General features: G+C 45.0%; 5 protein-coding genes, 2 long non-coding RNA genes and 1 pseudogene across 20 annotated transcripts in view; 5 read left to right on the plus strand and 3 right to left on the minus strand.

Annotated features, from left to right (window-relative positions):
• The window catches only part of DYNLRB1 (dynein light chain roadblock-type 1), a 19,401-nt gene extending 13,213 nt beyond the window's left edge, over positions 1-6,188 (plus strand). For both annotated transcript variants that reach the window (XM_008698179.2, XM_008698178.2), the window contains exons 3-4: positions 1,272-1,439; positions 5,830-6,188. In XM_008698179.2, coding sequence (XP_008696401.1) covers positions 1,272-1,439; positions 5,830-5,873 — 212 coding nt within the window. In that variant the 3' untranslated portion in view covers positions 5,874-6,188. The remainder of the gene's footprint in view (positions 1-1,271; positions 1,440-5,829) is intronic.
• Positions 6,189-24,780: 18,592 nt separating this feature from the next.
• On the plus strand, positions 24,781-26,308 carry MAP1LC3A (microtubule associated protein 1 light chain 3 alpha). The gene is made up of 5 exons (XM_040638197.1): positions 24,781-24,986; positions 25,270-25,325; positions 25,402-25,508; positions 25,786-25,954; positions 26,248-26,308. The coding sequence occupies exons 1-4, from the start codon at positions 24,947-24,949 to the stop codon at positions 25,946-25,948; spliced, it is 366 nt and encodes a 121-aa protein (XP_040494131.1). The 5' UTR covers positions 24,781-24,946; the 3' UTR covers positions 25,949-25,954; positions 26,248-26,308.
• Positions 26,309-26,603: 295 nt separating this feature from the next.
• Positions 26,604-106,394, minus strand: PIGU (phosphatidylinositol glycan anchor biosynthesis class U). Of its 8 annotated transcripts, XM_008698173.2 has the most exons (12): positions 106,221-106,390; positions 95,668-95,732; positions 84,576-84,635; positions 83,462-83,524; positions 78,347-78,456; positions 76,069-76,169; positions 61,573-61,670; positions 50,458-50,612; positions 48,498-48,641; positions 45,587-45,711; positions 38,754-38,896; positions 26,775-27,034 (listed from the first exon to the last, which is right to left on the minus strand). In XM_008698173.2, exons 1-12 carry the CDS (start codon positions 106,348-106,350, stop codon positions 26,921-26,923), a joined length of 1,308 nt encoding a protein of 435 aa, XP_008696395.1. In that variant the 5' UTR covers positions 106,351-106,390; the 3' UTR covers positions 26,775-26,920. The 8 variants fall into 8 exon arrangements, with proteins under 8 accessions (XP_040494136.1, XP_040494133.1, XP_040494138.1 ...); XM_040638202.1 differs by lacking the exon at positions 38,754-38,896 and having other exon boundaries at positions 26,604-27,034; positions 48,498-48,541; positions 50,458-50,493; positions 106,221-106,393; XM_040638199.1 differs by lacking the exon at positions 38,754-38,896 and having other exon boundaries at positions 26,604-27,034; positions 106,221-106,392.
• LOC121104600 lies at positions 38,903-45,084 on the plus strand. The gene is made up of 3 exons (XR_005836930.1): positions 38,903-40,053; positions 43,249-44,076; positions 44,867-45,084. It is a non-coding gene; the product is annotated as an uncharacterized LOC121104600 (long non-coding RNA).
• A 2,138-nt stretch (positions 106,395-108,532) lies between the features above and the next one.
• On the plus strand, positions 108,533-108,717 carry LOC121104684 (annotated as a pseudogene).
• A 15,994-nt stretch (positions 108,718-124,711) lies between these two features.
• Positions 124,712-133,928, minus strand: LOC121104601. Its single transcript, XR_005836931.1, has 4 exons — positions 133,725-133,928; positions 133,162-133,190; positions 130,502-130,531; positions 124,712-124,943 (listed from the first exon to the last, which is right to left on the minus strand). It is a non-coding gene; the product is annotated as an uncharacterized LOC121104601 (long non-coding RNA).
• On the plus strand, positions 129,687-138,584 carry TP53INP2 (tumor protein p53 inducible nuclear protein 2). Its single transcript, XM_040638206.1, has 4 exons — positions 129,687-129,858; positions 133,888-134,061; positions 134,466-134,754; positions 135,259-138,584. The coding sequence occupies exons 2-4, from the start codon at positions 133,938-133,940 to the stop codon at positions 135,509-135,511; spliced, it is 666 nt and encodes a 221-aa protein (XP_040494140.1). The 5' UTR covers positions 129,687-129,858; positions 133,888-133,937; the 3' UTR covers positions 135,512-138,584.
• A 1,096-nt stretch (positions 138,585-139,680) lies between these two features.
• NCOA6 (nuclear receptor coactivator 6) overlaps positions 139,681-143,060 on the minus strand; it is a 97,523-nt gene continuing 94,143 nt past the window's right edge. For all 6 annotated transcript variants that reach the window (XM_040638209.1, XM_040638211.1, XM_040638210.1 and 3 more), the window contains one exon: positions 139,681-140,241. In XM_040638209.1, coding sequence (XP_040494143.1) covers positions 140,198-140,241 — 44 coding nt within the window. In that variant the 3' untranslated portion in view covers positions 139,681-140,197. The remainder of the gene's footprint in view (positions 140,242-143,060) is intronic.

The raw sequence follows: 143,060 nt of genomic DNA on the forward strand, positions 1-143,060 counted from the left end.
GCACATTATCCCTATCCAGAACCCAGTAGCAGCCCTAGTGACCTAGTCCTCTTGTCCCTTAAAGGCAAGTGATCACTACAGTCTGTCCTCATGACTTCATTTGGCTCAAAACAGCCTCTCTGACTTAGCTGCTTCTCTTGCCGTTATGTCCCCTTCTGCTCACTCTCCTGTTCCTGTGCCCTAGGAAGACAAGATTGGGCCAGTTTCTTGCCACCTGTGAGTAGGCCTGAGGGTAATTGCCTTTGGCCAGTCCTTAAGCTGGTCACTTATGGGCCAGACCAGCAGGGTCATGGGCCCCCAAATCTAGCTACTTACGTGTGAGGAGCCATTTGTGCCACATTCATCACAAATGCCTGTCAGCTATGGGCACTTAAGCCTTCCTCAATGGAACCTTCTGCTGATATGTCATGGTGATTCATAGGCACCTGATGATTCAGTTGTGTCCTGAGGTGGCTCAATCTGAGCCCCATTTTTCACCTCCATGATGATAGGCACTGACCAATAAGGGAGGTCCATGTAATAATTCATTTCGAGGAAACAATCTTCCAAACAGAAAAGGCTTTGATACACAGTGGTGTTCACTGCACAGTAATTAAGTAAAAAAATGCAGCCTGTGTACCAACAATAGAGGAATGGTTAATTCTGTGGAATGGCCATTTGTGGGCTCTTTGAAAGCAGTAGCAATGCTGTTTATAAGTGTATATGCAGACAGAAAAACACGCTTTAATTTAATCATGTGTATAGACATGTGTTTACAGTTGGGCCCTAAGCGTGCCTCAGTGGGAACTGGAGCAAAGCGCTAGTGATGATAATGTCTTGGCATAGGCTGACCTTTTTTTCTTCTTCCTACTTTTCTGTATTTACAAATTCACAAGAGCTGTCCTTTTTGTTCAGGTTCTAAGTATTTTGAATGATAGTCTCTCCTTTTATTGCTGGAAGCCAGTTGAGATAGTGTGGCCCTGTGGAAGGAGCCCAGCAGTGGAGCCAACAGGCCTGCATTTGAATCCTAGTCCTACTGCTTCTGTGCTGTGTGAAGGCTCAAAGCTTCTGTTGCCTCGTTGGCGAGTGAAGATGGTGATTCCACCCCCAAAGTAATTCCCGGGACTGGTGCTGCCATGCTTGAAGTGCTCAGCACTGTGCCTGTCAAGCCCTCAGTAAATCGTGGCATTGATTGTTAACTGCTAGTCCAGTACTCTTGAATTAAAGGTGTGGGGTTGGGAGCTGGGCAGAAAGGGGCTCCAACTTCCACTCAGTCTCTGCTCTCCCCTCAGGCATTCCCATCAAGAGCACCATGGACACTCCCACCACCACACAGTATGCCAACCTTATGCACAACTTCATCTTGAAGGCCCGGAGCACCGTGCGTGAAATCGACCCCCAGAATGACCTCACTTTCCTTCGAATTCGCTCCAAGAAAAATGAAATTATGGTTGCACCAGGTAAGAGGTCTTCCACATTCCCACTTGGGAGCAGACTGTCCCAGCATATTCTGGGTAGCTTATCAGGAAGGCTTGGCACATTGATGTCCCCATAGGTGCCACTGCAAGGCCTGAAGAATTGAAGGTACAGAGTTGATTGCCTCACTGCCTAGCCAGTCTCTGACTGGCATCCCCAACAAATACTTATTAGCTGTGATTCTAGGCCAGACCCTGTACTAGAGTGTAGGCCACAGAGGGGAATCGTGGTCTCACAGAACATAAAGGAAGGTGTGATTAGGTCTCCCCAGAAGAGGGGACATTTGAGCTGAAAGAGTGTAAGCAAGTTGGAGGGATGGGAAAGCTATGTTTGAAGGAAAAAGAACTCAGTGATTTGAAACCACAGCACAAGACAAAAATATCGTATGGTCATTTTATCCTTGAAAAAAATGTTAAATTGCCCACTTCTAAAGTACAGTCCTGTCTCTCTGGACCGTGTATGGCCAGCTTTTCCTCCAGTGTTGGAACAGATCGCTGCTTTTGTTTCTCGTGCAGTGCTTGGCCTGCGTTTAAGAGCTGTGTAGTACAAACTATGCCTGTCTTTAGGTCTTAGGATCATTCACAGGATGATGAAATTCACCTCCTGGGAGGAGCCCACAAGGACTGGGACCACTGGAGGGAACAACAGGGCCACCTGTCCTGGCCTGCATCACCTCACTCACATTTACAGACTGGAGTGGTGGACAGATTAATTGTCCAGGACTATTTTTGTGTTATTACTTCTGTTCTTCCCTCTCTCTTTTTGGCTGTGCCACATAGTTAAGTGTGCATGTGATGATGCAGGTGGGCTGCAGTGCAGCTCGTCTAGTTCATCAGAATATGTGTAGGAAGGAATGAGAGGTGAGATGTTTGGTCCATTTTCGAAGAGGCATCAGACACCAAACTAAGCTCTGTGGACTTGACCCTGTGACGGTTTTTAAAAAGCAGGGGGTGATATGATTGTGATTAGGGCCTGGATGAAGGAGGGTAGTATGGAGGCTGTGGATGCTGAATGTCCTTGGGCTTGGCAACACAGATGATGAGGAAGGTGGCTGCAGAATTCTGAGATAATTTGGTGGGTCACCCACCCCAATAGCAGGGCAGTGTTGGTTTTCAGGCCTGTTGTGGCCCAGTCTGGCTGCTTAGAAGGATATAAAGGGGAGAACCATTGACCCAGTCACAGGGGCTCACAGTCTCCTTTGGACACTCCCTAGAGGGGTAGGGACAGAGCAGGTTGGTCGCAGAGAAGAACATAGGATAATTCAGAGGCATTTATTCCAAAAACATGCTGTATGATGTTTATCAGTTTAATCACTATTTGATACATCACCTACTAACCCATTATGATGCCTCAGGTTCTCTGAGGAAAACCAGATTGCAGCAGACAAAACATGTTTTCCCAGCTTTATCTCTTTTGAGTGTGACCTTAAGTCATGGAATATCTCTGAACTACTATTTCCATGTCTATAAAGTGTCTAGTAAGGTACTATCCTGCTCTGGTCTCCTGAGACACCCCTATCTGATTGAGTGGGTTGGCTTTGGGGGGTGGGGGTAGAAAGAATATTTTCAGTATTATTTGAGCTCAAATCCCTCAAGATTCGACTTCATGTTGTGTAGCTACACAAACTTCTACTTCCCTAAAAGTTAGGCTGGGAATGGTCCCTCTGTTGACCCTGCATGTCAGAGCAGACTTTGTGCCCACAGGAAGGCACACATTGTGAGGCAAGGACAAATGATGTGGTTCCCAAATTAGATTCTCCATGGACAGTTTCTCTTAACTTAAAGCTTCCAAGAACGTCTCCTCTGGAATGGTAGAGTCATCTGGAAGTTCTTGACCATCCATTCTCAGCTCAACAGCAAAGGCATCTCCAGCTTGCCCTTGAGGACCCACAGGCATTCACAGTTCATGGGTGTGGTTGGTGCTTGAGTCCAGGGTTGGCAACTCCCAAGTTAGAAGTTCTCCTTGGAGTTTGTGGGCCCAGAAGCCCCTTAGCTTTGTCAGTGGCGGTGAAGATGGAATGGCTGGGCTCTTCCTGAGCGACACACAGAGGCCTGCAGGGAGGGCCTTCACGCCCTGTCATTCTTGCTCACTCACTCTGTCTCACACTCACATTCTCACAGTGCCACATGCACACATTCTCTTACACTGGGGAGCCGTGTGACTTTTTGAGGTTGCCTTCAACACAGTGAGTGTTCTTTCTGAACACCCTCACCACTTCTCCAGTCACCCTGCTGCCTTTCAGAGCTTCAAGAGACTTCAGCTTCTCTCCCTGGGCCCTCACACATGCCATCCTGCTGCTGGCAACACTCCATCTTGCCTTTTTCATTTAGCCAACAAGCCTGCTTATCTGCATTTTTAAGTCTGTCTCCCCGCCTAGACCGTTCCAAGACGACAGAGATCTGTAAGCACATAGTAAGCATTTAACAGATAGTTGATGAGTAAGTATATAAATGATTCCCTAAATCTCCCTCCATTGCTGACACTGCACTGTGGAAGTAAGAGGTAGGGTGAGCAGTGGGGATGGGGTCAGGATTGTCTGTGGGACATGGTATTTAAGATGAAAACCAATAATTTGACACCTTGACTCACCCACTTTGATATGGCAAAACTATATATGTATATTGGATTTTGGTGCCAGAATTCTTGTGGGCAGGAGCCACTGACCAGAGCCTCTGAAGCATTAGGACTAGATTGCCTTAGAATTTCCGCAGAGCACAAGCCCCACGGGGATGACCCCCAGCATAGAACAGGCCTAGCTGCTGCATGTTGAGGTGAGTCCTTCTGGGACTATAATTAGCACCCCACACCGTGGGAACAATGTGGAAGAGCCCTGCCCAGGAAGGAAGTCCACTGACCCTTTCTTCCTACCTAATCTTTCTGGTTGATCAAACTGAGAAGCTGTTTCCCAGACCACAACTAGCAACAGGTAGTTTCAGACAGTTTGGTCCTTCGTACGTGGGCCAAATTTCACCCCATCCTGGCGCAGAATAGCCTGTGGGAAAAGACGTTTTAAGACAGACTTTTGGTTTTCATTTATTAACCTCACTAATATTAAGGCCAAGTTAATGCAGCATAATCAAACTTTAACACTCTGCTTCCCACAAAGTACTTGGAGTGATATTATTGAATTTAGAGCTTGATGTTTGGAAGAAGAGACACTAATATTGCTAATTGTGTCCGTTTCTGTTGGTGGCTTGTTAATTATTTCTGTTTTTATTTGTAAGTGATGTTAACTTCTACAGATTGCTTAGCCATGAAACTCTTAGTCTTATAAAATCTGTTTCTTATTATCTGCAACAGCCTGTTGTCATGGGAAGAAGCAAACTTTAGGTTTGAATCAGCACACAAAGCTGGCAAGGCCAAGGTCCTGCCATTTTTCCCCTCTTCAGCAGAGGGCAGACCAGAAGCGTGCAAACCCAGCTAGCTACCCCACCGGGCGTTTTTGCCTTGGCTTGGGCAAGTCATTTAACCCTCTGAGCCTCCGTGAAGTGGAAAACACTAGTGTCTGTCTCATAGAGTATTTATTGAGGTACCATATGAGAAGCATTTGGCCCAGGACTGGGCACATGGAAGCCTTGATAAATGTTTGTGGTTTAAGTGGACAAAGTTGAAATGCCCTGCTTCGCCAATTTCTTATAAAATAAAATGAAGAGCAACCTTAACCTAGTGGTTGTCCCAGAACCTGCAGCATCAGAATTACCTGGAAACTTGTTAAGAATGCAAATTCTTTTAACTATACTGGAATTAAAATTAAAAACTTCATTAGAGGTGCCTGGTTGGCTCAGTAAGAGGAGCATGTGACTCTTGATCTCGGGGCTATGAGTTTGAGCCCCAAGTGGGGTGTAGTGAGAGGTAAGTAAGTAAATAAATAAACTTTAAAGAAATAAATACAAATTTAAAAATAAAAACTTAATTTAAAAAATGCAAATTCTTGGGCTCCACTCCAGACCTGAATCCAGAGGGCTAGGGGTGGGGCCCAGTAGTGTTTGCTTTGAGCCCAGCCCTCTAGGTAATTCAGGTGCACTCTAGTTTGAGAACCACTGCGGGAGGCAATTCATTTAAATTCTCTGAACCCGAGTTTTCCTACCCAGAAAACGGGAATGATAGTCTTACCTCCCTGTTGGTACCCTGTGTTACCATGAGGATGAGAAAGGAGGATGTGCTGCAGGCTATAGCTGCCGGGTGGGAGGGGCTCCACTTTCCCAGCAGCCACACTGTAGAAGCCCCTTTGGGAAACTTGCAAGTTCATCTTCTGTTTTCCCAACAGTTGGAGGTAGCCTGAGCATTGATGCTTTTTATTGTTCCCCTCCCCTTTTATATAATGTAATGATTTAATGATTTAGTGATTTATTTTTTCATTTTTCTCTTTTGCAGATAAAGACTATTTCCTGATTGTGATTCAGAATCCAACTGAATAAGCCACTCTCTTGGCTCCCTGCCTCATTCCTTAATTTAATAGCCCCCAAGAATAATAATGTTAATCATGTCAACCAACTGGCAGGTGGAAATCACCTTAGAGCCTACTTAGACCAGCCCAGTGACCAAAGTCATCAAAGTCATCCCTCTGCCGGCCAGTCACCCTTGAATTCTTGGGAGGGCCTTTTTTCCTTGCCTCCAGATTTTGGAGCAAGTGCTTTGAGCAGCCCACACCTTGCTTCCTTCTGACCTGCAGTTCACTTTGTCACCCTTGGAAAAGGCTGTTTTTCTTTAACTAAAAATAACTGAAATGCTTACCCTGCTGTGTGTCTTTAAACACTAGGTTGAAGAGGCCTCTCTGCCTCCCTCTCTTCCTATGTAATCACGTGGTCTGAAGGCTGAGCCCCAATGCTGCCTCCAGCCCCCACGGCAGATTGGATTTGTGGTTCAGAGAGGCCTGCTTTCCACTGCACCTGTGGCCACACTTGCTGAGTGGATTTCGGTTTATAATTGGTACCCTGGTTTGTCCTTTTGTCCCTAGCCTTTTGTCCCTAGCCACCCCTCTTATCATTTCCCGCTCCCACCAATGTTTTAAAAGATTTTTTTTTCTCTACACTGCACTGGGGATAGGAAAGGAGTGATATTTTTTGAGTACCCAGAATACACCAGGTGTGTTATATACCTTGACTCATATCATCCTCACAGTACCCTGAAGACAGTGTTAAAGCCATATTCAAGATGAGGAAACTGAGGTCTAGAGCATGACTTGCCTGAGGTTTCACAACTATGGCACAGTCTCTGACTCCAAAAGCTCTGTTTTTTCTGCACCTTCTTCCCAGAATTCCCCAATGGTCCCCTTTACCTGAATGATCTCATAAACAGGTAAATATGTGCCTTCCTTCCCTTAGACTCGGGGCTGGGGGGGCGGGGAGGGCATGGGTACAGGGAGGAGGTCCCAGAACGTGCCTGCTACTCTGTGAGGCTGTAGGCCACCCATCATTCAGTAGCACTCTGGGATTTCCCCCCCCCCCCAGAAACCACATGTATTTATTTTTTGTATTAGGTTTTTCTTTTTATCTTGTTTCTTGTTACAGAGGGAAAGGATTCAAAACTGTGTAGTATAAACCTTGAAATTCCCCTCCATTGTCCTTCATTCGCCAAAAGTAACCTTTGTCTACAAGTGAGTTCTTCCAACTAGCAAAAATACTTTTCTAAATTTTCCAGGGAATTTTCCTTAATGGTATCAGGGGAGTAAAAGATGTACCCTTGGGAGGCTGAGGGTGTAGATTATAAGGGCTCAGCAAAGTTTTTTCAAAATCTCCCTTTTTAGTGAAAGACATGTTTGTCTTAATATAGCAGTAATACTTTCAAATAATTTTCCCCAAATCTCCAAGGAAAACTGATTCTCTGGGAAAACACTGTAGGTTTGCCCTGTCCCAGTGGGCTTAGGAAGCACACCTGAGGAGAGGGTGATTGTAGGACCAGAGCAAAATGACGCTGGATCAGTAATGATCTCAGAGATTCAGTTTTAAAAGAAAGCGAGGTATGGCCACTGGAATCCTTTTTGTTCTCAGAGGCTTCTGGAAGCTGTGATCTAAGTTTGAGGTTCCTGTGTCCTTCTGGCTTGAGTTTCTGCAAGAAGGATAATGGGGGAAGAAGGTCTGGTCAACATAAGTTACCTGGTGGCAAAGTCAGGTTTCTAAAGGAGGAGAGGGACTCTGTCCCTGGGGAAGGAGGTGGTCTGGCTCCAGAGCAGGAGCTTGGAGACCTCACCCTCCTTTCTTGCTTTCGTCCTTCTCCCTTCTCTTGTTTGCCTTAAAATTCCTAAAACTGCCCTTCAAGGTCCTAAGGAAGGTTTAGGCTCAGTCTGGCTTTGGGGGAAACTAGATGACTCCTGAATGTATATTCTGCCTCCGAGTGCCCTGGTTAATGGGATTTCTTCACACATGGGAAGCCCACTTTGGATGCATTCCAGTTTGTGCTACAATGTATAAAACTCGTTGGACTCAAGATGTAAAAACTCAGGTTTTTAAAAGTTTAAATCATGGTAGAACACATGCAAATACCCTAGGGTCTCTGTACTTAAAGTAGCAAGTATATGGGAATATAATACCTACTAAGGTTAGAAGCTGACACCTGTCCTGGGCATGGAGGGAAGGGCATGGCTTCTGGGTTTCAGAAGTACATTTGCCAATATAAGACTGCCAGCATTGTGAAAATTTACAGAGAAGTTGAAATAATTATATATTCTGCATTTAATTCTACAGTTAACATTCTGCTACATTTCTTTATCATGTAACTAATCATTCCTTCATCCATCCTATTTTTTGATATATTTCAAAGGACAGTTGCAAACAGTACACACTCCTAAACACTTCAACATGCATGTTATTAACTAGTTTACCTTTTTTGGAGGGTGGATGAAATTTATGTACAGTGAAATGCAGAAATCTTAAGTGTGCCACTTATGTGACAAGTGCTTACACCAGCCAACTGAGTGCCCTTTCAAGATCACAGGACCCCAGAAAACTCTCCTGCTGCTTCCTAGCCAGTCTCCACCCCTACTCAACAGAGGCAGCCCCTGTTTAGATTCCCTCCAAGGTGCAGCTCCATCCATCATTCAAGCATCCACCTCAGTACTTGGCCTCTGTGTCTGAGAATTCTCATGTTCCTCTGTGAGCTGGTATTGCCTTTCTCCAAAAACGTGTTTTTAAAACACTGCAGGAATTACAGGGGCACCCGGGTGACTCAGTTAAGCGTCCAACTCTTGATTTCAACTCAGGTCACAATCGTCAGGGTCCTGGGATTGAGCCCTGGTCAGGTTCTGCGCTCAGGAGGGAGTCTGCCTAAGATTCTCTCTGCCCCTCCCCTGCTCTTGCTCATGTACATGCACCTTCTCTCGCTCTCCAAAAAAAAAAATCTTTAAAACACTGCAGGGGAGGGCCTAGGTGGCTTAATTGGTTAAGCATCTGCCTTCAGCTCAGGTCATGTCCCAGGGTCCTGGGTTTGACCCCAGCATTGGACTCCCTGCTCATGGGGGAATCTGCTTCTCCCTCTCCCTCTGCCCATCCTTCCCCTCCTGTGCGCTGTCTCTCTCACTCCTCTCTCTCAAATGAATAAAGAAAATCTTAAAAAAAAAAAAAAAACTGCAGGAATTATAGGCTTTCTCCTCTTAGTATATTTGGCTCAAACCAACTGTAATTCTGTACATTTTTTCATTGAGAATCCCAAACCATCTTTCCACACCACATTCAGGTTCTGGTGAATTACCAGGGGGAAAAAAAGAGAAATGTAGATCTTGTAGATTTATTGCAGCAGGTAGAAATCATGAATTTGCCAGACATCAAATCAGTAGAGCCACAATCCAATGTCCGTGAACTTAAGCTGATCAATAGTATTCGGTTGTAAAGGAAAACACAGACTACAAAGTTCAACTGTTGTGTTAAACGAGCTCAATTGCATCAAAAGTCAACTTTATTATGGTCTCCTACTGTCTTTAAATTATTCTCCAAGGCTTGTTCTTCCCCTGCCCCTGGATGGAATGTGTGGCAAGTCCTGAGGCTTGTCTCATCACTTTCGGGTACTGAAGGCCCTCCCATTGGCAGATGATGTGTCCGGTCCAGTGTAACAACAAAACCTTTTAACTGAATTTGGAGATGGCGACTGCCCCTTATTCACCTTCAGCCCACTGCCAGCCTTGCCCTCTGTGGTGGGGGACGCAGGGTAGGCAGCAAGAGCTTGGCCCTGTTCCCTGACTGTGCTGTCACCTTTTGCCCCATGTTGCTAAGACAGGTGTGAGATGGAGAGGCAGGTGCATATTTGATTGATACTGTTGTGAACTTGGTTCTGGCTCTCTACACCTGACATGTTTAAAACCGAAACTTGTCCTTCTGGTCCGTCTTTCATGAATGTTCTCAAGACCTGTCTGCTGTCCTATCTGCCATGCCCTTACTTTGGATGCTGCAGCCTCCCTGCTGGCCCCTTACAACTTTCCTTTTGGCCTCTGGTTCTCAGGGTCCCCCTCTACACACTCTGCCTCTATCAAATTGAGGTGAAGCAGAATCATCCACCACTTCCCTCCAGGGGTGGAGACTCAAAGCTTATCAACAGCTTCTAATGATCGTCCTCTAGCTTCCACCTCTTTTACAGGCGAGCGATCAAGCAGAAGTCTGGACTCACTTTGGGCCACCTGGTGTTGAAGTCCTGCATTGGTCCCACTCCTCTCTTAGCATGCAGCCCCTGTTGCCTTGAAGCTTCAGCAGAAACTGAGATGAAAATTATTAGACTTTAACTTCTAGTTCACAAGAAATATATTATTAAAAACTTGCCTTAAAGGCAAAGTGAAATAGGAATTTCACGATTTTTTTAAAATTCTGGGTTTTAAATACTTTTTTGACATACAAGCCTTGTTTGACTTTCAGGTAATCTTAAGTTTTCAAATATATTTAGAGAAAACATTAAGGATAAAAGAGGCATATTGAACTTGTTCTTATTTTACAATCTTCACAAAGCAGTGCTTTGTTCATTGATTCATTCAGCAGTTATTTAATGCATGCCTACTGTGCACCAGTCTCCATGTCTAGACATAAAGGAATGGAAACGAGCTTATTTCTAGTGGAGATGAGACAACAGTTAAGAAAAACAAAACTATGCTTGGGACCCATCTTGGACCAATTAGATCATAATCCCTGAGCATCATTAGTTTGTAAAAGCTTCCCAGGTTTTTGTGACATGCACCTGGAGTTGAGAACCATGGACATCAATCAAGCCTTATACATGTGCCATGGTGGTGAGTAGAAGAGGCTAAACAATATTCAGAGATAAGGAAGAAAGCTTGAAAGATTATAAAGGGAATAATTTCAACAGAAGAATTGCAAGATAAAGTTGAGAGAATCTCCCCAAAAGTGGAAAAAGGGAAGAGAAAATGGAAAAGTTAAGAAAACTGAGGGATCAGTCTGGGATATTCAACATCTGATTAGCAGAAATTCCAGAAAGAAAAAACAGGGTAGAAAATTATCAAGAGACTATGAGAAAAATTTCCAGAACTAAGGCCCTAAGTTTACAGGTCAAAAGATCTGAGTGACCAGAACAATTAATTTTAAAAAGACCCATGCCACCCCAATGTTTATGGAGCAATGTCCACAATAGCCAAGATATGGAAAGAGTGCCAATGTCCATCAACAGATGAATGGATAAAGTTGATGTGTCTGTGTGTGTATGCGTGTGTGTGTGTGTGTATACATATATATATGAAACAATGTTACTCAGCCATCAAAAAGAATGAAATCTTGCCATTTGCAAGGACGTGGTTGGAACTAGAGGGTATTCTAAGTGAAATAAGAGAAAGACGAGTACCGTATGATTGTACTCGTGGAATTTAAGAAACAAGACAGATGAACATAGGGGAAGGGAAGGAAAAATAAAATAAGATGAAAATAGGGAGACAAACCATAAGAGACACTGAACTCTAGGAAACAAACTGAGGGTTGCTGGAGGGGAGGTGGGTGGGTGGATGGGGTAACTAACTGGGCGATGGGCATTGAGGGCATTTGATGTAATGAGCACTGGGTTAACACCCAACTGCAACTGATGAATCACTGAATTCTACCCCAGTAAGTAATAATACAGCATATGTTAACTAAATTGAATTTAAAGATTTTTTAAAAAATAAAAAGACCCATGCCAGGCCCCATCATCATGACCTTTCAGAACACTGGACAGACACAATCCAGAGAGAAGAAAAACAGGTGCCAAGGATTAGAAATTAAAACAGCATTGGAACAACAGCATCACTAGAAACAGTGGAGCAATGCCCTAAAAATTGTGATTAAAAAATTATTTACAACCCAGAGTTCTATTCCCAGCCAAACTATTAGTTAAGTGTGAGAGTAAGGGAAATATTTTCAGACATACAAGATCACATGTATTTATCTGCCATGAACCCTTTCTCAGGAAGCAGCCAAAGAATGTACATCAAAATAAGGGCATGAAGCAAAGAAAATAAGACCTAGGATTCAGGCAATTTGAGGCTCCAACACAAGAGAGACAGAAGGGATACGTCAGGATGATGGTGAAGGGCCCAGGGCAGTAAACCTAGAGAGAAGTCCTAAACCGGAGAAAGATGTTTCCAAGAAGAAAAAACTGATAGATTAGTTCTGCAACAAATTTAGGGATAATTTAATATTGGGGCATGGAAAAAAAGAAAAAGTAAACCCAAATTCCAGGAAATACAAAATTGTACAATAAAAAGCAAATCTAGGACATACCACGTGGCTCAGCTGTGCATAGTTATGTAGGCAAAATACTATAAACCCTGAATGGTGCTACAGCTGCTGGGGGATGGGAAGGGTGATGAGGGGCAAGAGTCAAGTCCCCTTCCAGCATAAGCACTAAAGAAATAAGAGGAAAACTACAGTGCTTAGAAACATGAAGTTAAGGGGCGCCCGGGTGGCTCAGCCAGGTAAGCATCCGACTCTTAATTTCAGCTCAGGCCATGATCTCAGGGTTGTGACCTCAAACTGAGCTTGGGGCTCCGTGCTAGGTGTGGAGCCTGCTTAAGATTCTCTCTTTCAAGAAAAAAGAAACATGAAGGTAAATATCAGAAGAAACAGCAATAAGCAGTTAAACTGTTATTTGACTTTTGTATGTTACCAGTATTTGGGGTAAAGTTAAATTTTGAGAGTTTGTAATAACCTAAAGCTATGCTTATAATACGATGTTAGTGCTTCTAGCCCTTTTCCAGTGAAATAACTGAAGAATGAGGAGAGTTTTCTAGAACTCCAGGGGGAATCTGGAGGGGTAGATCAAAGAGAATCTGTTGCAAGCATAAATTATCTTTGCAGTCTCCTACTATCTTTAAAAGTGTACACATATTTTGCATTCTGGTGGCTCTGTGGAGAATGCGGGACCTGAGTGCAATCAGGAGCCCAGTCAGCCAGGTGAGCGCTGATGGTGGCCTGGGTGAGAGGTTTAACTTGGGGTCCTGGCTGGGGGTGGGTGTAGGAGGGGGATTTCCAAGGAGAGCATCAGAACTTGCTGAACTGGTGGGAGGGAAGGAATGAGACCTCAAGGGGACTCCTCGGCACTTGCTTGAGCAGTCAGGTGCTGCCACCCATTGAGATGGGGAGCAGTTTTGAAGTGCATGAGACCACCAATTTTGAAATGGCCTGCTTCATCTGGGCCTATTAGACATCAATGTGTCTGATATGTTGAACACACTGTTGAATATACAATTCTGTACTGGACATACAGACTTGAGACCATAAGCCTGTAATTAAAGCCAAGGGCTTTACATGAATTCGCTAGAGTGAAAGAGGGAACAAAAGGAGAGAGGAAGGGTCTGAAGGCATCACCAGGGATACTTCACCTCTGGAGGTCTGCTCCAGGAGCAGGTGCCAGCAGAGAATGAGAAGGAGGGAGGCTAGGAGAGTCAATTGAGATAAAAGCTGTTTCAATTAGGATTTAGTTCAGCTGCAGAAAACTCAAAATAACTGTGGCTTAAACAAGATAAAAGTTTACCTAGTCAGCAGTCTAAGGTTGGAATGGTGACTCCACAGAGTTATCAGGGACCCAGGCTCTTTTCAGCCTTCAACTCCACTATCCCTGGGGTATAGCCCTTGTCCTTATGATCCTAGATAGCTGCTAGAGCCCCAGCCATCACACTCAAGTTTCAGGCAGCTGACGGAGGACCTTTCCCTTTAAGGAGATTTCCCAGAAGCCCCACATAACACTTTCCACTTTCCCTCCTCCCCCCAAGAGCACTCTGTGCCCTTATAACAAGCAGGCTACTTGAGGGGTTTGAAGCAGGAGGAGGGGATGGTGCCAATGCCAGGCCCTCGTGCTTCACAGGCTGTAGGTGGTGAACTCTCCCGGACGGTGGCTGATCGTCTCGGGCCTGAGATGGTCGAAGGACTTGCTGTTCTAGGCGCCCACCGTATCCGGTAGGATGATCTTGTCCCGCAACACTTATGTTTTATGGACAACAGTTTTGTCATCTTGTCGCTCTTAACTGCAGTGGAAGCTGGGAAATCAAGCTGGGTGTGCAACGGCCCTAAGAGACATCAGGGTCCTGTTCCAAGGGGGAGCAGCACAATAGTTGTGGAGGGGTGACTGTCCGCAGTCTCCACCACAGGAGCCAAGAAAGAACTTAAAGGAGAAAGTGGTCCTAGCAGTGGGTTAGGAAGGGAGCAGAAGAGGGGTGTGTGAGTTCCCAGAACAAGTCTGTTTGCTGGTGGGAGACGCGGAGGGGCCTCCAGGGGAAGGATGGCCCCGGGGTGGGGGTGGGGTGGGGGCTGGCTTCGGCAAGCACGGGGCAGCTGGTCCACTGCACCGGAGGGGAGGCAGGGCGAGGGCACTGAGGGCCGCGAGCTGTCTGCCGGGGGGTGGGGGGCAGGAGCTGCCGGGAGGCGGACTCGAACTCCCGGGGAAACGGTGGGGTTGGGGATGGTTGGGCAGGGCCCAGCTGGGCGGTGTTGCAGTCAACAGTTTTGCCGCCAGGGGCGCAGCTGTGCGAGAAGCTCTCGGCGGGCTTTCGGCAGGAGGGGTGTTGCCGGCGTAATTCCGAGTGCGGGAGTTCCGCGCTTTGGGCAGTGATGACTGGGATGGGCTGTGGATTGTGCGCTCGGCAAGAGAAAGTGGAGACAGGCAGGGGAGTGACTGGTAGACGGTGGAGTAGAAGTCTTGTCTGTTCGAAGGCTGGTAGTGAAGTGTGGTCTAGGCTGAGACCCAGGAAGTGGGGGGCCAAGCTGACCTGGCGGAGTGACAGGGGGAGGGTTGGGAGGGGACAGCTGGGTCTGAGAGGATTCCGAGAGTGACTGGATTGGTGGCTGAAGGGGAGAACCCGTGGGACCCGGGTCAGGCCGGGGTGATGGGATGTGAGGGCGGCGGACTAAGCAGGAGGTGCAGATATTGGGGAAGATGGTGGCTTCGCTTGGATGTGTTGAACTTGAGAAGCTAAATATTCTGAGGCTTTGCTCAGGAGGCAGGACCCAGACCTTGAGGCTCTAAGGGAAAGTCAGGGCTGGATGTAGGGATCTGGGAGTCCCTGTCATGTTGACGGCACTGATGGGGTCAACAGGAACGTGACCCAGGATGACTTGAACGGGCTGAGGAGAGATGAGGGCCACAGCAGGATGAGATCTCTTAGGTCCAGCGAGATCCTGAAAGGCCAAGGTGAGGCAGCCTCACCAGGGGACTGGCCAGCTCTAAAGGCCAGTGTGTGGGGAGGGCAGGGACTGTGAGGACATAGAAGGGGAGGGTAAGAGGAGCAACCCTGGCCCTGTCGTTCAGGGAGGGAAGGTGAGAGCTGAGCATGCCCCTGGTTAGAGGGAAAGGAGGCAACAGAGGCAGTGAGGCCCCATATGGGCAGTGGGACTGGCGGTAATGGCCAGGGACACTTTGAGGAGTGAGGATAGGGCAGTCTCAGCCAGAGGCCTGGGGACCCCTGGGCGGGTTTCATTCCCTCCAATCTTTGGAAAATTCCACTTCGAGTCTGTAAACAGGAACAACCAATCCTCACTCAGAGATAATGAGCCTGACTCAGACCTCAGTCCTCCTGGGTCCTCCCAAAGTGAGGCCCATTTTATAAGTGAGTTCATTGCCTTAAATAAGATACCACCTCACTGGGCGCTAAAGTTGGTCCATCTGATTCCTGACCCTGTTTCCCAGAGCTCCACACCCTCCTGGTCACTCACTGGTACTGATCCTTGACCTCAGAGGTAGGTTCTGTTAGCGTCTCCAGGTGAAGACATTGAGGCTCCAGGGGGAAAGAATGTGCTCAACGTGGGACCCACGTCTCTCTGCCACTGTGTGAAGGAGCAGACAGAGGCTCCGAGAAGGAACCTGCCGTGGTCACACAGTAATTGGGGACCACCCAGGCCGTGTTGCTCCACTCTCGTGTGATGGGCCAGCCAAGGCCAGCTCTCTGCTTTTTCAGGCCCGTGAGTCCTAATCGGAAGCAGGGGCAGTGGGGAAAGTGAGCTTGACTATGGTGAGACACTAGCCCTAAGCTGACAGTTACCCCAACCACCCCAGACAGTCCTTTCGGATCTCCTTAGCAGCCGGCAGCAGAGCTTGGCCCAGACTCCGTCCCTGCACATGGTCTAGAGGGAAGACAGACCTTCAGATGGGTAGCAACCTAGAGAAATGGCACTGTGAAGGCCCAGAGGAGAGCTCCTCATCCAGTGAATATTTACCGAGCACCTGCCATGTGCTACCTACCCTCTGTCTAGGGGCTGGGATAGAGCAGGAACCAAACATACAGAAAATGCTGCCCTTAAGGGGCTTGAATGTTAGTGGGAGGGAGAAATAAAATGATTTTTGTAATAATTATACACCATATTAAATGTAAACCCACAACGAGAAACCACTGCACACCCACCAGAGTGGCTAAAATTGAAACAACTGGCAACACCAAATGTTGACAAGGATACAGAGCTGCTAGAACTCCCATATAATGTTGATAGGAATTTAAAATGGAACTACTCCTTTAGAAAAAGATCTGGTAACTTCTTATAAAACCAAACACACGTACACCCCATAAGCCAGCAATTCTACTCCTAGATATTTGTCCAAGTGAAATAAAATGAGTATGACAACACAAAGACTGTTACAGGAATGTGCATAACATCTTTATTACAATCACCGAAAGCTGGACTGTCCAGGTGTCCACCGGTAGGAGGATGGCTAACCGAGCTGAGGCGCATCCACACAGTGGAAACCACTCAGCGACAGAAAGAAATGGTCTACTGGTATCTGCAACAGCATGAACCTCAGAATGTTTATATCGAGGTAAAGAAGCCAGATACAAAAGTGTGTACTGCACGGTTCTGTTTATATGAAGTTCTAGACCAGCTCAGACTAATCTGTGGTGAAAAACTCAAAATGGTGGTTTCATCTGGAGGTGAGGGTGGAAGTGGACTGAGACGGGGCAAGAGGGAACTTTCTTTTTTTAAATTTTTTTTTTTAAGATTTTATTTATTTATTCGACAGAGACAGAGACAGCCAGCGAGAGAGGGAACACAAGCAGGGGGAGTGGGAGAGGAAGAAGCAGGCTCATAGCGGAGGAGCCTGATGTGGGGCTCGATCCCATCACGCCAGGATCACACCCTGAGCCGAAGGCAGACGCTTAACCGCTGTGCCACCCAGGCGCCCCAAGAAGGAACTTTCTAAAGGTGATTGTAGTGTTCTGTATCTTTGTAGGAGTTTGGGTTGCACAGGTGCCAAAACTCCTCAAACACACACTTAAAATCTTGTATGTAAGTTTTATCCCTGTAATGGAGAAAAAAAAAACCCACACTGATATGGATGTGAAGGGTTTACGGATAAAGTGAACTGATGTCTGCAACTTACTGGGTTTTTTCCTTTTTTCTATTGAGACATAATTGACATATAACATTTACATTAGTTCTCGGTGTACAACATAATGATTCAATATTTGTATATATTGTGAGATGATCACAGTAAGTTTGGTTAACAACCATTAGCAAACATAGTTACAAAAATTTTTTTCTTGTGATGGGAACTTTTAAGATGTATTCTTTAGCAACTTTCAAATATACTTTACTGATCATAGTCACCATGCAGTATATTACATCCCCTTGACTTGATGTGGGGCTCGATCTCATGGCCCTGAGATCATGACCTGAGCTGAATCAGGAATCAGACACCCAACCAACCGAACCACCCAGGTGGCCCCCCTTGACTTATTTAGAACGGAAAGTGTATGCCTCTTGACCCCTTTCACTCATTTTGCCCCACCCCACTCCCCAGCCCATGGCAACTGTCACTCTGTTCTATCTATGAGCTCGTTTGTTTTTTTAGATTCCACATATCAGTGAGATCATGGCCCATCAATGTGGTCACAAATGGCAAGATTTCATTCTTTTTTATGGATTAATAATACTCCTGTGTGTGTGCCACATTTTCTTTATCCATTCATCTATCAATGGACACTTAGGTTGTTTCCATATCTTGGCTACTGTATATGATGCTGCAGTAAACATAGGGATGTGTATATCTTTTCTAGAGATTTCTGTTTCCTTCAGATAAACACTCAGAGGTGGAACTGCTAGATTCCTATTTTTAATTTTTTGAGGAAACTTCATACTGTTTGCCACAGTGGCTGCACGAATTTACCTTCCCGCCAACAGTGCACAGGGTTCCCTTTTTTCCAGATTCTTGCCAACACTTGTTTCTTGTCATGTTGATGATAGGAGCCAGGTGTGAGGTGATATCTCATTGTGGTTTTGATTTGCGTTTCCCTGCTGATTAGTGATGTTGAGCATCTTTTCATGGGTCTATCAGCCTTCTGTATATCTTCTTCGGAAAAGTGTCTATTCGGGTCCTCTAATGAGTTTTTTTTTTTAAAGATTTTATTTATTTATTCAACAGAGAGAGAGACAGCCAGCGAGAGAGGGAACACAAGCAGGGGGAGTGGGAGAGGAAGAAGCAGGCTCCCAGCAGAGCAGGGAGCCCGATGCGGGGCTCGATCCCAGGACCCCGGAATCATGCCCTGAGCCGAAGGCAGATGCTTAACCGCTGTGCCACCCAGGCGCCCCCTCCAATGAGTTTTTAATCATATTGGGGGTTTTATTTTTTTGCTATTGAGTTGTTTGAGTTCTTTATATACTTTGGATATTAGCCCCTTATCAAATATGACTTGCAAATATTTTTTAAAAAGATTTTATGTATTTGTCAGAGCGAGAGAGAGCAAGTGTGCGCGCACGCACAAGCAGGGGGAGCTGCAGGCAGAGGGAGAAGCAGGCTCCCCGCTGAGCAAGGAGTCCGATGTACCCCAAGGTCCTGGGATCATGACCTGAGCCGAAGGCAAACGCTTAGCTTAACGGACTGAGCCGCCCAGGTGTCCCTTTGATGCAAATTTAAATGGGATTGTTTTCTTAATTTCTCTGACAGTTCATTATTAGCATATAGAAACACAACAGATTTTTATATATTGATTTTGTATCTTGCAATTTTACTGAATTTATAAGTTCTAACAGTTTTTTGGTAGAGCTTTTAGGGCTTTCTTTCTATATATAATATCCTGTCATCTGCAAATAGTGGCAGTTTTACTTCTTCCTTTCTGATTTAGATATCTTTTATTTCTTGCCTAATTGCTCTGGCTAGAACTTCCAAGATGGTGTTGAATAAAAGTGTAAGAGTGGGCATCTTGGTCTTGTTCCTGATCTTAAAGGAAAAGCTTTCAACTTTTTACTGTTGAGTACGTTAGCCTTTATTATGTTGAGGTATGTTTCCTCTATAACCAATTTGTTGAGCGTTTTTCTCGTAAATGGAAGTTGGATCACAACCTATTCTGAAATGGACAGATGGACGCACAGATGACAAAACAAGCAGCACTAGCAGTAAGTGCAGAACATAACTGCTGGGTATACTGGTGACCACTGGACGATGACTTCAAGTGTTCCGTGTACCTGAAAACTTTCAGAATGCTTAGAAAAATTCCATAGCATATTAGAAGGTGATAACTGTTCTGGCAAAAAATAAAGCATGGCATTGGGAGGGAGGATAGAGAGTGGGGTGGGGGCTGCAACATTAAATCATTCAGGAAAGCCTCCCCGAGGAGACCTGGAAAATGAGAGTGTGAGCCACACAGAGATCTTGGGGAAGACTGTTCCAGGCAAAAGGAACAGCAAGTACAGAAAAGCCCTGGGGCACAAGTATGTCTGGGGTTCCCGGAATAGGGAGGAGGCCAGTGTAGCTGAAGCCAAGGGGGTGAGGGTGAGGGTAGATGAGGCCCCAGGAGTAGCAGGAAGGGAGATCCCACAGGTCTCATGGGCCACTGTTTAGCTTTGACCTTTGCTCTGAATGAGTGGGGGACACAAACAGCTGACCCAACTCCTGTGTGCACAGAAAAGCTGCTGTCAGTGTAGTGAGACCAAATGAGGGCTCGCAAAACCAAAGCCAGGAGACCAGAGGGGAGCTGCTGGCAGTAGTCAAGCAAGAGATGATGGTGGCTCTGGCCTGAGGGTTGTGGTGGAAATGGTCAGATTCTGCAGCTATTTGGAAATGCGGGCCAGCAGGGTTTGGGCATGGATTGGATGTGTGGGTGGTGAAAGAAAGGGGTCAAAGATGACAGCTGGAGACAGGGGAGATTACAACGGGAGCACATTTTAGAGGAAGAGCACAGGTTCATGTGGGGGACGTTAAATTTGAGATGTCTGCTAGGCTTTCAAGTAGAGACATGGAGTAGACCAGACCTTTGGATTCTAGGGAGATGGGGGAGAGGAGGAAGCAGTGGGGAGAGAAACCAGAGGACTGGAGGAGGGAGGTTAGTCTTGCTGACAGGTCAGGTAAGAGGAAGAGTGAGCACAGACCTCGGGATTTGGGGGATGGGCCCCTCCCCCACTGTAGCCTCAATTCAGGGCTTAGTCAGACAAAAGAGAGGTGTAACCATTTCCCCAAGGCCATGGCCGACCTAGTTCTTTCAGCTGCACCTAGTAGCTCTGACCACATGGTCCTGTAACTTTGTGAGATTTGTCCATTTTAATGCAGCTTTAGATCAAGAGTCAGTGAACTATGAGATACCACCTTACGCCAGTTAGAATGGCAAAAATAGACAAGGCAAGAAACAACAATTGTTGGAGAGGATGTGGAGAAAGGGGATCCCTCCTACATTGTTGGTGGGAATGCAAGTTGGTACAGCCACTCTGGAAAACAGTGTGGAGGTCTCTTAAAAAGTTAAAAATTGAGCTACCCTATGATCCAGCCATTGCACTACTGGCTGTTTACCCCAAAGATACAGACGTAGTGAAGAGAAGGGCCATATGCACCCCAATGTTCATAGCAGCAATGTCCACAATAGCTAAATTGTGGAAGGAGCCGAGATGCCCTTCAACAGATGACTGGATTAAGAAGTTGTGGTCCATATATACAATGGAATATTACTCAGCTATCAGAAAGAACGAGTTCTCAACATTTGCTACAACATGGACGGCACTGGAGGAGATAATGCTAAGTGAAATAAGTCAAGCAGAGAAAGACAACTATCATATGATTTCTCTCATCTATGGAACATAAGAACTAGGATGATCAGTAGGGGAAGAAAGGGATAAAGAAAGGGGGGGTAATCAGAAGGGGGAATGAAACATGAGAGACTATGGACTCTGAGAAACAAACTGAGGACTTCAGAGGGGAGGGGGGTGGGGGAATGGGATAGGCCGGTGATGGGTAGTAAGGAGGGCACGTATTGCATGGTGCACTGGGTGTTATACGCAACTAATGAATCATCGAGCCTTACATCGGAAACCGGGGATGTACTGTATGGTGACTAACATAATATAATAAAAAATCATTAAAAAAAAAAAAAGAGTCAGTGAACTAAGGCCTCAGGCCAGATCCGTCTATTTTAGCAAATAAAGTTTTACTGGGATAACACCATGCCCATTCGGGCCCCAAGGCTGCTTCCACACTCCAACAGAATTGAGTAGTTGCTGGGGATCAAATGGCCTGCAAAGCCAAACATTTATCGTCTGGCCTTTTCGAGGGAAATTTTGCTGACCCCTTCTTTCTCACGGTGTGTTGCTCTGTTAAAGGAATACCCAAGATATTCAGTAGGACATCTGGGTGATCCCAATTTTTTTGCTATTATGGAAATGCTCCAATAAACATACTTAACTGTGTTCCCTTGAGCTTGTAAGGTACACAGCAAGTGGCATTCCTGGTCTGTAGGGTATCGGCATCTTCAGTTTCCCTAGATGGTAGCAGATTGTAGAGTGGCTGAAAAGATTTACACTCGCATCAGCAGTATGGAGAGTTCCTGTTTCCCCATCTTTCTATAAAACGTGGTATGGTATTAGTTCATATTAGTTAGTAGTCCTCTATTGGTCGTGGATTCCTCTGCCTCTTCCGGCTGATAGTTATGCTTCTCCTTTCTTTTTCTTGGCCTGGTGCTCTGGCTGGGACCTTGATACAATGTCGCATTGTGTTCAATGACAAAATTCAAAATTTTGTTCCTGGCTTTAAAGGGAATAATGCTTAACTTTTTACCATCTAGTATGGTGTTTTACCATTAACTATGATGTCTGCTGCAGGGTTTTTTGTTGAGGGGGAGAACTCACCTAGAAAACCATCTGGATTAGTTTTTTTGAGGTATATGGCTACTCATTTTGCATATTTCTTTTTAAATTAGTATTGGCAAATTATCCTTTTCTAGAAAATTGTCCATTTCATCTAAGTTTTAAATTGACTGGCATAAAGTTTATAACATTCTTATTTTTATCATTTCTGCTAGAAACGATAGTTATGTCCCTTTTGCACATTAATGTTCATTTTATTGGTCTCTTCAAAGACCCCCCCACTTTGTTTTGTGGTCCATCCTGGTGTTTTCGTTCTCTATTTCATCAATTTCTAGTCTTCATTATTATCTTCTTTCCACTTTGGGTTGACACTGTTACTCCTTTTTAAAATTCTTTAGGGGCACCTGGGTGGCTCAGTCAGTTAAGCATCCGATCGTGATCTCAGGGTCATGAGATCAGCCCGCATCAGGCTCTGTGCTCAGCGGGGAGTCTGCTGGAGATTCTCTCTCTCCCTCTGCCCCTACACCCCACACTCTCTCAAATAAATCTTTTTTGGTTTATTTATTTATTTGAGAGAGTGTATACACACAAGCAGGGGAAGGGGCAGAGGAAGGGAGAGAGAAGGTGGGGGGGGGCAGGGGGAGAACCCCCAACATGGGGCTCAGTCCCTGGACCCTGAGATCATGACCTGAGCCGAAAACCGTGAGTCAGCTGCTCAACCAAATGAGCCACCCAGGTGCCCCTCTAATAAATATATATAATTTTTTTTAGATTTTATGTATTTGAGAGAGATTGTGTGAACAGGGGGAGGGGCAGAGGGAGGTGTGGAGCTCGACATGGGGCTTGATCCCATGACCCCGAAATCAAGAGTTGGACGTTTAACTGACTGAGCCACCCAGCTGTCCCTAATAAATAAACCTTTAAAAAAATCCTTTAACACGCTGCTTGTAAATTTTCTGTATTTCTTACCTACTATAATGCTATAAATCTTCTAAATGCTGCTTTAGTTGCCTTCCCCCTCCCATGAGTTTTTATATATGTTCTCATTTTTTTATCTAGTTTTCATTTCTATAGAATTTCATCTTTGACTCAAAAGCTTTTTAGAGGTTTAAAGGTCCAAACATTTGGAGTTTACTTGGCTCCGGTCTGTGGTCACAGAAATATGTTCTGTATGAAATGGACAAACTATTTGATACCTTTGAGATTCATCTTGGAGCCATTTTTTAGATCATGTTTTTGTAAATGTTTCTTGTGTATTTGAAAGTAACAATATTGGGTTCAGGGTTGTATCAGGGTTCATTTATTAATATCTTCTATATCCTTTTTTTGGCTGTTGGGTCTATCAGTTACTGAAAGAGGTCTCAAATCTCTCACTGTGATGGAACATCTGGTAATTTCTCCTTGTATTTATCACTTTTGTTTTATACATTTTGAGCCTTTTAAACCTCTAACTTGTATGTTTTACAAGAACTGTTATGTCTCCTAAAAGTTGTACTTTTCATCATTTCGTGGTCACCTCTTTATCTCTAATAATGTCTTCTGTCTTAAAGCCTATTTTTTCTGATTTTGCTCTCGATGCACCTTCTGGTTAGCTTTTCTCGAGTATACCTTTTCCCATCATTTTACTGTAGGTGCACTTACATTTTAAGTGTCCTCTTGTAAACATCATGTAGGGCTGCATTTTATTTTTCTTGGCCAGTCTGATCATTTGTTTTAATAGGTGAGTGTAAAACCTTTTTTTACCTCTGGTTTTGTATCCTATACCATTCTTTTTACTACCTTTTTCTCCTTTTCTGCTTTGGCAGTTACACTTTCCATTCTTTTAGTGATGAAATACACACTTGGATTTACAAAGCTGGACAATTATCAGTATCTTTATCCTGCTCCCCTTAGATCAGTCAGGTGTCTTAGAGCACTTGAACCGATTGCCCTCGTCAGTCTCACATGCTGCTGCGTCCTCTGCCCATTTTGTGCCCCACAAATTGATCCTCACTGGTCATGTTCCACTGTTCCAGATCTACTTACATGTTTACCAGTTGCACACTATTTTCCTATCTTCCCTTTAGAGTTCTGCAAATTCAGTACAAAGTGCCAAGATGCTACTTTTATTTATCCTGCTCTGGATTTTATGTGAGGATCCTGGTCTTGATCAAGTTTGGAAGCTCTTCTTCAGGAACTGCCTCTCCCACTTTTTTTCTCTCCTGGAATTCTGACTGGACCTGTAACTTGTCTCACTTCACCAGCCCTGTCCCTTCCCCTTTTCCATTGTTCATCACCTTGTTTCTCTAGTGAGTTGCTTCTGATCTCTCCTCCAGGTCAGTGACTTACCTTCTGCTGTGTCTAATCTACTTTCTTGTCTCATCCTTTGAGACCTGAATTTTAATGGTTTTTCTAATTCTAGAAATAAATTTTAAAACCTGTGTTCCTTTTTAGCGTCTTGCTCTTTCATGTTTTAATCCCCCCCCCCTCCCCCGCCGCCCCGCTCTAACCATGAGCTCCACGAAGGTGAGGAGGTCTTAGGTTGTTCACTGTTGTCATTCCCAGTGCCTCGGACCATCGCAGGAACCGAAGACTCCGCGTGCTGTGGGATGACTTAGCACCAGTGGGAACAGAAAGATGCTGAGCTCCCGCTGCGGGAGCCGCGAGTCAGCCGGCCCAACTGCCCGCAGGCCTAGCCGTCTCTCAGTCCCGGCCTCGGGGAGAGGGGACGGCAGCCCATGACGTCACAGGACTGTGACGCGCCCCGGGAGCCCCGCCCCTTCGCGGCGCTGGCCCGGGGTCCAGCTCTCTGCGCCGTGACGTCACGGGTCCGGGCGGGCGGGTTTTGCGTCGGCCCAATGGGAGCAGCGCGCCGGCCTCCCCTTTAAGGAATGTTGTGACCTGACGTCACCCGGGTGAGTTACCTCCCCGAGCCACCGCCGCCAGGCTCAGCTCGAGCCCCGGAGCCCTTGAGCGCGAGGCGCGGAGCCCCCGAACCTCAGACAGAGCCCCCAGCCGCGCGCCCCGGAGCCCCGGCCTGCGCGCCCCGCCGGGCCCGCGCGATGCCCTCGGACCGGCCTTTCAAGCAGCGGCGGACCTTCGGTGAGGCCCGGCGGGCGGTCAGCGGGCGCTGAGTGGGGGTGCCGCGACTGACCCTGACTGCCGCAGGCGACGTCAGCCCCGTGACGTCAGACTCGGGCTGGACCCCCGGGCGGGGAGGCAGGTTCAGGCCTGGGCCGGGGCTTCGCCTCCGAGCCCGGCGGGTGCCAGGCCCTGGGGCCTGACGGCCCTGGGGGCGGGGGCTCGGGGGGGCGGGGCCGGGGACAGGCGGGGCGAACGGCAAGCGGGACCTTTCTCGGCCTCACTGCCCGCCCGCTGTCCGCAGCCGACCGCTGTAAGGAGGTGCAACAGATCCGCGACCAGCACCCCAGCAAGATCCCGGTGAGTCCCGCCGCCCCCTCCCATCCCTACGGCTCCAGGCCCCGCCCGGCTCACGCATCCCCCGCCCCACCCCTAGGTGATCATCGAGCGCTACAAGGGTGAGAAGCAGCTGCCGGTCCTGGACAAGACCAAGTTCCTGGTCCCAGACCATGTCAACATGAGCGAGTTGGTCAAGATCATCCGGTGTGTGGGCAGCAGCAGAGGGGGCTTGGGTCCTTTTGGGGAGGGCGGGGCCCTTGCCAGCTGAGCCTTGAATCCCTGTTCTGGGGGAGGTTGGGAAAGGTCAAGGTCAGGACTGGGGTCAGTGTCAGGTCAGAGGTGAGGGCTTCTAGAAGGGTCTGGGATGGGTGTGAAGCCCCCCCCAGAATCCTTTTGGGGAGAGGTGTGGTGGGGGGTCAGGGCTCCACCCACCCAGCAGCCAGGCCCCCTCACAGTTGGCTTGCTCTTCTGCCCACCCCAGGCGCCGCCTGCAGCTGAACCCCACGCAGGCCTTCTTCCTGCTGGTGAACCAGCACAGCATGGTGAGCGTGTCCACACCCATTGCGGACATCTATGAGCAGGAGAAGGACGATGATGGCTTCCTCTACATGGTCTACGCCTCCCAGGAAACCTTCGGCTTCTGAACCCCAGTAGGGGGGTTGGCCTGGGAGTGCGGGGGGGCATGGGGGGATACCCTGTGAGGCTCTGCCCAGGGAGCTCCTGGCTCCTGAACTGAACTGCCTCTGCCCAGGATGGGCCAGGCAGGGATGCTGCCCCCCCCCCAGCAGGGGGCACCAACCACGCCTACTTTGCCCCTGGGTGGATCCTGGGCCAGTTATTGTTTGTTAGGGTTGCCCCCCTGGGTGCTGGCTGGGATGGGGGAGGGGGGAGGGGAGGGAACAGCCCCCAGCACCCCTGCTCGTGTGATTTGTCTTTTTTTTAGGCCCCTGCCCATCTGCCCCTCCCTCACCTGAGACGCTGCCCCCCTGCCTGGACCTGCCCCCAGGATTTATTTCATGCCTGGTCTTGACATGGTGTATGGATCTGTGGTCATTGTCCCTCTGCAGAATAAAGATTGCTCAGGCCTGCCTGGCCCTTTGCCTCCAGCTGCTTGGGGCGTGGGGCGGGCTGCCGGTGGGGCTGTCTCATGCCAGTCTGTCTCAGCTCGCCAGGGAACAGACTTGTGTGCTGTGGACTTGGGGCTCATTCTGGAAACCCACACCAGTGTGTAGTATACCGGGGTGGTGGTAGAGGCCAAGCCCACCCTTTCCAGTTCAGTGTGGGCCCAGGATAGATTTCCTCATAACAAAAAACATTTATTAAGTAGCCACAACCTAACAAATCCTGCTCCCCTGCTTCTTCCCCTATCCAGCATCACGGGGAGCACCCTGGTATGCAGAGCCAAAAAGGGGGGGGCGTCCAAGGCGAGGTGCTCCTGGCTACTCCCCACAGGCCTTGCTGCCAGCCATGGTTCCTCTCTGGTGCCAGAGGTTCATAACCCTGGACTCGAACCTCATTTGCCTGAGGACTCTGCTGGCAACTCTGGCTAGAGGGCTGGGCCCAGCTTCCGGCCCTTCCACCCCCTGAAGTCCATGCAGCCCTGTGTCCAGCCAGGCCTACTTGAGCACGAGCATGGCCTCTGTGCCGTCCTTGGCCGTCAAGTAGAGACCGTGTGTGAGGTAGTACTCCCGCCGCAGGAAGGCATAGAAGTAATCCGAGATAAGCAGGATCTGTGGGGAGAGAGAAGGTGTGAGCAGCGCTGAGGGGCTAGGCAGGTGTTGGGGAGACCCTGCAAGGTCTTGCCCTTTGGAAGTTGCCTGTACTGCCCCATCCCACCCCTGTGGGTTTATGCCCCCCTCCCAGCTCTGGTCTCTGAACACCAGAATGGTACCTGTGCAACCAGAGGCCCCTCCACCTCACCCCTTCAGTGCCCACGGGCTCCTCCACGGTACAGCTGAGCCCCTGTCAAAGCTGCTTCTCCCACTGGGAGCCCATACCCCCCATCTTCCTTCCAGGTGCTGAGGCCACAGAATCACCTGATACTTCCCCTGCCGGACACAAGGCTGCTAAGTCCTGGTGGTTCGATCTCCCAGACTCACTCAGATCCACCCATTTCTACTCGTCCTTACAGCTACCACCCTGGACAAAGCCACTGTCCTCTAAACAACAGCAGTCTCCTCCTTGGGCTCCCTGGTCCCAAGCCTCCCGCCCCCTACAACCTTCCTCCCTTTCCCAGTCCATTCTCCCTAGCAGCCAGAGCTTGCTTTTCAGGACAGATCTGGTCCCGTTACTTCCCCGCTGGAAGGTCCTCTAGGGCTCCTAGAGTGAAGATCAAACTCCTTTGGGGCCCGAGGCTTTGCGCCTGGTCCCTGCCCGTGTGCACGCCTCACCCTCTCTCCCGCTCCAGCCACACTGGCCTCTTTCCTCCTGCTGCAGGATCTCTGCTGTTCCCTCTGCCTGGAATGTTCTCTTCCCTTTCATCCAGTCAACATCTTACCCTCAGGTCTCAGGAAGGATCACTTCCTTACAGAAGCCCTCCCACACCCCCCCGATTGGGCCGTGACCCCCATTAACCTCTATTTCATAACACAAATTCATCCAAATTAGTTTTTCTTTCATCTGTGTGACTGCCTGATGACTGTGGCTCCTTCCCTGGACTGGAAAGGGTCCCCAGGGGTTCTGACACCCTGGTATCCATGCCCAGCTCAGTCTGCTTTCCCTGTATGGGCCACAGAATCAAAACGGCCCCAGAAGCTCAGGCTACCATCCCCCTCACAGAGGCCCAGAGAGGAAGAAGCACTGTCTTACAATCCCGTTACATGCCAAGACCCCCAGGGCCTGGGGCAGGAGGAGGGCAGAGGGGCTCACAACCCCAGGTCTCAGCCACGTAGAGGCCTCTTAGTCAATCAGCCCCAACCAGCTGTTGGCACAGATGAGAAGATGGAAGCCCAGAGCAGGGGAGCACCTGGCAAGGGTCTACAGAGCAGGTCAGAGGTTGAGCTGAGTCTGGGATCTTGGCCTCTGCCTCCCCCGCTCCCCCGAGACCCCTGTCCTGGGCAGCCTCTTACTCTGGCCAGAAAGAACATGGATGGGCCTGAAGGGAGAGCTGAGGACCAACACCAGGGCTGCCTTAGGACAAGGTCTTGCCACTTCATCAGAGGAGCCCATCTGGAAGGCTGATGGTCTCCATCTTACAGATGAGAAAACTGAGGCACAAAGGGTTCAATAGTTGGCCTAAGGCTACACCAGGAGAGCTGACCTAGTGGCCATGACCCCGCAAGGCGACGCACCTGGGGCCCAGTCTCACAGGACAGAGAACTTGCAGCTGAGGATATGAGTGGAGCAGACAGCCCCAGAGGCCTTGCCCCACAGCCACCTGTGGGGGGCAGTTACCGCAGCAAAGGCTGACCTCACATCCTGCAGCCCCTTTCTCACCCAGGCCCACGGTGCCCGGTCTGGGGATGGAGAGCCTGGAGCTGTGGCTGAGCAGGTGGGGGCTGACTCTCAAAACCAGGTCTGATGAGGGTCAAATACAAAATCACAATTGACAATGAAACAAACCAACGCCAGTGACACACACCATCAGCTACACAAGGATTAGAAAGTCAAAATACTAGGTATCAGGTTGAACCATATGAAATGGCCATTTTTGCAGATCAAAAATGGTTGAATACTGGAAATTTCATACAGTTCAATCTAATATAAAACAGAAAAAAAAATCAAGAAATACAAATAGTAGAGTACGCATGGTATTTAGAGGAACCAGAACAAATAACTCTAAGGCCTTAGGGAGCTATTCTTTTTCCTTACAATCCTTAACAATGTAAATTATGTATATGTATTACATTGATTAAAATAGCAATTATAAAAACAGCCAATAAATGACTGAATAAATAAATGAGGGAGAATTCCTTTTGGAATCCTTACAGAATAATTCCAAATAATATATGTGGACATTCCCTCTTCCAGGAGGTGGGGCTTAATTCTTGCCTGTGCTCCCCACCCCCTGCCTGAGGGTGGGCCGGATGCAAGTAACTCGCTTCCAAAGAACAGTGCAGGGAAAGGGAAAATAGTAATTCTACACTGGAGAAACCCTGCAAACACTTTCTTGAACAAATGATGAAGGGTAACATGGGTGCGGGATCAGGGGGCTAGCATGAACCACCTGAGCATTCCAAAAATCCAAACCCCAGTCTTACGAGAAAAGCATCAGACAAACTCAAAGTGGGGACACTCTACAAGATACCTGGCAGTGCTCCTCAAGACTGTCCAGGCCATCAGACCTAGGACAGAGTGAGAAAGTGGACAGAGGACATGGGAGAGACGGGACACTTTAATGTGGTCCCCTGGCTTGGATCCTGGTGTGGGGCATATGGAAACTTCCTGTAACTGAAGTTATTCTGTAATTTAAAAGTTTATTTAAGGGGCACCTGGGTAGCTCAGTCAGTTAAGCATCTGCCTTCAGCCCAAGTCATGATCCCAGGGTTGTGGGATCGAGCCCTGTGTCAGGCTTCCTGCTCAGCAGGGCGTCTGCTTCTCCCTCTCCCTCTGCCCCCCTACCTCGCCAGCTTGTGCTCTCTCAAATAAAATCTTTTAAAAAAAAGTTTGTTTAAAAAAAGCAGTGTACCGGGATGCCTGGGTGGCTCAGTCGGTTAAACATCTAACTCTGATACCAGCTCAGGTCTTGATATCAGGGTTGTGAGTTCAAGCCCTGCACTGGGCTCCACACTGGGTGTGGACTTAAAAAAAAAGAAAATTAAGCAACGTACTACTGTTATTTGCAACAATATAAATGAACCTCACAAAATATGTTGCTGAAAGGCAGCTTTGGAAAATGTACATGTTAAGAGTTGTGTTTTTCATTGTATGTAAATTTCACATAAGAAAAATGTAAGTAAGTACTGAACTCGGTTAATGATATATATGCTGAGATATTTAGTAGGAAATGTAGTGATGTCTGTACTTCACTTTGAAATATATTTTAAAAATAAGATGGATTGAGGAATGGATAATTTGTGATCACAAAAGTATATAAAATGTTAATGGTAGAGTCTAGGTGGCAGGTATGTGGGTGTTCAATGTTCAGTCTTTCAAGTTTGCTGTGTCTGAAAATTTTCATGATGAAGTGTCAGGGGAGGGTGGCATGGAGAAAGAGCCCCATGTGCTGGCTTGGTCTGTCTGGAACCAAAGTCACTAGTCCTGACTGGGTGCCCTGCCCCCACAGAGAAGGCATCTTGTGGAAACCAGGCTGGCCGAGACCACCTCTTCTGACCTTGAGGCTTTCCATTTGGGCTAAGGAGAAGGGATTTCCCAGAGGCCCTGGGGTTCAGGCAACACAGCAGCTAGAGACCCAGAGCCCCTCTGCCCACTCTGGGCAGTGGGAGTTGGGCGAGGGGCAGTAGAAATAGCACGGGCGAATTAATGGCTGTGTGACCCTATGTAAGTCAATTTCCCTACCCTAAGCTGCATTTTCCACATCTGTAAAGTGAGTGATAAACTAGTTTACCCACAATAGTGGCTCCTAGTTCTTGCTCTGTTCCTCTTTGTTTTCAGAGACCTGAAGAGCAGCTCATTCTTTTTTTTTTTTTTTTTTTAACACGTTCCACCACAGGCTGGGAAAACGGAGAGAAAGGGAAACCAACAAGTTCTGGGTGCTGCCCCGGGCCAGGCCCTTTAACAAGAAAGCATCAGGAGGGGGATAAGGGGCAGGCAGAATGGATGAAGGGGAGTGGGGGTACAGGCTTCCCATTATGAACAGGTCACGGGGATGAAGGGTACAGCACAGGGGGCACAGTCGGTGCGACTGTCGCAGCACTGCGTGGGGACAGATGGCAGCTACCCTGGTGGTCAGCACAGCACAACAGAGCTGTCGAATCACTAAGTTGTACACCCCAAACCAATGAAACATTGTGTGTCAACTACACCTCAGTTTAAAAAAGAAAAAAAGCATATCACTGACTCTTCACAACATTCTGGGCTAGGGTTTATAAACCCCGCTTACAGATGAGCAAACTCCAAGGTCAAGGGTCTTGCCCAGGGTCACATGCGGGTAAGGCAAGCTTTAGGCTGCAATGCTAGTCCTGCCTGAGGCCCGAACCTTAGTCCTTCTCCGTCGCCCCCATTGCCTCTCTCAGTGAAGGATTCTGGGAGGGGTGAAAGGACTGCACCCACACATATGGGTCCTGTTATGGTCCCATGCTAACCCATGGTCTACACTGACACCCCTGTTGAGGCTGCACTACCAGGTCCCAGCCCTGTCACTTAGCCTAGAAGACTGAGGGTTTTTTGGAAAAAGGCAAAAAAAGTATCCGAGACCTTGGAGCCAGCGAAGGCTGTTAATTCAGTGTGCCCAGAAGCTGGGGGGCTCAGAACAGCAACCTCAGCCGACACTGGCCCCTGGGCTGCAGCAGCTTCCCAGAGAGGCAGGTGCTGTCACCACAGGCATGGCTTAGGCTGGAGATGCTGACCCCTCACGGCCAACCTACCCTTGGGGGAGCTCACGAGGTCGTCACCACAGGCAATCGAAGCATGGCACCTCTGCCCGCACTGCCTCACACCTCGGAATATGGGAGCAGAAGGGGCTGATGGTCCACTTGTGGGGCTTGACGGGCTTTGGTGTGACCCAGCTCAGGCCTGAATGGACACGTGTGGGAGGTGATGGTGGAGAAACAGAGCTCCACCCTCTAGCTCTAAAGACGCAAAACAATGGGAAAATCACTGGACCCCCGTCTCAGGGTCTGGAAGGTCACAACATAAGATGAAAATCGGGATGATGGTAATTGTCATCTAGGTGGCACTTTTCAATTCACAAAAGCTTTCCCCACCCAACTCCTTACGGAGTCCTCACAGCCATCCTTCTAGGCAGAGGAAACAGAAGCTGCTATCACCTCTCGCCAGGTTTCAACAGCTCCAGATTCCGGCTCACACCCTTCACCTCTTCCCCTCCCGGTGCGATGAGGTTTTCCAAGCAGCAATGGGCTCATGGTCATCCTTAGCCAAAACCCATGGGCTCAGCCCGGTCCTCAGCATGACAGGGCTCACGCTGTCCAGCGATGTACGCCAGGCCCGCAAGACGGCCTTCCGCACCCGCTCGCTCCCATTCTCCTCCCCACAGGTCTCACCACAGAGAGCCCAGTTAGCTCCTACCCGCCCTCAGGCACCCCATGTACAGGCTGCCTCCCTACAGAAGCTTCCTTACCCACTGTGACTCTGAGCTCCCCAGCTTTTTAACCCCATTCACAGCACCACCGGGCCGCCCTGGCCCTGCCTGGGTCCTTTTCTTTCTCTCCCTCAGACCACGGGCTCCTACGAAGCAGGGCTGGATCTCACTCACTGCTAGCAGAGTGCTTGGCACATAGCAAGTGCCCAATATATGCAAATAAATTAATTAGGCCCAAGGAGTTATGAGACTTGCCTGGGCCAGCGAGCCAGGACAGATGGGGCTGGGAGTCACTGCAGAGGCCGGGCCTCCAAAGCCCAGGCTTTCTGCTGGCCTTGCCTCCCTATATTTAGCTCAGGCTTTTCCTGTCACTCTGGTTGTAGGCGGGGAAGGGCCTCTGAGAACCACACTTGGGATGCTGAGCGCCGAGCTAGAAGTTGGAGGATAGGAGGGACAAAGGAATGAACGAAGACCTGGCAAAAGGCCACCAGTGCAAAAGGCAAAAAGCAGGCAGCTGGACGAGGACAAGGGCTACAGCCTGAGCCACAGGCACCTCCTGCCAGAAGGAACACCTCTTCCCACATGCAGACTCAGGATCTTGCAGCCAGGACTACACAGACCCACGGAATGAAATCTGAAATGGGCCCTGGCTGTCCACAAATGGGGGCTACACACCACCCCACCACTGATGATCTGCCCCAAATGTCCCCAAATATTCACCTCCTCACTGGCCCATTCCCCGGAACAACACACCAGACCCACCAGAAGGTAATCCCAGGAGACAGGACCGTGCTTTCACGTGGGAGTAAATAAGCAAGTTCTGAGCAGGACCCAACGAGAGGCTGGCGCCCAGACCCCAGGGCTCCAGGCCTCCCTGGAGACTGAGAGCAGAATGGCCAAAGCAAGGCCAGCCTTGGGTCTACAGGGTCTGCACTATGAAGAGAAGGGATCAGAGCTGGCATCTCAACGGTGGGGAGGCAGCAGCTCATGGAATGTTCCAGACATAGCTGGGACACTGTTTTGGACAGTGGGGAATCTATTTTCGACACGGACATAGAATAGGAGTGGGGCTCCCAAGGACAGCCACAGGGGAAGACAGGAAAGGGGCTCTGGCTCCGACCCCCTAGGAACCCAAGGGCTTGCCACAGGCCCAGCTCTGTCCTAAACAGATGCTAGGACTGGGCGGTTAGGGTACACAGGATTATATGAGATCACTGGTCATAAAAATGTGGTTTTAGATCCCAGCTCATTCCACTTACTCATCAATGAACAGTCACTGAATGTTCTTGGTGCTGGGGATACGGTCGTGAGCAAGATAGACCAGGGCTGCCCTCAGGGAGCCCCCAGTCTAGCAAGGGGGCGTGAGAAAGAAGAGCATGAGTAAACACCCCCCTCAGAGCCTGGGGACTTCCAAGCCTCCGCTTCCTCACTGGTACCAGGCAAGGAGAGTACTAGTGCCTCCTTCAAAGGGCTGTCACAAGGACTAAGTGAATTCCTTATGATGGAAACAAAGGAAAACAGCTTACGGGGCCCCCAGGAGGGGAGCAGCTGCGTCAACTGTGGTGAGGGGCTTCCTTCCTATACAAACAGGGAAAGATCGCCAAGATGTTTTATTAAAAGGAAAAAAGTTGTATTTTCATCATGTTGCCAATAATAATCAAACACACACACAAATACAACCCTTCTCCAGGAGCACACAAGGATGCGTGAACACCAAGGAAGGGTTCAGAAGGCCACACAAGCACGTGATCCAGAAGATTAAAGGCATCATATGGGCCCAGCCCCTAGTAGGCACTCTGTAAACATGAGCCACTATTCATTATAATTTTAGGAAGAGATTTCTCATGTTCCCTGTTTTTAAGATGAATGGGGGTGAGTGGGATGTTTTATCTTACTCTTTAAAAAAAGCTAAATTTAGATACATGACTTTTTTGTTTAAGTAGGCTCCACACCCAGCATGAAGCCCCACACAGGGCTTGAACTCACCACCCTGAGATCAAGACCTGAGCTGACACCAAGAGTCGGATGCTTAACCAACTGAGCCACCCAGGTGCCCCTCAACATATTACTTTTGGTTTATATGTAATCCTTGATGACTGTTTTTCATTCCGCAGGAGAAAAGAGTTTAAAAAAAAAAAAAGGAAGAAGTTTGTTCACCTTCCTTCTGTTCGTCGGTCTGAATGTTCCCTGGGGGTTTGCTCTGGATCTCCGAAGAGCAAGTCACCAGTGCTACTTCTCATATCAACATACGAATAATGGCAACAGGACCCACACATGCCCAATCCTCTCAACACCCACTGAGGCTGGGTTATCAAGCCTGGTTTTAAGAAAACTGCAACCCAGAGAAGTCACTTGGGGAAGGTCACACAGTGAGGAAGTAAAAAAGGACCTCAATCAACCAATCTATCTCAATCCCTCCTTCTCCCCAGCCTTTCTTGTGAGCACACGCACACGCTCGCACACACACACCCCTCCATGGATGTTTTACTGTTGTCATTTCCTGGTTACTGACTCGGAGGCACAATTATAATTAACAAATGATCCACGCCACAAGCTGCCAACAACTTAATGGCCCCAGGGGAAAGGATGGAGCCTAAGTCACTGGTTTACCTGCCAGTAGAACTAAGAATTTATCAACAGTTTGTTGTATAACAGAGTGTGGCACTGACCGACTCAAACAGAGCAGGACTTAAAATCTGTGGGTCAAGATGTTCTCCACATTCAGTTCCGCACCGACCAGTGACAGACCGGGCTCTGGATGCCAGCTGCAAATCCATGCTCATCTGGTTCCCAGGACAGCTCTGGTCGGTCTTGCCCAGGGAGGGGAGACGGAGGACCAGGGGAATTTAAGGTATAGTCCCAGCTAGAAGAGCTGAGAAAAGCCATCCATGGGACTGAAGACATGTCCCCAAATGCCATGCATCTCAACGGAAGCACTGAGTGTAGGTCAGATGGAAGCAGGGGCTGGCTTGATCAGTGGAGGACATGTGGGGGCTTCCCCAGCTACAGAGATCAGGTTCTGGCAGAAGCTGGAGAGGAGTTAGGGACAGAGCTGCTACCCACTAACCTCGGCCGGTGGGGGCCACGTGGCCCCCCACCTGCCCACCTCCCAGACCTCTTATTCTCCATGTCTGGAAGGCCCAGCTGCTACTCCTTGCTCCCCAGGGCTCTCCCGGACCACTCACAATAGGAAAGGTGACTCTGTTCCCACTAGTTAGATTCCTCCAGTGGTTACTCTGCACACTGGGCCCCTAACCACGCCATGCTCTCCCTGGCCATCTCCCTGGCCGTTCCTTCATTCGGCAACCGTCTGCTGAACAACTGCTGCATGCCAAGCACAAAGCCGGTAGCTGGGGTCCTGCAGTGGGAAGGACAGACCGAGCTCTGCTCACACGAAGCACACAGGCGAGTGGGGGAGGCAGAGAGAGAAACAATAATATAAACTTACAAACCGGGCGAGCGTTAGGAAGGAAACAGACGGGCTAAGATGGAGGCAGTGGAGCAGGGGAACCTCACGGAAGGCCTTTTTAAGGAGGGGACACTTAATAGTTACTAAAATTCTAACTGTCTCATATTTGTGCTCTGTGGCTCCCAACCCCGAGGCAGGTGTGTCTAACCCTCCCAGGGGCGCTCTTCTGCCTCAGTCAATGCTCTGGGACAGTGACAGGACTTGAGTGACTGCCTTGATGAGTAAGTGCCCCCATGTGACATGTCCCTTTAGTGATCTGGCAGCAGCCACCACAGCGCCCAAACACAGCCAGCAGTCCCAGAAAACATCTGACCTGACAAAGTTGTCTGACTCAAGAGTCCAGACCCGAGGTGGCCGAGGACACAGGTGTGTGATGTCTGCACAAACTGCCAGCTGATGGGCACTTGGGCCAGACCTGGGAGGCCTGGAGGTTGGTATGACCTGTCTGAAGGGCAACGTGGCAGTATCTGCCAAAATGCACAAGGCACATGTCCTCTGACCCAGTAAATCTCACCACCTGGAGTCCGTCCTGAGAAAACCCTGGCATGTGTGTACGAGCTTATGCGGAGGGATGCCCAGGGCTCTTCCATTTATAGCAGAACAACCAGAAACAGCCTCGATGTCCATCAGCAGAGGCCTACCTAGTCAAATCAATCAAGGCCCTCCTGCCCACGGCCTCTTGCAACCAGTATCAAGAGGAGGTCATCAGGTGAAACACTGCAAGTCCGAGAGCAGTGGCCAGAGTAGGAGGACATATCTTCGTACACACGGACAAGCTCGGCACGCGTGCACGCGTACTAACAGCGGTCGTAAACGCACAGACAACATCTGCAAAGGCACCCCACACCGATCCCAATCATGACATCTGCCCTGGGGTGGGAAGAGACAGGGACCCTGGTGGCCCTATCTCATTCCATATGCTTCTATTTTGTTTCTTTTCCCAGCAATAATGAATGCATGTATTACTCATCTGATTAAAAGTAAATTTTAAAAAGAGATTAAAACTTAAAGGTAAAAAGACAACGCCAAGGGCTCAGCCTGGTTTTTCCCCCACAGCTCAGCCACTAACTAGCACGCTCCATCTAGCTGGCGTTTCGTTCCCACCCCCAGCCCCGTTCTCCAACAGTCCAGTCTCTCCTGCCTTCGACAGCCCCTGAGCACTTGCGAGCATCTCCCCTACCACTGATGGAGACCCTTCCCTCACAAAGCCACAGGGGAAAAAGCTGTTATCTGCCAAGTTCCATGAAGACCTCGTGATCACTGCCACTGTATTCCTGACCCACCCCTGACACTCATGACCGGACAAGCTGAGGCCTAGTTCAGTGGAGCGTTTGCCAAACTCCGCAGAGGCCCAGGGCGGCCCGATGCCCTCACATGCCAGCCATCACTTTCAAAGGATAATTAAAGGGATTACAGCAAGACAGAAGGGCCGGAACAACCTTCTGGATTTCCTCGAGTATTAGGCTGAATCCTGCACATTCCTGTTGACGTCGGACACGGGCGGAGCTGAGCATCCAGCATGAATAAACTTGTGTGTGACAGAACGGACCCCCCAGCACGGTCCTCCCCAGGCTACAGAGCCCTCTGTCTCTCTTCCTGCTGTTCGCAAACCAGGATAAATAGCTGGGCTGGACATTAATTGTCCAGAAAGGTCCGTGCAGGAAATACCAGACCCATCACTCATTGCGAAAGCCCAAACTCCTGCCCTCTTCCTTCCCAGCAGCTAACCTTGGAGGCAAGGCTCTCCCGGGGGACCATTCACTGGCATCATTAGTCTCTCCAGTTCGCCTGGCTTCCCATCCAGTCCATCAAGCACAGGAAAGGCTTGGCTGTGCCAACAGCAATTGAAATGGTAAATGGTAAAACTGATTCTCATCAGACCCAAGGAAGATGGAGCTGACCTAAGGGAACTTCAGAGAAGTCTGCTGGACCACCTGCAGCAGAATCTCCGGGAAAACGTATTAAAAACACAAATTCCTGACCCTGTTTTCCATATCTATTGGCTCAACATTCTTAGGGGTGGGATCAGGGAATCTGGTTTTGTTTGTTTTTTTGGACAAAGCCGTGTAATTGTGACAGTCACAACTTAACTACAGGATTTAAAACATTAACAGGGCATCTACATTCTTAACAACATCCCCTTCGCCCCGATTCTGAGAACCACTGCTCTATGGCACCCAGGGAGGGGCTTTCCCTGGGTCAGGGGGAAATCGGAGCTCCTAGCTGGTACCTCTCATTCTCTGACCCCTACAGCCTCCTCACCCGCTACTCCCAGCCCCATGATTTGTGTTCCGACTTACCCAACAGGTAGACCGAACTAGTTCTCATCTCCCTGCCTTTGCTCCTGCTGTCCCAGTGTGGAAAGTCTCTCCTCCCCCTACCCCTGCTCCCCAAGCAGCCCCCGCCCCACCACTGCACCCACTACAGTGCCACGCAGACCAGAGCTGTTACAGAAAGAGGGCAGCCTCAGAAATGGAGCCTTCCCTGAATTTCGTTCTTGGCTCCTCCAACGACCTTGGGCAAGAGACAACCTGTGTGAGGGAGCCTTGATTGCTCTTTGTAAAGTAGTGATAACACTATCTCACAGGCTTGCTAGGAGAATTCACTGGGGCGATGGCTCAGCATGGTGCCCAATAAATGCCCGAGGAATTCAGCTTTTCTACTCTCTCTTCTTTAATCTCTACTGGACCAGGGGCTACTTCAGGGGAAGAACGGTCCACTCACTCATGTCCGAATGCCTAGTTTGCAGGACCCATGGCCTTTGTTGAATGTCTGAAGCTACAAAATGAATTCCTGTCCCCGTGCAGCCCTTGACTCTTACCTGCCCAACGTTGAAGGTCAGCGTGATGGCATAAAAGAAATTAGAGTTGGCACTTCCTGCATAAATCCAGAGGTGCCACAGGACAGGGAAGAGCAGGGAGCAGACGATAATGATGCAGGTGAGGACAAAGATGTTTCTCAGGACTGCAAAGACAGATGGTCACGGTTAGCCAAATGCTGATTCTTCCTGGCACCCTTTCTTGTGGGGATGGCCCCACGGGATGGAGAGGCCAGGAAGAGCCTGGGTAGCTCAGAAGCAGAAATCCTCCCCCTCCAGATTCAGAGGCTCCGGGGTGCCAAGAGGCAAGCCTCAGACTCTTGAGTCAATGGCTTCCCATGCCCAAAGCTGATGGGAAGTTCTAGGTTTGGTCTCTGCACCTCCCACTGTGGGCCTGGATGGCTACAGTCGGCAACACTGTGAAGGCCTCTGGGCACCGCAGTGGAAGCATTTCAGCACGACAATGCCCTCTATCCCCCACTCTGGGAGTGTCCAAGGGTAATCCCTTCCCTCTCCACAAGCACGGTGCTGTCTGTTCACCTGGGATCACAGGTGGGAATGGCAGCATGAACCCATGGCGATTAGAACCCCCCTGCCCCCCATAGAGTCTCTATGGTGCCACAGCCCTGGGTCTTAGGAACACGTTTTCCATTTTCTTTAATTCATGTCTTAGATTCCCTGCCTTTCTCTTCAAATGTCCTTCACTTTTCCTTAGATGATTTGAACATCTCTGACACCCTATCTCACACCATCCCCCCACACTCCCGGAGGGATTACGGGATCCCACCAGGGAGGAAGCTCTCCCAGAAACCCCAGGGAGGACCCCGACACTCAGGCGGGTACTGGCAGGCAGGAGGGGTACAGCTGGAGGGGAAGGAGCAGGACAGGGTGCCCAAACCTGGCCTTAGAAAGACAAACACCTTGGTTAAAATCCCTGCTCCACCGGCAAGTTTCCCTGAGTCCCACCTTCCCCGCCTCTAGAGTACGGCTAAAATGCCTACTCGCAGGAGGCTCGCGCGGAGTAAACGAGTGAGAAACCGGCACAGGTGTTTCCTGAGCATTTCCTCTGGCTGCTGTCAGCAAATCACCACAAACGTTGTGGCTTGAACAGTACACAGTTTATCTTACAGTTCTAGAGCTCCGAAGTCCAAGATGGGTCTCACAAGCTAAAATCAAGGTACCCTCAGGGCCTCGTGCCCTCTGGAGGCTCTAGGGAAGAAGCCATCTGCTGGCCTTCACAGCAAGAAGGGGCTGCTGTGTTCTTGCCTCACGACCCCCTTCCCGCTTCACCCAGCAACGCCAGGTAAGTCCTTGCTACACTGCAGCACGCGGACCTCCTCTTTTGCTTCCCTCTTCCACCTTTTTTTAGAAAATAGACTTTAGGGGCGCCTGGGTGGCACAGCGGTTAAGCGTCTGCCTTCGGCTCAGGGCGTGATCCTGGCGTTATGGGATCGAGCCCCACATCGGGGTCCTCCGCTAGGAGCCTGCTTCTTCCTCTCCCACTCCCCCTGCTTGTGTTCCCTCTCTCGCTGGCTGTCTCTATCTCTGTCGAATAAATAAATAAAATCTTTAAAAAAAAAAAAAAAAAAAAGAAATAGACTTTAGTTTTTAGAGCAGTTTTAGGTTTACAGCAAAACTATGGAAGAGATCCCCCACGTGCCCCCTGCCTCCAAGCCCTTCTACTATTTAAGGGCCCTTGTGGATTACACTCTCCCCTCCCCCACAGATAAACCTCCAAGCTAATCTCCCCATCTGAACATCCTTAACTTTAAATGCTTTTGCCACGTGAAGTAAGACATTCACAGGTTCTGGGGACGATGTGGATATCTTTGTGGGGAGGGGAGCATTAATCTGCCTATCACACTGTGCTTCCCCCCCTTTGAATTCAATAAGGAGTATCTGACAGTACCATTATATGCTATTTTTATCTCTTTCTTTACACTCGATTGTTTTTTAAAGAAACTATTAAGTATTATTTAAAATAAACTAATGAAAAGAATGCCTTTAAAAAAAATTTACCAATAGATCTGGGTCCCAGATGGCACTTAATGAACAGAGAAGTTCCCTTCCCCTCTCTGATCCTGACCTTCAGGAAATCCCTTCTTCCAAATCAGAGTTTGGGGAGATTTCAGAGATGGGGAACCTCCTGAACATTGAGGCTGTTTGTCTTGGTTGTAAAGAAACTTGGTAGAACTGCTATACCAGGGGTTCATGCATCGGAAAGGGGACAGGATTACGTGATTCTCAATTTGGCTGCAAAATAAAATCACGGGGGAGCTCCACCTGATCTGAGTAAATCAGACTCTCTAGGGGTGGGGCCTAGGCATCCATAATAGTTTGTAACAGCTTCCCTGGCGATTCTAATATGCAGCCAAGGCTTCAAGCCACGGGATTACAGCTGCAGACCCTTGGCAAATAAGAGGCCCAGACCAGTCTGTAACGGAGATTTCACTGGTCTGTGTCATGGTGATGATAACCAGAACATGGTAGTTCAGAGTTCTTGTTAAAGGTAAATGTCTTGAACTTAAGATTCATGAGAAATGACAGGTGTCTCTTTGTTGCTGGTTGTTGTTGTTAAAAAGTCCTTTCTTTTATGAAATGGGGATGAATGGCTGGCAGTTGACTATTTTAATGTCTTCAGCAAAACAAGAAGTTGACAACTCTGTCACCAGAGTTTTTAAAAAAGTGTCAGTGGTCTGTGAGCTCCCACAATTTGGAAACAACAGCCTGGAGGGCTTGCAGGGTCCTCTTCTCTGACCTGAAATTTCCATGGTTCTGGATTTTCAAAGCTGAGAGGATAAAGCCTTGACTCAAGTCTTCCTGAGACTTCCTTGCTCCCAGAACAAGAAGTCTGGAAAAAGGGATACGTGCATTGAGAATTACTATTAGTAAACAATGTTACAACCTCCAGAAAGGAGAACAAATCTATTTGCCACTCCTCCACTCCCACATCACTATTTACATTTCTCAGTGGTTCTTTTTTTTTTAAGATTTATTTATTTGTTTTAGGGTTGGGGGTGGAGGGGCAGAGAGAGTCTTAAGCAGACTCCAAGGTGAGTGTGGAGCCCAACGCAGGGCTCGATTCCACAACCCTGAGATCACAACCTGAGCCGAAATTAAGAGTCAGACGCCCCTCTCAGTGGTTCTTCCTGATCTCCTGGAAATTATTTTGCTGAAAAAGATACACACTATTCCTAAAACAAAACTCCTGTGGCCTGACAGCCCAGGTAGGGCATTGTCCCTTGCCTCTAGCCACTCTGGATTTCAGACAGGGTGACAAGAAGGTGACAAAGTGCACAGGCTCCCATGCAGCTCCTGGCTGCAATTACAGACAGCTGCAAAGATACACTCCCATGTCCCTGGAGGAACTGTCACCCGCATCCAGTTGGCTTCTGGCCTGCAGTGACCTTTGCAGGAACAGGGAGCTGTACTCACTCTTGCTGGCTGGCAGGCCAGGATTAAAGCTATACGCCAGAGCACCTGATGCTGGGACCTGGGGCACAGGACAGCTTGTCCCAGGCACCAGGTGTCAGAGATGTCAGCGATGACCAGGGCTGAATAAGACGAAAGGCTCACCCTTCATCAGACTTACTTGGGTCAGATGGAACCCGATTCCCCATCACACCCACAGGGTGGCTTATCCAGTCCCTGCCTCTGTTACTGAAAAACTGAAACTTCAGGCAAGTCCCCTGCCTTCTCTGAGCCTCAGGCATTCAGAAATAAAATTCTCTGGGCACCTGGGTGGTGCAGTTGGTAAAGCAGCTGCCTTCAGCTCAGGCTCAGGTCATGATCTCAGGGTCCTGGGATCGAGTCCCATGTCAGACTCAGCAGGGAGTCCACTTCTCCCTTTCCCTCTGCCCGCCCCCTCACCCCTGGCTAGTGCTCACTCTCTCTCTCTCTCTCAAATAAATAAATAAACAAAATCTTAAAAAATAAAATAAAATAAAATTCCACTTGAAAAATCCAGTCCCACTGGGAGGAGCACAGAGGGGAACTGGGAGCTTCAAAGGTGCTTATTGTATTACTATTCTCTATAATTTGTATTTTTTTAATCTATATTCTTTTATCACCTCTGGTAACTGGCTCTTTCAGCTAGACCACTGCAGGCTAGCACGGACTCTGCCAGCAGGCTGTTCCCTAACACTGCAATTGTGTGTCTGCATGACTCATCCTGGCCCCAAGCACCACAGAGTTCCGGTCTGGGGCCTGCATTCGGGGCAGGGCCCACATACCTCTTCTCCTCCCCACTGGCCAGGATAGGAAAACAAAAAGGTGAGTGAGTATGTGAGCAGGCATGTTGGCACTGGCAACTAATGTTTAAACTGAATTCTTAACCACATTACAAGTCTGAATATATCCAACCTAGACTTAGAGACTTGTCCGAGTCTCCGCCCGCAGGTCCAAAGGACGAGCCTGGAGATGCTCCGGGCTAAACGCCATGACGCACAGCTGTCATGCCCCACACAGATACCCTGAGCATGAGTATTCTCTGCCACAGGAGCTGCCCATCGAGGGGGGAAGCCAGCGCTCCGTGCAGGATCGTTGATCAAGCTGAACTGTAAACTGCTTGCCCAGCCAGCCAGCTGCAGCATCTATTAGATCATGTAGGTTTCTAGAAACCCCATCCTTATTTTCTCTGCCTCAACCCTGGAGGGCATAAAATAACTTATTTCAAGTTTGAAAAATATGTTTATTCCAATGACTCTGAATGACTGACTACTTAGCCTGGAACTTTGATCATGGAACTAAGCCAGAGGTCCCCTGCATGGTTATTACTAGTGATAACCACAGTGCTCTTGACATATGTTCTTTCTCAAACTTAGAACACCCATGGAAGATATTCTCCGCATCCGACAGATTAAAAACCGAGAGACTCAGACAGGTTAGATGATTTTCCTAAAAACAGATAACTAGTAATGGGAAAGCTAGGATCCAGATTCAAGTCTTCCTGGCTCCAGACAGTGTTCAGGAACACGGGATGAAGGATTAATCACAGGCAAGAGGTGCCCCGTGTGGGACAGACAGCTAAAAAAACAATGACTCTACTTTTGGGGAAAGAGAATCAACATACCCAAGACCCACCCTGTCACAATCTGGGGCATGCTGACATGTTTGGTGGCCTCATGACTTGTCACTGGCCATTCTGCTCTGCTGGACTGGGTGATTCTTATCTGAGCAATGAGGATGTCACAGGTAGAAGACGCCACTTCCTTCACCCAGTCAGGCCGGACTGGTCACCGCCCCACAGGTCACCACCTGCAAGGGCAGCCCAGGCTTGGTCCGCCCACTCTGCTGTTTACCTTCACTGAGAAGCCCCGACTTACAGGTAGGTTTCTTTCTAGCAGCCGGTCGGTTTCACTTCCTGGTTGACACCCAGACAGCCCCAAATAATAACAAAGATTTACTTCCTCTGAAGCCTCCCCTCCCCAAGTTCATTCTTGACATCTTGCTGTGCACCCCTGTAGGCAAGGAAAATTCCACAGCTCCCTTCCCATTTTAGTTTTGAGAATCAAGTGGTGTTGGGCCACTGACACTGCCTCTTTATTAGGGAGGCTTAAAAACCCACCCCAAAACAGCTGCTGAGTTGTGGGTCAGGTCTGATCCTGGGTTCTGGGGACACAGAGGTGAGTGAATGCTAAGCCTACCCTCAGGAAGCCCATTACACTGAAAAGAACCCTCACAGAGGGCTCGGAGTCCAACTGAGGAAAATACTGGGGGCCCAGGAAGCAGAAGCAGCTCACTCCGCCAGCTTCGGAGGAGACGGTTAGAACTGCAGGGCCTTCAGAGCAGGCAGACTACGTATAGTGCTGCCATCTGGCTTCTGTGGCTGTTCAGGTGCGGTGCTGGGAAATGGCCCAAAGCCCAAGGTCTAGTGTTCCACTGTCCAATACAGTAGCTACCAGCCACGTGTGACTTCTTAAATTCAAATAAATTCCAACTAAAACTCGAGCTTCTGAGTCACACCCGTGGCTATTCTATTGGACTGTGCAGCTATAGGACACTTCCATCATCACAGAAAGTCCTACCGGACAGCACTAGCTAGAGGCTCATGGCCAGCCCTTCCACTTACCTATCACGTAAGCTTGAACAAATGGCTCCACCTTTCTATACTTCAGTATTCTCATCTGCAAAATGGCGCTATTTTCCCACCAAGTCTGGAGTGAAGATGAGCTGACCTGATGCACCTAACACTCCTAGAACCACAGTGACCAGGTGGGTACTGCGTAAGTGCTCAAAAAATGGTGGTTATTTTGGGCCTCCTGGCTGGCTCAGCCAGTTAAACATTGGACTCTTGGTTTCAGCTCTTCAGCTGAGGTCGTGATCTTATGGGTCGTGGGATGGAGCCCCACATTGTCGGCAGGCTCTGTACTCAGCAGGGAGTCTGCTTAAGAGTCTCGCCCTCTGCCCCTCCCCCCACTCTCTCACTCTCTCTCTTAAATAAATAAAATCTTTTAAAAAATAAAATAAACAACATTTCAAAAAAATATTTATTTATTTGAGAGAGAGCAAGTGAGCACGAGCAGGAAGTTGGGGGGCAGAGAGAGAGGGAAAAGCAGCTGACCAGGCTGATCTCAGGACCTGGAGATCATGACCCGAGCTAAAGGCAGCCGTCCACTGACTGAGCCACCCAGGCGCCCCAAAGTGCTTATTGTTATTATCATCACTAGTCTGTAATACCCAGCAGGCAGACACTCAGGTCACTGTGTCTTTCCCGGTGCTGCTAGCACAGCAGACACCAAGCAAACACCTATTGATTTCTTTTGCCCTGGCTGCTTCCTCCAGGGACCAGGCTGACATAAATCTGCCGCGAGAGGTTCAGAGGCGGGAGTACTCACATCTGTAGAGATGGTTCCATACAGGGAAGAAGGCCATGTAGAGGGCCACGTCCCCCACCGTTGGGTAGGACTTGAAGATGGAGATGATAGCCATCTGGATGAACATGAAGAAGATAGGGTGCTCCCTGGGGCGGGGCAGGACAGGCAGACACAGAGGGAGAGATCAGTCAGGGACCAGGTCCACCCCAGAGACTCCTAACCCCATGCCCTGAACCCAAAAATATTCTCTAGGGGACTTCAGGAAGGGGCTGGCTCTGCTGCCCACAAGACCTGGGGGCCAGACCGAGTAGCAAAGCAGAAAACTGCAGGGACCCAGAGAAGTCCAGAGGTGGTGGGAGGAGGGCCCAGCAAACACTAGAGAAACAGCCCATCCCCCTTCAACCCCCAGCCCAGCTCTGGGCCTTCCCCCAGGAGCCACTGAGGAAGAAAACAAATGAAGTCAGCTTCATTACTGGGCTCTAATGGCTGCTAGTCAGAGTCATCAGGCGGCCTCCCTTGCCAGAGGCTCCTCTGACAACCGGACCCAGGGCAGGATGTGCCTGCTTGCTGACACTCTTCTTCTCTGCCAGGATGGTCAGTGGAGTCTACGGGCCCTTAGCTATGATGAGCTCCTTTCCGGAAAGAAAACTGATTGCTGCAGGCAGCTTTTCAGCTCTTGTGCGCTGGAACTGGGGTTCTTGTTACCTTAAACTAACAATAACGGCTACCATTTCCTAAAGCTTCACTCTGCCAAGTTCTGTCCCAGACCCTTTCCTTGTGCCATCACGTGTGATCCCTACGACATGTCAGCTACTCCTCGAAGTAGGCAGTACCGTCACCCACACTTTGCAGACAAGGAAACGGAAGTTCAGAGAAGGTAGGTGAGCTGGTAAGCAGTGGGGCTGTTTATCTCCAGAGCTCTTAAGCATCACCAGGACTGTTCTGAGTGCCTAGCATGATCGCAGCTCTCGTCAGGAAGGGTGGGGAGAGAACTCCATCTCCAATGTTCCTCCGAGAGCTGACCAGGTGCTAAGAGGAAGCCAGCAGGAAGAGGCCGGCTCTACACCCTCCTCAGCTGTACCTAAACAACGCGCATGCGGCCTACTTCTGTGCAGCACCTGGATGCCCAGCTCACTGAGGTTTTCTTCAGAGACTAATGGTATTCTTGTCTTGCAGGTCAAAGGTCAGGGTGACTCAGTGGGTGTAAATCTGAGATGTGGAGACAAACATGTACACACCCCAAACACTTGAGCGGTTTTACACAGCAAATGCTTCAGACTCAGCTTGGCAAAGTCTCACAGTCCTGTAGGCTCTAGAAGGGTCCAGCTAGCTCAGTGAGCATCTTCCTAAAGATAATCCAAATCACTGGCTGTGGGCTTTTTAGGTAGCTGGTAAGAACCACAACATTTCTATGAAAAGGCCAGTGAAAATACAGTGACAAAAAATATGGAGACCTGACCCTCCTGCAATGCTGTCTGGAGAGAGGCGGCCTGAAGGGCCCTGCTCCCACCAAGCTGGCGCTGGAAGCAAATACTGCAGGGGCTGGAGAGCTAGTGGAGCCTCAGATCCAGGCACAGGAGGGCCGCAGCAGAGGGGGGGTCACTTCATATCCTCTGTCCCTACAACCCTGGAGCCCTGGCCTGGGGCGGGTGGTGCTGTTGCCTACCCAGGAGCCACCTGTGGCCTTTCACGTGCAGACAAAGAAAGGGGCTGCACAGAGTGAGGAAAGGCGTTCCAGGCTCCCAGCTTCTCGCAGCTGAGTGGCTAGGCCTGACCAGGGCAAAGGCAGGGACTGGACTGGGGACAACAGACAGCTGGAGAGCTTGGCTGGGCAAGGCTGCCAGAGTTCCGGAGACTGCCAGGCCAAGGAAGGTTTTCTGTCAGATGCCAGGCCAAGGCTATGTTAATGGGAAGGAGGCATGAGCTCTGAGCTTTTACAGAATGGGAACCATGTGCATTGGTACACTGGCCATGAAGACTGGCAGGAAGGTTAGAACAGAGAACTCAGGCTCTTGAAATCTAAACCAAATTCCCCTCCAGGTTCCCTGGACCAGCAGCCAAGGATGACTGTCCCCACTGAGATCAGGATGTGAGGGGCTCTTCAGGCACCCAGGACCATCACCTGGACATGTGTCAGCGCCTGTTTCCCCTTCTCTGAAGCCAGGATAATAGGCCAATTTCCAGATGCTACTACAAGTGACCTCTCTCAGGAGTCTGGCATGGTACAGGGGGTGAGTATAGATTCTGGAGACAAACAAACGTAGGTCTGAATCCTAGCTCCACTACTTACTAGCTGCGTGACTCTGGGAAACTTGTTCCACTTCTCTGAATGTCTATTCCTCAACTATAAAATGGAAGTGATGATAATAAAATTATGCCTACTTCCAAGAAATGCTGGAAGGGTTAAGTATGGACCCTTTTCAGAAAGCCTAAAAAGGGCTGGGTGGAGCCAGGCTCACTACGTGTTTGCTTTCTTACACTACAGAAGAGAGCGCCACAGACAAGCCTTTTGAAGGAAATTGATCAGAAGATTAAATGGAGCTGCAGGCAGCCAAACGCGCAACTAATACATCCTGAGTGCCCCCTGTCACTGGGATACTGATGGAGGGCACCCAACAAGATCCACTTTTTCCAAAGACACCTTCCAACTCTGAACCCCTCCTCTTACCCAAAATAGTGAGTGGGCTCAGTAGCACTGTAGGCTCAGAGTGATGCCAGGGGAAATATCAGGGTGCTCCAAAGCACCCTCTCAGCAGCCTGTACTCATGTGGGACTGACTCTACAGCTGGCTACGGCTATTGGAACCGGAGGCCATTAAGGGCAGGTCCCCGGGGCAAAGATGGCATAAACAGCGGACACTCCCAGTTTGAAAGGCACCTGCAAGACTACAAATGGCCCTGTGGACAAAGCAGCAGCAGGTCCAACCACTTACTTTAGCTTTATGGCTAAGGGGATGGTGTAGAAGAAGACGTTGATCTGAAACACACATACAAAGAAGAGGCTGAAGTGCTCAAACATCTCCGCAAAGAAGTACCAAAAAAGACCAATGTTTGGAGTGAGATCTGGAACAGAAAGTCTGGAATGAAGAAAACAAAGGGGGGGGGGAAGCCAAATTTTAAATGGTCTGCTGTGACCCGGTTTTCTCCTAAAGATTTTGGTCACTACTGGACAGCCAAGGATGACTGTCCCCACGGAGATCGGGATGTGAGGGGCTCTTCAGGCACCCAGGATATAGGTAATTAATAAAAACAAGAGGCAGAGAAACAGAAAATGATAACCCTTAACAAATACCAGCTGAACCAAACTCTGGCGTGCATCAAAGATCTGAAATGAGGCAGCATTCAGGCTAGAAATCAAAAGACCAGCCCCTCTTTTACTGCCTAAAATACATATGTTTAAATTTAGGAGATATCCAGGACTGTAACAAAAGAGGAATGGGTTTTAAACAAACAATATCTACTTGGGGGCATTCCAAAGACTTGCCTAGAGGAGCAAGCTCAAAGATCCTGCCGCTCCCCATTCTTGCTCTGTATCCCCATGGCAGGAGCCAGAGACGGAGTGCCTGACACCACAGGGACTTCTGGAGCCTTGCAGAAGCACCAGCAGCTTCCGGCTAGGATGCCAGATCTCATTTGAGAAATAAGGGTTTCACTGGAAAACTTTTTGTCTAGTTTTCAGATAAAGATTCGTTGCAATTCTGGCTCTTCTAAAAATTTATATTATATGTTTTATCTTAAAAAACAGAGTTGAAACTGAAGTCAATTCACAGTTTTAAAAGGGCAATAAATGCAGCATGGAGAAGGGAGAAACATGCAGTGGCTCATGGTCAGAGTTCACTGACCGAGGCCTCCACCCAGGGCAAGTCTTTGCCTCCTGCTGTGACTACAGTTCCTTTTCTGTGAAATGAGGTAAAGAACACAATCTGTGGGTCAGCAAAAAAACAGGGAAAGCTTTTCACCAGCAATACAACTCCTACCTAAGGAAAAGCATGAAGAACTAAAGGTTATGCTCAGCCAGGATTTAACACACATTAGCAGTCCGGAATCCCAAAAGGGAGTCTGCCACTCCATATCCCTGCCCCACCCTGACAGGTGTAACTGTCAACACTTCACTGGGCTGTGAGTTCCTTGAGGTTTGGGCAGCGACCATCCTCCTCAGCATACCACACAGAGAGCATTGGGATATGTCTGCAGAACTCATACTCCATTTTGATTTTCTCTAAAAGTTTGACACATGGGAGGTGGCTCTTAGAGACCCTCTTGCAGTAGAGGAATATATCCATTCCTGTTGGGGACTGAACCAAACCCTTCCAGGAAGAGGCCTGTAGTTGCTTCAGATGTTCTTAGAGAATTATCTTCCATCTCACTAAATTGAAGGTACTTGCTAGACCTGTGGTTCTCAAAGTGTGTTCCTGGACCAGCAGCATTCACGTCACCTGAAAACTACTTAGAAATGTAAATTCTTGGGGCGCCTGGGTGGCTCAGTCATTAAGCATCTGCCTTTGGCTCAGGGCGTGATCCCAGCTATGGGACCGAGCCCCACATCAGGCTCCTCCACTGGGAGCCTGCTTCTTCCTCTCCCACTCCCCCTGCTTGTGTTCCCTCTCTCGCTGGCTGTCTCTCTCTCTAATAAATAAATAAAATCTTTAAAAAAAAAAAAAAGAAAAGAAATGTAAATTCTTGGTTCCTATCCCAAACTTACTTAATCAAAACCTCTAGAGGTTGGGCTCAGAAATCTGGGTGTCAAGAAGCTCTGCAGGTGATTCTGGTGCACACTGAAGTCTGAGGACCACCGTGTCTAGGTGCTCCCTGTGGTTGCTCACCCTCAGACTCCAGCTGGAGCTGGGAAAAACGAATTAGCTTTCAGAGTTTTCTAATGAAGTCATTACTTACATGAAGCCATAGACTGCAGGGATGAAATCCCAGGAGCTGAGAAGGAAGAAGGAGAGGCAAATGATTACCACTAGACTTCCCACGTACATCATGGCATATTCCCAAGAGAAGATCCAGAAGGCTTTGCTCTTCACTTTCACAGGTATGTACTGCCGCTAGGAGAGAAGGCAAAATGGTATATTGGGGGATGTCAAGGACAGAAGGAAATTATCAGCTTAAACTTCAAGATCTCTTCTGTAAAGTACAGGATGCAGAAAAGTTTTGAAAATCTAAACATTGAAAAGGATTTATTTATGCTAGGTAAACACTAGTCAAAAGAAAACTAGTTTAGTTATACCGTTACCAGATAAAATAAACTTTAATGTATAAAGAATTGCAAAAATAAAGATGTTCCAAAGTGATAAAAGGTTCATCAGAAAGATGTAACTAAATTTTATGTACCTAATAACATAGTCTAAAAATATATAAAACAAACATGGACAGGTCTATAAAGGAAAAACAGACATAACCATTATCTGATAGATCAAAAAGACAAAAATCGGTAACCAAGTAGGAAATATGAATAGCACATTTTTAATAAATTTGTAACCTCCCTGAGAATGAGTCAGGAAAGAAAAAAAAGGAAAAAAATCTATATATCTACACAGATATAGAAAATGTGGCAAAACAGTAACAGGGTCATCTAAATAAAAGGTACTTATTATACTAGTCTTTTCACTTTTGTAAAGCATGAAATAAAAGACTAGGGAAAAACTAATTCAAGAAGAAACAAAATTATAATGGTTCTATAAACATTTAAGAAATTGAATTTCAAAATTTTGAAAATTGAAAATTTGAAAACCTATGAAAACTTGAATTTGAAAATGAAATTTGAAAATGAAAAATTTTCCCATAAAGAAAAGAGCAGGCCCAGACAGTTTTAGAGGAAAGTTCTACCAACATTCAAGAAGCAGGTTATTCTAATCTTACATTAACTCTTTCATAGCAAATATCATAAGCTTTATACCAAGACCATTTACCAACACAAATGCAAAAATGCTAAATGAAATATTATCTAACATAATTCAGCAGGACATGATAAAGTCGGGTTATGACCAGGTTGGATTTATTCCAAAAACTCAAAGTTAATTCAACATAAGAAAAATTATTAATATAACACAAAGAGCTTAAAAATAAATCATATTAGTGTCTAGATATATGCAACAACTACTTACGATAAAAATAACAAGCAATAAAAGAATGCAGTGAAGGAGCAGAGTACAAAATTAACATACAAATAGCCTTCACATGCACTAATAATAAACAATTAGAGGACACAATGGTCAGGAAAACCACATTTACAATAACACCAACGAAAAGAAAACTTAGAATTATGTTTAACAGGAAATGTGTAAAACCGATTCATGGAAAATTTTAAAACGCTCCTGAAAGACTAGTGTCTTTTTTTTTTTTTAAAAGATTTTATTTATTTATTTGACAGAGAGACAGCCAGCGAGAGAGGGAACACAGGCAGGGAGAGTGGGAGAGGAAGAAGCAGGCTCATAGCGGAGGAGCCTGATGTGGGGCTCGATCCCTTAATGCCGGGATCACGCCCTGAGCCGAAGGCAAATGCTTAATGACTGAGCCACCGAGACGCCCCAAGACTAGTGTTTTGAACAGATGGACAGATATCCCCTGTCCTTGTTTAGGATGATTCAAAAAAAAAATTTTTTTTTTAAAGATTTTATTTATTTATTCGACAGAGATAGAGACAGCAAGAGAGAGAGGGAACACAAGCAGGGGGAGTGGGAGAGGAAGAAGCAGGCTCCCAGCAGAGGAGCCTGATGTGGGGCTCGATCCCATAACGCCGGGATCACGCCCTGAGCTGAAGGCAGACTCTTAACCGCTGTGCCACCCAGGCGTCCCCAGGATGATTCAAAATTTTATATAAAGAGATCAGTTTCCTAATTTAATTTATAAATTCAATGTAATAATGCAATACCAATAAAAATGTCAACAAGCTATTTTATGGGATTATACAAGATTAAAGTTCATATGGAAATACAAACATGCAAGGAATGAAGTACTAACACACACTATAATAGGGATGAACCTTGAAAACTTCATGCTAAGTGAAAGAAATCAGTCAAAAAACCACATATTGTATGATTCCTTTTATATGAAATGTCCAGGATAGGAAAGCCTATAAAGACAAAAGCAGAATACTGATTGTTTAGGGCTAGAGGGGAGAGGGGCACTGGGGAAAAACAGAGTGACTGTTAATGGGCATGAGGTTTCTTTTTGGGTGATAAAAATGTTCTAGAAACGATTGTGGTAATGGCCGCATGACTCTGTGAATATCCCAAAATCACTGAATTATATTTTAAATAGGTAAATTGTATGCTATGTAAATTATACCTTGATAAAAATAAAAGCTGTTAAAAGAAAAACCATAAATAAGTAAAAAGACAAATGAGAAACTGGAAGAAAATTTACAGACAAAGGGTTAATACTCCTAATATATACAGGATTTTTAAAAATTGAGGGGAAAACAGACCTAAATCCAACAGAAAAATGAGAAGGAAAAATGAACAGACAATCCACAAACATGATAGAGTGTTCAAACTCACTCATATTTAGAGAAATGCTAATTAAAACACTGAGATACCATTTCTCATAATCAGACTGGCAAAAATTTTAAAATGTGACAACACATTCTGTTAGCAAGGCTGTGGAAAAACAGGCACTATCACCCATTACTGGTGGGAATAAAAACTTCATACAATCCCTGTGGAGGAAAATTTGAAAAGACCTAAAAAAACTACATATATACTTACCACGGATCAGTAATTCTACTTCTAGAAATCTACCTTGAAGATACCCCTCTGACAATATGAAAATACATATACACAAGGTTACTCATTAAGGCATTAATTGTGATTGTAAAATATTAGAAACAATCTAAATTCCCATACAAAGGGAAAAAGTTGAACAAACTATGGTACGTCCATACAATGGCGTATGTAAAAATGTACAATATTCCGCTGTAAAAAAAGAATGAAGATCTCTATGCATCAATTTGCAGTGACTTCCAGGAACTAATAGTAAAGAAAGCAAAGCACAAAAGGGTACCTAGAGTACGCGATCCTTCATATAAGAAAGAAGGAAATACACGTGTACCTGTTCATTTGTGCAAAAGAAACACAGGAAGGGTAAACCAGAAACTAAAATAGTTACTTAGGGTGACAGAGAAAGAAGGAAAAAGGAAAGAACAAGTTAGCAGGGATGAAGATAGGGTGATATTTCTCCGAATATGTTTTTTGTTGTAGCTGATTCTCAGAACCATAGCAATACTTCTTAGTCTCTTCACATATCCCCCAATAAACAAAACATTAAAGCCAACCAAGGTGTAGGGGAAAGCCCAAATCATACAAACAGTAATACATGAGCTTAACTATATCACAAATAAGATAACTATGCAGAAGGGCCACGTGTGAGAAGAACTAACCTGAGTGACTTTGAGAAACAGTAAGCTGACACAACACTGTCACGCTAAAGACAAAAAGAACTACACGCACATGGTATAATCCAGTCAGCAGATATGTTTTTGACATGGGTATTTCTCACAGCAATTCGAGAACAACTTTGTATGTGTTCTAGAACTGAACATATTAGCAAATAAACTGCAGATGATGACAGTTGGGCTTCCAAACCTTAGAGAAAGAAATTATACACAAGGCAAAGGGAGACACTAAAGTGAGCCCTGTGGCGTTGGACTGGAGTCACAGGTATCAGTATAAACAGATGCTGGGATCAGAGGCATTAGTATGAAGACACAGAGCGAGAAAGAATCACAGACATGTTTGGGGGGGCGGTTAGTGGACATGCATGCATTTCATAGCTCTGTCTGCTAAAAGCATACCTATAACCCTTGGTTTCTAAATAGCATTCACCAATAGAAGGAACCAGGAATCCTCGAAGAAGTAGTTAATTCCAGAACTGGGGCAGGGAAAATACAAGATGAGCCTAGAACATCTTATGGTACCAGAAAGAAAGGAAGGAAAGGCTCAGAAGAACACAAGAGCTGATTTAAAGGAGCCCCCTTTTCTATGTCAAAGCTAGAAAAATGTGAGCAATGGGCTAATATTAGATTTTTTTTTGAGGTGAAATTCACACAACATACATTTAACTATTTTAAAGTATGCAGTTCAGGCGCTTTAACGGTTGCCATGAAAGAAGTTTGAGGTGCCTGAGAGTAAGCTCCCACTCTACACTCCTGCTGCAAAGAAAGCAAGTTCCAGACCAGATTCCGGTATACTTAACAGCTATTTATTAAACAAATATTCATTAGCAAGCAGGCACAAAGCACTTCACACAAATCATTCTAGAAGGTCCATTAAGTCCCAGCTCTGTCCCCTTCCAGTTGTTCCAATCACCTATTGTAAAAAAGCTTCACTTGGGGCACCTGGCTGGCTCAGTTGGAAGAACATGTGACTCTTGATCTGGGGACTGTGAGCCCTGCGTTGGGTGTAGGGATTACTAAAAGAACAAATAAATAAATAAACTTAAAAAAAAAAAAAAAGCTTCACTCAAGGCAGAAGTGACAATATGAAAATATTCCAGAGGCAGGGGAAATCCTCCTACAAAGGCTTGACAGAAGATGGATTAGGAATGAAGCCTGGGGCACCGTCTCCAAGGGAAGAAGTTATAGACCTTCCTAGATTCTTTTTTTTTTTTAAGTTTTTTTTTTTTTAAGATTTTATTTATTCGACAGAGATAGAGACAGCCAGCGAGAGAGGGAACACAAGCAGGGGGAGTGGGAGAGGAAGAAGCTGGCTCATAGCGGAGGAGCCTGATGCGGGGCTCGATCCCATAATGCCGGGATCACGCCCTGAGCCGAAGGCAGCCGCTTAACCGCTGTGCCACCCAGGCGCCCCGACCTTCCTAGATTCTTATTCCCTTTTCATGCGAGTGTAATAAGCGTCTCTAAAACAGTTTAATCAATTCCATTTCTTTTGAATACTTCAATTGCACTCACTTTTTTTAAGTTTATTTATATTTTGACAATTGACAATATACAGATACAGAACATTTCCATCATCACAAGAAGTTCTACTGACAGCACTGCTGTAAAATAACAGTTTCAAGAGAATATTATATTTCTGGGGATGGAAAAAGATTCCACAAAAAGGAGTCATCCACAGACAAATTCAAAGAGGAAGGCACTTAAGGTTCTGAGTTCCCTGTAGAGTTGATCATCTGATCCTTTCTTCCTAAAAAATACTCCCATCTAGCAGAGAAGGGAGGCAGGGAGGGAGGGAGGAAACCACAGCCCAGGGATGGAGGAAAAAACCCTCGAAAGTAAAAATGTTCTTTTGGTTCGTTCTTCCCTTCCTCCCTACTTAATGGTATTTAAGAAGGAGAGAAGTGGGAAGTGGAAAAGACAGCCATGAAGAACTGAACCAGGTAGATTGTTCAAATCCACTCTCTGAGGAGAGTCTGAGGCACAGACCCAGGAGATGAGGTTTCACTTTTCACAAATCCATTAGCAGCCCCTACATTTTGGTTTGCTGCCATGTTCTCAGTGCTTTATTGGACCTAAAGCGTTACTGTCGATGCGTGAGTGGAAAATGGTATTTTTCCTGGCAAATCTGTGATGTAAAATGTGCATTAAATTTTAGGTATAATTTTTGTTAAGCCTTGGTCTAGGGGTCGGGTTTGCTTTAGGAAACAAGAGCCCCGAGAATATAGTGTTATGTGGAATGTTTACCAAATCTACTTTAAAAACCTGGGTCTGATTAAAGATTAAGTAATCTTTCAGGACCACTCCCATTACACCAAGTGAGGCTTGCCTGAAAGGCTTAAAAAAGAAACTCAAGTGACCCTTTCTTTGATGGTGTGCTATTTATAAACCCTAGAGCCAGACTCATCTGGAGGTCCACATTGCACATTTCCCAGTGAGCAGATAAGCATTCATCCTACCCACCTCTTTTTCTCAATAGCAAATGCTCACTTAAAATGAAATGAATAAGTTGAAGGGTTGGGACAATGGTGCCTTAAACATTTGGATCAATTTTTAAAAAACTTTTCATCGTAAAATAAAACACAAAATACAGAAAACCACATAAAACAAATACATAACCTAGTGAGTGAATGATTATGAGACAAAATCCATAAGGTTAAGAGGAAGAAATGTCCCGCCACTCTCCAAGTCTCTCTCTGTGCCCTGTCCCAGCCACAGCCTCCCCCTCCCTCCAAAGTCACCACTGATCCTGGCTTGTAGAGATTCACTTCCTTGCATTTCTTAATGGTTTTCTATCAAAATGTGCATCCCTTTACACTATAGTTTAGCTTGCCTGTTTTTAAAAAATTTAATGCAACTTTTAAGTCTCTTAATTTATAGGTCCTCCAACCCATTCCACTTGTGCCCCCTAACAATTCATGGGTTGAAGAACCTGGGCATTTAATCTGTAGAACTTCCCACAATCTGGTTTTTGCTAATTACATACTTTATCTTCAGTATTTCTTGCAAATTGGCAACTGGATCCTGAGGCTTGGTCAATTTCGATTTGATCCCCTTGGCAAAACTCTGGTGGTGGTGTGTTCTTTTCTCAGGAGGCATGATTTTTGTTTGTTTTTCATATTAGTAGCTATTAACACTCAATGCTTAGATCAACCGGTATTGCAAAATGATGATATCCTACCAATCTATCTTCATTTGCAAGCTCAAAGATCTATAGTAGCTCACCTACTATATGTTTACCTAATGGTATAGGAAAGACAAGATAAACGCTTAACTTTTTCCTTTTAGTTCCAGTTTTCAAGGTAATGAATTGGTTCTCTGTCAATTCTCCTAATTTAACCAATTACCAACTAACCTTTTTATTATCATTATGAATGCCTGGATTTAAATATAATTATGGGTTTTAATCCATTGCAATTCTTTTTTTTTTTTTTAAAGATTTTATTTATTTATGTGACAGAGAGACAGCCAGAGAGAGAAGGAACACAGCAGGGGAGAGGGAGAGGAAGAAGCAGGCTCCCAGCGGAGGAGCCCGATGTGGGACTCGATCCCGGAATGCCGGGATCACGCCCTGAGCCGAAGGCAGACGCTTAACGACTGCGCTACCCAGGCGCCCCAATCCATTGCAATTCTAATTCTAATGAAACTCGAGCTGTCCATCTTTGGTCAGTGGGCGCCCTTCAAGTTGGATCCTGAGTCCTTCTGAGATGACCCCCACAGCCTTTCATAGCTTCCTTGTTTTCTGGTATCACAATGGTCTAGGATTATCCTGTACGTTTCCTGCCCTAAACCTAGAATCAGCCATTTCTCTGAGAAACTCATTTCTTTTAATGAGTAAAAATGGTATTGTAAGATCACAATCTGAGCCCCAAGGATACTCATTGATGCTGGGCTGGTCATTGTTTTCTAGACTGTACAGCGGACATAGACACACGCACATACACATATATACACACACACATATTCAAACCCCTACAGGGGCCAGGCAGGTAACAAAGGAGTGAAGGGTAATAGAAATGAAGCCCAGGGACAATGCTAAACTGTGAAGCGGGTATACCTTGTCTAAAGGAGACAGATCTCCCAATTTTCCAAAAGAAGCCAGAAATATAAATGTTTAACATGAATTTTAAAAATGTTGACAACTAATTAAAATAATTAAATAGCATGGTCAAATAAAGCACATCTGTGGGCCAGATGTGGTCTATGGGCTATATACTCTCAACCTGAAAAATGTAACCTGTAGTTACATGCCAGCAGTTATATGGCTGCTAATGTATAAACAAATTTAGGGAAGTAAGAGAATTCTCAGACTGCTTAAGAAAAGCCTAACTATAATAAGAAAGGGGAGAAATGTGTAATTATCTCCCTCTCCCAACTCTCTAAAGCACTAGGGAGAAAAGCATTTTCTAGGGGTGCCTGGGTGGTGCGGCTGGTTGGGCATCTGACCCTTGGTTTCGGCTCAGGTCATGATCTCATGGGTCATGAGATCCAGCCCCGCATCGGGCTCCATGCTCAGTGCCGAGTCTGTTTCAGATTCTTTCTCCCTCTCCCTCTGCCCCTCCTGCTCCTGCTGTCACTCTCTCTCTCAAATAAATGATAAATTTTTAAAAAGAAGAAAAAAGAAAAGCATTATCTATACAGAAACTGTTTCTTTCTCAGATATGGTGAAAAAGGCAAAAAGTCAGTTACCAGGAAAAAAACCCAAAACTCTAAAGGAGGTTGAAACCTAACAAAAGTTTTTATACCTAAGTTCTTGGGCTAATAAGAGATATATTTTACATGATAGTTATATTAGAGGCAACAAAACTGGTGGAAAAGTTCATTGCAATTGCCTGATCAAGTGCTCACACTCTTTTTCACCTGTTCTAAAGAGAAAGGAAGCTAACAGCATTGCCACCTCTGCCTCGGCCCCCTCCTGGAAGCAGCAGAGACCACAAAAAGTTGCTGGGGAAAGAGAGTAAGATGTGAAAATTCCAGTTAAGGTCCCAGAGAAGGCCTGGGGAAGGACCCAGTTATCAAGAAAGACCTGGTTGGGGGGTACCTGGGTGGCTCAGTTGATTGGGCATCTGGTTCTTGATTTTGGCTTAGGTCATGATCTCGGGATCGTGGGATGGGGCCCTGCACCAGGCTCTGCTTGCAGCATGCAGTCTGCTTGGGATTCTCTCTCTCCCTCTCCCCCTGCCCCTCCTTCCTCACCTCTCTGTGCCTGCGCTCCAGAGCACACCCACACTCACTCTCTCTCTCAAGTAAATAAACAAAATGTTAAAGGAAAAGAAATAAAGACCTGGTTGGTTTGGCTCCTTTGTGGCAAGCTGATATCATGTGACCTGCTCCAGGCTCCAGAAAGTACAGAAATCACAGGATTAACCTCTTCAGTTCAGACAGGAAGTCAGATTGGGTTAAAGCAAAAACCGGAAGAACACTCACGAGGTATTTCCCCCTAATTTCTGTTACTTTTTTTCAAAGAAAATAAGAACTTCAAGCCGTCTAAGGGGGTCCAAGATTTAGAAATCCGAAGCAAAAGGAAGGAGGGAACTAGAAACTTGCCTGACTGTACCATGAGCCCCCCTCTGCCAGCCCCATAGCTTCAGCCTGGAGGTCCTGTGCACTTGGCATATCCTTCACTGTAGCTCTAGGCCCTGTACCCTCAAGTGGCTCTCTCTTTTATTCTGAATGCTATCAAATCATAACATTTTAGCTTCTAATTTAAACCAGGCTGTAGGCCAAGGTCAAAAGAAGAGTAAAGTAGGGGGGAGGGGACCAGATGAGCTTAAACTACCATTCTTGTAAGTGACCCACCAGGGATCCAGATGCAGCATCCCCTGCCTTTGACCCTGAAGCCTTCCTGGGTTTCTTCCTGCAAAGAGGAAAACAACTTGCCTCTGGCACTGATGAGACATTCGCTTGTCTGCACCCTGCCTTCTGTACTTTCTAGAGATTCCACTGGAAGAATGGAGGTAGGTTTGTAGTGTCAAAGGAAGAGGTACAAACTAATTTTTATAGTTCCTTTGAATCTAGAAAATGAATTATTTTCTTTCCCCCCTCATCACCCCACATACCCTCAGACCGATGACCACGTCCTTTCTATGAACTCTTACACTCTGTTTTAAGACTTGATGTGATAACCCTTTGCAGTAACTAATATTATATTATCCCCATTCTGAGGCCCAGAGAAGGGACTGAATAAGGTGACTGGTTGAGCTGCTCAGTTCCATGACTCAGTTGTACCGTCCACTGATATCAGGAGGAAATTTGAATTTTAAATGAAAATGATTTTACAAAAGGCAGTATTTAGAAATTGGCTTAATGAACCTTTTAAAAATTTTTAGTCAGTTCATGTGTACAAATAAATATATTTTTAATAGTACTTATTTGATAAATAGTTGCACAAAAATTCTGGTTGTATGCATTCCTCTTAGGGCTCAGACTTTCTAAAGAATGAACTGTAAATATGAGGTAATAAAGGAAATGCAAACAGCATACTGTATGTGGAAAAATTCCTGGATCCAACATGCATACAGAAAGAGAATCAGAGCAAAACTTCATAGTACAATGACATATCTATTAGACTAGCAACCATAAGTCAAATTTGAAAAGCCAGTGCTGGCAACCTGAGAGGAAATGATTCACTGCACTTCATTTCATTTTTTTTCAAGATTTTATTTTTCAGTAATCTCTACACCCAACATGGGGCTTGAACTCACAACCCTGAGATCAAGAGTCTCACGCTCTCCTGACTGAGCCCTCCGGGCGCCCCTGATTCACTGCACTCTAGACGCGGATGGTGGCACTACAAATTGGCTCAGGCTTTCTGGTGAACACTCCAGTCTTATGTAATAAGGACTATGAAACTTCTCACACCTTTGGATCCAGTGAGTCAGCTGGAGGAATACACCTTAAGGAAATAACTTAAAGAAAATCAAATTACTGTACTATTTATACCAGAGACAACCAGGGCACATCTCAAATTGCCCACACAGGACAAAGCCCAAGCTAATCATCACGTATCACTGTGCACATCGACACAAAGACGTACTATGAAGTCACTAAGATGACAAGCATATAGCCTATTTCAATAAATGGAGGTATACACTCAGTTTTAGCAACAGTGTTTATAATTAAGAACAAAGGCTCTGAAATCAGACATTTCTTAGTTTGAATCGTGGCACCGCCCCCTGTATACTTTCAAGAAATGTTTCTCGTTTAAGAACGGATTGGGACCATGCAGGACCTGCAAGTGGTTACCTGCTCTTGAGGAGATGTGTGTGTTCTCACTGGCGTGGAAAAGAGAGACAGAGGGCAGGCTCTTGCATCAGGCCACCTGAGTTCATGCACTGTCACTTGCCAGCCATATCACCTTAGGCAAATGACTACACCCCCAACATTCTAGTTGCGATTCGTGTGTCTAATATGGCTAATATTAGATGTACACATGGCTAATAATACGACCTACCCCATAAAGTTCTTATGAGGTTGAAATGAAGCAAGTAAATGTGAGATAGGGACCCAGTCCCACTGCTTTAACTGAGCCGTGCCCTTCCTTCCCCCAGGCAGTGACCAGGCCAGGTATTAAATGTCACTTGAGCGCTGGCCTGTGACCAGCAAGAGCTTACCTGGAGGAGATAGAGGAGTCCTGGAACAAACAAGGTGAGTGGGTACAGAGACTGGTATGTTGCTAAGGCAAGAAAAATAGCACTGAGGAAGGCACTACCTGTAAAAAGAAATAAATATATACAATAATCCAGCCTGAGCAATCGGGATTAGACTCGGCAAGTCCCCCAAACAAGAAAACTTTCCGTAAACTGGTCAAATAAGTTCTTGTCACATGTCTCCTTGTGTACAAGGTGCTATGCAAACTCACACACAGCGAGAGCTTCTTGGCTTGATTTCCTATGAAAGGAAAGCTAGGAAGTCAAAACTATTTATTTTAGCAACTTGAGACACCTCAACTATGTTTCCTTTAAATTTTCAGACCAAGAAAGAGTTCACAAAACTTTGGCCTAAAGATGAATAAAGGGATCAAGTCTATTAACATCTGTGTCCTATTTAACTCATCGGCGAGGCCCATAATTATTGCTTAAGCGATTCGGGGCTGGGAAACCCATCCCTATTTTACAATACCCTTTCCTTATGCATTATCTTCAGGTCAGGTGTTTATTATTAAAGTATATTAATTTTTATTAATAATGTCCCCATTCCCTACATAAAATGGACTACTATGGAATTGTTAAACATGATGTTTTAACAAATTTGCAATGACAAGGAAAGATATCTTTAACATCCTATTAATTGAAATTTACAAAAAAGATAAATATTATGATCTCTTTAAAAAAAATGCATAAGTAAATTTTTTAAAAAAGACTAAAAGACTAGGCCCAAAGTTCACAGTGATTTTCTCTCGGTGGTTGAGTTACAGACTTTTTTTCTCAATTTTTGCTTCTCTGTATTTTCTAAACTTTCTATAATGAACATGCCTTGTTTTTGACATAAGAAAAAACTGATTTCGGGGCGCCTGGGTGGCTCAGTCGTTAAGCGTCTGCCTTCGGCTCAGGGCATGATCCCGGCATTCTGGGATCGAGTCCCACATCAGGCTCCTCCACTGGGAGCCTGCTTCTTCCTCTCCCACTCCCCCTGCTTGTGTTCCCTCTCTACTGGCTGTCTCTCTCTCTCTGTCAAATAAATAAATAAAATCTTTAAAAAAAAAAAAAAGAAAAGAAAAAACTGATTTCCTTTTTTTTTTTTAAGGTTTATTTATTGGGGCACCTGGGTGGCTCAGTGGTTATGAGCCTTCAGCTCAGGTCATGATCCCAGGGTCCCGGGATTGAGCCCCACATGGGTCTCCCTAATCAATGGGGAGCCTGCCTCTCCCTCTCCTGCTGTAGCTCTCCCTGCTTGTGCTCTCTGTCAAATAAATAAATAAAATCTTTTTTAAAAGGTTTATTTATTTTAGAGAGAGAGTCAGAGCATGAGTGTGCATGCCCAAGTGAGCAGGAGTGGGGTTAGGGGGGAAGGGGCAGAGGGAGAGAGAGAACCTCAAGCAGACTCCCCACTGAGCACTGAGCTCGGAGCCTGGGTGACACCAGGCTCGATTTCATGACCCTGAGACCACGATCTGAGCAGAAACCAAGAGTCAGATGATCAACTGACTGAGCCACCCAGGTGCCCCAAAATGGATTTCTTTTCTAAAAAACTAAATAGCTATTCTCTTTCAGTTGGTTTTAGACCACAGAGTACCCTAAAACCAAAGCCTGAGAACCCAAATTTGCAAGTGAGGTTTCAAAGTGGCCCAAGAATCAGGAGAGTGTGATTGATGGTCCAAGGCTAGTATCTTGTAATGATAATGTTTCATATAATGACAGGACTCATGGTCACTCTCATTAGTGTGGGGTCAACTGTTTACTAGAAATAACACACAGCCTCTCAATGGTATTTCATTAAAGGAGGGACTAGCCACTCTACTCAGTCTGAGGGGTTTGCCATCTCCCAACTCAGCTCCAGAAACAAACAGAAGGAGATGACTCCTTAGGATTTTTTGCCAACCAAAGTAGTCTCTATACTTGAAACACCTCAGAGCCACCTTGGAAGAGGGGGGTTACGAATGTGACTACATTATAGGAGAGTGAGTGGAGAGAAAAGAACTTTGAGGGCTCCACCCCTCAAACCAAGGGAACTCAGCCGCTAGGAACAATTCCTGGTTGAAGGAAAATGGAAGGCAGGCAGAAAAAGGAGCAAAAGCTGGAAGTAGAAGATCAGGGACAGAATTCTATGGGGCGGGCTGCTTCGCCATGCTCATCAGTGCCAGGCATGATGTCCTTGTACACATGACTGAGCAGGGGCAGGATCATGCCCAGCCAAGCTGCACCACCAGCAGAGGCCCCCACATCCGCGCTGAGCCGCAGACACCCAGACCCAGGACCAGGTCAATTCGGAGACAGGGAGATGGCAGTGGTGGGAAAGGTATTGTTCTGGAGTCTAACAGCTAGGGTGGGTTCAGGGTTCCCTGACTTGGCCAAAAATCTGAAGGGCATTTTGTAGGAAACCAGCTAAGGGAGGGAAAAAAACTGGAAAGAACTTTTAAACTTAGCATGACTTTCTCCAGAGACTGGGGTGGGAGAAAAAAGAGGCCTTTTAGCAGAGGAGGGAGGCTAATGTTCCAACACCATCCATTCTTACAAAGTGGTGAAAACAAACACGTGACTTTCACCCCTCTCTCTCCCAGGAGACACCAGGGAGCCAAATAAACAGAGCCACCTCCTGCCTTAATTGCCTGAGATCAGTAATTACTTGTCCGGAGCAGCTGACTATCTATAAGGCCCAAGAGAGAAGAACCGGCTCATGGCATCATAGAATGGACTTGGGAGTTTCAGAACACCTCCTCCCAAGATCACGAAGAAGCCATCTTCCTTCCTTAGATGACTCATTCGGAAGGAAGGTCCTATTCCTTCTGCCGTGCTCCAGCAGTAAGTGGTGTCAAGATCTCCCTGGCTACTGCAGTGATCCTTCACCTCTCCCACCACACTTCCTCCAGCAGTCACCACGGCCTGCTGATCGACCTCAGGGACATCCACCACCACAGTTCCTGCTTTCATCGTCTGTTGCTTCTCCTCCTCAATGGTCTCCCCAGTTTCCTCCCATCTAGTCCTCCAGAGAAGTAACAGAAGAATTCTTCTAAAACACTGATTACATTGTGTTAAGCCCCTCTTTAAACACTTCTGATGCTTCCATTTCATCTAGCGGATTAAGTCCAAACTCCAGAAGCAACAAGGCCTTTCGCTATCTGGGTCTTAATTCTCCAGCTTCAACTCTCACTGCTCTCCTACACACAACCCATCCTCCAGCTACTCTGGACCGCTCCCTAGTTTCTGAAAACACCATGCCCTTTCATCCCCGTGTCTGTTCTTAGCCTATTCCTTCTGCCCAAGCTGTCCTTCCCTGTCCCCCTTCTGGTAGAAACCCATCCTCCAGTGGCCAACAGAAATGTCAGGGCCTGGGTCCCTGAAATGAAGCCTAAGCAGACAGGATAACAGTAGTGATTATAGCTAATGATAGTCACTTACTAGGTGCCAGGCACCTATCTTCTGTATCCAGAACAATGCTGGACTAAAAAAAATAAGAAATAAAAAAAATTTTTTTAAAGCCCTCAGTAAACATCACAAGCACCTTGTGAAACCTCTATTTTTCTACCCATTTTTATTCTACCCATTTTACAGGTAAATAAACCAAGGTACAGAAACAGAAGGTTAAATAATGTATCATTTTAAGTAATGGAATCACTCAGATGATTCCAGCGCCCGTTTTCTTTTTTTTTTTTTTAAGATTTTATTTATTTATTTGACAGAGAGAGACTGCGAGAGAGGGAACACAAGCAAGGGGAGTGGGAGAGGGAGAAGCAGGCTTCCCGCCGAGCAGGGAGCCCGATGCGGGGCTCGATCCCAGGACCCTGGGGTCATGACCTGAGCCGAAGGCAGACACTTAACGGCTGAGCCACCCAGGTGCCCCAAGTGCCCATTCTCTTAATTCATTCAATACCCTCATTCAATACCGATACTGTCTCATAAAAATCTGCTAATGTTGCTCTCTCTCCCCGTTTGTCTGTGAGTTTCTCAAGGGCAACAAATCTCTCTTCACTCTGAACCTCCAGCACCTAGCACAGTGCCTGGCACACCTGATGAATGAATGAGTGAGTATCATTCAGGCAGATACATATGAATCCCTCTGACAAATCCAAGCACATTAAAGAAAACCAATGTTTCTTTTTTATTGAGATATAACTGACATACAGCACTGTATTGGTTTCAGGTGTACAGCATAAAGATTTGATATTTGTGTAAACTGCTAAATGAGCACCACAATCAGTCTAGTTGAACCCAAGCTCTTGAGGAAGGAAAGCTTAGCAAGTGTTAAAGCACAGGTAATGAAACATGGGCAAAGCACAAATGAAATCTGACTCTTGAATACAACAGAGCCTGCTGAATAGAAGTTGAGGACTTGCGGCAGGGGGCTGGGCACAGAGAATGATGTCTGTGGAGTACGCTACTGGATGGCAGCGGCCTGAGGTCCAGCAGCAGAAACATGGTGCTGCAACAGCCAGGAGCCTGTGTGGGATGCTGGGCCAGGTGTGGTTGCACATACATGGTCTGAGCCAAAGTGAGGGGCATATGGAGACACACAAGAGACTCAGACAGGGCAGATACGTTTTGAAAAAAGCTAGAAGGGGCAAGGTGAATGGATTAGGAGGGCAGAGGGATGATGATATGTGCTTGGGGCAAGGTCAGGAAAGATAAAGAAAAGTAAAAGGAGGGGCACCTGCCTGGCTCAGTCGGTAGAGCAAGAGGAAAGTACAAAGCTAGTCCATCAGGAGAAACTGACACCTAAGTTTTGAACAATGATTCAACGAGGCCTGGCAGTCCAAGGGAACAGCGAGTACACAGGCAGGAGGACGAGGGACAGAAGGGTGGGGGGGGGGCTATAATTAGCTTGACGGGCAAAAACAGGGCAAGAGTTGGGAGGAATGACTGGGAAAGGGCACAAAAGGGGCTCTTGTGGATGTTGGTAACATTCTGTTTCTTAATCTGAGTACTGATTACTCATCATTTTGTGCAAATTCATGGAACTGTACACTAACGATTTGTGCACTTTCTGTATATATCTTATATATACTTCAATAAAAAGTTATAATCTACAAAGTCTCAGCATGCAGGTAGGTAGGGGTCAGGTGACAGACTGCACAATCATTCCAAAGCATTGACCAACAGGCCTAGACATGACATCTCAAATAACGCCTGACACTGCAGGCTCATCTGGACAAGAGTTAGGGCATCCTATTCATCTAACCGGGAGGAACTATGCCAAGAGGACTGTGAGTTTTACCAAAACAAGATAACCTACTATTTATCTGCTAATATGGCCCAGATACTTGGATACTGGGTTTTCGGTCCAAGCCCTAGTCTTTGGCCTTGTGATGGGACTATTAAAGTCAGTCAGTCACATGTGTATGTGCCCTGGCTATAATATCAGGGAATTTCATTATCTATCCATCTAGCTTTGAATATGTTTTCCAACTCTCTATTTGTATCAGGGTGGGGGCCAAAACAAGCCCTGGCAAGACCTGGGGTAACAATGCCTCCAGGGACTGCACCTTGAAGCCATCTGGGCCAGGCAGGCAGCAGGGCTACAGGATAGAGCAGGAACACAGACGAGATGGGGCTCTGGGAGCTGGCTCCAGATACGGACTGTAAGTGGAATGAGCAGAGAGGGGTCACAGTGACCTGTACCAGACAGTGACCTTTACCAGGAGAGGCAGTGGGACAGACTGGAACGTGATGAAAAGGGCTGTGATCCCACAGGACACTCAGAAGACACGTATTAAGTCCTTCCAATAATGCCAGGAGGTGGGTGCTATTACTATTCCCATTTTACAGAAGAGAAAACTGAAGGACAGAAAGGTTGTTTGCCCAGGGTCACAAAACTAGTGAATAATAATAATAGAATTTGAACCCAGACAGTCTCATTCCAAACCCCACACTCTTTTTAACTACATCACTATGCTACCTCCTTGATCTCAGTCCATAAAAATCACAATACGCAGAGCAACTATTTATTGAATGGGTTCTGCTAAGGAAGCATGCTAAGCATTTTCTATTTCTTGTTTATTCTTCCACTATCTATGAGGCAGACATTATCTCTGTGATCATACGGAAGCTCCCGAGGTTTTGTGATTTGCCCAAGGCTACAGAGCCGGTAACTAGAAACGAGCAGGTTTTGGAGCTGGGGTGATCTGACAAAACCGCAGGCTGCTTCATCCTAGGGTTCTCTATGACCTTCCTCATGGGCGGGGCTTTGCCCTAGAGGAGCCCCGTATGGAAGTGATGGGCTCAGGCCTGAGGATCATTGCTCTGCCATTGCTCTTCCACAGCTATGCTCCAGGAAGAGACCCTCTCATTTTTACCTCCAAGTCCTCCGCAGAAGGCTCAGGGAGCCCCTATCAATCCTGAGGGATCTTTTTAAAAAGAGGACATTATTAAGAGTAAAAACCAACATCACTATTTACTGAGCTCTTAGTACATCCCCCACACCAGGCTGTGTTTTACACGCACCATCTCATTCGTTCTTTATATTTGCTCTGTGCAGTAGGGACTGTTTCGATCCCCACGTTATAGATAAGGAAACTGAGGACCAGAACAGTTAAGTGACCTGGTCAAGGTAATACAGCCAGGAAATGGGGGAGCTGGGATTAGCTACCAGATTTGTCTGACTCAGAGCAGCCTGAGCTCTTAATCGCCCTGGACTGCCTCTGAGAGTCCTTCTTTTTCCTTGAGAAGCAAGTCCTGTCGCACACACGCCTATTTGGTGGCACAAGGAGAGCTGGAAGGGTCCTTAGGTGGCAAAGCTCAAGAATTCCTAGTTTGGAACATCTCATTATTGACAAAACCCAACACTGAACAAGCAGGACTACCGTATTAACATCTGTTTGTTTTCCTTTTTAAAGCCTAATGAAGATTATTTTACAGGGATGGAATATTTTAATTAGCCACTGAAAGGCAGACGACCCGTTGACCGAAAGCCCCAATCTTTGAAGTGAAACCCAAACCGCTCCACTAAAATAACATCAACCCTGACCTTAGACCTGCTTGGGCCAACTTCACCAAAAGGACATCACAATACAATGGCCTGGGCCTTGTCCTGGCCGATAGCTCTTGATGTGTCCCAGGCAACCCCGGACTGCCACAAAGCAGGCCACGGGAGAGCAAGCAGAAGGGGACAGAGCCAATGAGGACGCTCCGTTCTGTGGGACACTAGCTCCGTGGAAATCTGGGGAGAGAGTTGCCAAGTTTACTTCTACTGTCCCTAACTTCTTATCAATCAAGTAAATTTGTTTTTAATTACGTGCTCAGTGAACAAACCTTAGGAAAAAACAGATATGGAAAGGAAACAAACATGAGCTTACTCTACAGAAATAAGTATTATGCTTTTGGAATCTATTTTCTATTTTTGTGGTTTTAATATAGTTGAGATTGCATTTTATTAAAATATACAGTCTTGTATTCTGCCTTAAAAAATAAGTATTCTCACATATTTTGCAATTTTTTTTTAAGATTTATGTATTTATTTGAGAGAAAGTGTGAGCAGGGGGAGGGGCAGAGGGAGAGAGAGAGAATCCTCAAGCAGACTGTCTGCTGAGTGCAGAGGCCTGACCTGGGGCTGGATCCCAGGACCATGAGATTGTGACCTGAGCCAAAATCAAGAGCTGGCTGCTTAACCGACTGAGCCACCCAGGCACCCCTGCAATTATTTTTAAACACATGGGCAAACCATGCTTTATGTAGTCATTCCTCTATTTTGAGATTTGTTTTTTTCAGAGAGAAAGAGAGTGCTCGCACTCACACGCGGGTATATGCAAGTGGGGGGGAGGGGCAGAGGGATCTCTCTCCGTTTGAAGTGTTTTCCATTTTTTCTAGTCATAAATAATCTTGCAGTTAATGGCTTTGTATCATAAAGCTTTGTCTATATTTCTGCACTGCTTTTGGATAGGTTCTCAAAAGTAGAATTAATAAATCAAAAGTATAAACATTTTAAGACTACTGCCAAACTGTTTCCCAAGAGGCCTGTACTAATTTCTAAGTCAACTCACCATATAGGAGAATGCCTATTTGACAGCACCTTTGTCAGCACTGAGAATTATCTTCTAAAATCTTTGCCAATTTGAAAGGGAAAAAAAATAAGCCATTCTTGTGTTATTTCAATTTGGTTTTATTGATTATCTATGGAGTTGAATATTTTCCCATATTTTTTAGTCATTTATATTTCTTCTGTGTGAATTATCTCAACTGTTTTGTTTTTTTTTTTAAAGATTTTATTTATTTATTTGAGAAAGAGAAGAGCAGAGCAGGGGAGGGGGGGAGAGGGAGAAACAGACTGCCCACGGAGCAGGGAGCCTGACACAGCTCCCTGGTATCATGACCTGAGCTGAAGGCAGATGCTTAACTGATTGAGCCACCCAGGTGCCCCCCAACTGTTTTCTTCTTTAAATGAAGAGTGAATTATTCCTTTATAAATTTTGTTAAAATTTAATTATGTGGTACAAATGTGAAATGTAGAAAAATGACTTGCAGATTTTATAAGTGAACCAATGTTATTGTATATTCTGTTAGTAGAGATTATTAATATACTCAGAGTTAAGAGTGGTTCAGAGACCCAACTAAAATAGAATTCTTCAAATATTTTGACAGATTTTAACAGACTGTTATTTGTGATGGTCTCTGTTTACAGCTACCAACAATGGAAAATAACTTAAATGTCCAACAAAAGGGAAGGTCTGGGACCCCACAACAAATATACCAAGGAATGGAAGTGGAGGTGGGGCAGGGTGATGAAAGACTTTTACTTCTTATTTTATACATTTTAATTTCTTTTATTCTTACCAAGTACTTCAACTATTTACATGAACTGCTCCTAAAGTTGAAAAAACAAAAAAACAAAAAAAACTAAATTTAAAGGAACTGACAAATATGTGACCAATGTCACACAATTCACATGAAAGAAGTGATAAAAGTAAAACAAAATGGGGGCGCTTGGGTGGCTCAGTCGGTTAAGGGTCCCCCTTCAGCTCAGGTCGTGATCCTAAGGTCCTGGGATCGAGCCCACGTTGGGCTCTCTGCTCAGCAGGGAGCCTGCTCCTCCCTCTCCCTCTGCCTGCCGCTCCCCCTACTTGTGCGCTCACGCTCTCTCTGTCAAATAAATAAATACAATGTTTATTTATTTATTTTTAAAGAATATTTATTTATTTATTTGACACAGAGAGAAAGAAAGAGAGGACAAGCAGGGAGAGCAGCAGGCAGAGGGAGAGTGAGAAGCAGGCCCCCCACAGAGCAGGGAGTTCGACGTAGGGCTCGATCCCAGGACCCTGGGATCATGACCTTAGCCGAAGACAGATGCTTAACCAACTGAGCCACCCAGGTGTCCCTAAATAAAATCTTTAAAAAAATAATAATAAAACAATATTGTGTGTATAACATTACAAAAATGTCTATGTATTCATCTAACAGAAATCTGGATCAATATAATAAAAAGATTTTTGTTCTGTGGAACCAAAAACAATGTAGCCACGAAAGAGATACATATAGTTTTTTACACGTTCTTCCCTCAAAACAAAACCTTTCCATTGGTTTAAAGAAACATACAAAAGACATTTTTTAAAATGGCATATTTCATTTTTGTGTGAGACTCCTACTGCATGTACCTTCAGAGCCCATGTCTTCTGTCTTTGCACTTGGCTATTTTATTTATTCAGTTAGTTAGTTAATTAATTTATTTTTTTTAGTAATCCCTACACCCATCGTGGGGCTCAAACTCATAACCCTGAGATCAAGAGTTGCATGCTCCACTGACTGAGCCGGCCAGGCTTCCCTGCACTTGGCTATTTTTTTTTTTAAGATTCATTTATTTATCTGAAAGAGTTCACGTGTGCCTGTGCCGGCGGGGGCACAGGGAGAGAGTGAATCCTCAGGCCGACTCCCTGCTGAGCATAGAGCCCAACATGAGGCTTGATCCCAGGACCCAGATATCATGACCTGAGCTGAAGTCAAGTGTTGGACTCTTAATTGACTGAGCACCCAGGAGTCCCTGCACTTGGCTGTTTTCAAGGTGGCATTTCCAAAGGCTGGTGCTCAGTCCCTTCTGCCAGGCTGCAGCACAGAGTCCTTATTTTAATGAAAGCCAGGCACCTTGATGAATGGGTCTGCCTGAGCCTGACATTCTAGAAACAGGGACTGAGGCAGGCAGTTTTCACAGACAGTAAAGAGTCTTCAGTATTTCAAAGTTGTTTCTAACAAAATGACCACAATTTTCACAACAAGAAAATTCAGGTTATGCAATATCTAGTCACGGATAATAAGTTAAACAGCCTACAGAAAGACCACCTACAACCACTGCAAGAGAAATAATGTCTCATGAAGACCGAAGTCTTTCCCATGCCACCCTAGAAAGGGAATGTAAACTCTAAGTAAAAGGGTCTATGTATAACTTTTGATTCTTTATTTCCTGAGTGTGCAAACTATTCAGCAACAAGGTAGCGAAATAAAGACTCTCATACACTTCTTACGGGAGTATAATTTGGTAAAACTCTTGAAGGCAATTTAGCAACAAATTTCAGAAATCTTAAAGAAGGCACACACCCAGTGATACAATAATTCTATTTGCAGGACTTCACTGTAAGAAAATAACTGTACATGGTGTGGAAATTACTATACAATAGAAAATTAAATGTAGTATTATTTAAATAGCTGAAAACTGAAAAATTAGCTAAGTATTAACAGTAGAAGTTGGTTAAAGAATTTCTACACATTTCATCCATACAAAGGAATAGTATTCCGCCACTGAACATGGCGAGATGTTTATTGATATATGTGTAGACTATAATTATTGACCCCAATTCTCCACCCCTCCCTACGTCCAGGCTCTTTGTCATATAAGTTTGCAGCGTCCTCCCATTGTGGGCAGGATGGAAGTCTCCACCACAAGCTCAGCCATGTGTGGTCTTGATCCACAGGATGTCAGCACGTGTGTTGCAACCAGAAACTTAAAAGTGCATGCCTGATTGGGCTTGTTCACAGTTGCGCCTCTGCGATCACTATGAGAAGACATGCCTAATTTAGTCCTCTGGTCCAGGAGGATGACAGACATGCGGAGAAGAGCCCAGCCTACATTAGCCAACTACAGCCAGCCATTGGTGCATGAATGAGCCCCATAGAAACCAACAAACTGCCTAGACAAGTCGAACCTAGATTAGCTGATCCCTAGCTGACTTACAGATATATGAACCAAGTAAAGGCTTATTGTTATTTTAAGCCACTGAGTTTTGGAGTAGTTTGTACATAACATTTTTGTGGCAATAATTGATTGATAACAGTATTTAAAAGTCTGAAAGAAAAATGACGGGAAAAATCTGGAATTATATACCCCAAATGCTAACAGACTTCCTGTTAAAACTGGTAGACTGATCACAGGCATATCCTCTCTCCCTCCAAAAACCTCACTAAAATGACAATAAAGGAATAAAACTTGTCTTAAACAACAAAGGAGAGGAGATTATAGCAAAATAAAGTCTAATACAATAGTAGAAACATAAAGCAGATGGAAGAGGGATGAATGACTGAGCAACATGGAAGAAATTACAGTTTAATGGCCTGCAGAGAGGAGCAGCAATAAAAATCAGGCCAACTCACCCCCTAGAGTTTCCAAGAAACTCAGCACCTTAAAGGCAAAAGGTACTATGGAAAGTGGGGGTACAGAGATGAAAATCAAGCTGCAAGTTTGTATACTGACCAGTCAGAACCCCAGGTCCTATCTCATCTATGTGCAGCCAGGTGACAACCCATACATACCCCATCTTTCCACCTACTACTCCACCCCCCCGAGACTACAGTTCTAGAGAACACTCACTAAAGAGGCACAGATCTAGAGGACACTATGCACAGTAATGGGCTGAGGGGAAGTGTAATGAGATTACATAAACTCTTTATACTGCAATCAGCCACATCGCCCGTTCCTGCTCTCTCAACTCTAGCAGTTGCTCACATGAGCACCCAACCCCACCAAAACTCCATCTTGGTTACCCTTCGGCAGGACATTTCCTCTTTGGAAAAGCTAAATCATTTCAGAGAAAAAGAAAACCTATAAATGATGACATTTAGGGATACCTCCAAGAAAAAAGGCCAGCCCACAACCTGATCCCCTTACAGTGCGACTGATTCTGCCCATTCACAGGGTCTCAAATCAACATGTTAGTGCCAGTTTTAAATAAAAGACAGACAGCCAAGGATCATTATAAATAAGAGAAAACCCTCCCATGTGAAAGATAGAGCCCAAATCAAACAGGAAACGAAAAAGGTTGTGGTGGGGGGACCAGGAAAACAAAGGGACTATGCGTGTAACTGATGGAAACTAAAAACAACACAACAAAAACTCAGAGAGATAAGGGAGGATATTGTGGTGATAAAATAATAATAAGATGCTTCAAAGAAACAACTGGAGATGAAGAAAGAACATCAAAATATAATTAAAAAATTAGGGATGCCTGGCTGGCTCAGTCCATAGCACGTGCAACTCTTGATCTCGGGGTCATGAGTTCGGGCCCCACATTGGGTATAGAGTTTAAGTTAAAAATAAACATAAAAATATAAAAACATATTAAAAATATATATATACATATAAAATTTTTAAAATTTAAAAATTCAGTAGAAGAGTTAGAAGATAAAAACATAGTAGTGTCCCAGCAAAAGTAAGAGGAAGTCAGCAGAAAAGATGGAAAAGTCCATTGAAAATAAAATATGCAAATCAGATCAGTGAAGAAAGGCCAATATCCAACAGATGTCCCAAACAAGAGGAAAGAGAAAACAGAGAGGAGAGAATTTGAGAAAAAGTACAAGAACGGCTTCTACAACTAAAGGACACTGGTGTCTAAACTGAAAGGGTCTACCAAGCGCCCAGCATAATAAATGGAAAAAGACCCATGTCAAGACATGGCTGATCATAAAATTTACAAACACTGAGGATAAAAAGAAGATCCTAAATCTTTCAGGAAACATTAGATTACATTTAACGGCATCAAACTGCTTAATATCAACCAGGATGCTAGAAGACAGTGAAGTAGGCATTACTTCAAAATTCAAGGAAAAGCTTTTCCGGTATAGAATTCTATACCTTGCCCCAACTATTAATTTGGTGCTAAACTAGAATAAAGACATTTTTCGACAAAGAATGACTCAAAATATGTATCTCATACACTGTCCCCCTTTTTAAAAATTTTTCAGTAATCTCTACACCCAACATGGGGCTTAAACTTACAACCCCGAGATCAAGAGTCGCACGCTCTAGTGATGGAGCCAGGAAGGCACCCCTCATTCACCCTTTTTTTGGAAACTAGAGGAAATACTTTAGCAAAACAGAGGGGAAAAAAATCACTAAAGGAGAGAAGGAATCCAGAAAAGAAGGGAAACGACACGGAAGAATTTTAAAGGGAAGCCCCAATATGACAGCTTTGCACCAGGCCCAGAAACTTGATAGGTCTAGCAGAACAACTGGGGGAAAATGGGATTGTTACAATAAGATGAAGCAAAAACAAAAAAAACAAGCAAAAAAAAAAAAAGAAGATAATAATTAACGCCAGGAAAAAGAAAGGTTTTACAAAAAAGGAAAAATAATCGGAGTTATTACTTTGCCCAACAATGAATAATACATACAGTGTCATAAACTGTACGTACTGACTACTGATTAATCAAACCTGTGATATAACTTCTCTAAGAAAATTAGGTAAAGGGCAATGATGATACAAAAGAGCTGAATCTTTATCTCCCATCAGGGAAATGCAATAAATAACGTCTAAAATTTATAATTCAGGAAATACCAATACGAGATCTTACTTAGAAATATGGAAATAGGAGAGCCTGGGTGGCTCAGTTGGTTAAGCAGCTTGCCTTTGGCTCACGTCATGATCCCAGGATCCTCGGATCGAGCCCCATGTCGGGCTCCCTGCTCAGTGGGGAGCCTGCTTCTCCCTCTCCTTCTACCCTAACCCCCTGCTTGTGCTTTCTCTCTCTCTCTCAAATAAATAAGTAAAATCTTAAAAAAATACATATGGAAGTAAATACCAGCAAAAGCCAGAAAGTAGTTTTTTCGAAGTTGAACTAGGGATGGGAAGAGAGGCAGAGGGCTGCTATTCTCGTAAGCCTTGTCCCAGTTTTTCTGTTTGTTTTTTAAACTTTATTTATTTTTTTTTAAATAACCTCTATACCCAACTCAGGGCTTGAACTCACGACCCCAAGATCAAGTGTCACATGCTCTTCTGACTGAGCCAGGCAGGCATCCCATTGTTTATTTTTTTCCAACTGTGTTAACAGCAACTCTCTGAGGAGCAGAATTTCAGCATCTTTTATTTAATTTTTTTCTCTTAGCTTATCTAAATTTCCTATAATAATCTTGTATTACTTGTGTAATTAAAAAAACATATCCTTAAATGTTGGATTTTTTTTTTTTTTAATCTACAGCAGAAGTATTACAAAATCCTGCACAAATCAGGAACTGAGCTTTGTGCTTTCCTTTGGGGGTCTTACCTTTTATTGTGGTCAAAATGAAGAAAGCAATGAGGGTATTGTTGATGGCACAGGTAGATTTGGCAACACAAGACAAGACCGTGTAGGGATTTAAGAGATAGCTGGGGAAAAACATACAATGTTGGCATTAGTAATCCCAGTCAAAGCACCAGGGGGTCCTGGCCACCACAGGCAGGCAATTCAAGAGATTTACTAAAACCATACTTAAAGGGAAGGCAACCTCTTAGAAATGAGTTATCTTAAGTAAAAGAGAATGAAATGGGGTTGGGACCGCTGAGTATAAGATGCTGGACATTCACCGCCTAGTCTGTGCTACTTGGTGTATCATCACAGAGATCCAGTAAACTGGCAACACCATTATTCCTCCAATGGAGAAACTGAGTCTCAGTGGTTAAGGAACTTGCCCAAGGTTTCACAAGCTAATCAATACATTCAAAATCAGGACTTTCTGGCTCGAAAGCCTATGTTCTTTCTATTACTTCAGATCTCATAAATGATAAAATTTTACCAATTCCCACAGAGTCAAATATTTTAGGAATGGCTACAGTTGTCTTTGAAAACCAGGAAAGTAATTTTTCCCCAATCAGGCTGCTAAGCTCTGATGCAGGCTATCCCCCCTTTCCTCAAGAGGTCAGAGCAGCTCGGGGTTAGCCCTCTTGTAGTCAAGCTGTATCCACCAAGTCAGACCCCAAGGACAGGGTAAGTATCTGCTGAATTCAACAAGCTGGTTGCCGCAGAACTTCACAGGACATCTTGAACTTCCAATGGGAAGGAATTAAGCTGAAAAACCTAGTCTTTTCCTGAGGTGGAAAGGAATGGACTGAGAAATGAATTTAAAATGCTGATTAGGGAAATTTTATATAGTCATAATGGATGATTATTTTATTTATTTCTATCCTGCTTCCGCAAAAGATTTGAAGCAGCTCAAATGAGAACAGATAATAAAAGCTAATAGCAAAATAAAATTAGAAACAAAAAATTAAAACCAGGAAAAACGTAAATAGAAAAAAAAATAAGGGCCAGGTGAAAAAAGACAAAATGGGTCTTCTACAGCATCGTAATAATCAGCTTCAAATCTGGCTCTGAGTTTCCTGGCAGACAGAGTGAAAAGGGAGACCAGTTACATAATTCTGATTATTAGATAGGAAGAAACATACCAGCGTCTCAGGGACAGATTATAATTATTATTCACCAATAAAGACCTTAAATCCAATACCTCCCAGCGCTTTAAGAGTAGCAGTTCTAAAGCCAAAGGCCCAGAAATTGTTGGTGTTTTTTTTCAACAATTACAGATAGGCCTGTTACACAACTTTAAAGAAATGGCTGCTGCTATTATAAAAGTATCCCCAGGAGATACATGAGTCTGTAAGGGATTCATAATGTTGCTAAACCTCTGGTTCTATTAGGTAGTTCCTGCCAATATTTCTGAAATACATAGACATGAAAGTTGTTTGGTGGGAGAGGGGAAAAAAAAGCCATTTCTAAATAGCAGGTGCTGTTCAAGCAGCAGCTGCACAGCCACCTATTTGGAATCCTGAATAGCAGATTCAGCACAAAGCAACACAGAGGGTTGAATGAACTGTCCTCACAAGGCCCCTTCTAATTCCGAAGTTCTAAGGTCAGGTCTTTCCATGAGGAAACTTGTCCCTTGTTTACGGTGTATCCCTCGAAGCTAGGATATTAATACTCCATGACTATTAGCTGACTGAGTAATTAGTCACATTTGCCTATCTCCGGAACAGGAATAACCTGAAAGAATCACATTGACTGGCAGCACTGAGCACTCCCAGGGAAACCTTTTACAGAGCTTCGGTAAGTTCCACTCTCCCATACTGGTCTCCCAGTTGGGATGGGTCCGTTTGCCTATAGTTTTCTAAACTACAAATGAGGGACTAATTGTACATGAAATATAGGAGCTGCTCAAAATATTGGCCACATAAAGATCAGAATTTAATTCAATCCATATATACAATTAAAGAACTTTTTTTTTTTGGAAACACTGGTTACAAGTAGGCTGGAGCCCAGATCAGCAGAGAGTGAAAAAGCATTTGTGAAGGGTTGATTGTGCATGTCCCTGTGTGAGGCTTTGTCCCAACAGAAACAGAATGGCTCTGTCTCTCTTGCTGGCCAGAACCCCAGTTGTGCAACAGAACCACAGCAAGTACTTGATGACTAAGACTGCAAATCTCCAAAAATACAACAAACAACATGAGAAAGTCTCATCAGATTTTCCTTGCCTTCGTTGGCACTGAGCCCTGTTTTGTCAAAGAATACTTACAACAGGGCCACTTTCAGAGGGATGTAACGCATTTCCATCGGGGTTCGGATGAGTTCGGCCACATCTGGGGCATACTGGTCTAGTTCTAGGAGGAGTTTCTGCTTTTTAAACTGGAAAAAAGAAATGACAAAACACATTACTTCCCATTGCTTTTAGAATGACAGCAGTCCTTCCATGGCCCACGTGGCCCCACCTGGTCTGGCCCTAGCTGTCCAGGCTCACCTCACACCCACCTGTCCCCTTACCTCTCACTTTCTAGGTTCCAGCACCATGAACATGCCGTAACCCTCATGCTCCCAGGCCTTCGCATTTGACCTGGAACAACCTCTTCTCTTTCCCTACTTAGCTTCCACATCGCCTTTAGCTCTCAGTTAAATCATTTCTTCCTCAAGAAGGCACACTCACCCCCCCCCCCAAGTAGGTAAAATCTCCCTGTAACACATTGTTTCATAGCACTGTTCATGGTTACAACTTTCTTATTTATGTGACTAATATTTGTCTCCCTCGCTAGACTATGAGTTCCATGAGGGCAGGGACGATGTTTATTTGCCAGGACCGGATACAGTGAGCAAACAGTAAATACCTACTGAATGGCTGAATGAATGACTCAGTGGCAAAGCAATGTTTTTGGCCATTCTGAACAGTTATCATTGGGGCACCTGGGTGGCTCAGCTGGTGAAGCGTCTGCCTTCGGCTCAGGTCATGATCCTGGAGTCCTGGGATTGAGCCCCACATGGGGCTCCCTGCTCAGAGGGGAGTCTGCTTCTCCCTCTCCCTCTGCCCCTCCCCCTACTTATGCTCTCTCTCTCTCAAATGAAATCTTTGGGAAAAAAAAAAAGAAGAGTTATCATGAGTGGCCTAAGGACTCCAACATTCCATCAGCAAAGTGAAATGTTTTCATATAAAATGAAATGATCCCCTGAATGTCACAGTACCCCAGGTTTTCTTCCAAGCTCTCCTGTTTCAGTTTTTGACTTCCACAGAGGAAGTGAGGAATGGCCACAATGAAGAGAAGGAGGAGGGTTGGGTGTGGCTGGGCAGCTGGACAGTCTAGAGGGAGCGAGATGGGGGCGGAAAACGCTTGCCTTCCCCTGGTGTGTCCCAACAAGTTCATGGGTGTGCTCCAGAATGAAAAAAAGTCAGGCAACCCTATAAGCAAACATGGGTCAGGCTATAGACAGGAAAAGACTCTGAACCCAAAATGGGTAGCTTTGCAGATTTAATGGTCAGAGAATCTTATTTCAAGAGTATAAAATCAATGCTGCAACCGATTATAAAAACAGAGCATTGCAGGGGAGCCAGAGTAGCAGCGCTTAACTATCAGTGCGTGATAAAGATTTAATGCTGAAAAAGGCACGTAGAGAACACATATTGTATTGTACCATTTTCACAAAGTTAAAAGCATGCAAAATAATATTACATGTTATTTGGGGATATACACAAAAGTAGCAAAAGTTAAGGCCATGTGGGGGAACGATAAACACTAAATCCACCACACTGGTAACCAGTGAGAGGGAGAATAAGGAGATGAAAATCTCAGAGGCGAGTATATGCATAATGTTTTATTTCTTTTTTATTTTATTTATTTATTTGAGAGAGAGCGTAAGCACGGGTGAGAGGAGGGGCAGAGGGAGAGGGAGAGAATCTCAAGAAGACTCCCCACTGAGTGCAGAGCCCTACACAGGGCTTGATCCCACAACCCCAAGACCATGACCTAAGCTGAAACCAAGAGTTGGACACTCAACCAACTGAGCCACCCAGGTGCCCTGGATAGTGTTTTATTTTTGAACCTGAAATAAGTTCACAGTATGTATTATTCTTTACATATTTTTGCATGTCTTACATATTTCAGAATTTTTTTAAATGGAAAGTTTTTTTAAAATTTTAAAGATTCATCTTTCAGTTCAAAACAAAATTGAGGAGTTGGGACGCCTAGCTGGCTTAGCTGGTTAAGCGGCTGACTTCAGCTCAGGTCATGAGCCTAAGGTCCTGGGATCGAGCCCCGCATTGGGCTCCTTGCTCAGCGGAGAGCCTGCTTCTCCCTCTGCCTGCTGCTCCCTGTGTTTGTGCTCACTCTCTCTCTGATTTTTAAAAAAAAAAAGAAAAGAAAAAAGATAATCAAGGAGTTATCACAGGAATACAGGTAAGCTCAGACTTCTTGCACGGATTTAAACAGAGGCTTAATCAGAAAACCTGAACAAACTTCAAAAACCTCCCTTTGATTATCTCCGAGAGTTCAGGTTAGACAGTGGGAATTATCAGTAAGAGTTATGCTACCATTCACAGGTGGGGTTGTTTAATTAAAAAGACAATATATAAACTAAAGTGCTTTTATCAGAGGGGCCGGCTCAGCTGACAAAGCACTTAGTGAGGACAGCTGCAGCAGTGGTAGGGGAAGGAGGCCCTGCTAGCAAGGGTCCTAGAGTTCCGCAAAAAAGCTGCCACCTGGATGGGGTGAGACCCACAAAGAAGGCTGATGAAAAGAAACAGGGAGTTAGTTGATCCAGGAGCAGCCAGAGAGACAGGTGGGAATGCAGACCCATTCGCAGGCTGGAAGCCAGCCGGCAGGACTAAGGAGGAGACGGGGGCAGCTCAACAGGCATGTGCAGATCCTAGGCAGAGGTGACACTGTGCCAACAACTAAAGAAGTATACTTCCTTGTCACCCCAATCTTCCAAAAGACTTTGAAACAGGAAGATTTTATGAAAGGAGAGTCTGCAGGAGACAAGGGCAGTCAGGTCAGCATTCCCCAGATTCTCTGCTACATCTCTTTTTGTCTCCCCCAGTCTCATCAGCAAAGTCCCCATTATGCCTGGCCTCACAGGCCCAATATTGACTCAGCTCCCTGAAGAACAACAAAAATTTCTTTTAAAAACCCCCACTGGACCTAGTCAGAGACAGGAAAATGGCTAAAAGTCTAAGGAAAAGTGAACACACACACACACCAAGAAAATATTAAAAGTATAAAAATAAACGAGGTTAAAGAGTACAATTTTAAATCCAAAGATAAATATTTCTAGATATATTCAACAGCCTTGACAATGATGAGATTTAAAACTGCTATAGAAGAGGTTAAAAGTGGCCTAAGAAAGGTAAGGACCTGGGTGCACTGAGTCTGTGATCATTAATCACCCTATACACAGATGCTTGTGTGCTTTTCCATATGCATGTTGTATTTCAATAGAAATTTTTGAATTAAAAAAAATCTCCAGGGTGGAGCTAATTTATCCCTGTATTCCTCGGCTTATGAAGGGACCACGACCTGAGCCAAAGGCAGACACTTAACCAACTGAGTCACCCAGGCACCCCTAAGATATACTCTTTTAGCAACTTTCAAGTATACATATTAACTATAATCACCATACTGTACATTAGATCTCTAGAACTTACTCACCTTGCAACTGGAAGTTTGTACCCTTTGACCAACATCTTCCCATTTCCCCCACCCCCAAATGCACCCCCTTGGCAACCACCAATATACTGTTTCTGTGAGTTTGACTCACTTATTTAAAGTAAGCTCTACACACAGTGTGGGACTTGAACTCATTTCCCCAAGATCAAGAGTCACATGCCCTACCAACCAAGCCAGTCAGGTTCTCCAGTTCGACTTTTTTTTTTTTTTTAAGAGTTATTTATTTATTTTAGAGAGAGAGAGTGCACACGCATGTGAGTGTGGCAGGGGAGGGGCAGAGGAAGAGGGAGTCTTTAGCAGACTCCTCACTGAGTGTGGGCCGACACAAAACTCGATCTCATGAGCCTGAGATCAGGACGTGAGGGAAACTAGGAGCCAGACGCTTAGCTGACTGGGCCACCCAGGCACCCCCCAGGTTGACTTTTTAAGATTCCACATGTAAACAAGATCATACAGTGTTTGTCTTTGTCTGACTTCACTTAGCATAATGCCCTCAGGTTTATCTGTGTTGTCTCAAATGCTCCCCTGGTTTAAGATGTACACTCCCTGAGTCTTAGTGATAAGTCTCTAATTTTTGTTTAACTAATTTCCTGTGGGGCTTGAACTCACAACCCTCAGATGAACAGTCACAAGCTCCACTGACTGAGCCAGCCAGGTGCCCCTACTTCAAGGGTCTTATAGGCCTATTAAGCCTATAAATGGACCCCAAGTTAAGAATTCCCAATCTAGATATCTTATAAATCTCTTTGAGGTCTATAATTCTAGAATTCACCAGCTTTGTTACTAATGACCAGTGCCACAGAAAGGCAGACTGCTACTTCTGGTTCTATTACTTGGTAACAGAAGTGAAAATGAACGATAAACAGACACCACCAAAGGGATGCAGCTTTCTCTCACTCCAATCTAATTCCTCGCAGTGGCTCCCAGCCAATCAAAGAGGACTGCAGCCAATTTTTAAAGTAATTACACGGATAGTGCATATGGTTAATCTGTTAACTCTCTCGGAACCCAGGAAAACAAAAATGGTCACAATATACCATTCCCCTTGGCTATCACATAGGGATTAAGACTAAAGTTTACATCAATACTTTCTACAGGCTTTTACTACATGCCAAATTTTCTAAATAAGATTGCTCCCTATAGGGAAATAGAAACTACACTGGGAATCCAATTTTACCTCAAATAGGCATAACAAAGTCAGTTAAAAGCTGTATTCATGATAGGCTGGTGATGGGTAGTAAGGAGGGCACGTATTGCATGGTGTACTGGGTGTTATACGCAACTAATGAATCATTGAACTTTACATCAAAAACCAGGGATGTACTGTATGGTGACTAACATAATACAATAAAAAATATTATTATAAAAAAAAAAGCTGTATTCATGAAAGGAAGATTTTTAAGGCCCCTCGCTAATATAATTGTAGTTCAGCTCTGCTCCAGAAAGTCTGAACTTGGACAGGTGAACGGATATTAAGCTACACAGATTAAAATGACCTTTCTGTATCTACTAGTAAAGCTGTCTTGTTGGTTTGGGTTTGACCATTCCAGGGCTGGCTTAACAGGCCAGTAGCTTCACTCCCACTTCTTAGTATTTTTAAACAGTTGGATCCTAAAGTACGTGACCTTTGATTCTTTGTAAAAACAGAGACCAGACGACTACCAAAAACTCCACCAGTTTTGTGTCACCCACTGACTACTTACCACAACTTTATTGAAGTCCTGGATTGCAAAATACAGGGCAACGGCAGTGAGTACATCAGTTATCTGTCAAAAGAAAGAGAAATAATAGTGTAGGAGCCATGGAGTGCTGCCAGGGCCTAGATCTTTTGGATACTGGTGGACTATTTGGTAATGAACTCTTACAGTCAGGCAGAACCTCAACTTTCACTTTGACTACCTAAAGATAAAGCCTTTCAGGGAGATTTGACTGGAAAACCCTGAGGACTGGCACCCATCAAGGTTTATGTTAGCTTGGTGTACCACGTCTGTTCTTTAATTGCAAGCTCTTTACTTAAGTTTTCTGTAAAACAGCAATAACACCCAATGCTTTGCAGGCCTGATGTACATCAACTGCCTAGTATAAAGTAAGTCCTCAGTTAACAGCAACCATTATAACGATTAAGGAAGACTTTAGCGGGCCTCCTACTTGACCCGGATTTTCTTTTCTTTTTTTTTTTTTTAAGATTTTATTTATTTATTCGACAGAGATAGAGACAGCCAGCGAGAGAGGGAACACAAGCAGGGGGAGTGGGAGAGGAAGAAGCAGGCTCATAGCGGAGGAGCCTGATGTGGGGCTCGATCCCATAACGCCAGGATCACGCCCTGAGCTGAAGGCAGGCGCTTAACCGCTGTGCCACTCAGGCGCCCCTTGACCCGGATTTTCAACCCTACATTAGGCAAGCGTTTCAAATTACTATCTCTCAAAACAGCCCTGTCATCTCAACTTTGAAGGTTATTGCCCCTGAGAGTCTCATCAGACCTATGTCCACTGCATGGAAAAATGCTTAGGAAATTCAGGATGCCCTCTACACTGGCACCACAATTAAAACTAATCATAGAATCCTGGCGCTACGAAGTTTGAGACTATACAGTCCAGGAACCAAGTATAAGGAACTGGAACTGCTCAAATGTCAAGAGACTACTCCCCATACTTCCAGAATACTATCACAGTTCCTTGAATTCAAATTAAGGATAGGTTTTTGCTTTTATACTCTCAGAAACTCCTAAGCTCCTAAAAGACATTTTTTCTTAAAAACAACAAGATAAAAGACTCTAAAGATATATACATATTGACTTTATGTGGGAGGTTACTTACCATAAATACCAACTCAGCATAGTCAATCAGGAAATGAAAGAGGTATATTATTAATGGAGTCTGTAGGAGAAAAACAAACAAACAAATTAACTTAAATCTTACTGTTATCAGTTTCCAGAGTAGGGAATGGGGAAGAAGCTATTCTCTCAGCAAAAATCTCTTTCTTTTCTGGGTTACTACTTTATGCTAGTTGGCCAGTGTACATACAGAATAATTAAGTGTCACTGGATCATTTTTTGCTATGGGGGCTATCTGCTGAACTGAGTAAAGAGAACAAAATATGACGTGTTAAATATCTGTTGAGGAACTGTAAACATATTAAAGGTAGGAGGTAAACTTGAGTTCTAAGCCATATAGAATAGCCAAGGGGAACTCCACAGTAAACCAAGATTACTGAAATCATAAAATAAAGTGGGAAATGTTTTCCCGCCTTTTTTGTCCTCTGAGATGTTTCACATTATTAGTGTTATTGCCTCCTCAAATATCCGGGGAAATTTGTTCACTGTGAAGTCATCTTGGCACGGGATTTAAGAGATTTTAATTACAGATTAAATTTCTTTCACAGAAAGAACACTACTCAGGTTTGCTATTTTTTTCTTGCCAGCTTAGGTAAATTATGGATTTTGTCCATTTCATCTACATTTTCAAATTTACTGCCATATTTAATAATATATAATTTTGATTTTATAGCGATTTTCCCTTTTTCATCCCCAATATAGGTAATTTGTACCTTCTTTTTTTAATCTGGACAAATTTTGTCAGAGGTTTCTCAATTTAATTAGTCTTTCAAAGAACAAACTTGGACTTTTCTGGTTATTATATTTTTGTTTTCCATTTCATTAATTTATTTTTTTATTTTTTTAAAAGATTTATTTATTTGAGAGAGAAAGAGAGCAGGAATAGGGGAGCAGAGGGAGAAGCAGGCCCCCCGCTAAGCAGGGAGCCCAATGTGGGGCTCGATCCCAGTACCCTGGGATCAGGACCTGAGCTAAAGGCAGACGCTTAACCGACTGAGCCACCCAGGCGCCCCTACTTTTCTTTAACCTAATCTGACAACTGTTATCTTTTAGTTGGCTTTTTAGTCTATTTACATTTAATGTAATTATAGATGTATTTGTGTTTAAGTTTACCATCTTACTATTCCATTTTCCATTTGTCCCATTTTCTCTTTCTTTCTTGCTTCTGCATTATTTTTTATTATTCCATTTTCTCCTCTACTAGTTTGTTGGTTATACACTTAGCTACTATACTCTCAGTGATTAACCTACAAATTATGGAATAGGTCTTTGACTTTAATTAGCATATAATATAAATTACTACTTTTACTACTTTCTAAGTAATATAAGGACCTTTAAATACTTTAACTCCATATAGCTACTCCCAACCTTTTCTGTTACTGGTACTACAACTTTTAATTCTACATGTATTTTAAACCCATAAGGCATTATTATTGTTTTATATAGTCAATATTTATTTAAATTTACCCACATATCTTCCTTTTTTCACTGTTACTTATTCCTTCCTATATTCCATGATGTTGTTGAGAACCATAATCCTGCTTTTTTATAATTTTTTAAATGCTGGCAACAAATTCTATCAATCTTTATTTGCTTGGAAATGTCTTTATCTTCATCTCTGAGAGAGACTATCCCTTTGGCTGCTTGTAACCTGTCTTTGATTTTGAGCAGTTTTATTAAAATGTGTGTTTTTCTTTGAATTTATCCTGCTTGGGTTTATAGAGCTTCTTGAATTGAAATATTTCATAAATTAAAAAAATTTTTCGGCTACTAATCTCTTCAAATATTGTTTCTGCCTCATTCTGTCTCTTCTGCCATTCTGGAACTCCATATTTATGTATGTTAAACCTTTTTACCGTATCTCATAATTTTTTTTTTCCCCTTCTGTTTTCTATCCTTTTCTCTCCAAACTTTAGTCTAGGTATTTTCTACAGATCTATCTTCTAGATCATAAATCCTCTCTTTAGCTTTGTGTAATTTGCTATTAAATTTGCCTATTGCATTCTTAATTTGCTGTTACGTTTTCCAGTTCTAGAATTTCCATTTGACTCATTATTATATATTTTAGTTTCCTGGAGAAATTCTCTACCTTGTCACTTATTTTTTGTGCATATTAATCACTGACCACTGTTATCTTAGAATCCAAGTTTGGTAACTCCGATATCTGAATCAACTGTGAATCTTTAGTGCCTATTTTTTTCCTGTCTTTTATTATGCTTGGTAACTTTTGAATGAATGATGGACATCATATAGGGAAAACTGTAGAGGTTCTGCATGAAGTATTTTCTTCCAAAAAGGATTTCTTTCAAAAGATTTTATTTATTTATTTGAGAGAGAGAGAGCACAAGCAGGGGGAACAGCAGAGGGAGAGGGAGAAGCAGGCTCTCCACTGAGCAGGGAGACCAATGTGGGGCTCGATCCCAGGACCCTGGGATCATGACCTGAGCCGAAGGCAGACGCTTAATCAACTGAGCCACTCAGGCGTCCCTCAGAAAGGATTTCTTTAAACTTCTGGCAAGCAATTAGAATAGAACTGCATCACCTTAATCTAATTAGAGTTTAGCTAATTAAGCTGAATTTTTTTTGTAAGATTGGTCTATATGTGTTCTACCCTTATTCCTTCCTTCAGTGTAGTCCTTCAGAGGACCCAACTGGAAGCCAAGACCTTTGCCAGAGCCCTGCCACCTTAGTTGGCCGTGCACCTGCATGTCTTTCTTTAGCACTATAGCTCTACTTAACTCCTTAGCATCGTAACAGCCAATTTCTGTTCTCTTTCTCTGCTCTCAGCCTGTGCCACTTGCAAATTGATAAATGCATTAAAGAGAAAGCAGCTTAGACTGTTAGTCTCACATTTTGTACCTTCCTCTCTGGGATCTCAATCCCTCATTCCTGGCTATCTTGATACTTTCTAGTACCATCAAACAGATGTTTTTTCCTGTTCATCCTCCTTTCCTAGTTGTCCTTGGCAGGAGGGTTGGTCTGCTACTATAAGCTAGTTCACCAATCCATCAGAACCAGAAGGATAGTGCGTGGCTTGGTTTTAGTGAACCCTTGCTGGTGACTCAGGAGGACCTCTTCCCAACTCCCAACCTCATGCAAAAAATGTCCTATAATATTGCAAAGGTCACTAACAGGCTTTTTAGGGACAGTAAGCTGGTGTGGTAAAAAGAACAAGGCTTTGGGGTTAAACTCAGGTTTAAAACCATGTTCCACCTGTGTACCTTTTCTCTCTAAACTTTAGTGTCCTCAGCTATAAAATAAGAGTAGTGACCTACTGGGATGCCTGGGTGGCTCAGTCGGTAAAGCACCTGCCTTCAGCTTACGTCGTGATCCCAGGGTCCTGGAAAGAGCCTACTTCTCCCTCTCCCTCTGCCTGCCACTCCCCCTGCTTGTCCTCTTTCTCTCTTTTTCTCTGTCAAATAAATAAATAAAATCTAAAAAAAAAGAATAGTGACCTATTTCACAAGGCTCTTGGGAGGAGTAAACAGTAATGGGCACAAAGTGCTTAGCACAGTGCCTAACATATATACAGTAAACCTCAATATATTAGCTACCTGAGATCAACTTTTTACCACCTGTTTTCAAAAGAAAACAAGGGCATCAACTTAGCGTTTCAAAGTTCTAAAAGAATTAAACTTTTTAAGACTATCTACTAATATTCTTTTTTGCATTTATCTTTGTCAGTAAGAAGTAGTAACTTGATACTTATATTACCAATGGCCTGCTTTCAAAGTGTTTTGATGCTTTAGATAGTTTAGAATGGCACTAAGTAGGTCTCAGAAATGACAGAACAAATAAATGGTTCTCAAAAAGCCTATCAGCAAATGGGCTGGCTTCCATAATGAGCTAACACGTACACAATAGTTAGTTTAATTGTATATCACATTATTACAGACAACTACACAGTGAATAGAATTTGTCTTCATGCTACGTTTCCATGTGGGTGACCATTCCCAGTCAGGGTAGGGTAAATATGAAGGAACTCACAATTTTACAATCAGTACTTGGCTAACCACAGAAAATAGAAACCTCTGTTGAAGGCAGTCATAAAATCTAACGTGGTTGCCAAATTCTCTTTTTCACTCCTGTGCAGAATTTCCTTCTCCACTTTTACATTTCCCTAAGAACTAGATAATAAAATCTGCTGAAGATTAAAAAAGAAAAAAAAATGCAAAGCAACAATGAACTTTCTCTTCCAAAGTGTTTTCACTTGGCTTGACATAATTTTATTTCTTTATGTTTTATTACTTAAAGAAACTGTACTGAAATATAGATTGCTCTGGATTTATGAACACTGAGCTTAAAAGCAAATTAACCCATATGCAGGAAAAGAAACAACCCATATGCAGGAAAGCACTGTGAGGTCACCTCCACTGTGTATGGAGGAAGTAACTGTTCAGTCCTAAAGGGGTTATCTTACACAAGTATAGAGAGTTAACATGGCTTCTTGTAGCTGAAATTACTACCTTCTACCATTATTTCCCTTTACTTACACTTACACACACACACACACACACACACACACACTGGTGAGGAGTAAGAATGCGTTCTAGACTCCCTCATTGTAGCTAAGAATGCATTTTCTCCCAGAAACATTTTAAATAATGGTTAAATGGCTAGATATGGCTCTTCCATTCATTCGTTTGACATATTCTTTCTGAAAGGACTATTTCACATCTTCCCCTGTCCTCAACCTCCAACTTTCCTCCCCATTTCTTACTTTCATCTGACAACCTCATTTCTTATTTCACTGAGAAAAGAAGCAATTAAATGAGAACCACCTTATTTCCCACTACCCAGTTCACCAACTTCCCATATTTATACCTATATTCTCTATTTCCTATTGATCATGGATGAACTTCCTTTCTTCATATCTGAAGTCAAATTCTCCCCTTGTGAACTGTATCACATTTTTTCTTGCCTCCTCAAAGACACTGCTCATTCAATTATCCTCTTTCTTACATCATCAACTTCTCTAAAAACAGGATTATTCCCACCAGCAACCAAATATGCACAGTCTCATTTTTTTGTTATTTTATTTTATTAAGTTTTAAGAGTTTTTACATGTTAATTTCTTTTTTAAAAAATTTTTTATTTAAATTCAATTTAGCTAACATATAGTGTACTATTAGTTTCAGGGGTAGAATTTAGTGATTCATGAGTTGCATGTAACATGCAGTGCTCATTACATCAAGTGCCCTCCCTAATGCCCATTACCCAATTACCCCATCTCCCCACCCACCACCTCTCCAGCAATCCTCAGTTTGTTTCCTATTTTTAAGAGTCTCTTATGGTTCGCCTCCCTCTCTGTTTTTATCCTATTTTATTTTTCTTTCTGTTTTTTTAAGTAGGCTCTACACCCAATGTGGGGCTTGAACCCTGAGATCAAGAGTTGCATGCTCTACTAACTGAGCCAGCCAGGCACCCCCACATGTTCTTTTTTTTACATTCAAGCATAGTTGACACACAGTGTTACATTAGTTTCAGGTGTACAACGTAGTGATTATTCAACAAGTTTATACATTATGTTATGCTCCCCCCAAGCGTGGCTATCATCTGTCACCATACAATGCTAGTACAATACCAGCGACTATATTCCCTATGCTGTACCTTTCATTTCCTTTTATTCCATAACTGAAAGCCTGTTTCTCCCACTTCCCCTAACCCATTTTGCCCATCTCCCTACCCCCTTCCACTCTGGTAACCATCAGTTTGTTCTCTGTATTTATGGGTCTGTTTCTGCTTTTTTCTTTGCTTATTCACTTGTTTTTTATTTCACTTTATTTTATTTAAATTAATTAATTGACTAATTAATTAAAGTAGGCTCCACACCCACCATGGAGCCCAATGCGGGCTTGAACTGATGACCCTGAGATCAAGAGTCAGACACTTACCAACTGAAAATCTAGGTGCCCCCGCTTTGTTTTTTTAGATTTCACGTATAAGTGAAATCATATGGTAACTGTCTTTCTCTGACATTTCACTAAGATTATGCCCTCTAGGTCCATCCATGTTGTTGTTTCAAATGCCAAGATCTCATTCTTTTTTATGGCTGGATAATATTCCACTGTGTGTGTGGGGATGAGTGTGGGTGTGCACACATCCATTCATCTATCACTGGACACTTGGGTTGCTTCCATATCGTGGCTATTATAAACAATGCTGTGATAAATATAGGGCAGATTCTCATACATAAAATGTCTTTACAGGGTGCCTAGGTGGGTCAGCTGGTTGGGCACCTGCCTTCAGTCTGGTCATGATCTCCAGTCCTGGGATCAAGCCCCAAATCAGGCTCTGTGTTCTCCCTCTCCCTTTGCCCCTCCCCCCACCGCTCCTATGTGCTTTCTCTCAAATAAATACCTTTTTAAAAAATAATAAAAAATAAAATGTTTTTACTGTACATCTGCCTTTAGCTACTAGACCATATTCCTGCCCTCCTTTAGAGCCAAACTCCTCATAAAGGTTGCCTATTCTCTGTCTTTTCAAGAGAGAAAGTCTAATAAGCCACAGGGTCTTTTGACATACCATCATTTCTGCCATAGCTTACTGGTCACACAGGCCAACTCTGGTACAATGTGAGAGAGGACTACAACAAGTGTGAATACCTGGAGGTAGAAATTTGGGGGGGGCCATCATGGAGTCTGGCTATCACACACGAGGTAATCACATCAAGCCCATTTTCAAATATCATCTATAGGCTGACAGATCCCAATTTTACATCTCCAGCCTGAACCTCTTCTTGAGTTTCACATTTGCATAGCCAGTTGCCTTAACGTTGTCACTCGAATGTCTTTAAACTTAATATGGTGAAATCTGAACTCTTTATTTCCTGCCTCACTAAAATCTGCTCTTCCCTCAGTCCACCTCATCTCAGTAAATAACACGATCATTCACTTGGTTGCTCAGGACAAACACCTGCTGTCCTGAATCATATCTTTGAATCCTCTCTTGCCTTCATATCACATATCAACACTATTAATAAGTTTACTCCTAAAAGTATTACTAGAATCTATTACTTTTTTAAAGAATCGAATCACTTTTCGCCACCTTCTTTGTTACCACACTAGTTCCAAGCCACCACCATCCTGCTTAGACTACTGCATAAGCACCCTTCCTAATCATTTTCCCTGCTTCACCTCTTGCCCCTACAGTCAATTGCCCTCGCAGTATCCACGGCAGTATTTATTAAATGTAAAATAAATATAATCACTTCTCTCCTGGTTTAAAAGTCTCTATTTTCTCAATATAGTAAAAACAAAATCCACGTGCTAGTGTGGGCTACTAGGGCTGGTGAAGGATCTCAAAATGGCTGAGCAAAAACTTGCTCTAACAGGTATTTAGGGGCACCTGGCTGGCTCAGTCGGTAGAGCATGCGACTCTTGATCTTGGGGTTGTGAGTTCAAGCCCCACACTGGATGCAGAGATTACTTAAAATCATACACACACACACACACACACACACACAAACACACACATTCATAAATAAGGCATTTACCGAGTAGTCCTCTGGGAGATCCTACCCCGAGACCAAAAGGCCACTGCTAACTCCCTAAAGTCCTGGAATGAGACCCCTACCATCAAGCTAGCTACTCTACCTAAGAATCCACCTGCTATTGATTGGACTTACACAAGGTCAATGTGGTAAAGGCTGGCTTGGTAAATGACTTTGAGAAGTTTAATGCCCTGAAGGTTCCTGTGCCAGGATGCTGAAGAAAAAAGATGTGAAAAGTCGTGCTGAGTTTTTGTCTCTCGCCAGGACTGAGGAATACAAGAGAGCTGGAGAAGATGAAGAACATAATTCCATTTGATCAAATGACCACTGAGGATTCAAATGCAGTCTTCCTAGAAACCAAATTAGACAAGAAATATCCCAACTGGCCTCACCAGCCAATTGAGATTTTATAAACTTGAGTCTGGGAGGAAGCTCTCACCCTCATATTATAAATTCTAGACATTAAAAATAATTATACTAAAAATAGATAGATGATAGATAGATAGATAGACAGATACAGATAATCTGAACTCTTAACCAGTCTATAAAAAGTGTTACATAATCTGACTCCTAACTTCTCACTACTTGTCTTTAATATTTTCCTCTTTGCTCATTCTGCCTTAGCAACACTAAGGCAGAATTTATCCAACTCACAAATGCCAGCCACATTCCCAAAGCAGAGCCATCATATCTGGCTTGCCAGCTTCCTTTAGATCGCTTATTCAAATTTCACTTCCTTGGACTGCCTTCCCTGAATACACTATCTAAAACACTGACACATGGATGACCATCACTCTTTATCCCTTTACCCAGCTTTATTTTTCTACATGTACTTACTTATCATTTAACTGAAATCCCACTTTTTCTTAACTTTAGCTTTATGGAAGTATAATTAGTATAAAATAAACTTCACATATTTAAAGTATACAATTTGATAAGTTTTGACCTATGTATATACCCATGAAACCATCAACCAAGATAATGAATATATCCCCATTCCCAAATGTTTATCAATTTTACAGTTCATCCCAAAGAACCAATTGTGTTTCAGTATTTTTCACTATTGTTTTTCAGTTTTCTGTATAACTTGTTTCCACTCAGATCTTATTTCTTTTATTCTCCTTACTTTGAGGTAAATTTATCTTCTTTTTCTAGTTTCCTAAAGTAGAAACAGGGGTCATCAGTTTGAGACTTCTCTTCCTTTCCAATATAAGCATTTAGCACTATGTATTTCCCCCAAGTACTGCTTAGTGACATTCCACATATTTTGATAGGTTGTGTTTTCATTTTCATTCAGTTCAATATACTTTCTAATTTCCCCTCTGATTTCTCCTTTGATCCATGGGTTATTAAGGAGCATGTTACTTAGTTTCCAAATATTTAGGGATTTTCCAGACATCTTTCTGGTATTTATTTTTTATTTAATTCCATTGTGGTCAGATATACTTTGTATGATTTCAATCCTTTTAAATTTATTGGGCCTTGTTTTATAACCCAAAATATGGTCTATCTTGCAGATGTTCCATGTACACTTGAAAAGATTATGTATTTTGTTGCTGTTGGATAGAATGTTCTATAAATGTCAAAGAGGTCAAGTTGTTGACATCCTATTCAAGGCTTCTACATCCTTGTTGATTTTCTATCTGCTTGTCATATCAGTCCTTGAGAGAGGGATAGTGAAATCTCTGACTATAATTGTAGATTTGTCTATTTCTCCCTGTAGTTCTGTCAGTCTTCATGTATTCTGAAACTCTGTTATCAGGTGCATAAACATTAGGATTGTTATGTTCTCTTGAGGAAGTGACCCCTTTATCATTATGAAATAACCGTCTTTACCCCTGGTAATATTCTTTGCTCTGAAATCTGTTTCCTTTTTACTAACTTACTGTTTGTTGCTCTCAGAAATAAGTACCATGAGGCCAAGGACTGTGTCTTGTTTTGTATCCCTAGCACCAAGCAGCATAGCTGGCATTTGGTATATACTTAACAAATCTTTATTAAGAGAGAAGGAAAGGAGGGATTGGAATACATATGTAGATACAGAGCTAGGCACTAGGAATACTTAATGAAAAGGTACCAGTACTTGTTCTGAGGAACATATAACAGGTAAAACAAGTACAGAGGCAATTTCAAGAGTATGATATAAGCCATTAAAAGTATAAGCACAAGATGCTTTGGAAGATGTTCAGGAAGAACACCTAACCGGTCTAAGGTGATGAGGAATGGTTTCTAGAAGGAGGTAAAATCTAAGCTAATATCTAAATAGTAAAGCCAATCACAAAAAGAGGGGAAAAAAGCCCTCCATAAAGAGATGACAAAATGAGCAAAAACACAAAGGTAAGAGAGAATATGGTGTTGGAGCATAGCGAAACTATGTGAGAACTCTCTCAGGGGGTTCTTGTTCTGTCTAGAAAACATTCTGCCCAAGGATGACTGCACACTGAGCCCTCACGGCTAGTGGGCTGCATTTTTATATGCCCACACACATCTGTTTCCAATAGCCGATTTGTGTGCTTATTAAGAGTCTTAAATTGACCCTGTTTCTGCTAGCAGTTCTTATTATTGTAGTTCAATTAGATAGTAATACAAACTAATGAAATATGAATGCAAAAGCCAGTTGTTATCTCCATGAGAACCAAGCTGAATGCTTTAAAAAAAAAAAACAAACTAGGTAGAAAAAGAAAGAGAGAGAGAGAAAGAAAAAGAGAAAGAAAGAAAGAAAGAAAAGAAAGGAAGGAAGGAAGGAAGGAAGGAAGGAAGGAAGGAAGGAAGGAAGGAAGGAAGGAGTAAGTTAGGAAGTTAGGAAGGAATTGTTCCCAAAGTAGGTATGACAGAGACAACTGTAAAAATGAGGGGTTAAGAATTCAAATAGAGAATTCCTACTTTAAAATGATATAACCAACAATAATGGGGAGAGGACAGTGGACAGAAATGTGGTTAATGTAAGCTGGGCCCACGCGGCTTTGTATGCCCCCTAGGGTGCATACCTGAGTTCGGTGGTGAGTAAAGGTACTAAGCAGGACACTGACAATATCAGATTCACATTTCAGAAAGACGACTCTAGGGCTGCAGAATAGAGAGTAAAAGAGCAAGACTGAATGGAGAAAGACTTGTCGGGAAGCTGTTGCAGGAACCCAAGCAAGGGATGATGGTGACCTAAGAATGATTTTACTATTTTAAGAACTAATGTTATGCGTTAAAGAGGATTTTGTGGGCTTTCTAAGAAACCAGCATTGCTGATACAGTTTTCATGGGAAAGCATGTTCCAAAGAACCAATTATATGACGATTAGCATACAACTTATTTGTGGACTGGGAACTGTTTACAATTTATTTGCCAATAAAAATGGTAACTTCCACAGAAGTCTCATCTGCTTCCCCAAATCACAGTCTTAATCTGGATCATTTCCACTGCAATTGTGAAACCTCCTTCTTATGCAGAGGACATCTAAAAAAGGTCTGTTTCTAAATATGATTTTCAAAAATAGATCTTTTCAAATGTTTGTACAAAACAGAGGTTAGGCTTTGGTATTTGTGACTATAAACTACTCTTAGTACTCAGAAAAGAAAACAAGAACACTTACTTCATGAAATACTGCTCCAGAATACGGAGACACTCCCAAGTCCAACAGTGAGAGGCCTTCAACCACTGAAAAGTAAGACATCCAAGTTCACTCTTACTTCAGAGACACATGCAGATGGCCAGAGACCAAAGCGTTAGATACTCCCAGAAACAAGAAGGGCCTCACAGTTTGTCCAACCCCCTTAACCTCATCCCCACCAAGTGGCTTTGAAACTTGATTTGAACACCTCAGATGATGCGGAACTTTTTTCCATACAGAGCATCCCTTTCCACTGTGAGGCAGCTCTCAGGAAAAAGTTTTATGTTAGACTATGAGCCTTCTCTGATGTCCTTGTAATTTCTACCGACTCTAAGAAGTGTTTCCTTTATATATATTTTGCCCAATTCCCCCAAATAATATGACAACAAATTGGAAGCTGGTAAGAGATGCTGTCCCCAGTGTGGGGAAATGGGCAGTCACTTTCATGTGCTGCTTGAGTGGCGTGTGTATTCTACGGGGAAATATGTACTTTTTAAGTATGGGCCTTTGGACACTGAAATGATTATTCTTACGGCAATTTATCCTAGGGAAATAACTGCATGTTCCTTACGGTGCTCAGAGTACTCAAAAATAATCCCAATGTCCATTAATAGAGATTTACCTAAATGAATTAGGATATATACACATGTGTATGTATAGATAGATAGGTAAACACTTTATAGTTAAAAATCATACTGTGGTATAAATAATTGAATAAACAAATAAGTGGAAGAGAAAAGAAAGCTCTTCCTCACAGAGATCTGTAAGTATCAAAGGTGGGAGGAAAGCTGGAAATAGAAAATCACCACTTCGCAGACCCCACAGTAATAGTGGTGAACGACAAGACTGTCAAGGGATACTAAAATCAGAATGTAAAAATATGAGAAACCATATTTGCAAGGGGAAAAATACTTTCATGTGGACAAACTTGGCATTCACTACCTTAATCGTGTGGCCAAAGTTCATATCAGCAGCAGGATGTTGAACGGTTCACACTATCAACATCAAGTACCTCCTGAAGGGATTCACGGACATGGGGATAAAAACACGTCCGTGGTCCTTAGGCCAGAAATGTGGTATCCTTGCCAAAAAAGCATAACTCCAATCTAACCAGGAGAAAACACAGGCAAACCCAAATCGAGAGACAAAATAACCAGCCAGTGCTCTTTAAAAATATTAAGGGGCGCCTGGGTGGCTCAGTCGGTTTCAAGTCTGACTCTTGATTTTGGCTCAGGTCATGATCTCAGGGTCATGGGATGGAGCTCCAGGCTGTGCTCAGCAGGGAGTCTGCTTGAGATTTTCTGTCTCTCCCCTTCCCCCCCACGCCCGCACACGTGTGTGTATGTGTGTGTGCTCTCTCTCTGAAAGAAAGAAAGAAAGAAAGAAAGAAAGAAAGAAAGAAAGAAAGAAGAAAAGAAAGAGGAAAAAAATATTAAGTTAGACATTAAATAAAATAAATAAAAATTTAAAAATACAGCAACCATCTGGGATGCCTGGGTGGCTCAGTCAGTTTAACTGTCTGCCTTCAGCTCAGGTCATGATCCCAGGGTCCGGGGATCAAGTTCCACATCGGGCTCCCTGCTCGGTCAGAGTCTGTTTCTCCCTCTCCCCCTGCCTGCTACTCCCCCTGCTTGTGCTCTCTCTCTGACAAATAAATAAAATCTTAAAAAGAAAAAAAAAATACAGCAACCAACTCTGCTGATAAGATTACAGAAGATGTTTGGTTTCTTTACCTTTTCTTCATTTTCTGAATCATTAGCAATGAGCATTATTTCATAATTATTAGAAAGAAATAGGAAAATTAATTTTAAAAGAAACTGAGTGAAGGATAAGAAAAAATATAAAAAGGACACACAAAAACCTACAAAATGTATGAGCTTATATATGCCCAAAATATCTCAGAAGTACACATGTGAAACTGATGTACATAAGAAACTGGTCCCTCCAGGGAACACAACTGGGTGGTTCTAGGAAAGTGGTGTGGAAAAGTGCCTGTTAATCATATAGCCTTTTGCACCTTTGATTTTTGAAACCTGTGATTGAATTACCTAGTCAAAGATAAATAAAACAAAATCAAAGTTATAAAGCCTGTTCCAAAAAAAACTATATATTTATAATGAGTGGGCCTTAAATATGGCTTTAAACTTACGGACTCACCCTAGAAGGAAACTTAATCAGTTACACAGTTCATCCGGGCTGTAAAATAAAACAGACCCCATTTCTCAAGACAGCTATCACTGGTCCTTATACTAGGACCAAAAAGAAACTTCCCCCAAGGAAGTGTAACACAACTATTAAACCCTTCACTAACAGCTTTACTGGAGACCCAAGGACATGATTCATCAAGCCACTTCACAGGGTAAATCCCAACCTAAGCCAATGGCATCCTACCACACAGCAGTAAAAGCAACTCAACAGAGGATCAGTAAGATGCTGTCCAGGGACATCCGTCTCCGCTGGTTTAACCCAGAGGCAGATTCTTCAGTATGTAGCTAGAAGAAAAGATTGTCTACTTTTCAGGCAATTTTCTGAAATGTAACTTCTCTCAGATATGCTTTTGCTGGATTGGATATTGTACACCTGCGAATTTGTGAATGTGTTCTCTGGCAAGTACTTGGAATATGGCTCTGCCACCTTGATGATTAACTATGACCTCATATTACTTAACAGATCATTGATCTGGGGGATGAGTCAACCTCATGTAAAAACATTTTTTAAAAAACCACTGCCATTTACTACCACCATCTATAACATTAAAAAGTGTAGGAAGACCATAAACTCAAAATATTTTCACTTGAGCACACTGATCTTTCTGATACACTTTCTACATGTCCTTATCTTGGTGCACATGATTGAAAACTTTGGCGTGGTCTACAGTACATTTGGGATCATCTGAGTTACAGAGTAACAAAACCCTCTAGAATATAAAAGGGAATCCACTCCATGTATAAAAGAATAACCAGGGCCCCCAAATTCTAACATATATAACAATGTCCTAATAATATTTTGCTGGGAACATTTTAAAATAAAATGCCCGTTTGGGGTAAAAACCAAAATACTCAAAAAAACAAACAAACAAACAAACAACCCAACAAAGAACCCACAGCTTTAAGCCATTCTTCTTCCTGGAGTACCCCCCAAAATAACACCTGTGGAAAGTGCACCAGAGAAATTGAATAAAATTTCTGCTTCATGGGATTCTTATCCAACAACTAATGCTTCAGAATAGTTGACCAACGGATGCCTGGGTGGCTCAGTCGGTTAAGTGTCTGCCTTTGGCTCAGGTCATGATCCCAGAGTCCTGGGATCAAGTCCTGCATTGGGCTCCTTGCTCAGTGGGGAGCCTGCTTCTCCCTCTGCCTGCTCTGCCTGCCACTCCCCCTGCTTGTGCTGACAGATAAATAAGTAAAATCTTAAAAAAAAAAAATAGTTGACCATAAAAACTAATTATTTCCAACTATTCTAAAATATAAGGGTTCTTTTGATAAATGTCTCAACTTTTTAAGATTTAATTTTTAAGTAATCTCCACACCCAACATGGGCCTTAAATTTACAACCCCGAAGATCAAGAGTCTCATGCTCTACTGACTGAGCCGCCAGGCACTCCAATAAAGTGTCTCAACTCTTAACTGATAAATCCCATGAAGCAAAAATTCTTAGTTACCTTGATATACTTTTCCTATGGGCGATCATAAAAGCATATCGTCTAGCAAAAGACAAACATTGTCTTTGAGCTCCCCGTATCAAGAAGGATATGCATTCAGCTTGTTCGAAAGAAGTGGTATCCTTGTATTTCTAATCCAGAAAGTAAGATACAGTGTCATTCCCATAGCAAAGAACACACCTAGCATTCAGATCTTGCTTTCTAAATACATTCTCCAATAAAAGAAACCAGGGCTCCTTGGAGAAGTGGTTGATTCCAGGGCTGGACAATGGAAAATATGAGCTAAGCCTAAAGAAAGCATCTTGTGGTTGCAGAAGTGTCCCAATGACCAAAGATGGAACAATTTGAGCATCAAAATAAAGATAATAGATTATAATCCAGAGGATAAAACTAAATACCTATGAACTCATTCAGGTATAAAACAAATGACTGAATAAATAAGGAAGAAGGGACAACTCTTCCTTAGAGAAGAATTCCAATTCATAAGTGAAGAAGGAATGAGGAAAAGAGAAAAGTCACCATTAGAACATCACAGTAATGACTGGTGCTGGCAGATCAACCCGTAAGTGCAAAAAGTAGTGGGCAAAAACTTAAAGAGAAACAAGATATTTACAGAGCCCCGACATATACTCCCCAAATAGTTATGGATTAAAAAGGGAGAGTAACTTTACAATGGAGAAACCAGGCAGATACCATCATAACCAAGGGATTAAGGATAACATCGCCAGTAATAAGACCTTTCAATATGATGTACCGCCACCCAATACATTGAGAGGATCACATCACTTCAGTGGGATTCTTCTCCAAAATCCATGATCTCAATCTAACTATGAGAAAACATTAGACAAACCCAAATTGGTGGACATTCTACAAAATACCTGACCAGTATGTTTCAAAAGTGTCAAGGTCACAAAAGACAAGGAAAAGCTGAGGAACTCTCGCCGATGGGAGAAGAATGAGGAAACACAACTAAAGGCAATGTGGCATCCTGAATCAGATGCTGGATCAGGAAAAAACGGTGGGAAAAACGGTAAACTCTGAACAACTACAGTTTGCTCAACAGTATTATAACAATGTTATTCTCTTAATCTTGACCACTGTACCATGATTATGCAGGACGTAAACATTATAGGAAGCTGGGTGAATGGTATACGGATCTTTCTGTACTATCTTTGCAAATGTTTTGTAATTCTAAAATTATTTCAAGTAAAAAGCTAAAAAAAAAAATTTGTGGTATCCAGCTGCCAGATACAGCAGGAAATACAGATGATGCAAGAACATGTTAAACTGCACCATGAATATACATTCAGTCAAATCTGAACTATAGGAAACTACAGGTCAAAAGGTCTGGGTTCTTCAACAGATAAGAAAAGGATGGGATGGATGGGGACCTTAAAGATTAAGGGAGACTTAAAACACATATAAAAACTTTTGTTTAGGGGCAAGACTAAGCTGTAGTGACTAGGGACACTCATTTGAGCAATAAAACGAAAAGAATATAAAGATGGCATGACGATATTATGTAAGTCAGGATAATAGTTACTTAAAGAAGGGGGCGGAGGGGGGCTGTAACTGGGATGGGGCATATAGAAAGGCTTTTGGAGTAAGTGGTAAAGTTCTGATTCTTGATTTGGATGATGGCTACAAAAGTGCTTGCCTTATAATTCACTGTTGTGTGACACACTGTTGTGTGAGGCTTACTAATTCTCCATTTTAACAATAGAGGTTTTGATTTTTTTTCAAGTTGTGCTATCAGATGTGCTCTTCCTGACCCTGACCCTCATGGCTATATTGGAGGTGGGTTTCTAAATAAGTGCTAATAGCTTGGGTTCTACCCTGAACTGAAGAAGCTAAGTCTGTACTGATTCCTAATCACTAGATCAAGGCTGAGGAAAGACCAAAATATGATTAAAAAAAAAAAAAAAGTTCCAAAAGTATTTCCGACAGATTTCTTTTTTTAAGATTTTATTTATTTATTTGACAGAGAGAGCAAGAGAGCACAAGCAGGGGGAACAGCAGAGGGAGAGGGAGAAACAGGCTCCCCAACGAGCAAGGAGCCCGGCGTGGGGCTCCATCCCAGGACTCTGGGATCATGACCTGAGCCGAAGGCAGACACTTAACCATCTGAGCCACCTAGGCGCCCCCCGACAGATTTCTACATAAGATGGTATAGAGTGAACTCTGGTAGAACAGCAATGCCTAAATACTGACAGCTATTCACATAAAACATCATCTATGTGACTTCATTTCTCTGTGCTTCCATTTTCTCATCTATAAAATGAGGTATTTACATGTAGGGCCATTTACATCTTAGGGCCTTTATGGTGATTAGCTCTTAAACATATCTAAAATGTTTCGAATGGGGCAGTCATACAGAAAGCGCTACATCAGTGTTAGTTATTATTTTTATTGGACTGAGAAGCACATGCTTGCATTTGCCAAGCAAGAAATCTGTATAAATTTTAGTTGGACTATCAAATAAACTGATAGGTCTGTAGAAATGAATGACACAGAAAAGATGTCTTTCCTCTTATAATGGATATCTGTTATTTTCGCCTCCCAGCATCAATTTCCCCCTCTTCTAGTAACACCACTGTAGTTTTCCTATGGGATACCACCTTCTTCCACAGTTCGGGAGGTTGCCCCTCTCCAAAGAGGGAGGGAGGGAGGGAGATATATATATCTATCTGTAGATATATATATCTATCTGTAGATATATATATATATACGGCACATGGTGTTTATTACAGCAAGAGGATATGATTAGCATCAGCAAAGGGGCACAAAATAAGCTTTAGTAAATTTTTAAAGATCAAAATAATATAGGGGCGCCTAGATGGCTCAGTCGGTTGAGCGTCTGCCTTCAGCTCAGGTCATGATCCCAGGGTTCCCGCGGAGCAGGGAGCCTGCTTCTCCCTCTGCCTGTCGCTCCTACTGCTCATGCTCTCTCTCTGCTGTAAGTGAGGAAAACCATCTGCGGGTCGCCTGTCCCTCTTCCGTTCCTCCAAGCCATCCTTTCCAGCGAAGCACTGGCCCATGCAGGGGCTGCACAGGTACGAACAGACCACAGTACAGTTCCGGGTCGTCGGTTTTCTAGAAGCCCCTGTCCTCTCTAGTACTCACTGCACTTGGCTTCACTGAGCGCGAGCCCGAGCCCTTTCCACGTAGGACTGCCCGGCACTTGTGTCCCTGCCTGGGCTGCTCTGCGGGCCTGAACCTGGCTGTCCCTTCACACACCAGGCACTGCACTAGGTATATATATCTGTAGATAGATAGATAGATTTTTTTTTAAGTGATCTCTACATCCAATGTGGGGCACAGACCCACAACCCCAAGATCCAGAGTCGCACACTCCACCACTGAGCCAGCTAGGTGCTCCAGAGGTAGAAAAAGATATATGACTTAGGCTGACCACAGTAATTGGCTTAAGAATTGGAATATTACCCGAATAAGTTCAATGTAACTCAATTCCAAGGCTTTTGCTATGCTTATTGAAGAACAGTCACCCTCTTTCCACTGGACCTGATACTGTAAGGATATAAAAGTCAGAGGCTATTATGGGCCAATCTTGCCAATACCCAAGAAGAGCCCTCCTGAATACAGTCAATGCCAAGATGGAGAAAGAATTAGTCTTGATGAGATCACTGAGTCTGGATCCAGCTAGGCCTGAAGTCAGGATCTACCTTGGATTGTTCTGTTACATAGGCCAGGAGGTTTACTTTTTATTATAATTCAGGCAGTTTGAGTTGGGATTCTGTCATCTGCACATGAAAGAACTGACAACATGGCAACTTAAAACCCTTCAGATATTTGAAGACAAGAATTGTCCCCTTCAATTATACAACCTTTCATTTAATCCTATTAAAAATCAGTCCTTGAGGGGCACCTGGGTGACCCAGTTGGTTAGGCATCCCACTCTTGATCTTGGCTCAGGTCATGATCTCAGGGTCCTGAGATCAAGCCCCAAGCCAGGCTCTGCACAAGGCATGGAGCCTGTTTAAGATTCTCTCTCTCCTTTCCTTCTGCCCCTCCCACCCTAGCGGCCACATATACACACACTCTCGCTCTTAAAAAAAAAAATCTGTTCGCCAACCAAAATCTATTTGGATCCACGGCCCTTCACCCAAACTACTAGTCACTCAAAAAACTCATGTGAAATGAATAAATAATGAATGTCATGTGAAACCAGAAGGGCTCCTACTTCAATATTTTTTTAAATGCCTGCCTTTTAAATTCAATCACTTCCTTTTTAAAATATCCCATCTTAAAGTATACTCTGAAGACAAGTGATACTTACAGATGTTGTACCATCCCTCTACCCACTATCCCTGCTTAAAACAGGACAAATAATTATCCTGACCCAATCAGATTCAGATGGGTGACTACCAAATCTCACTCTATAGTTCTGACACTGGCCCCAAGCTCCCTACCTAAACCTCTGAATATCATACTATCACCTTACACACACATCAAACTTACTGCTGTCCTTTCTGACTCACCTATTTCAGTCAATATCACCACTGTTCTCCCTATTATTTAAATTCAAAAACCTTACAATTAGCTATTTTGGCTTTCATTTTTGTGCTAAGAGCTTCAACATGGGTTATCTCATTTAATGGAGTACAAATTATAACTTCCTATTTTACAGATGAGAAAACTGATGTTGGAGATCACACAGATATAAGTGGCAGAGGGAAATAAAGACTCAAACACTTTTAAAGACCCCAGACCTGGGGCACCTGGGTGGCTCAGTTGTTAAGCATCAAACTCTTGATCTTAGCTCAGGTCTTGATCTCAGGGTGGTGAGTTCAAACCCTGTGTTGGGCTCCACGCTGGGCATGGAGCCTACTAAAAAAAAAAAAAAAAAAAAAAAAAAAAAAAAAATCCCAGACCCTGTGCTCTTAATCACCATACTACATTGCCTCATCTTTGGATCCTTCACCCTGTGCATCCTATATGTAACCAGAGTTTATATTTTCTTTTCTTCAATATTTATTCAACAGTATCAAAGCAACTACTCTATGCCAGGCACAAAGGATTCAGGAATGAATAAATCAGTTCTGGACCTCAAGAAACTCACAGTACAGTGCGGAAACCAGATATAAACCAATAATTATGATAAAAAGTGAGAAATGCTCTTAATAGAGGTATGTATAAAGTGCTAAGAGAACAAAGGAAGGAGGGCCTAATATTGCCCCGGGGCTTCTGGTATCCAGAAGAAAGTAGGAACCAAGTGGCTTCAACCCAAACAATTCAGTTTGTTCAACAAATAATTATATGCAAATATTATATTCAAAGATTATCAAGCCTAAGCTCTCACCATCACACAGAAGAGTTACTACTACCTTAATTACCATCTGTCAATTGGGAAACCTGGGTATATTACTTAACTTCTCTAAATCTTAGTTTCCTCATCTGTAAAATGGAGGAAATAACACAATCTAACACAGAGAATAACTGGAGGATAAAAGAAGCTTACCATAGTCTTTAATATATAGTATTTTAAATAATATAATAATATATATTATATAGAATTATTCATAAAACAACCATTCATTATGCCATTACCCATTCCAAAATGTCTATGGGGTAACATCCGAACTCTAGCATTTAAAGTTCAATGACACAGGTGCCTGGGTGGCTCAGTTGGTTAAGTGGCTGCCTTCAGCTCAGGTCATGATCCTGGAGTCCTGGGATTGAGCCCCAGGTGCGGCTCCCTGCTCAGAGGGGAGTCTGCTTCTTCCTCTCCCTCTGCTCCTCCCCCTGCTCACGCTCTCTCTCTCTCAAATAAATACGAAAAATCTTTTTAAAAAGTTTTTAAAAACTATTAAGTTCAAGGACACAAAGAGTACTTCTGGGTGCTCTTACTTCTGTAATGTTCCGTTTCTTGATCTGGGTGCTAGCTACATGAGTATCCACAGTTTGTAAAAATTCATCGAGCTCTACACTTACTGTATGTGCATTGTATGTATATTGAACTTCAGTAAAAAAGTTTTTAAAAGAATCTTTAAATTCTGGCCCTCACCTAACCTGTATCCCATTTCTCCCCCACTCTGTACATTTCGCACTCCTCAACATTTTCTTGATCCTGTTTACCTTCCTCTACCTGGAACTCTCCTTTCTCTAATCTCCATTTCCAAATTCTACATCCTTCAACAGTGAGCTCAAAGCCCACATCCTTAGGAAACTGGAAAAAGAGAGGACACTTTCTTCAGCGTTGAAACTCCAAGGAAGGAACTGGATGTACAGGAAGAACATTTTTCAAAAAGGATTATAATTATCTGTCTCTCCCACTAGTCTGTGCATACTTCAGCACAAACTCTTATCTCATTGTAGGCGCTGGTAGAAAATAGCGCCTGACAAAAATTTAAGAAACAGTAGGAAATGCTGCACTGCAAGTCCCAAACTGGGAACAGGCGTCTAAGCACACTCACACACTCTACTCGCTTAGGCAAGTTTGGTCCCCTCACTTGGGCCCCCCCCCCACATACCATACCATATCCCAGGTGCGATCCCTCATCAAATCCCTATCCCCTCTGCAAATCACACTCCATCCAGCATTCCCTTTTCTGATACCTATCCTTCCTCAGACCACGCACCTCTGCTCAGGAACCGAGGGGGACACACCCCCTCAGCTCCCTACAGCTCAGGTGAGCCAGTCCCTAAGGCCCAAAGCTCACCCCACAGTCCCACGACCCCTCCCTTTGGCAGCCCCGCCCTCAGGCCCCGCCCTCCCGCCCTCTCCGAGGAAGCTAGAGCGGGTCAGTTCCCTCAGTATCTTGAGCTTGAGGCCACTGCCCCCGCCTCCCATTCACTGAGGCCGGGAGAGCACAGGCGGGGCTTGGCCACCTACTCCAGCCAGTGGCCTCACCTCTCTTCCAAGAGCTCAGTGGGGACACCACCTCCACCCGTTCGGAAATGAATTCGGCCAGACTGGAGCGGAACAAGGCCGCCCGCACGGTCACGGCCACCACCAGCACCAGAGCCAAGGGAGCCGCCATGATAGCTGGGGCGGGCGCGCAGGCCGGAGGGAAACGCGAGGCGGAAAAGCTTCGCGACCTGTGCGCCACCCTCTGTAGTTCCGCGGTCAGGCGCGCCTTGCTACTGCCGCCGGAGCGCCCAGACTGGGGACTACCGCTCCCAGGAGGCCTTGCGGCGAGACGGGGCGGGACGACGTAGAGCGGGACGTCTCAGCTCGCATCATAGGGTTGGGCGACGTCTCGTAAAGTAGCAGGTGTATTGTAGAAACGCTCGGTGCTGTCGAAAGTAGGCTAGTGAAGGGGTATCTTCCTAGGATAGTGAGCAAGTTTATTTCACTCTTGTGTAAGTGCTTTTAATGTTAGATGTTTCCCTTTTGTGTCTTTAAGAATATTAAATATGTGTTCATTTATGTATTCTACAGTTGTTTAATGAACACCACCTGTGTGCCGGCACTATATTGGGTTCTGAAGATACATTTTGGAGTAGTAGATTTATTTGCTCTGCAGCCTTGAACAAGTTGCTTAACCTTTCTCTGGCTTTCTGTGCCTCAGGTCCCTCATCTGAAAAATATGCTGGTTGTTAGCCCGCCCGTCCTTACGGACTCGCTAGAAACGATTGAGGAATGCTTAGAAATTTTTCGGGTCGCTTTTAAAAACAATTATTAAGAATTAAATTATATAGACTTGCAATGTTAAAACAAGGTAATAAATCAAAACTCATTACTTCCTAATTATTTTACTACATTTTTGTTTTATCTGTGCTCTTGAGGTTATTTATCACTACTATATTTCTGTGGCAAATACTGTATAATGGTGTGCTACTGCCCGTCAATTCCCAAATTGGTGTTCAGTGATGTCGGGTTGGTAGCTTGAAAACCCTCCGAGGAGAGTGTTCACACACAGAAATCAGCAAGCACTACAAATCAGAGTTTTGGACTTTGGAGAGCTCATTGATAAGCATTAAGTAGCATACCACTTAATGTATGAAAAATGCTTGTGGTGAGTGCTTAAGTGTTAGCTATAATAATTCATATTAAATAAATATATAACGAAATGTCAGGTCTGTGAATAAGATGAAACAGGTTGGATAATCAAGAATAACTTGGTGGGGGGCTCCTGGGTGGCTCAGTCTGTTAAGCGGCTGCCTTCCACTTGGGTTGTGATCCCTGGGTCCTGGGATGGAGTCCCGCCTTGGGCTCCCTGCTCAGTGGGGAATCTGCTTCTCTCTCTCCCTCTACTCCTCCTCCTGTTCATGTGCTCACTCGCTTTCTCTCTCAAATAAATAAAATCTTTAAAAAAAAAAAAAAGAATAACTTAGTGGAAGTATGTTGGTAACACTGGACAGGGCAGTCAGGGAAGGCTCTGGGAACAGGTGACATTTGAGCTGAGACCCAAAGGATGAGAAACTAATGAGAGCTGACAAGAGGAGGAAACAGACTCTGATTCAGGAAACAGCAAGGTGTGTTTGGGAAAGAAAATAAGCATGTTCCAAGTGGAGAGAATAAGTAGAAGGTGTGGGTGGAGAGGCAGATAGTGGCCAATCAGGTAGGGACCTGTTTGCCATGGTTGGGAATTTGACTTTATTCAAAGTGTAATCCACATACCATTGGAGGATTTTAAACCAAAAAGTGATGTGGTCCAGTGTATATTTTTAAAAGAGCACTATATCCCCCAGCCCTACACTGGGTGTTGGGAAATACTGCATTGACAAAATTGCCCCCCCCCCCGCCTTTATGAGACTTGAAGAACAGTTGAAGAGATGTGGTAGTCTTAAGAATAACACAAATAAAGGTAAAATCACAAATCATAATGAGACAAGGAAAAAAGGGGAGCAGGTTGCTAGGAGAATACAGAACTCAGCCCTGGAGCTTTCTTGACCAATGGGAGGGGTAGGTGTTCAGTGGGACAGACAATCATGAAGGAATAGGAAGACATGCTCTCATCCTTTGAGCCCTGTTCTGCCAAGCACTGTGCCATACTTGTAACACACATGAGCTTATTTAGTTTGCATAAGCTTCCTAAAGATAAAAGTGTTGTTATCCTCTTATACATAAAAGGAGGAGTATATGTATTACATCATCATAGAGTGAAGGTATTACATCATGAAACGTGGAGGTGATTCTAACACAAACCACATAACGAAGATTGAACAAGATTATGTAATGTAAAATGGTTAGCACATACCATGTGCTCGATATATGTTAGTTAGCTGTTTCATTATTTACATCATCCTAACAGACAACTTAAGAATTCTTCTTAGGCCACGAGGGGGAGGAGGAGGTGCAGTGTTCCCTCCTGAGCATGATGCTGGCTTTAGGTATTGATCTTAGGTATTGATCATTCTTCTCCTTTGGAGGAGTAAGCGGGAGAGGATGCAGTCTGAGTGCTCTCTCAAAAATATAAAAATTTAAAAAAAAACTGTACAATTAATTGCATTGTCGCAGATGTACACACGAATGAAACTACTGCTCCATTCAAGACACAAGGCTTTTCCTCTAGGTCACAACTTCCCTGTGTCCCTTTGCAGTCCGTCACTGCCTCCACCCTCAGCCCCAGGCAACCACCGGCACTATACGTGGGCTTGCATTTTTTTTTTAAGATTTTATTTATTTATTTGACACATAGAGAGATGCCCAACAAGAGAGGGAACATAAGCAGGCGGAGTGGGAGAGGAAGAAGCAGTCTCCCAGCGGAGGAGCCTGATGTGGGGCTCGATCCCAGAATGCCAGGATCACGCCCTGAGCGAAAAGCAGACGCTTAACGACTGAGCCACCCAGGCGCCCCCAGGCTTGCATTTTTAACAACGTTATGTAAAAGGAACTCTTGTATGCCTATATTCCTTTGTGCAGCATAAGGATTCTTAAATCTATCCATATTACTACATGGATCACCAGTTCAGGCTTCTTTATTGCTAAGTAGTATTCCTCTGTATGGATATATTCTGTCTGTATATTCACCTATTAATGGACATCTACGTAATTTCCAGGTTTTAGCCATTGTGAATAAAGCTATGATGAATATTCAAAAAAAATTCTTCTTAGGGCGAGGTTAGGATTGTCTTTGGGAAAAACCATTATAGGTAGACCAAAACTAGTGCTTCTTAAATAGAGTTTGCATGGATCATAGACTTAAATACTAGAGTTAAAACTATGAGATGCCTAGAAGAAAACCTAGGAGTAAATCTCCATGACCTTGAGTTAGGCAATGGTTTTTTAGATACAACACCAAAAGCACAGGCAACAAAAGAAAAAAATTGGATCTCATCATAATTAAAAACTTGTGCCCCAAAGGAAACCATCAAGAAGTAAAAAGACAACCCACGGAATGGGAGAAAATATCTCCAAATCATATATCTGATTAGGGATTTTCATTCAGAATATATGAAGAACTTTTATAAGACAATAATAGAAGATAAAGAATCCAATTAAAAATGGGCAACGGGGGGCACCTGTGTGGCTCAGTCGGTTGAGCAGCTGACTCTTGATTTCCACTCAGGTCATGATCTCAGGGTTCTGGGATCGAGCCCCACGTCAAGTTCTGCACTCAGTGGGAGTCTGCTTGAGGATTTCTCTCCCTTTCCTGCTGCCCCTACCTCCAGTCATGCACGCTCTCTCTTTCTATCTCATAAATAAATAAATAAATTGTTTTAAAAATGGGCAAAGGATGGGGTGTCTGGTCAGTGGAGCATGTGACTCTTGATCTCAGAGTTGTAAGTTTGAGCCCCACATTGAGTGTAGAGATTACTTCAAAATAAAAGCCTTTAAAAAATAGGCAAAGGATTGGAATAGACATAGTTCCCAAAAGAGACACAAATGGCCAATAAGGATGTGAAATGATGCCCAACATTAGTAGTTATTAGGNNGGGAAAGACAAATCAAAACCACAATGAGATATTACTTCTCACCCATGGGTGTGGCTATAATAAGAGTGAGATGATAACAAGTATTGGTAAGGAAGCGGAGAAATTGGAACCCTTGTGGTGGGAATGTAAAATGCTGTAGCCACTTTGGAAAAAGGTTTGGCAGTTCCTCAAAATGTTAAACCTAGAGTTGCCATGTGACCCAGCAATTCAACTCCTAGTTAATATCCAAGAGAAATGAAACATATATCCACACGAAAACTTGTACTTGACTGCCCATAACTTGCTCACGGTTATTATCCATAACACCTAAAAAGTGGAAACAAGACAAATATCCATTTTGTTTGTTATGAACGGATAAACAAAATGTGGTCTATCTATTCAGTGGACCTGGGTAAAAAAAAAAAAAAGTACTGATACATGCTACGACATAGATAAAACTTGAAAACATGCTAAAATAAGCCAAACACAAAAGACCGCATATTGTATAATTCTATTTATGTGAAATGTCCAGAACAGACAAATCTATAAAGACAGAAAGCAGACTAGTGGTTGTCTAAGGCTGGAGTGGTTGGGGGAATAGGGAATAGGAAATGACTGCTAATGAGTACAGAATTTCTTTTCGGGATAAAGAAAATGTTTTAAAATCAGATTGTACAATTCTGTGAATATACCAAAACCACTGAGCTATATACATTAAATTGGTGAATTTTAATGTATGTGTGTTATGTCTCAATATCTTTTTAAAAGATGAGCAATCATTTGGGAGATGTATTTTTCAAATATAAATTTCCTAGCTCTGCCCTAGAAACTGTGATTTGCTAGGTCCGGGAAGGAGCCCAGGAACCCTCACTCATCTCTCCAGTTTATTCTGATGCTGGTGGTTCAGGAACTGTACTTTGAAGAACGTTGCCCCCGAAGGCATAGGTATCCAGTAGCTTATGCAACAAAAAGATGAAAATAGGGGTATCTGCGTGGCTCAGTCAGTTAAGCATCTGCCTTCACCTAGGGTCCTGGGATCAAACCCTGAGTTGGGTTCCCTGCTCAGCCAGGAGACTGCTTCTCCCTCTCTCTCTGCCCCTCCCCCTGCTCGTACTGGCTTTCTCTCTCTCTCTCTCAAATAAATAAATAAATAAATAAATAAATAAATAAATAAAATCTTAAAAAAAAGAAAATAGTACTAATAGCTAGCAAGTATTGAGTGCTCACTATATGCTAAGCATCATTTTAAGTGCTTTACATGTTTTATCTCATTATCTCTATATACTATTACAGCTACTATAATTTTCCCATCACCACCTGCACATGAGGAAACTGAGGCAAAAGAAATTTATTGATTTGTTTAAGGTCACACAGCTAGTAAACAACATAACCAGGATCTGAATGTTAGGTCCAGACATTGTGGTTAAGCGGCTCCTCCTGAGAAAATGAGAGGAATTTGGGTTGAGTTGGGTTGAGTTGTTTTGTTGCTGTAGCTGAGAAGGAGCGGTAGAGACTTGAAGGTGGGAGATAATAAAGGAGCAAGCAAGATGATTTCTGTCCTGAGAAGCCAGAGATCCCAGATGATATGTGGGCAGGAGGAAGAAACTGGGCCTCTATGATATTAAGCAACAAGCTTTAAGCCACACACCTGGGTACATTTATTAAACACCTGCCTTTGCCAGGTCCTGTGCTAGTCTGTGGAGGTACAGTCTATACAGTACACTTCTTTTATTCCAAATAGCAAACTGATCCTGGCCATTTTTAACATAAAAGCAGTTAACTAGGAGGCTTTGAAGGAGCACACAGGGCCAAAGAGAAGACTAGGGAACCAGACTTGGAACGGTCAGGACCCAGGTAAAACAACACAGGGTCTGGGTAGCAGCCACCCGTCAGGTCAGCTAGGTACCACCAATGGAATGAGTGAACATTAACTAGTTTTTAATGGTCTTACATTATGTCACTTAAGATTCAAAGTTCTTGGAAAGAGCATGAGATTAAGATTAGGTCCCATGCCTGCCTCTTGGCTGTGTGTAGGACAGCAAGAGAAGAGCACCTGTGAGAAGTCAGATGATGAATTTACTGTTTGCCTTAGGACAGCACACCCTGAAGGCAGCTGGGTGAAACCATTCGAGTGAAGGCAAAGGGTGATTTGATGCGGAATGGGAAGAAAAAGGCAAATGTCCACCAATAATGGTGGTGAGAAAGATGGACACAATCCCTCCCGCATTGGAGTTTATAGTCTAGCAGGGAGTCCTACAAAATAGAAGTAGTCAGACAAAATCATTAGAGGTTATGATTAGACCTATGAGGGCAACAGACAAGGAGCAATGACAATGAATGACAGAGGACCTACTATTGAGTAGATGGGGTAATCAAGGAAAGCCCGTTTGAGGAAGTAATATTTAAGCAGAGACCTAGAAGATGAGAAGAAACCACTGATATAAAGAACGGGCAATGGTAAACGGTATGTATGGGGAGGAGGGGACTGAGTTTGCAATGAGGGAGACCAATGTGGAGTGAAAGGAGCAAGAGGTGAGACTACAGAAGTACACAAGGGTCAAACGGCCTTTGTGAACCATGATGCTAAGTTGGATTTTTACCCTAAGAGCAATGGGAAGTCCATTATGGGGTTTCAAGGAGGATTGAAACGTGATCACAATTAAGACTTCAAAATTATCCCTCTGACCACTGAGTGGAGAATTGATTGGAGGAAGCCAGGGTGCTAGCAAGGAGACCAGTGAGAGGGTACTGCCATCCAACAGGGGGAAAAGATGGTGGCTTGCACTAGGGTGGTAGAGAGGAACAGGTGGATTCAAGAGGTATTTTGGAGGAAGCACGATCAATCATTTCCCAAATCCCTCTCTATCTTGTCCCTGGCACTCAGACCCTGGCTCCTGCAAAAGTCTGAAGGACAGTTCTATGAGACTTCCATTAACACAAATTTGAAAGACAGAAACTCAGATTGACGAGTATATAAAATATTTAAACATGACTGAGGACTTTTCCCTTCCTGGTGGCCTGATGAGCAGCCATTGTTATGTATGACACAAGTAACCAACCAGGCAAGGACGTTCATGACATACTAGCTGTTCCCGCAGCAACAAATGGTCATAGAGGTATTACCCTGGGAAGGAGACATTACCTAAGCCAGAAATTCAAGAAAAACTAACCAAAATGTATAGGAACACACCGGACAATTATCCTTGTCCTCAGACTTGAACCCATTTTGACAAAAGCAAAACAGACTTTGATAAAATTTATAATTCCTTGGATCAACCCAAACGGAGATTTGCAAGATATGGCCTGGATGAGAAGGAAAGAACTCAAGAAAATCAGCAACAGACACATAAGAACAGAGTGAAAAACAAACAAACAAACAAACAAACAGGGTTGCTATAAAAACAAAAAGAAGAATTAAAGATACGGCACTGGCTTGCTCTATGTTTGTGTAGATTTTTCACAGAAAACAAACTATATAAAAACTTAAAAACGAACAGTAACAACTCAATAAGTATGGTGAGTGAAAGGCAGTGGCATATAGGGGAAAATAATTGAAGGTGTCCTTAAGATCGAAAAAGTAGGAAAGGCCTGATCTAGTTCATTGTACAGATTGGGAAACTAAGTCTCAGAGAGGAGCAGCTCCTGCCCCCAGGATCACATAGCAAGTCAGTGGCAGCACTGGGTCCAGAATCCAGGGTTCTCCTCACCTGTCTCCTATACCAGCTGCCTCTTGCTCCTGGGTTGGGCGTCTGGTAAGACCTAAAAGGAGACCCACACCAGCTCCTTCCTCAACCCTTGCCCCCAAGTGTTGTAAGGGCCCAAAGGAACCGGAAATCTGGCCTTCATAATGCCCCGAAGACAGATTTCTGGGACTCTGTGCCTCCAGGTCTCTCAATTTCCTTCCTGTCCCCTACCCACAAATGCCCACCATTGCAAAAGCCAACCTGTTAGGAAAACAAGACCAAGATATAAGCTAGACCTACAACCTGAAGGCTAACAATTGGCTTCCTCTTGCTTAGCTTCCTGTTCCTTTTTTTTTTTTTTTAAGATTTTATTTATTTATTTGACAGAGAGAAAGACAGCCAGTGAGAGAGGGAACACAAGCAGGGAGAGTGGGAAAGGAAGAAGCAGGCTCCCAGCAGAGGAGCCTGATGCGGGGCTCGATCCCAGGAATCCGGGATCACGCCCTAAGCCAAAGGAAGATGCTTAATAGCTGAGCCACCCAGGCGCCCCCAGCTTCTTGTTTCTAAATCCCTCTCCGGCCTCAGGAGCCATACTCTCCACAACTATGCATTCAGACCCCTCATGCCCTTCCCCCAAATACGCACAGACTTCCCTGCTCTGGCAAAGAAAATAGGGATAGTGGGCTTTGCTTGCTGCTTCCTCGCTTCCATTCCACCTTTCCTTTCCCCTTTGAATTCTCAGCCATGTGGTTTGAATGGGATTGACCTCAACGCCATTTCCAGAATTGGGCTCTAAATGGCTCAAACTAACCAATACATTCCAAATTCCTAGTCACAGTATTGGTTAAGGGATGAGCGTTTGACCCAAATCAGGTCAATTAGAGCTAAATAAAACAAAACAAAACAACAACAAAACAAAAAACCCCAAAACCTTCAATCGGTAATTTTGAATTGAGCCATTTGGGGAAATGGGTATTTTCTTTTCTGCCAGGTTTGAGCTTGGAAGCACCCAGACCTAGAAGCAGCTGGCAGTTTATACATACAAGACAAGACTAGGCCAAGGCCAAGGCCTAACTAATTCTACTGGTAAAAATACAATGAGCCACTTTTCAATTTAAGTAGTTTATTACTCACATACACAGCAAGAAGAATAAGACAGCTCCCTATGATCTTTGCTCCACACACCAAAAAAGACGACACTGAGTCAAAAGGGGCTGGACAATTACAACAAAAGTCGTGGGCACCCTGTCGTCAAGGGGCCAGTTCTAGACTGCAGTTAACAGGTTGTATATTCTGCAGCAACATTCTGAATACAGTGGGGCAGAAAGTTCCATTAGCTCCTCAGAACCTGGGAAGCAGTAAGAAAACAGTCCCATGATAGCCTCCCAGGGGAGAGAGGGAAGCAAGTAGAAGATGGCCTCAGTCTTACAAGCCTCACATCCTCTCATGTTCTGGGAGGGTCACAAGGCAGTCTGCCAAGACTCAGATAAGCTTTACAAACTTTTGCTCCTGTGGCCTACATGAATGAATACATGCAAGGTCACCAGGGTGCCAAGGCAGAGCCACTTCCCTACACTAGCATGTGGTCACAAAGAGAGAGCCTGTCAAGAATGAAGCCAACTCCTAGGAAGTGCTTTGGAAAAATCAGAAAAGACTGGATCTTAGTTCCATTATTTGAGACACTGGATCAAGTCTTGCCTGAAGGCAATTATTGGTAAACATATCAACCCAATTTCTTTTCTAGTTTAATCCAGTTTGAGTTGGGTCTTTAGGTACCTGTAATCAAAAGTTCCTGGGGCGCCTGGGCGGCACAGCGGTTAAGCGTCTGCCTTCGGCTCAGGGCGTGATCCCGGCATTATGGGATAGACCCCCACATCAGGCTCCTCCGCTATGAGCCTGCTTCTTCCTCTCCCACTCCCCCTGCTTGTGTTCCCTCTCTCGCTGGCTGTCTCTATCTCTGTCAAATAAATAAATAAAATCTTTAAAAAAAAAAAAAAGTTCTTAACCAGGGACACCTGGGTGGCTCAGTTGGTTAAGCATCTGCCTTCAGCTCAGGTCATGATCTCAGGGTCCTGGAATCGAGTGCTACATCGGGCTCCTTGCTCAGCGGGGAGCCTGCTTCTGCCTCTGCCTGCCGCTCCCCCTGCTTGTGCTCTCTCTCTCTCTCTGACAAATAGATAAGTAAAATCTTAAAAAAAAAAAAAAAGTTCCTAACCGATACAACAGGAGATGGAAAACAGCCTCCCAAAGGACTCTCATATACATCCCTGGCTTTAATTGCCACTTATATTTTGGTGACTCTCAGATCTTTATTTCCAGCCCAGGTCTCACTTATTGCTACTTAGACATTTGTGTCAAACTAGATATTGCCACTTTAAACTCCAAATATCTAAAACCGAGCTCATGATCTTCCTTTAACAACTCACTCTTCCTCCTTAATTCTTTATCCCTGTGAATGGCACCACCTGTCTTTCAGTTGCTCAGCCAAAAACCTGTGAATCAGCCTCGACACCTCCTACTTCCCCATCCCTTGTAGACAATCCACCTTCAAGCTTTGACCTAAACATCGGTCAAATCGACCTAGTCTTCTCCATCTTCACTACCACTACTACCCTGGTCTAAGCCACCCACATATCTCACTTAGACGTCTGCTATACTCTCCTAACTCATCTCCTGCTGCATTCTACTCTCCATTCTACAATCCATTCTTTATGCCTGATGCCCTTGTTGAATGAATGAACAAATGAATGCACAAATGAACAAATGAATATCACTAACTCTTCACTTAAAACCTGTCACTGGCTTTCCTTGGGATGGCTTGCAAGGGCCAGCATGATCTATCCTGCCACCTACCTCCCTTGCCTCATCCCACACTTTTCTGCCCGATTTGCACTTGAGAAACTAAATAAACAATAGTCATTTCCTGGGTACATTCTACTTTGTACACCCCACTGGCTACCCCAACAGCACCTGTCCTCACTTGGCAAAGTCCTACTTATCTTTCAAGGCCCATTCTTCACATTTCTATCTCTCTGAAGACTTTGGTTCCATCCAGGAGTCAGTTCTTTCGCTATACTCCCAAAGCACGAAGCAGCTGCTTCTAAGCTGTACTTAATAATCACTATCTGATAATTCTGGTGTCTGACGGTTTTAGCAGTCTGATTCGTTGTGTCTGCTGGATCTTACTCATGGTGGATTGTTTCCTTGTGGATTATTGGCTAATGTTTGGAAGGGCTTTTTATATAGGAATTCTGTGTAGCCTGCAATTGGGTGTGGGGGAGATCCAAAGAGGATTTGGGTTTGTTTCTGCTAGGCATCTGAGAGATGGTTTTGGAATAGGTCTCCTTTTATGTTAATGTCTCAGCCTTGGGGATTCCCAGCCATGCAGGTGATATAAATATGAACCCCAGACTCATCAAGGGCAGGCATGTGGTTTCAGATTCCTGGGAGATAGTTTCTTTCCCCTACCCAAAGACCAGGTCAAGAGGAACACATATTCTTTTTGTCTCCTTTGCTAGTAGTCTGAAGTTTGTTTTCTTCTAGCCTAATCTTACACTGTGGGTGTAGCCCTCCAAGGGTCTCCGTTCTAACCCCAAACTTCATATAAGTCCAAGTCTTCATCTCCCCAAATGTCTGTTAAAATCCAAACTGCAGCAGGTTCAGTTGTGCATTTAAAAGGATGTTTGTTGTTTTTGTTTCTGGCATTTCCATGTGTAGTTATGTTAACAGGAAGTACCAGAGATTGTCAGAAAAGGAAGTCCAACTCAATATTTAGTAGACAGAATTATCACGGTTTACTTGTCTAGTTTCTCCATGATTATCAAGCCCTGGGAAGGCAGGAAATGGGTCTGACACATCTTCGAGTCAAGACACCCAGCCCCAAATCCAGCACAGAATAAATGCTCGGAGCATTTGTTGATACCAAACCTCCACTCAGACACTTCTAGTGATGAGGACCTCACTCTCTCCCAAAGCAGCCCTGCCTTTTCTTTGGAGAGGGTTGTGTTACCTGGGTGACCACCTGGCTAATGGGGGACAGACTGCCCCTAGTCTGTGTTCATCCTTCCCAACACTCAGCTTGTCCACTCGCATTCTGCGGAGGGGAGCTCAGGGACTGGATGATCCCAGTGATAACTGGGACTTTAAGCTTTGATTCAGGAGGGAGCACCTAGGCCACTTCTAGATGTAAATCTAAAGCTCTCACGCACCATTGGTGTAAGTCTAAACTGGCATGTTTTGGGAGGACAATTTGACAGCATCTATTGAAATTTGAAATATGTATACCTATCAGTCTTGCCAGTCATTTCTCTGGATCTATTTTATTCACACAAGAGTAGTTCCTGTAGCATTGTTTGTGGCAGCGAAAAATTGGAAACCACCAAAATATCCATCGATAAGCTGTCTACAATTAAAGAAGCTATCTAAAGCCATACAAGAGGAAACAGTGTTTTTTTTTAATGAGGTAGGTCTATGTGTCTATGTGTATTGACATAGGTAGAACTCCAAATCATATTGCTGAGTGAAAAATGTGAGTGTTCAGCACAGAGTATATAACACATTTATGCCTTAAACTTATAATATAACATATTTATGTAGAAACAAACAAACCTATAAGCAGTAAAAATCAGTACATCCTGGAACCTATTTGGTAATATCAATCAACACTTAAAGTAGTATTTAAACTTTTAAAATAACCTCACCTTATTAATCCCCAGTAGTAGATATTCATCTTGGGGCACCTGGATGGCTCAACTGGTTGGGCATCTGACTCTTGATTTTGGCTGGGGTCACGATCTCAGGGTCGTGAGATCAAGCACCACATCAGACTCCATGCTCGGTGAGGCGTCTGCCTGGGATTCTCTCCCTCTCCCTCTTCCCATCCTCTCCCACCACTATGTGCTTGCTATCTCTCTTTCAAAAAAATATTCATCTTACAAATAAATATGCAGAGTAATGGATAAAATAACAATTGCTGCATTGTTTGTAATAATAAAATATTGAGAACGACCTTTCTTTCCATAGGGGACTAGAGAAATACAGGGTATACATACAATGGGATACCATGCATGTGTAAGAAAGAATGAGGCTGCTCTCCATACTGATAAGGAAAGGTCTGCAAGATATACTGTAAGGAAAAAAAAAAAAACAGGGTAAAGAACAGTGTTTCTATTTGTATGAAAAATACATATATATATATCTGTCGATATATTCAATATAATATATAACGTATATACACACAAATATGTATATTTGTAGCCTTGTTTGTGGCAGCAAAAAATTGAAAACCACCAAAACATCCATCGATAAGCTGTCTACAATTAAAGAAGCTATCTAAAGCCATACAACAGGAAAAAGTAAGACAGTATTTTTTTTAATGAGGTTGGTCTATACACACACACACACACACACACACACACACACACAATTGTGTATTGTGTATATGTGTGTATTGTGTATATATGTATAATGATGTATATATACATGTATATATACACTATATAGCATAATACATATATAATGTAATACATATGTTTGTGTGTGTTTATCTATATATATATACATTGGATTTTAACTGCATAGAATACCTCTGGAAGGAACAACAGGAAACTAGAATTGGTGGTTGCCTCCAGGGAGACCAGATGGTTGGGAACAAGGGAGGGAAGGACACCTGCTTTTCACTGTATTCTTTATTGAACCTTTGGAATTTTGAACTATGTCTCTATAATTAAGTAAACAAAAAAATTTAAAGCATAATTCTAAAACTGAAGTAAAACAAGCCCTATGAAACAAAACACTTCCCATATGTGTATATAGTAGGTGTCGTGTAGAAAAAAGAAAGGATACACTCCAAATTAGGGCCATGGTGGAAGGTCTCTTGAATTGGACTAGGACAGTCAAGTGACCTTGACTTTATCTTGATTGTTTGAATTTTATATTTATAATTTTTAAAAAATTACAAAATTTGTTTGATTTTATAGAATATTTATGTAAGTTGCTGTATAATTTAAAATACATTTTAATTTTTAAAAACAGACTTCAGGCGGATAGAATACAACCACCCCAAGGCAAAAGAGTAAGGCTGACTCTCCTTCTCCTCAAAGAAGGATTCATGTCATATCCTTTGTCCCACCTGCCTTTCCCTAAGGATACCTTGGCTCCAAAGGAGGCACCTGAGCTACTCCCAGCATCATTCCAAAGAGCCTCTCCTGTCACCTCTCACCCACTTGGCCCTGTCCCCAGAGTTCTGGGCTGAGAACCAGAGCCAGTTGGCCATAGGGTTATATTTCCAGAGGGCCCCATCGATGTAAGGTTGAGCAGGGCCAGCCCAGGAAAATTGGGACATCTGGCTCTAACCTCTTACCTCTCTGTTCAATCCCTTCAATGCCCTACGCCCCCCTCATTCCCCACCTCCCAATTTGTGTTTCTGTTTCAGTCCATTCAGTGGACAGTGCAGTGAAAAATCCATTTGATCAGATGTGTAGGGATTTAGTGTCCTGCTCTCTTAACTAGCTGTATTTTAGCTTCTTTTTCTTTTTCTTTTTTTTTAAGTAGGCTCCATGCATATGGAGCCCAATGTGGGGCTTGAACTCATGACCCTGAGATCAAGACCTGAGCTGAGATCAAGAACCAGATACTTAACAGACTGAGCCACCCAGGCACCCCAACTAGTTGTATTTTAGGAGGTATCTAATGAGGGCAATGCTTAACTGTGAGGGAAGAAGCGATAATGGAATTTCTGGTACCAGTAAGGAAGGGATCCTGAGGCAAAAGGGCTTCGCTATCACTCTTGAGTCATGTTGTCAATGCCATATAGTGCTTAAGAGCTAGATGGGCTCGGGGCACCCGGGTGGTTCAGTCAGTCAGGCAGCAGACTCTTGATTTCAGCTCAGGTCATGATCTCAGGGTCCTGGGATCGATCAGGCCAGTGGTGGGCCCACATCGGGCTCGGCACTGGGTGGACAGTCTACTTGAGATTCTCCCTCTCCCTCAGCCCCTCTCCCCACCTCTCTCTCTAAAAAATTAAATTAATTCAAATAAAAAATAAAATAAAATACAGTCCTTCTTAAAAAATAAATATTACATGAAAAACTTTTAGATTACCACCTGGAACAGTAAGAGCAATCAATAAACATTAGCCATGATTGTTATTACTTGTACAAATAGTTTTTCTTTCTTGAGGACAGAACTGAAAAACTTTGAAGGTCCTGCAAAAGAAAAATTAAATCTGTTGAGCCAATAAATCACCCAGATATAGAGCAAGAAGGTATTAGTCACTAGCTTTTTCTTTTTTTCCTTTAAGATTTTATTTATTTGTTTAAGAGGGAGAAAGAGAGAGAGAGCATGAGTGGGGGAAAGAGGAAGAGGGAGGGAGGCAGAGGGGCAGAGGGGCTGAGGGAGAGGAAGGAGCAGGGAGCCCAACCTGGGACTTGATCCCAGGACCCCAAGCCCCGGAGATCATGACCTGAGCGGAAGGCAGCAGCTTAACCAACTGAGCCACCCAGTCTGCCCTTGTCACTAGCTTTTTTAAAATCCAACCCAAGTCAGGAATGATTGTCATGAGACAGTGGAAGTTCTTGAATACAAGTCTAAGGAAAATGATGTTCTGACCAAAATCTGTGACAACTTCATTTCAAAGATGGAAAACATCTGACCTGAGGGTTAACAACTGCTAAACCCAAATGAGTTGGACAATGTTGATTTTGGGCATGTAGGTCAAAGGTCACATTTGTATTTTCTTAAATAAATTGAGAAAGTCTATTTCAATGTAGCTTCTTTTTTTTCTTTTTAAACCAACCTTGTTGAGGTGTAATGAATTTTGACACCACGTAACTACTCCCACAGTCAAACTATAGAGCACTTCTATCACTCCAGAAAGTTCCTTTGCTCCCCTTTGTAGTCCGTCCTTCCACCCATGCACAGGCAGCTATTGATTGGCTTTCTGTCAATATATATCATAAATACCACTTTTGCCTGTTCTAGAAGTTCATACTAATGGAATCATATGATATGTACTCTTTGGCTTCTGGTTTCTTCTGTTCAACATCATATTCTGAGTCTCATCCGTACTTTTTGAAGGTATATAGTTTATTCCTTCCTATCGCCTAGTAGTAGTACAATAGACTGAGATCCTGTTACCTGTATATACTAGATTTTAAGAGAATAAAGGTTGACAGAGTTTGAAGTCTTGGAGAAGAGGGTGAAGAGCTAAGAACTGGAAGCGGAAGCCTCAAGCGTCTGCCCTGTGTCCCTTTCACTCGCTCATTCCATTACTCTGGGTAAGCACTTCCCCCTCATCCATGCTTGTTTCTTCATCTGTGAACTTACTGCACTGGATGATCTCTAAATAATCACTCCATGCAACTCCATTCAAGGTGGAAGGTTTTCTTCTCCTACAAGAAGGCACATTTTTTTTAAGGCTCACAAGTAAGGTCCTGCCCACTGCCCCCCCCCCCCCCCCCCCCCCCCCACAGACCCAGACAATTCCTTTGGCAGAAAGGGAGAACAAAAGCCACAGAAAACCAGACAAGCAGATGGAAAATAAGCAGGGAGGCCCCAGGCAAGTTCAGGAATTGATTAATAAATATTTACAGTCTATTCAGAGTCTCCATCCCCGGCTTTTCTGCCCAAAGCTCCTAGTGGTAGACTCTTGGCTGGAATCAAGGGAATCAGGCCAGGAAGGTTTTATGGAGTAGAAGGGGTTGTGAGGACTTCAGAGAGCAGGTCATGGTGAGCGGCTGAGGCTGCCACTCTGGGCCCTGAGGGTAGGCTGGATAGAACCAAGGAAAGGGTGGTGGGAAGGGCTTGATCCAGAGAATGAGTCAGTATCTTTCAAAGATACCATTGAGCCCAAATACCCCCATAACCCAAATAAATCCCAGGGCCCTACATGGCTCAGGCTTAGCCTTCAATGTCACATTCAAGAACTACAGTGTAAAGGACAAACGTTTGAAAACAAAGTAAATATTCAGCTACAGGGTACTGAATGGACAGCTTCAAGCTACCCCTACTTTGATATAATATAATACTATGTAGCTATTAACAAACAAGTACAGCTCTGCATGTACTATTAGGGACTGATCTCCATGTTATATTGTTGAGTTAAAAAAAAAAAAACACATTTCATAACAGTATGCCCAGTACCCTATCATTCGTGTTCAAAATGGGGAGGTCATATATACATATACTCATGTACACACATATACATACGTATATGCAAAGAATATTTCTGACAGTTCATACAAGAAGCCGGTAACAGCAGTCACCCCTGGGGAACAGAAGTTGATTGAAGGGTGCTGGGGGCAGAAACGGGAAGGAAACCTATATCCTTTTATTCTCTGGGATTTTGAATTTAATGCATTTTAACCTATTCAGAAATTAATTAAAACGTATTAAGTCCAAGAACAATAGTCCAATTCCCAAAAGTAATTAAAGAATGACTCTAATACTTACAGTTCTTAAAAGACATCAGAGAGTCTCCAATCCATGTCAACATCTTTAGAAATCTGTGTTCTTACTAACCCTCTCGCCACACTGATGCTTCTCACTCACTCGCCAAACTTGCCACTTCCATCAAAAACCATCCCCCTAGGCCCTTTCCCACAGCCTTGCTTTTCTTTTTCCTTCCCACCTTTCACTCCAGTCTCTGCCATCCTGTTATCCCAGTTTTGTATCTCAAAAGAAAGCAATCAGACCAGATAAAACCCTCCCTAGGAAGCCAGGGCAAAGAACTAGTGGGCAAGCAAAGGAATTCCCCATTAATAACTGCATTGTACAAAGGGAAGCCCACAGGACAGACAATTACCCAAAGTCACATAGCAAGTCAGAAGCGGAGTCAAGACAAAGGTGCCATGCGCCTAATTTGAAATCGTATTCCAGGCCATTCAACCCATTTGCCCCAGGGCAAGCTTCTACTCATTCTTCAAAGCCCACCTCAGATACCCTCTTCCCAGAAGCCTTCCTTGAATCTCTCTTTTTTCTTTTTTTGGATTTCCCTACCATCTTGTCCTACCCACTGTCATAGTTCTTATCTCCCTGTATTATAATGTCTCTGATTATATTTCTGTTTACACTGAAGGAGATTCTCTAGTATAGAAAAGATGTCTGTCTCCCAGAGAGTAACTAGGTATTCCTGAGTGTGGTGAATTAATTGAAAGTGTGTAATGTTCTAAGAGACAGGCAGACGTGTTTTGGGGCTCTGAGCAAGGGGAGGTTACTTCTTTCCAGAGAGATCTTGGAAAGCTTCATGGAAGAAGTGCCATTTAGCTGATATATATCCTGGAATTGCATCCCACATAATCAAGTTACTCAATTTCAACTATATGACTTTGACTAACAAAACAAACAAATAAATAAATGATAGAGGGGTGCCTGGATGCTGGGTGGCCTAGTCGGTTAAGCATCTGCCTTTGGCTCAGGTCATGATCCTGGGGTCCTGGGATCAAGCTCTAGGTTCAGCTCCCTGCTCAGTGGGGAGCCTGCTTCTCCATCCCCCTCTGCTGCTCCCCCTGCTTGTGCTTGCTCTCTCTATCAAATAAATAAATAAATAAATAAATAAATAAATAAATAAATAAACAAACTTCCCCCATTTATAACACTATTATGAGTTTCACAAAAATATTTGCACCAAAACAAAATGTACTAGAGTATGATTAGTAACTGAAGCTACCTCTTAATTTTCATGCAAAAAACTTTTCAACACCTGTAAAAGTCTTCTATAGTTGTGTTACAAAGTTCCACAAACATAGGGGCTCAAGACAACACCCATTTATTACCTACAGTTCTATAAGTCAGAAATCCAGGCACAGCTCATCTGGACTCTCTGCTCCAGGACCCGCAAGGGGAAATGAAGGTGCTGACCTGCCGCGTCCTCATCTGAAGACTCAAGCAGGTGAAGCTTGGCTTCCAGGCTCCCTCAGCTTGTTAGCAGAATTCACTTTCCTGCAGCCTGTATTATTGAGACCCCCCATTTTCTTGCTCTCTGTTATCCGGGGGCCCCTCTCAGCTTCTGGAGGCCCCTCTTGGGTCCTTATCATGTGGCCATCTCCACAACATGCTGGTTTGCTCCTTCAAGGCCAACACGGGAATGTTTGCTACTCGAGAAAATGACTTTATGTTAGGAAAAAAGTGTTGTCTACTTTTCTCACATAGGCCTTATAATTTTTATGCTATTTATTATTGTGTGTACACATATGTACATACAATATTTCTAGACACAGTTGTATATACAGAAACATGATCTTGTGCCTCAGGAGTCTGAGCCTCAATTTCCTCATCTGGAAAATGGGGATACCAACAGTCTCCATCTTGGAGAGTTACAGGCACACAGTAAGTGTTCAATAAATATAAGCTCCTAATTACATTAATCCCAAAGGATACAGAGGGTCTGGGCACAAGGAGATTAGGTGGGGGAGCGGGAGGGCTTCCTAAGTCAAGGAAACTGTAAGAGTGAAATCCTGGAAGCAGGAAGGCTGGTGGTGGTTTGGAGTGTGGTCATTTGCATAGTGTGTGTGTGTGTGTGTGTGTGTGTGTGTGTGTTGACAGAGAAGGGTAAATGAGTGGGTGAGGGCAGCTGCACTCATCCCTCCAGTCAGTACTTACTGAATGTTTATGATGTGTACCGGGTACCATGAGAGCACGCCTTGGTCCAGATGGTAGGGAGCCAAGGAAGAGTTGTGAGCAGAAAAGGGAGGTGGTCTGAGCTGCAGGGGGCCTATCTGCTTCTAGAAGAGAGGCCGCTTCAGCAGGAGGGAACGCCACTGTCTACTTTCACCTTCCCAGCCTCAAAGTTGGAGGGATGCAACCATTTCCCTTCAAAAGTTCCAAATGTGGGAATTCATGCAGGGCATTCACACCTGAGCAGCTCACTTGGGTACTTGTCCACACTCAAACATACCCATGGAACCCCAAAGTCACCATCCCATCCTCACACCTTGGGCTGGTGGGGTAAAACTAAGCTGGGTATTTCACTTCCTATCACCTGCCTCCTCTTCCTGAAATGAATCCTTCCTGACCATCCCCTCTCCAGGGAGGACAAACAAACACAAATGGCTGCCTGACGGATGGGACTGGACGGGACTGGACGGGACTGGACGTACTGTTTAGGAAGCATGGAGTCAGCCACTTGGCAGATGGGAAAACTGACTTAGCCAGGGCGCCAGGCAGGGAGCCCAGGATAGAATCAGGATTGAAATTCAGATTTACTGACAATCCAACCAAGGTCTTTTTCATGGTCTTTACACACACACACATACGCACACACCCCAACCTTCAATTTAAACACCTCTGAGTTGAACAACAAACCTTTCTGAATAGAAATTCTGGGGGTATGGCCCCTGGTTAAGGTATAGGCCAGTTTGTTGGTGGGGAATTGGGGGATTATGTCTGCCCTAGCTGGCTTTACCAATTAAATTTTTTCTCATCTGTCTCAGTTTCTTCACCAGTAAAATGGAAAGAATAATAATATCTCCGCGAGAGGGTTGTTGTGAAGATTAAGTTAATTACCAACACAGGTAAGGACTTTGAACAGTACCTGGCACATAGAAACCCCTATCATAATTAATATTTTCATCTACCTGTAGTTCTGGGGCAAGTGGGGGACAGGGGAAGGCTCTGTTTCTAGAGCCATCAGGGCTCTGGGTTTTGACTCAGGTTCCAAGCTACCCACTGGTCTTTGCCTCAGCCTTGCCCTCTACCTGAGAGGCGAAAGGGGGAGGACCAAAGGTGAGGCGGGTCTCCAGAGGACTCATACCTTCAAGCACACACACAGTCTCGTGAAGGACACACCCAGGCTGACACATCTCATCCCTTTGAAGTGGGGGCCCCCAAGCCATTGGGGAGCCCCCAGGGTTTGGTGAGGGCAAGCTACAGGCCCAGACAGGAATAGAAGGGTGGCCTCTTGACCTCCAATCCTGGAGCCCATAAAATTGGGCAGGTGCTTATATCTGAGCAGGGATTGGATGGGCATGGGCATCTGTTAACTCCATGGGTGTGAGCTCATGTGCATATGTGTGTATGTTTGTACATGGATGCCCTCGTGTGTACGTGTAGATGTCCGTGTCTATCCAGTAGTGGCACTTTCTAATTGGAAATGAGCCTCCAGGATTACCCCTAGCATGGTGCCTCCTGCCTCTTTTTATGGTCCTCAGGCCCAGACCAGGGTCCCAGAATACTAAGCTCCCCACCGCCCCGCCCCCCCACACCAGGGTCAGTAGATGGCTCTGCTGCTCTATAATTCTAAGCAGGTGCCTTGACCTCTCCATGCCTCAGTTTCCCCACTATAAGATGAGCAGTTTGGATGAATTAAGATCTGAGGTGTCCTCCGGCCCTGATAATAAATCTGCAGGGAGAGTGATGGGTCCTGGGGTTCCAGAAGAGGACTCCACTGGGCTAAAGCCCCCTACTTCCATAGGTCCCTCTGACTCTACAGAGACATGGAAGACTGGGAACTGCCCTAACAGCCTGTACATGGGGGTCAGCTAAGGCTAGGAGCAGGATCCAGCTCATTTAGGATATCAGAGTATATGCCAGGAGCCCCTTCCCTGGGCTTGGGGAACCAAAAGCCTGTGCCCAGCAGAATGCTTCCTATACCAGGGTAGAAGGTCCAGGTGGGTGGGGGTAGTATATGGACAGAGATTATGCCCTTGGGATGCTAACCATCCATTTGGGAACACACACACACACACACACACACACACACACACACACACAGAGTCATCACCACTGCTTGTTTATCGAACAAATAAATCACTGTCCAACAAAGTAGCTCTGGACATATGGGTGGAGAAGCCTGCCTAGAGGAAGAAGGGGTGAGTAGAGTCCTGAAAGCAGAAAATATATGAATTCAGGAAGACCTGAAGAGGGCATTCCAGGCCGTGGGAGAGGGCTGAAGAGACAGTGAGGAACATGACCTTAGCACAAGCTGCAGGTAGGAGAAGTGGGGAGAAAGCTGGAGAGGGCTGGGGCTGATTCATGAAAGGCCACAAATGTTGTGTTAAGGACTGTGATACTTTGGGAGCCACAGGAGTTTTCAGAACAGGCAAACTGTGTGATGGGAGAGGCGTGTTACGGATTATTTAGTTTAAGTCAGCAAGGAGGTCAAGAGAGGATATGAAGTTAGCAGGAAGTAGAGGTAAAAAGCAGAGGCTCAGGGTTGCACAGAAGGAAGACACTTTGGGGACATCACTCCAAGAACCAAAACACTGCTCTCCCCCTCCCACCCCCCAAGCCCCTGGGTATTATCTCCTGGCTCCTTCTCCTAGTTGCTAGGGCTGAGAAGTCCCTCTGGCGTTTCAGACTAGGCTGGGACAGGATTTTATCAGTAGAGCATGAAGCTTCCGCCTAGCTCACTCCCTGACTCCCTATTGGGCCAGAGGGGCAGCTCTCAGACCCACCCCCAACCCAACCCCTACTGCTCTACTGAGAGAGGACCCAGAATCTCTCGCCCTGGAGATTGGGAGGACGTGTGTTTGTGGTCTCTCCTCAGGTATTTCCCAGGGCATTGGGAGAGATGGGGGGGGGGGTGTCTAGAATATGGGATTGGCAGAATCCTGAGGGTTGAGAGTTTGAAAGAATCTCTAGAAGGTTGGATATGTTAAATTTGACAGAAAAGGAAGTTGAGGCCCACAGAGGTAGGATGACTTGCTTGAGTCCACACAGCAAGTTTGGGGCAGTCAGGACTGGGCCTAGGTTTCCCTGGAGAGGTTGAGGCAGTCTGGGGGTTAGATGCACGTAGAGAGTGAAGGGGGTTGGGGCCAGGAACTATGGGTTCAGATCCTGGCACTGCTATTTATTATAGTTTTGCAGCCTGTAGGAAGTCAGTTAGGCTCTCTGAGTCTGTGTCCTCAACTGAAAATGGGGATAATAACTTTTGGGGTGGTTGTGGAGATCAAAACACATATAAAGTGCTATAGCACAGTGCCTGGCACTCAGTGTTCAGTAAACGGCAGCTAGTGGTCTGGCAGCGGCAGGAGAAGGTACTCAGTGTTTGTTGATTGCATTATTGAAAATGAATCCACATACTGACAGTGAGATGTGTGAGCCTTTTCCCCGTGTGTAAATCGGGACAAATAATCCTTGTTTTGTCACTTTTCTGTCCAGCCCTGGTAGCAATATGGTTTAAATAAAGTGTAAAAGCCCCAGTACAGAGCCGTCTCTAGATGAGCTATTCAGCCCAGGGCAATTCCACTCCGAGTCCCACTCCGCAAAATTTCCCGTCAGCCGCGCCAATTCCTCTACACTCCCGGGTGCTCCCTCGGAACCAGGGAAGGGGATGTCTTCCACGTCTCAAGCGTGCCCAGCTGAGGAAAAACAGAGTGGGAAAGCAGAGAATGTGTAGGGGTGAGGAGCTGAGACAGAAGAGGGAGGGAGAGCAGAGAGAAGGTTGGTGGGGAGAATGGAGGTGCACGGACGTGGTGTGGAGTTGACAAAAGGGTACAGATTGGGGGACAAGGCTAGAGGATGCCAGTGAAAGGATACGGGGGACAGCGGGATGGGTGAGGGCGCTGGCATGTATGTAGCGAACGCAGGAAGATGGAGATCTCGTAGGGACTGGGGACCCTCCTCATTAAGAGGTCTGTGGGTTGCCCTGCGGCAAGGAGTCGAAGCTCCCAGCAGTGGCCTCCCCGGGAGGCCCCCCGAGGCTCGGAGTCGGGCTCGCGGGCAGGAGCCACTAGCCGGCGAATCGTGGAGGGGGTGGGGAGGGGGTATCCGCAGCCTGGGATTGGCCACCGCACCGCCGGCCGGTGACGCGAGGCGGGCGGGCCCCTTTGTGACGTCACAATCAGCTGTTTGAACGTTCCAATTTGTGCCGTGAGCCCAGCAGCGGCCGCACAGTCTCAAAGCCCTGCGGGCGAGCGCAGCAGCTGCGAGCTGCCGAGCCGGAGCCCCGCCGCCTCCCAGTCCAGCCCCCGCCATGCAGCCCGGCCTGTGATCAGCGCCGACGCCGGGAGGCTCCGCAGCACAACTACCTCAGAGCCACCCCGCCCGCTGCACCTCCTCCTCCCCCAGGTGAGTCCCGACCGGCTTCGGCCCAAGGGGTCCTGCGTCCGGAGACACGCCCCGCGGTCCCTGCTCCCGGGTCTTTGTTTCCGCCCGCGGCCGCCGGGCTGCGTTCCCATCTCCCGATTGGCTGCCGCACGCCGGTAGGCCGTGACGCCTCCCTATTTGCATATGACATTGAGACGTCACCAAGGCCGGCACCGCCCCCCGGCTCGGGTCGCCTGTCCTCCCGTGACCCAGTAGGCGCTGGGTCGGGGCTGGGCCCACGCATGAGCGGCGCAGAAAGGCAGCAGGACCGGAGGGGCCTCGGCGGTTTCCTAGACTAACCCAGGCGTTGGGGTCAGGCCTCTGATACCCTACTTTCTCCTTGGGTTCGGGCGGCGCTGCTGGGTCTAGGCTGGGGGGGGGGGGTGGTCCTCAGGAGTTCAGGGGCAGCCCTGAGCTCCAGCCCTAGGTCGTTGGGGCGGCGCCAGATGGTGGAATACCCTCTCTCCAGCTCCAAGCTCTGCACCCCTGGGACTACCGTAACGTTTTCCTAATCGCTGTTGTGTGCCGCGCTTTAGCCGATGTCACTCCCAGCCCCCAAACAAGGGGTCTTAGACTCCATTTCATGGAAGGGGAAACCGAGGCCCAGAGAGAAGAAGTTGCTTACCGGAGGTCATGAAGCCAATTCGAGTCATGCCTATTGAGTGAATGACAGATGCATTAGCCACAGCATGCCTGGTAGGAACTCAATACAAGTAACAAGTTACACATCCTCCTAACCCTGGACTCTACTTTAGGCTGAGTACCATCCAAATTTGATGGGGCTCTTAGGTTCCCTCATTCCTGGACCTTTTTCCAGGAGGTCTCTGGAGACGGGGTCCCCTTTTGTGGCGTTGACCCTCACTCTGTACATTGGAGTCCCAGAGCCCAATAAAATCGCTGCTTCCCAGCTTCTTTGACCACAAAAAGGTGAGTCACTGGCTGCATCAGGGTGTCTCCAGGGCTGATGCTGGGGTGGGATGGAGGGTGAGAGTTCCCTCTCTTTGGCCCTTTCTTACCTTCCCAGCCCCTAGCATTGTCAGCTAAGAAGGACATGACCTGGCCTAGTGCTGGTGATGATGAGGCCCATGCTGCCCCTCTCTCTGCTCACAGAGAGGGGCAGGAGAAAGGAGTAGGAGGAGAGCCTCTGGCTTTCTGAGTGGATGGGCCCAGAGACTGGGCCAAGAGTCCCATCCCAGTCGGCTTTGCTAAAGGATGGGGTGGGGTAGAGATGGCTTGGAGCTCAAGTGCTATTCTGGGCACAGCTGCTGTAGTTATTAAAGGGAATGGTTCTCCCTGGAGCAGGGCTGGGAATGTGAGAATCAGGAAGCTGGCAAAGATGGGAAAGAAAATCCGGGAGGTTCCCCCAGCGGTCATGAGAGGGGGCGGGCACTGGCAGGCTGGTGCCGCTGTCACTCTTGGCTCTGTCACTTAATTGCTGTGTGACTCCAGGCAGGGAGCTTCCCCCCACCAGGCAGCCTTTACCTTGATCTGTGTGTAATTAGAGGAGACCCACAGCAGGTTCTGCTACACAGCGGGTGCTCTGGTAAATGCATGGTGAATCTTGGTGTCAGGAACTCCAAGCCCTTTTTACAGCTGGACAGAGGGGTTCTGAGGTGAGGAGTGACTCCATAAGTTCTGACTCCTCTCTGACCTTCCTATTTCTCCTGCATCATTACATTTTTGGGTTTGTTTGCCGAGGCTTTCCTGTGTATACTCTGGACTGGATGTTCTGTGACCTGGGGCTAGATTTGCCTGGCCACCATTTAGCTCCATACCTTTGGACAGACTTATTTCCTGGGATTCTCAGTTTGTAAAATGGGCCAGGTGTATATGATGGGCCTGCAACAGCCCTTAACTTCCCTTTCATCTTCTCCCGGAAGTAGTAGCTCGTTGTAAGGAGGGTGTGCCTCATCAAGGCTCCAATCTTCCCTTCCTTCAGGAGGGGCCAAACTTTCTGGATTTTTGGTAACTGAGTCACTAACTCCCTATGGCTAACAGATGGGTTGGGATGCGTGGTTTGTGCTGGGCAGACACTAGTTGGGGGTGCCCAGCCTTTTATAATCTCTGTAGGTCTCCCACCAGAGAAGCCAGCACCTGGGGAACACTTTCTTCTGGAGCCCACCATGGGTCTGCAAATGTGGAAATACTCTCAGTTTATAGAGGTTGGATGATTCTGGTGACAAGTGTGAAGACATACCCGGGGAATGGGAGAGGTAGCAACAAGCATAAAAATACCTCAGGTAGGGGACACCTGGGTGGCTCAGTCATTTAAGCATCTGCCTTTGGCTCAGGTTGTGATCCCAGGGCTCTGGGATCGAGTCCTGCATTGGGCTCCTTGCTCAGAGGGGAACCTGCTTCTTCCTCTGCCTGCCGCTCCCCTTGCTTGTGCTCTCTCTCTCTCTGACAAATAAATAAATAAAATCTTTAAAAAACTACCTTAGGTGGGTTAGCAATAAGTGTAGAAAGCCTCCAGGGAATGGAAAAGTAGACATCCCCCCAGGGAGTTCTATAGAAAGTGTGGAATCATCCCTAGAGGAAGGTGACAAGTGTCTCAGTAGCAAAATGGTTGACCATCTTCAGGAGACAGATGGGGAGACTCAAGTTTTGGGACATCCAGGGGACCCCTAGCCAGGCCTAGTCCTAAGGCAGGCTGAAGTGGGGAGAAGGGCAGATCCGTAGCCACCTCCTTGTTGTCTCCATTCCTGGAGCAGGGGGTCTCCTTTCTCATTTTCATCCAGGGAAGGACTGATTTGAGGGGTTGGGTCCTGGTCCAACCCTCAGCGCTCATCCTGAAGGGCTTCTGGGTTCTGATAGGCCCTCCCTTCATCATCACCTCTCACTGACCTGCTGTTTCTCTGGGGCCAGGCAATCTGATCTTCCTCCTAGCCAGGAATGCTGCCCTTGAGCAGGAACTTAGGTATGGGTGGGGGGGGGGGCAAGGGAATAGGATCTTAGAACCTTGTCTGACAGATCCAAATGAGAGCTGTGCAATCACACGGTAGCGGTTCTGTGGGATTTCTGCCAGCTAGCACTTTTCAAGCCACACAGGCTCAAGTAGTGGTTCTTAATCTTTGGGGTCAAGGAGTGATGTTAGGAAATCATGATGAAAACTTCTTCCCAGAAAAATACCTTGACCACCAAGTTAAAAATGCCTAATCTAAACTAATGTCTAATCCAGCAAAGGCAATGGAGTATAGTGATTATGGTGCTGCCTCTGGAATCTGACTGCATGGGTTTAAATCCAACCACTGTGTCTTATTAGCTGTGAAACTTTGTGCAAGTTACCTTACTTCCGTGAGCCTCAGTTTCTTTACCTGTAAAAGAGGGATAATAATTAGACCCACTTCCTAGAGTTGTTGTGAGAAGTACCTGTGGTGATACAGGTAAAGTGCTCAGTACACTACCTAGCACAGGAATGTTAGCTATATTATGATGATGGTAATAAGTAATCACAATATTGGACAGTTTCTTCCTTGCTTGGAGAACTTCAAGGTCCAGCTTGGATGTCCAACCCTCTGGAGACCTTTCCTGGTAGAGTCTAGTCATATATATCACTCCTTCCATGTCCCTAGAGCATGCGATAATATTAATAATAACTCGTTGATTAGTTTATCGAATGCTTACTCTGCGTCGAGTATGGCTTTAAGCACTTTGTGTTTGGTTCATTTAATTCTTATTAGAGCCCAGAGGAGGATACCATTATTAGCTCATGTAATTCTGATAAGGGCCCAGAGGAAGGTATTTTATCACTGGCATCTGACAGGTGAGAAAACTAAAGCACAGAGAAGTTGAATAACTTCTTAAGGTCACACAGACAATAGGAAAAGCCTAAAAGCAGACGGACTTACCCGAACGTGCACACGCCGCCGTAGAGCTTCCCCACACATCCCTGTTGTACTCCTACTACGCTCTGGGGGCTGGGGGTGGGATCCCCAGCCGGGAGGGAGTGGGGGGAGGAGGGTAGAAGACTAAAGTCAGTGGGGGCTTTGACTCCTTCTCTGCGCCTCCCAGGTTTCTACACTGCCGTAGGACGCCCCCCTGAGGCCGTTTCATCCTCGGCCATGTTCCAGCGTCTCACCAGCCTCTTCTTCAGTACTCCCCCAACCCCCGAGGACCCCGAATGCCCCCGAGCCTTCGTCTCCGAGGAGGATGAAGTGGACGGCTGGCTCATCATTGACCTGCCGGGTGAGGCCTGGGTCGGGGGCCAGGATTCTGATTCCCGGACCTGTGAAAGGGCAGGCGGCAGAGCAGCGGAGGGGGAGGGAGCTGCTAGGGGACTGGGGAGTTCTCCCGGCCCACTGGGCAGATGGGGCTGAGGCAGTGACACTGAAGGCCGAGTAACAGGGCCCCATCCCACGCAAAGCCGGGGCCATCTCCTGGCAGCGCAGCGTTGGGGCCCACACCTCACGTGCCCTAGGGCAGCTGGTCGAGACTCCCGGCCCGTGGGTGCCCTGTGGGCGCGGCGGGCGGGGCTGCGGGTCTGACTAACGATGCCCTTTCTCTCCCCGCCCCACTGTGTCCGGTGTGCGTGTGTGTCCCTCCCCGCTGCGCCCCCTCCCCCGCATGGCTCCCCCTCCCGCGCCTCGTAGACAGCTACGCGGCTCCACCCAGCCCCGGGGCCGCCCCTGCCCCAGCAGGCCGCCCCCCGCCCGCGCCCTCCTTGATGGACGAGAGCTGGTTTGTTACCCCTCCCGCCTGTTTTACTGCAGAGGGGCCCGGACTCGGGCCCGCCCGCCTCCAGAGCAGCCCCCTGGAGGATCTCCTCATCGAGCACCCCAGCATGTCCGTTTACGTCACCGGCAGCACCATAGTGCTGGAGCCTGGGCCCCCTTCCCCACACCCCGACGCTGCCCTGCCTGACGGCGACCTTAGCGAAGGGTGAGCGGTCCGGGGAGTGGCCAGGAGACCTAGAGACTGGGACGCGAGCCCAGGAGCCCGCCCCGCTCCGAAGGAGTGGAGCCTTTAGAGGCGTGTCTTCGTGGCAGGGGGCGGGGACGATACTGGGAGCGGGCCTGAGGGTAAAGGGGAGGAGCTTTAAAGAGGGCGAGGCCGGGCTTCGTGGCCCGGGCGGGGCCTGGGAGAGACCGAGCTCCGAGGCTGGGAGCCGGTTTGGCTGAGGGGCTAGGCCCGGGTGCCGAAGGGGTGGGGTTAAGGCTGGCACGGAAGGTTAGAAGCGAACTGGAGGTGGGAGCCGAGCCTTCCCTGGAGGCCGGTTTACCTGTCAACAGGGGTTAGAACTGAGGAGGCATCTCCAGGTTGGCTCGGAAGAAGGGTTGGGACCCACTAGAAGGGCACTGGGGGCCCTGCTAAGAGCAGAGACACAGCGCGGGGACTGGGTGGGCGGAGTGTCCTGCCCTGACCGAGCCTGCTGTGTCCCCGCAGAGAGTTGGTGCCCGCCCGCCGGGAGCCCCGGGCCCTGCACCACGCCGCCGCCCCTCTGCCGGCGAGGGCCGCTCTGCTGGAGAAGGCCGGCCAGGCGCGGCGGCTGCAGCGAGCCCGGCAGCGGGCCGAGCGCCACGCGCTGAGCGCCAAGGTGGTGCAGCGGCAGAACCGCGCCCGCGAGAGTCGTTCGCGCCGGCCCAAGCACCAGGGCAGCTTCGTCTACCAGCCGTGCCAGCGCCAGTTCAACTACTGAGGGTCCTCTGGCCGAACCACAGACCCCTCGCCGACTTCCGACCCCTGTCGGGCCCCTCCGCCGCAGCCAGTGTGTTGCTCGAGGAGCGCCTGCAGCCCACCTGGGTTGGACACTACAACCTCCCTCCTCCTTAAGTGAGGTGGGGTGCTAGCCCCTCTCCCCACCTCGATTTTTCCACCTCTGATCCTCTGATCCGACTCTGAACTCCCTCCTGTCCTTCACCCTCCGACCCCATGCCTGGCATCTAATCCTCCATTTCCTTCCCCCTTGACACTCCCATCTTTCCTTTCTTCTCGGGTCCCTGTCCCCATCTCTGCCTTGACATTCCCCTTCATCATTGACCTCCGGTCCTGTACCTCTGGCTCACTCCTTCTTCCACTAGTCTCTTCTACTCCATCTAGCTCTCTTCCCCTCCTTCAGGTCCCACGTTACAAGCCTCACCCTATATCATGTTTGGCACTACACTCACTCCTGCTCCCTTATTCATTCCCAGTAATTCCCTCCCAAATGGATGGGGGAGTGGGAGCTGAGACCAAAGGGTTCTGCCTTTAGTCTCCTCCTTCCCTCTCCTCTTGGAGTTGTTTCGGCCTGGAAAGGTAAAGTATGTGGAACAGGACTGTGAGATGTGAGTTAGAGGGAGAAGGTGGAGGGAACTGAGGGAAAGAGGTAGCCTACTGGAAACGTAGAGAGGACATACAGGTTAAGAAGCTGTAGGGAGCAGGGCACCATGGGAACTGAGCAGCTTGCTGAGACAGGCCAAGCCCTCCTCTTGGGCTTGAGCCTGAAGTCGGCCCCCACTTCCCTTGCCTATAATCCTACTTTCAAATCTCTTCCAGAAATCCACCCCTCTGGACATCCCTGAGTCTGAAGGGCTTAGTACCTTGTTGCCCTACCCCCAACATGTCACCCCAGGAGTAGAGGCTGGGCAAGGCCCTGCCATCCTGGCCATCTGTTCACATGCCCAAGGTGCTAGAACTAGTTTAGGAGAGATGCAGGCCAGACGACTTCTAGGCAGGGAAATTGCACACCCCAGAGTAAGAATGCAGGAGAGTGATGCTGAGGAGGACAAGCTGTGGGGTGAAGCCATCCCAAGACTGATGGCTCAGCCTTCATGTTGCCTCTGGGCTTGTATTTCACACTCTGCCTAGGACGACTAATAAACACTCCTGGGTAGGAAGCCAGGAGCCCCACTGGCCCAATCCCCAAATAGTTCCTATCCAGGGTCAGGGCCTCTCATTTCCTCCCCCCAAGGCTCTTCTTTTCCAGTCTGAGGGGGAGAAATGGGTGCCCTATGGTTCCCCTTGCCCTTTCCGCCAGTAAGTAACTGGAGGAGGGAACCTAAATCCCTGGGTGAGGAAGAGGGGACACAGGCAGACAGTGTTGCCCTTCTTGTGGTGGAAGTGAATTTTGGGCTCAGACACCAGCAACAGCTTCTTGGGATATCCCGAGTTGCTTCCCTTTTCCTCTAACTGTCCTTTTCTAGTGTGTGCTTTCTTCCTTGAAACTTTTAAGATTTCCTGTTACGTACTAACATAGGTCTTCCCCCTCACTCCAATTCCAGGTTTCTTGGCCTCACCGCCAAGCTGAGGCTTGGTTGGAAAACAGCGATCCCATGAGGGTAAAGGCAGCAGCCCTCCCTGATGCTATAGCCTCAAGCCTCAGGTTGGGTCTATGGATAAGGGAAGGGGTAGCCCTGTGGTTGCTGGGATGGGGACAGAGGAAGTTCCTGTTGGGGTCTCCTATCCAAGGGAGTAAACCAAATCTATAGTAAAGGCAGATCAAAGTCCCTACACCAGTCCACGAGGGCCCCAGTAGTCGACAACCTTGCTCCTCTTGCCAAGGTTCTCCTGCAGTTACAACCTAGTTGCTTTTATTCTTCCAGCTACCCCGTGGTCACTCCACAGCCAGTTTAGAGTCTCCAGCACTTCCGAGAGCTGAAACTCCCTCCAGCTCTTCCTGCCTACTCCTTTGCTGCCAGCTGGGGCATAGGCTGTGGGAGGGGGGAAGAGGGAGTTATAGGGCATTTGGTTCAAATTTCAAAAGGCCCCTCCCTTACACATATTTTTGGAGGCTCCTGTAGTTCTAGAACTCTGCAATCTTACCACCTAGCTGGTTGTAAGGCTCATGTGTTTTTGTACTTTCCTGTAGATTCTGTAGCATTTGAGTGTGTATAGATTTCTAAGAACCAACACTACTCAGTCTCCTGCTAGTCTGACTCCTGAAGCATCAGACCTCGTCATACTGTATTGACTGTGTATGTGCCTTTCACCTTGAGCATGCTTCAGGATTTTCTTTTTTTTAAAACAGAACTTGAATACATGAGGGAACCTGAATTCACAAAGTCCTATGCAACCTTAGACAGGAGGGGGTGAGAGAGTCTATCTTGACTGATGTTTTCAGAGACCATGGAGAAGTTTGTATTAATTAATGTCAATACTACCAGCACTTTGCCAAAACTGAGTATGTCAGAGAGACCCCTGTTTCTAGAGACCCAAGACATCAAAGGGCAACTTACAGTAATTCCCTAACACGTCTGAGTGCTCTCTTCAAGCTGGCTGTCACTTTCCAGCTTTTGCCAGTTTGGCCCCAGCAGGGTGCCTCATGTGTATGAATGCAGTTTGCTGCTGTTTTGGGGTATGCCTGCTCCCCGACCCCTACCTGGAACCCTGATCAATTTGTTCTAACCTATAATGTCTTAGGTGCAACAAGGACCCCACTAGAGCTCTTGGATGCCTTCTCAGATCTTTGTGGCTTTATGTGAGGGGACTGAATGCAGACACACCAGAGCCTCTTTTATCTTCCCTTTTGCCCTGCCACCTAGTTCCACATGGAACCAACAAGTTGAGTGCATCTCTCTTAGGTGTTTTGTGTTGAGACTGGCTGAAATGAGAAGACTGGTTGACCATGTTGTGACATGTTGACAGACTTAAGGCCACAACCACCTCGATCCAGTCATGTGGCATGCCTGTGTATGTGTATAACAGGATTCTGATTGTTAGATTTTAATGTTATTCCTCTATGGGAGAAAAAAATTAATATAAAGAAAAACAAATAAAAATCTATTTAAAGCACATTATGCTTTCTGTCTGAGTAGAGCTGAAGTAGAAGAGGAGAAGCACTTTGCAATCTCAAGCACAGTATTGGCACAGGGATTATTATTAGGCTGGCTTTGGTTCTGGTTGTGTGTCATACACGGAAAGAAGACGGAAGATAAGCTTGTTGGGAATAGAGCCAGACAACTGTGGGGTCTGTTCTGATTCATAAATAACTACTTTTAGAGGATCCTTATAACCCAAGACATATATAAAGACAGTTGACACAGAGATGAGAATGAGAGCATGACAGAGTAACTGACTTATCCTTTTAGTCTCAGGCATTAGGTTCTGGCAAGGGCAAGAAGACACTGCAGGGGAAGGGATGGACTCTATGTCTGGCTATAGAAGATAGAGCAGAAGGCTGAGGCCCAGACCAAGACAAGGAGAGAGCCCCAAGCATGCGAGTCTCCTGAAGGTTGGGAGTAGGGTGGAGGCAGAAACAGCAGGTTTGGAGACTACAATTTTTAGGTAGGAATTGAGCAAGGAAAGGGAAAAACCTAGGCACGTTGATGAGAAACCAGCCCCAAGCCTGATACAGATGAGAAATAGGGCACCCAAAGGGTAGAAAGTAGTGGGCATCTTTGAAGTATATAATGTAACACAAAATGACCACTTTTACGTGGGAGCTGCCTGATCTAACCATAGAATTGGACTGAAGGTGGAAAGCTGACCAAAAGTGGGGTAGATTCTTGATGCTGTTACAAAGAATCTGGCTGGTCAGTCTGGGCTTACCTCTTGAATGGAGGAGACTGTTAAAATTCTGTGCATGGAGAAACAGATGTATGAGGTGGAGGACAAGTGCATCTGGTTTACCGATGGCTTCCTGTCCCTAGAAAATCCTGGGTGGTCTTTGATCCTAAGTTTATTCTGTTATTTGCAACCAAAACAAATTTGACCAACATTTATCAAAGTGCCTGGTATAGTGCTGAAAAGGGCTAGTTTCTTCAAAGCAGGTATAGAAAGGACAAGGTGGGATTCTAATTTACAAAGAAGGCTGTTCCTATTCATTTATGGTCCAAAGAAAGAGAGTGCTCACCCAATAATCCCTTACCAATAACATACATTTATGTTCTAGGACAATGACATTTATTTAACACATTCAGTATTTCACATTGTACAAACCCTTAGATTCTCTTTATTTACTGGTCCATTTCTACAACAAATACATCCAAAACACTATATAATAAAATTATTTACAACATTTCCAAATGAGAAGATTCCTTTTGCTCCCACTACTGCTATTCACACACATAACTTCCACAGCACAATACATCATTAGAAGATCTAAAAATGCTCACCCTGTACTCTAGGCTGCTTAGGAAATATGAAAACTAATAACATAATCGCATTAGCTCCTCTCAATACATGGCAACATTTTAGAAATCTTGAACTTCATCTTGCAACACCAAAAGGGTTCAGCAACTCTGCTTTCCCCATTGCACTTTACGAAACAGGTTGCAGGGACTAGGAAAAGGGCCACATTATTAAAATGACTAACTGTACAGAAATGGATTTTAAAAAGTCACAGCTCAAAATTGCTTTTTGTAAAATTCACACACATTTACAAGGATCAAGTCGCCGTCCAGCTTGTTTACTTGGATTTTCTTCGCTTGGATTGCACCGCGCTGGTTATGTCTGTGGGGGAAAGGAAGGACATGCTCAGCTGAGACAACTCTTTGTGGCAGTAATGTTTACGCAGTCCACAAGAAGCAGGCGTGGCCTCAGTGGGGCCCTACTGGACTCTGCATAAATCTAAGAGCCTCAAAAGGAGCACTCAGTGTGGAGAGGATCTCAGGCTTCTGTGGGAAGAGGGCCTGGCTCTGTATACTAGGGAGTGGCAACTGGGGAAGTCTGATACAGGTGGTGGGAGATGAAGCACACATACCCAGCTGGAAAAAGTGGCAGGGTAGGGAGAGCATCTTGAGTTGGGCAATTAGCCCCACAACCTCCATCACCAGTTCTTATCACCCAGTGAAATGACAGATAGAGTACTTTTGTGAGAAATCAATGAGTGTTGCTACAAGCAAGTGAGTAAATTGTGCCAGAGTGGGAAAAAAAAAAAAAAAAAACGGCCTCTGGATCCCTTTTGGAGTCAAGCCATTGTTTTGCAGTAAGCGACTCTTTTTGCCTTACTATAGTCAAAGTCTCTAAATAACATGACCGTGACCCATGGTCAACAAGTGTCTGCTGTGGCCTAGCCAGGAACATCAAGGCTGTGGATACATACAGGCACAGAAGCAATTCAGAGCAAGCCACAGCCTGCTCTGAGCCCAGGTGAGTCTGCAGGCTTCATGGAAGAGGTGGAGAACTGAGTGATTTATATGCAGAGTAACAGTGGCATAAATGCAACAAGTGTGTTTTAATTCTTTCACTTCCTCTTGTATTAGCATAGTGTCTTCTATCAACTCAATCTTATTCCATATTTAAACCATGTTTCCACATGGGGCACCTGGATGGTGTAGTCAGTTAAGTGTCCGACTCCTGGTTTCGGCTCAGGTCATCTCAGGTTCTTGAGATAGAGCCCCACATCTGGCTCTGAGCTCGGCATGGGGTCTGCTTGAGTTTCTCTCTCCCTCTGCCCCCCCTGTGCTCTCTAAAATAAATAAACCTTAAAAAAGAAAACCTTCGTCATAAAAATCTTCTACAGCAGGATACAATGAATGCTTGAAGCTCTCCAAATGTAAACATTTCTTTAAAATCTTCTATTGATCTTGGGACACCTGGGTTAGCTAGTTGGTTAAACATCTGCTTCCGGATGGGGTCATGATCCCAGCATCCTGGGATCGAGTCTTGCGTCGGGGTTCCTTACTCAGCGGGGAGTCTGCTTTTCCCTCTCCCTCTGCCTACCACTCCCCCTGTTTGTATTCTCTCTCTCTGCCAAATAAATCCTTTTCAAAAAAAAATCTTCTATTGATCTTAAAAATTCACTCTCATTCTTCATGCTGCTCCATAGAACTTTTGGTTTTAAAATGAAATCAATGTTTTAAAATTACTTCCTATCGGGGCGCCTGGGTGGCACAGCGGTTAAGCGGTTAAGCGTCTGCCTTCGGCTCAGGGCGTGATCCCGGCGTTATGGGATCGAGCCCCACATCAGGCTCCTCTGCTGTAAGCCTGCTTCTTCCTCTCCCACTCCCCCTGCTTGTGTTCCCTCTCTCGCTGGCTGTCTCTATCTCTGTCGAATAAATAAATAAAATCTTTAAAAAAAATAAAATTACTTCCTATCAAGGAGAAAGTATTTTCTATCTAACACAATAATATGTAAGATGAATCAGTTTTATTGGTTTCTGAAAACTAAGCTAAATTTTCTTTCTTTTTTTTTTTTAAAGATTTTATTTATTTATACGACAGAGATAGAGACAGCCAGCGAGAGAGGGAACACAAGCAGGGGGAGTGGGAGAGGAAGAAGCAGGCTCATAGCAGAGGAGCCTGACGTGGGGCTCGATCCCATAACGCCGGGATCACGCCCTGAGCCGAAGGCAGACGCTTAACCACTGTGCCACTCAGGCGCCCCTAAGCTAAATTTTCTGATGCTGTGTGTTAGGTTCAGTGTTCTAAGCAATTTTTCTTTTCTCTTTTGTATCATATTTTGAAAGCCCAAACTTGAGATGTAGATGCAAAAAGGGAAAATGTTACTATTAGTCAAAGTAATTGCTAAGAAGGTCTCAATGACTTTCCAAGAAGTGACCAGTGCAATATTTTTGGGCTTCTGTTGGAAATTTCAGTATGTGTATCTTCTTGCTGGAAGGTCATGCTGCTTCTGCCATGTGGTAGAGGAGTCAGTCTGATTTACTCCTTAGTCTTTTGCTAATCAGATGACAGTTAATCTGACAGGATGTGGATAATGGTGTTCTTTAATTCCATGTAAATAACCTAGAGTCTTACACACCCCAAAGTTCCCTATGCTGAACTCCCTTGTCCAACTCTCAAGTTTCCTTTTCACTGTAGAAAGTTATCATTTGAGTAAAAATATACAGAGTTGTGGGGCCCTGGGTGGCTCAGTCGTTAAGCATCGTCTGCCTTCGGCTGAGGGCGTGACCCCAGGGTCATGGGATCGAGCCCCACATCAGGCTCCCTGCTCTGCTGCGAGCCTGCTTCTTCCTCTCCCACTCCCCCTGCTTGTGTCCCCTCTCTCACTGGCTGTCTGTCTCTCTGTCAAATAAATAAATAAAATCTTAAAAAAAAATACATATATATATATATATAGAGAGAGAGAGAGAGAGAGAGTTGTCTTTTTTTTTTTTTTTAAAGTAGGCTCCACACCCAGTGCAGAGCCTAATGTAAGGCCTGAACTCACAACCCTGAGATCAAGATCTGAGCTGAGACCAAGAGTCGGACACTCAACCAACTGAGCCACACAGGCACCCCTACAGAGTTGTGTCTTGAGCGTTCATCCTTAGAAAGATATCTGTTAATTACGGAGCGTCTCCTTTGTTGTGATATGAAGTATCCAGTGG

Source organism: Ursus maritimus, unplaced genomic scaffold (assembly GCF_017311325.1).
Source record: "Ursus maritimus isolate PB19 unplaced genomic scaffold, ASM1731132v1 scaffold_22, whole genome shotgun sequence".
Lineage (NCBI taxonomy): Eukaryota > Metazoa > Chordata > Mammalia > Carnivora > Ursidae > Ursus > Ursus maritimus.

Excerpts from the sequence above, each read along its gene's own strand:
- MAP1LC3A (XM_040638197.1), top strand. The coding sequence starts at position 24,947 with ATGCCCTCGGACCGGCCTTTCAAGCAGCGGCGGACCTTCG. Across the intron at positions 24,987-25,269 it reads CAAGCAGCGGCGGACCTTCG|CCGACCGCTGTAAGGAGGTG; the intron begins GTGAGGCCCGGC and ends CGCTGTCCGCAG. Across the intron at positions 25,509-25,785 it reads GAGTTGGTCAAGATCATCCG|GCGCCGCCTGCAGCTGAACC; the intron begins GTGTGTGGGCAG and ends TGCCCACCCCAG.
- PIGU (XM_040638199.1), bottom strand. The coding sequence starts at position 106,350 with ATGGCGGCTCCCTTGGCTCTGGTGCTGGTGGTGGCCGTGACCGTGCGG. Across the intron at positions 78,457-83,461 it reads AGGACTTCAATAAAGTTGTG|TTTAAAAAGCAGAAACTCCT; the intron begins GTAAGTAGTCAG and ends TCTTTTTTCCAG. Across the intron at positions 48,642-50,457 it reads CCTGCAGTCTATGGCTTCAT|ACTTTCTGTTCCAGATCTCA; the intron begins GTAAGTAATGAC and ends TCTTCATTCCAG.
- TP53INP2 (XM_040638206.1), top strand. The coding sequence starts at position 133,938 with ATGTTCCAGCGTCTCACCAGCCTCTTCTTCAGTACTCCCCCAACCCCC. Across the intron at positions 134,062-134,465 it reads GCTCATCATTGACCTGCCGG|ACAGCTACGCGGCTCCACCC; the intron begins GTGAGGCCTGGG and ends CGCGCCTCGTAG. Across the intron at positions 134,755-135,258 it reads GACGGCGACCTTAGCGAAGG|AGAGTTGGTGCCCGCCCGCC; the intron begins GTGAGCGGTCCG and ends GTGTCCCCGCAG.